Below are 139584 nucleotides of genomic sequence, written 5' to 3'. Positions count from 1 at the left end.
CGCCCTCCATTAATCGGCTCTTAGGACACCCACGGGAAAGGAAGAGGTGGTCTATTCTATGCCAGGACCACACGGCAACGGCTGGTATGATGATGATTTAATCCATCCAAGATATACAATTTACTCCACTAACTCATTATTTACCGAAAAATTCCAGACATAATGCAAAGAGCATTATGTCTGGAATTTTTCGATTCATAGATAAAAATAAACTTGTTAAATACCTAGCGTTTCGAAGGTAAAAGTATGTATACTAACATTCTGAAAAGACTTTGTCCAAAATCATCTGCAATGACACCTCTGCTCCATTCGTGTTTCAACCGTGAAGCAGTTGTATTTGTATGGCTGTGTTTCGGTTTGAAGGGTGGGATATGGCAGTGAATTTACAGGGTACAGAGGAATAACACCTAAGTCCTGTGTAGCCAAGCAAAGCTTGTTTGCAACCTCAGTGGTATAAAAAAAACTACTTTTGTACAAAGTCTCCCCCCTCTGTATATTTTTGAAATTTGGATAAAAAACAAAATTGACATCTAGCAACACTGCGGTGCAATTTAATATCCAAATCAGTCAGGGTATGCAAGCATCAGATGCCACAATGAAACCGTTAAACTGTACATCTACCACTTTGGTTTCTGTTCAGCTCCTCGCTGGTGCTGACTTTATTGTAGTTAAATTATGCAGGAACTTGTACGAGAAGAATAAAATTAAAATTGAAATAAAAATGCCCTGTATAGACGTGCATGAATATTGAATAAGTGAATAGAGAAAAAACAAAAGAAACATTCTGTAAAACAAAGGAAAAACAAAAAAGTATTTTACAATTATAAAATAGTTTGCATTACTATATTTTTGTACGTATTGAACAGTTACTCTGCAGATATCTTTCTTACTAAGAATTGTCTATTGAACTATAAATTGACAGCTCTGCATTTATGAATGTGCTCTTGGACAGTTTTAGTTCTAAACCGTGTAACAATTATAACTGGAACTGTCAAATGGTGTCAAAATTGTCAATTTCAATAATTTTGTAACGAGAATTAGTGATACAAAATCAAAATTCTTGTTGTTAATTGATAGATAGATTTCAACCGTGAAGCAGTTGTGTTTGCATGGCTGTGTTTCGATTTGAAGGGTGGGATATGACGTGAATTTACAGGGTACAGAGTAATAACATCTGAGTCCTCAGGAATGGCAACACATAGGGGGTATAATGGGCGAAACAGTATACTCTGTTATATCCATGGTACTGCTCATGTCGGCAACAGTTACCACTTTCCATCAGGTGGGCCGTCAGCTTGTTTGCCATTCTCAGTTGTATAAAAAAATAATTAAAAATAGTTTTGACGCAGTCCGGCGCAAAAAAACAGCTTGGTTCTTACATAGAATACGCGGGAGTGGCGACAGTGTCCTGAACATGTTTGGAAATAAATTAGATAGTCCTCTCGTGAAAATGCTTGATTCGAGAACTAAATCATTATTAGTAATTAAGTATTAACATAGTGTTTAAGTACACTTACAAAAATGTATCCAAGTTATCTAAAATAAATAAATTAGTTTACAGTCAAATTAAATACTTTATTTGAGTCATCTATGACACACGTAAATCAACAAAATAAACGAATAACCATCATTATCTTCCTACCCTTATTCCAATTATTATTTGGGGTCGGCGTTATATGTTTTTATCCATATTACAAAAAGATTTGGCTTATAGTTTTACAACCGGCCGCCTGCCTGACGTCAACCCTCTTTGGGAAATAATAAAATAAACGAATAATATAATTAAAAAATAAAACAAAAACGATAAAAAAAAATACTAAAAATATGTTTAAACTATGTGTGTCAAAGTGACACAAATAGGTCACAGCTCAGTGATAGTTTTGCTTAAAAAAGCAAACCACTGGTTCTCAGCTGCATTGTGAAGTTAATTTTGTATATATGTAGATGTTTGTATGTATGATAGATGATGAGTAAGGATGAAAACAGGTCAATTACCCCGTCGTGACAAATTCAGTAATTTACCACGATGGTTTTCAGGGAGAATCGCATAAAAATAGTCCACTTATAGGAGTGTTAAATCCCATTAGTAACAACGGAAAGGGGCTTGATCGGTTGACGCCGGTAACCAAATCAACGCTAAGATCAAAAAGAATGTCGAAATGTAAAAGGCGCGCTGTGGAATTAAAGGATCACAACAAATTCGACTTTCGAGTGAACAGCGCGAATCCCGGATAAGCTGTTTTCGTCATCAGTCAGCAGACCCTCCAAGTGGCCTCAACTCTTCTAAAAGTTCCATCAAATACTTACCAAAAGGCGTTAAGAATCCTAAGTTCAGTCGTTGCTACCAATATAGACGTTTCATTTCAGCCATTGTCCGTCCGCTGCTAGACATAAGACCCATAGACTGCCATAAAGAAGGGTCCTGAGCCACCTGCATCCATTGACTCCCTGCAATGTATTTCAGGTCATCACTCCATCTAGTGGGGGTTCGTCCTACACAATACAGGTTACAATATAAACCGTCTTAAATTGAGAGGAAAGGAATTGTTAGTAATGCGAACTGTCAGTCCTATTGCTAGCAATATACCCTGTCAGGTCGACCTCCACGTGGTCCCCCCTGGAAATTGTCGTGCTGAGTTCCAAGTGTATTCATCAAGGTGGGCTAACTGCCCTGCCTTTTCATTCTCACCTATCATACCTCACTGGTGCCAGCGTATACCGTTAGCGCAGGCAGGGTTACCATTCCATTGTTATCCATTAAAAATTATATATAAATAAAATTAAGCTGGGTAACACTCTTAATATGCCAGATGTCATTAGTTTAGGAACTTGATATTTCATAACACAAAGTTATGAGAGTTGAAGATATATTACGAGAATTAGTAAATGTCTTAATTTCGTCTAGTAAAGTCTGTTATCTGAAAGTCCTAGTTGATAACTGTTTCTCAGAATGAACCGACATACTTTCCGAGTGTAATTATTGGCGTTCTCCGTCTGGCCCTGAGACATTCGTAATCTGAAATATGACCTAAATGTATAGAGAAGTTTTGTGTCTTTCGCCTTTGGAAATACGAGAACTTTTAATTTATATATATATATATTATTTTTTACGCCACAAACGATTTTTATTTTCAGTATTTTTTTTTTAACGTTTCATTATCGTCCATTAAAAATAAAGTATCGTAAATGCTGAGTTAGTATATAACCCACTCGTATACCAAATTTCATTAAATCGTTCTGTAGTTTTTGCATGAGAGAATAACAAACAACAAATATACCAGACGGAGACTTTCTACAAAAGTCGATTGCTTGGGTACCTCTGACCCATTCGTGTTTCTACCGTGAAGCAAATGTGTTTGCATAGCTGTGTTTCGGTTTGAAGAGTGGGATATGGCGTGAATTTAAGGGTACAGAGGAATAACATCTGAGTCCTCAGGAATGGCAACGCATGGGGGGTATCATGGGCGAAACAGTATACTCTGTTATGTCCATGGTACTGCTCGTGTGTATAGGCGACGGTTACCACTTTCCATCAGGTGGGCCGTCAGCTTATATACTATTTTAAGTTGTATAAAAAAAAATATCCATCCATACATTTATCGTTACAAACTATCGTATTTATTCTATTAATAGAATTTCGATGGTATATATATATATATATATAATATTTTTAATCGATGATAATGGAATAGTAATCCCGCCTACGCTAACGGGATACACTGTTGGGGCACCAGTGAGGGATGATAGGGTGAGAGTAAAAATGGCAGGTTAGCTAGCCCATCTGATAAATAAACCTGAAATTCAGCACGTTAGTTTCCAGAGGAAACCGCGTGGAGGTCAATCTGACAGGGTATATTGCTAGCAAGGGGGATCGGTAATGTTAATTGTCAGTTGGTCCATCGTCATGATTTCACCAGACATCAACTACGATGGTTTCCAGAAGGAGCCGCGTAGATATTGACCTGGTAAATTACATTACTAACAATGGAATCACCAATGGCAGCTACTAACAACTCCCCCGGCCCTGGTAAGCCAAGTTATCCGCAAACAAATATCTTTGATGTCTTTTAAAACGATATCACAATGCAAACAGCGTCGCTGTTCGTTAAGTAATTATCGAGATTGCTGTCGAAACTTTTAATTGACGGCCTTTGACGCGATCGTGTGCCGCCCCGGTAAAGAACCCGGGACCTTACGCCCTCTATTTACTTTGCACAATACACTCTATGTATATGTATATATGGTACATAATACGAGCAAAGCCCTTGAGAGTGTCTGTGTAATTTAATTTGATAAGAAATAGAAGGTTTATTTTGGCAAAGTTTACAATTAACACTCGAGAACTAAGTTTCTCAATTTACTTTAATTCTGTGACTATTTTAATGATTCTTTTTTTTTCAATCGACAGTCTATCCTTTATCATATAAGCTATGGTAGTTTTCTTTCTCTCTCTTCTTATTTAAAAGTTCACAAGTTGACATTTTCTACTGTTCAAACCAATGCCTAGGGGGGAAAGGGATTGTTAGTAATGGAGACTGAGAATCCTATTGCTAGCAATATACCCAACCAGGTCGACCTCCTCGCGGTTCCCCCTGGAAACTATCATGGTTAATTCCTAATGAATTCATTATGATGTGCTAACTGGCCTGTTTTCATTCTCATCTATCACCCTTCACCGGTGCTCCGCCAGCGTATCCCGTTAGCGCAGGCGGGGCTACCATACCATTTTCACCCATCAAAAAAACCAATGCCTAGCCTAGGCATCTTTGAAGTCAGTTGAAAAATATTGTCTATGATCAAAAATTTACTATTAAAAAAAATCAAGAAATACCAATATTGACGTAATATACAAGTATATTTCTATATTATTTCCATGTAACAGATTATGAATAAAGCGTCATCGTTCCCAGGTTAATCATTTTTCATCATCAGCATTCCATACGATGGGGCAACTGGCCTGCTTTCATCCTCAACTAACATCTCTCACTGGTGCCCCGCCACCGTATACCGATAGCGCAGGCGGGGTTGCCATTTATTAAAAAATACCTCTTTTTTTAATGTCCCTTGTACACCTGTGAAATCATAATAATGTGTAAAAACTTCGAAATATATTTAATTAAGGCCGTATGGTCCCGGTATAGAATAGGCCACCCCTTCCTTTCCTATGGGTGTTGTAAGAGGCGACTAAGGGAGAACGAGGGATGGACATCAACGTCCCTCATAAACATCTCTAAAGCCTGACTGCGGTTGCTAATCCGCCTGCCAAGCGTGGCAACTACTGGCAAAACCCCCCAAGGGGGAGGCTTATGTTCAGCAGTGGACAGTTAAAGGGTGACATGATGACGATGATATTTAATTAAGAAATAATTGTCCTTCTTTTGAAGTTTTTTTTTTAATGGGTGATAATGGAATGGTAACCCCACCCGCGCTAACAGTATACACCGGCGGGGCACCAGTGAAGGATGATAGGTGAGGATGAAACAGGTCAGTTAGCCCATCGTGACGAATTCAACAAGAATTGTTCACGATGGTTTCCAGGGGGAACCACGTGGAAGTCGACCTAATAGGGCAATTTGCTAGCAATGGGGCTGTCAAATTCCATTGCTAACAATCCCTTTCCCCCCTCTTTTGAAGTTGGCTAAATGAAGATCACATAATCTACATTATTCTCGCATATATAAATACTGCAATGCGAGATATAATTGTGGAACACCAGGAAAACAGGACATTCCGAACGCTTCCAAACAAACATCTCACTTAGCGGCAGGAAATGAAATCTTTCTATAATTATGGCCTTAAAAAATCGCGACTGGAACGAAATAATTCAAGATGCACGCGGGGTGTTACAGGGGCGACGGGCGACGCGGGGGAGGAGGCAATTTCCTGAAAAATATTCCCGTAACGAACGCTCCCGCGAACGACTCGCTACAAAACAAACAGAGCGGCTCTTGGCTTAGGTTGTGCTCATAAGCGGAGCGGACGGTAACCACTGTCTATGTACGACTATAGAGCAACGGCTGACTTACTAGAAACGGACTATACCCGCTACTCATATATTACGATAAAGATATATTTATTTAACAAACTATGTATATATAAGCACAGAATTTATCATTGATTCCTGCTGAGCCTGTTGATTGTCTTACTAGACATAGGTATATTACCCAAACCTAGTAAGGATACCGCTCCAATATCTATATATCGGGTTCCTCTGGACATTGATAGATAAATAATTTATTTACATTACTTACAGCACACAAATTACAATAAAAAAACATACACATAATACACAGTAAAAGAGATAAAAGAATGAAAATTTTGGTTGTGGAAAAAAGGTCATAACCCATTTTGATAACGCCCATATCGGTTTTGATTACGTTAAAAGTCTGTCATCGAATATTGTTTTTTGGATAACAGACTTTTAACATATTCGTTATGGAACCAGTATATAGATCTATCTATCTATCCTATTTAAGAGCTGCGCTCTTGTCGGTGGAGCTCTTGCCACTCACTACGATTTTCAGCGAGTCTCCTCACTTCTTGATACGACACGACACCAACTCCAACATGTATATAGATAATGTAACTAAAATATATAAATATTGCTGTATCTAATATTACCCATCCCTATGTCTTACCATTTCCCCTCAAATAAATACAAGTACATCGTTATACAAATACATCTATATAATATATTGTATCTGCCATTAACTGTCCAATGCTGAACATAGCCTCCCCCATAAGGGGGGTTTTGCCAGTAGTAATCAGAGGCAGGCGGATTGGCAACCGCAGTTTGGCTTTTAGTGACATTTTAAAAGAGACGCTCCTGCTCATCCCTCTACCATCAGCTCCCTTAGTCGCCTTTTACGACACCCACGGGAAAAGAAGATTCTATTTTTTTTTAAACAACTTAGAATGGCAAACAAGCTGACGGCCCACCTGATGGAAAAGGGCAACTGTCGCCTATAGACATGAGCAGTAGCATGGACATAACAGAGTATACTGTTTCGCCCATAATACCCCCTATGCGTTGCCATTCCTGAGGACTCAGGTGTTATTCATCTGTACTCAGTAAATTCACGCCATATCCCACCCTTCAAACCGAAACACAGCCATGCAAACACAACTGCTTCACTGTTGAAACACAAATGGGACAGAGGTGCCCAAGCAATCGACTTTTGTACAAAGTCTCCCTCTAGTATGCCGGGACCACACGGTACATAGCAAATTCAGTAATATTTATACAATAGCACTTAATGGAAATGTAAATAAATAAAATAATTGATCGGACCATAAACTGTCTGCTTATAACCAATAACAATACAAATGGTAAATAAATTAATTGATTTAATGTCACGATTTATTACTGATTTCATTAAGAAAGTGTTACAGTGATAATTAATAATAAAACTTGCTTAACTTCCATTGAAACAAGTCTCATTCAATAGATGTTAACCAAACTATAGTTGTAGCGGTAACTAGTTGCAAACTAAGCAAACCTTGTATTATGGATTGTGGATAGGGTGATATTTGGAAACTGTAAAACTCACCTACCAGAGGGAGACTTTGTACAAAAGTCGATTGCTTTGGCACCTCTGTCCCATTCGTGTTTCAACCGTGAAGCAGTTGTGTTTGCATGGCTGTATTTCAATTTGAAGGGTGGGATATGGCGTGAATTTACAGGGTACAAAGGAATAACACCTGAGTCCTCAGAAATGGCAACGCATGGAGGGTATCATGGGCGAAACAGTATACTCTGTTATGTCCATGGTACTGTTCATGTTTATAGGCGACGGTTACCACTTTCCATCAGGTGGGCCGTCAGCTTGTTTGCCATTCTAAGTTGTATAAAAAAAATAACCTTGTCGATAAATAACTGATAAATATTTAAATACACTTATTATACTTAACGCGATGAAAAATTGCGATGTATAAGGTGGACAATAATAAAGACAATGTGAGGGTACCTGAAAAGATTGCGCAGACTGCCGGATGAAGACGCCGCTCACTTCAGTCCTGCCACGACCACGATCTGGTGCAATCCACGTAGAAACACCGACAATAAAGAAGCAGGCATGTAGGTACTTTACTGGTAGGTAGATAGGCAGGTATTTACCTGCAAAAATTTTTCATAATGTAAAGTCCTGATAGTCTATTTAAACATGTGTAAACAACGAGTAAGTTTTAAATTAACTAATAAATATTTATATATATATATATATATATATATATATATATATATATATATATATATATATATATATATATATATTATGCTACTTAGAATAGCAAACATGCTGACGACTCATCTGTTGGAAAATGGTAACTGTCGCCGATAGACATGAGCAGTACCATGGACATAACAGAGTATACTGTTTCGCCCATGATACCCCCCATGCGTTGCCATTCCTGAGGACTCAGGTGATATTCCTCTGTACCCAGTAAATTCATGTCATATCCCGTCGTCATAAAGTCGTACAGTATACCTGAAAATGTGCATATTAATATTAATTAAAGTCATAAAAAAAAAACATTTTAAATACATAGTCCAACCGCAAGTATCGACAAATCCGTCTCACGTTCCAGAATCGTTCGTAAAAGCTGGCAACTTAAAGTTAATTAAGAACTTGAAAAGCACGACAAACTAAAAGCGATATCTGACGGTCGGCTCTATCGATTGAAATTGAAATTGAGACTGGTTTGTATAACGAGATAACCTTTAGAAAATCAGCGAGCTGGAATGCCTAATTTAATTTGTATCCTTCTTTCTAATTCACTGATAAATTTTGAGTCATCTACTCGTTGAATGTCTATGTTTTTATGGAGAAACTATTGATTCGTTTTGAAATAAACGTACAAAAACGCAGGACGTCGAAATTTCTGGAACGATTCTATTTGAACCCCTTCTAAAAATGCTTTAAAAAATCTCAATCCTGCTGTATTTTATTTGTAAGTATATTATGACTATTATTTATTTATTTATTTATTTACACATACACTAAACAACCTTACATTTAAATGATATCATTAGTTAAATACAATTGCTCTTAAGAAAAATAATATAAAATACATGTTACATCTGGCAAAACAACATAATAATGAAGACTACACAATTATATAATAACATTACTATTTTACATTTAATTTTGAATAAAATAAAAACATATAGAAAACAAAATGAATGTAGCAGTATTTGTGCAAAGGACCTAACTCAGCATATGTCGCAGTTTCAAATCTGAAGCTACGACACTGATTTTCAGTAGGCCCTAAATACGTAACTCACGGACTATTACACGATATATCTGCCAATTCTAAACTGATTTTAATGTTCCTTTTTTTTCCATCAATATTATTTAATTCATTGTTGGTTTTAATGTTAGTTTTACCACTATTACGTTGCTTATTTTTGTTTCGAAGCAATATTTAATTTAATTTAAAAGCTTCATAAAAAAAATTAAATTAATGATCAATCATATTCACGATTCGTACACGTACGTATTTTTTTTTTGTGATTAAAACATTATTACATGTAAAAAAAAAGCTTCATTGAAAATTAAATAGTTTCTCGCTCCGCTATATATTCTGTGTGCACACCATAAGCTGTTATTCCCACAATCTTTTCAAAGTCCTTGACGGTTAAAAAGGTAAACAAAAGAAGCCTTTTCTTTAGAGAATATTTATTTAAGGAGATTTGCGCTGGATGAGGCCGCATAATTAATGCATTGCGGCATGGTGTTCGTAATGAGATCCCCTTACTGTACACACCGGACTATGCACGCACCCAGCGGACAGGTAAAGATATTGTTAGTAATTCCCCATTACATATATTCCCCATAGTGGCCCCACTGACAATAAATATTGGCCATGCCAAGGTTGAATCTATGGCTGTCAAAATGTTTATTACATCTAGATAGGAAAAATCTTAAACCAATGATAGACAGACAATAACGGGCCATTGCCCCTTAAATAAATTTTATTTTATTATTATTATTTCAGCCCTTAACTGTCCACTGCTGGACATAAGCCTTCCCCATAAAGGGGAGGTTTGCCAGTAGTTGCCACGCTTGGCAGACGGGTTATCAATTAGGGTTATCAAAGTTAGGCTTTTAGAGATGTTTTAAGAGGGACGCTGCTGCCCGTCCCTCGCCCTCCCTTAGTCGCCTTCTACGACACCCACGGGAAAGGAAGGGGTGGCCCATTCTATGCCGGAGCACACACGGTGAATAAATATTTATTCACAACAAGTGACACAGACAGCGTTCTATGTCGAGGTTTCTTTGACGCCGAGGAAACGGCTGTACACGTAATTCTGAAATGTGAAGCTGTGGCCCCTCAACGTTCAGAAATCCTCGGAACGGTGAAGTCTCTCCGTGAGGCCTGTGATGAACTCAGGAAGCTTCTGTGCTTCTGGGCAGAGCTGGGCTGGTTGTACTAGCCACGACTTATACGCACAACGGCCCAAATAAGAGACTAAACGTAGGAAAAGAGTCCAATTTACATTTTAAGAGCCGTCAATCCACCAAACACTCGTGAGTTTTTCTTAATACGTCTCAATAAACCAATTGACTTGACTTCTTTCTCTCTTATTACTCTAACTAAAATAAAGAATATTACTAATGGGGTCTGACAGCTTTGCTAACTGTATACCCTATCAGGTCGACCTCCACGCGGTTCCTCCTAAAAAACATATTGGTTAATTTTTGAATTCGTCTCAATGGGCTAATAGTTTTAAGCATCCTCGCCTATTATATTTATTTATTTAATGTAAAAATCCACAACTGTTAAAAAAAAACAACTTACATGCTAAGTCTCTTATAAATACGGCCAATAACAGATTTTAATTATACAAACAACAATTATAATTCTAAAACAAGGTAGACAAGTTAGGGTGGGTGTATGTAAGTAAAGTAAGTATGAAATGTATGAAAGAAACTATGTGTAGCAATGAGTTTCCATAAAGTCAGGTTAATTAATATGCAAATTAAATATAATCTCTCTTATATCTCACAGGTGGCCCGCCAGCGTATACCAATGACATAAGTTGGTTGCTATTCCATTTTCATCCATAAAAATAATCCATTCCATCATTTAAAAAACCCACACGGTGCGCAATAATATCATGTAATTAAGTTTGAGTTCCACAAACAAAAAACGACATCAATTTTTATTTACAAATCCAGTTATTTTGAACTAAAATCTATTTTTTTATACAACTTAGAATGGCAAACCAGCTCACGGCCCACCTGATGGAAAGTGGTAACCGTCGCCTATAGACATGAGCAGTACCATGGACATAACATAGTACACTGTTTCGCCCATGATACCCCCATGCGTTGCCATTCCTGAGGACTCAAGTGTTATTCCTCTGTATCCAGTAAATTCACGCCATATCCCATCCTTCAAACCGAAACAGAGCCATGCAAACACAACTGCTTCACGGTAGAAACACGAATGAGGACAGAGGTACCCATTTTCATCTATTAAAAAAGAAACTGATGGAGTTATGAGACAAACATAAAAAAAATACAACCAAATTAAAAACTTAATTTTTGTAGTCGGTAGAAAAATCGACTTCAGTTGTGGGAAAACCTTTTATTTTTTATTTACAAACTAAACTACGGAACCGATTTTGTTAAAATTTCTATAGAACTAATCTGTAGATAGATAGATACTCTTTATTAGTTCTTCCAAAAGATTAATTATTTATTTATTTATTTAACTCTTTATTGCACCATAAATAAAAATATACAATGACAAGTGAATAATTCAAGTGAAATACAGTAACATAAATACAGATTGAAATATACACATATAAAGGTACAAAAGGCGGTCTTATCGCTAGGGCAATCTCTTACAGACAACCTTTGGTTAAAGGAGAACAGATAGAATTAGATTTATTATTAGAATTAAATATAGACAAATAGATTACAATAGTAAACTTATTATAAATAATAGTAGAATCATTACCGCTAAGGCGTCCATGAGATAGAGTGAGATGGTGAGTGCCCTAACTTGTTCTTTGACATGTGAGCGCTGGTTAAGGCGATTGTAACAGTAGAAAGATAGATAGATAGATACTCTTTATCGTTTCCTCCAAATGATTACAACAGTAAACATTTTTTTTATGCCACTGAGGTGGCAAACAAGCATATGGCCCACCTGATGATAAGTGATTACCGTAGACTATGAACACCTACAATACCAGAGGTATTACGCGCGCGTTGCCGACCCTGAAGAATCCTCTTTATCCCCTTTTGAAGAACCGCATGCTGTAGTCTCTTGGAAAAACCTCGGCAGGGAGCTCATTCCACAACCTGAGTGTTCGTGGGAGGAAACATCTCTGAAACAGCGCAGTACGCGACCATTGAGGCTGTAGGACATGAGGATGAGCTCCCTGTCGGATGCGAGGCGTACGATGATAGAAAGTGGCTGTGGGCATCATATTGAACAATTCCTCTGAGCACAATCCATTGTACAGGCGATAGAACACGCAGAGCGAGGCAAAATCTCTCCTAAGACTTAAGGGTTCGATAATAATCGGTAAGTATATCCTTTCCGATTTTCCAAATCGGTTTACAACTGATGGAGTTATGAGGTCATAAACATTAAAAAAAAACACGACCGAATTGAAAACATCCTTTGTTTTAGAGGTCGGTTGAAAATGATACTGTTTCCTGTCTCCTGTCTCTTGTTCCCTTATATATTTCCGGCAACCCTTCCTTTGTACTTAATTACTTATATTAAAAGACATGTTGACGTTACAATAACAGTCACTTTTATTTATTTTAAGGGTTCCGTACCATCAAAGGGAAAATGGAACCCTTATAGAATCACTTCGTTGTCCGTCTGTCTGTCAAGACTCCTTACTTAAGAACGTGTGGAGATATCAAGTTGAAATAAATATCATATACTCAAGTCTACAATCTCTTAAAGCAGTGCAAAAAAATCAAGCTTCCAAATCGACGCAATCCAAAATAGAATCCTTTATATTTATATATATATATTATTTATTTTGTATAAGTATATAACATTAGCTGTTATTTTCTTTACCTATCCCAATAATGTAGTAACGCGTTCGTGATTCACAGTTCATCCCAAAGGTTGACTGGTAGAGAATCCTATTAGCATTAAGTCCACCTTTTGTACCATACTCGTATATGATGTACCTGTATAAAATAGAAAATGGATAAATTCAATAATTAATATTTGCATGCCATTTGATGTGGCGAAACATAATGGACATCTTATAAACTTCACAAATGCAACACCTTTTCTACAATGTTTCTAGCAAATAAATTTCATTTCATTTCATTTCGTTTCGTTTCGTTTCGTTTCGTTTCGTTTCGTTTCGTTTCGTTTCGTTTCGTTTCATTTCCTTTCATTTCATTTCATTTCATTTCATATTTAATGTTGATCAATAAAGTTATTTAAAATAAATAAATAATAGTTTATTCAGGGAACATTGTTACACTTACAATAAAAAAAAAAGATTCATACTGTTGTAAGATCACATCACTAGTGTATATGGGACATCACTAGAGGTGGACACTGATTGGTTGATTAAGAGTAGGGTGTAATAATGGCTGCCTGAGTAATGAATAAAGGATCTGCAATAATTAAATAAACCATCTATTATAAAAAAAAAAAAAACTATAAAAATATAACAGATACAGAGTAAAACAACATATATAGGAGGCAAAGGTGTTTTTTTTTATTGGTGAAAATGGTATGGTAAGGTAAGGTAAGTTAGGCCTGCGCTAACGGGATACGCTGGCGGAGCACCAGTGAAAGGTGATAGATGAGAATGAAAACAGGCCAGTTAGCCCATCATGATGAATTCTTCAGGAATTAACCATGATAGTTTCCAGGGGGAACCGCGAGGAGGTCGACCTGGTTGGTTGCTAGCAATGGGATTCTAAGTCTCTATTACTAACAACCCTTTTCCCCCCAGGCAAAGATGTTAGGTAATGTTTGCCGAAATAGTGCCCGCTCAGTGTCATGCTGCAGCCGAGAAGCTACAGCGCTGATTTCCAAAGGTAGCCTTCCGGTTTATATATTATATCTATGTAGTTATATTTTACCAGCCATACGGACGATGTCGCAGTTAAAAACTAGTTATTACACCAGAGTGAGACTGTACAAATAACGTTTGCTTGGACACCTCTGTCCCATTCGTGTTTCTACCGTTACGCAGTTGTATTTGCATGGCTGTGTTTCGGTTTGTAGGGTGGGATATGACAGTGAATTTACAGGGTATAAAGGAATAAACACCTGAGTCCTCAAGTATAGCAACGCATGGGGGGTATCATTGGCGAAATAATACTCTGTTATGTCATGTCTATAGACGACGGTTACCACTTTCCATCAGGTGGGCCGTCAGCTTGTTTGCCATTTTAAGTTGCATAAAAATAAGTTGTAAATAGTTATTAAATAAGAATGTATAAAAACTCTTTATAATTCTCTTCAAAGAATGATGCAATTACATAAAATATGCGGAAAAAACAACGTTGCAAGGAACTAGCAAGCAACAATGGGCGGCCTTTGCTTTCTTCAGGCAAATTCCCCAGACAAATTATTCCGTACTAGCTTTTCCTCGCGACTTCGTCTGATGGCCGGGATATTTTTATTACCCGAAATAAGAAGTACCTTATATAGAGAGTCACATTTTCTTCCAGCTTATCATCCCCATAAAGCAGCAGCTTTTAATGGTAGCTTCCGGTATCAAGCCACAAAATGTTGAAACAATATACCACCTCCCATAAGACTGATCGTCACTAAGCCCAGTTTCAAAATTAATTTACAAAAATTCTTAATTGAGAGGCAAAAGTTAGACATTCCAGCAAGTTACCTCTATGTTCCATTTGTCTGCTAGATAAACTGTCGTATCTGTCTGCTTACTGTATCTATCTATTTACTGTACGGATAATCTGGTAGTATTGTTTTATTGTTACCCTATTCCCTTTGGCCGCAACAGAATATCAGTGCTTTGCTCTTTTGAGGGCGAAGCAATAAACTGAGTTGTGGCCATTTTGTATTGTTATAGCACACGCACAAATGAAAAATTGTACTTAGCTTTATGCATTTTTTTAAATTTTTTTTTTAATCATTTATATTATCTTGCTTTTTATGTATATCTATATATGTTGTAATTTGTGTGCTGTAAGTAATGCAAATAAATTATCTATCTATCTATCTATCTTATATCCTTCTCCATCTCATAAAGAACGTGCATACTAAATTTTATAGTGTTTGGTTAAGCCGTTAAAGCACTATAAGGTAACAAACAAGCAAACTCACTTATATATTTATAATATTAGTTAGGATGGTGATAGAGTAATAGTATATATTAGGAATGACACTACACCTTTTCATCCAAAAAAAAAGGTATAACATAATAATTAACTAAGAAAATAAAGCAAATAGTGCGCCACCTACCCTTCGTCTTTTTCTCAATGTCCTCTACCCAAAGGATGTCTGGAAGAGATTGCTTAGCGATAAGGCCGCCTTTTGTATCACTTCTCATTAATATTAACTGTATTTGTTTAATTTTTTAGATGGTGCAGTAAAGTGTAAAATAAATAAATAAATAATTTGGAGAAAATAATATTTCACATTTAGGTAAAAAAAATACTATTGATAACAATGCAATAAAAAAAAACATTTTTTTTAAGTACACTCTTACCCTACCCTCTTCAATAAATTTGCCTTTAAAAAGTGTTCATTAAATAGTTGATCATATGAATAATTAATAATAATAATTAACAAATTTTATTATTATATATATATATATATATATATATATATATATATATATATATATATATATATATATATTTCTGTATATTAATATGTACATTATATATTAATATACATTAAATTTACCATACTACAGTAACATATAAATTATTTTATTATTAAATCAAGTATCTCTCCACATCCTAAAGATAGACTAGTTCAGAAAACCTATACCATTAAATCCGTCTTTTGTACGTCGTTTTATTGGTCAATGGAGTTTAAATACATAAATTTTAGAAAGTTATCTGGTGATAATAAAGGCCACTAATACAGGAGAATCTCTGTCTTATGTAAATTACCGGGGATATTATAGGATCGGCCCCTTAAACCATTAGAAGGTAGGTTAACACTTAGCACACACGACCCATCTTTGTTTAATCTGCTTCAAGTTGCAACTACGGTAATATGACCTCATTCTTTGACCTATTTTTAAAATGAAAAGTTTTAGCTCCGTATCTTTTGTAATCCTGAATGTATGATCAAGAATTTAAACGTATTTTCTTGGAACAAAAATTAATGTAAAACTTTGTATCCTATTTTAAAATGTTTATATTGTAGTGATCAATCAAACAGTTAAATAATTTTGTTTGCAGAATACAGTATTACAATCAATCAATCAATCAATCGAACAATTTATTTTCAAAGTACAGTATTACAATTAATCAATTTATTTATTTATTTGCAAAATACAGAATTACAATTAATTAATTTATTAATTTGTAAAATACAGTATTGGAATCAATCAATCAAATAATTTATTTGTAAATACAGTATTACAATCAATCAATCAATCAATCGAACAATTTATTTTCAAAATACAGTATTACAATTTATCAGTTTATTTATTTATTTGCAAAATACAGAATTACAATTAATTAATTTATTACTTTGTAAAATACAGTATTGCAATCAATCAATCAAATAATTTATTTGCAAATACAGTATTACAATCAATCAATCAAATAAGGCAGAATACGGTGTTACAATCAACCAATCGAATACTTTATTTGCAGAATACAGTATCATAAAAGGTCTTAATACTACAACATTCGGTCAGTGTATTCAGCCCGCATACAGCCATAATTAAATATAATAAAATAAACTGTAATTAATTGTATTTATTATTATTTATAAATATTCTAATTCTACAAATCAGATCCTTAAAGTTGACTGGAAGAAATCCTTTTAAGGAACAAGTCCGCCTGTATATATTATTGCTATCCTTATTAAAAGTGAATGTACATATGCATTTAAATAAATAAATGAATAAATAATTTATTTTTCTTTCCTTCTGTATTACTCTGTAAATGCTAGATTTTACCTACAAATTCATACGCGTAGATTTTGCAAATATGTTGCCACTTGCAGACAGTGTATATTACAACAATGGTAGGAGCTGATAACTATATAGGTATCCGGTTATACCCGTCAGATGTTCACGACATCTACACGTCCGTACAGCGACCATCCGCACCTCACTCCGCCGTCCACTGTCCTCAGCACTCCACATAAAATCTTTCTCTATTGTAATATTATGTAAATTCAAGAGGATAGCGAACAGAAGTCCGGAACGAACCCCCCTATTGTGCTCTGAACAAATTGTTTTATATTCTATGAGAATTGGCGACGAGAGGGCATCCCTCCGCCCCCCCGCCCCCATCCCGCGGCTGCCCGCCACTCTCCTTTGTAGCGGATAGTGAGCTGTGAACTTACTGATGACAGTTTTATGAACTCCACATTTACATATAAATTGAATGTTTGGACCCTGAGAGGTTCGTTTGGAAAAATCTCTGATTCTATTCTTGAAACGTGACAAGGTGTGAACTTGAGTTTACACATTTAAAATGAAAGTTCAGGCGCCGACCTCAGTTTAATGAATCGTGACAAAATTGTACGGTGTCAATTATAGTAGATAGAATGCTAAGAACAAGGAGTTACATAGAAGGAGTGATAAAATTGTCAATTCATAGCAGGCTAGTGTATAGAAAATGTTATACGGCCGTATAACCCTACCAAATTCAGATACAACCTACTTGCACACTTTCTACATAAACTGTGTCGAATATACAATCTAGTAATGTAAAATTGGTCATTGACAAATAATTGACATATCAAACATTTTCCATACACTAGCCTGCTATGAATTGAGAAAAATAACAACTAATGTTGTAACTTTCATCCTCTTTTTACTAATTATATTTGCATAAGAAGAAAGGAGACAACCATATGATTAGCAGTTTTTATTTTATCATTCCTTCTATATGTAATTCCTTGTTCTTAGATAGAATGTCTCTGTCATTACAGAGTAATTTATATAAACAACATATCAGTATGCCTTCATATCATCAGATCCTTCATGGTAAGAGAAAAGAGCACTAAGAAAATAACTGAAGTAAAATATCCTAGTGTAAAAAAAAACAAAACTAAATAAAACCTTATCCCAAATCACCCGGCTAACATAGCAAGTCTTTTTTTTTATGTACATATAACTTTGATTAATACTGAATGAAGATCTTGAGGAGCTACTCGTTTATTTAAATTATTTTGTAATAAATAAAAAAAACGACTTTGTACAAAAGTCGATTGCTTGGGTACCTCTGTCCCATTCGTGTTTCAACCGTGAAGCAGTTGTGTTTGCATGGCTACGTTTCGGTTTGAAGGGTGGGATATGGCGTGAATTTACTGGGTACAGAGGAATAACACCCGAGTCCTCAGAAATGGCAACGCATGGGGGGTATCGTGGACGAAACAGTATACTCTGTTATGTCCATGGTACTGCTCATGTCTATAGGCGGTTACCACCATCCATCAGGTGGGCCGTCAGCTTGATTGCCATTCTAAGTTGTAATCTAATATATATATATATATATATATATATATATAGAACGATAACATGTTATATTTACACAATGGACATATTACAGTAGGATATTTAACAAGCTTACTCCCCGACACTTTGTAGTCACTGATTTAAATAAGTAAAGAAAATGTATTTCATTTGCTTCCATCAATTCTAGATAACATATCAAAATAAAACACACCCATTTTTCAGTTAGACTTTCAGGAACACATCAATAAAAATCGTATTCAATTTGGTGCAATAGTTTTTATATAATGGCAGAACAAACATACAGATAGATAACCAAAATTTTTTATGTATTCTATTAAATCCACTTACATAAATTATGGGTGAAAATGATATGGCAACCTGTCTGGTGCCCCACCTGTTCTGTTGGTACTCGTATATGCTTGAGGGGCACCAATGAGAGATAATACGTAATAATGTAGCAGGTTAGTTAGCTCATCGTTGTTAGTTCAACAATAGTTAACCACGACTGTCTCCAGGAGGGACCTGATAGAGTTTATTGCTAGCAATACGGATTTTAGATTATTTTTTTTTACTGTAAATATGACATTGTTGATTTTTTTATATGTATTTTTTTTCTTATATAATTGCGAATTTGTATACCTCGATAGATGGGGTCATAGAGAACTTATCTAGTTTTACCATCCATTGTTACCTCTTTTCATTTAAGAGTTTCCTCTTGTCGGTGCAACTAATTCATGCACCATTGCTACCTATGTATCACAAATAAATAAATAAAATAAATAAATAGACTTCCTTACTAACAAACCCTTCCCCCCTGATGTAAACAGCAGGTCTGACATGAATTAAAATTCCGAAATTTCGGACTCAATTTCGTGTTTTTGTTTATACCAAAATCGGATCAATAAATGGAATTTAACATTTCGTCCGTCATACATCCTTACATAAAAGTCCAAAGGAACAATATTTTAACATTTTTAATATTTCCAAACGGCATGTATTATGTAATTTAAAATTTGTGTTTCGTTTGGCTCCGAAATTTCGAAAAACATTTCATGGTAGGCCCTCAGGTCAGTCGACCTATCGTGATGAATTCATCAAACATTAACCATGGTGGTTTCTAAGGGAAATTACATGGAAATCGTTGCAAAAAGCATTGCTAGCAAGCAATGTGACTGTTACTCCCCAATATTAACAATCCCTTCCCCCTACCTACTTAGATACATTCGCAACAAAGTAACTACGCGTATATAAAAAGCCAAATGTAAATAAATGCTAAAGCAATGAGCAAGCAAATAGCGTTCCCGTGGTGCTATCATTTGGCTTAATTCAGCACTGTGTCCCGGGGGTACCAGTAATAGCGGCACGAGCGGCGAATTGTGTAAAACAGTGTTGCCAGGTGCGTTTTTTCATTTCACCCCAAACTGCAAATATTTATTCTCCAAATTCTTACTGTTAATAATAATAATAATAATAATAATCATTTATTTACAAAATATTGGTGATTGCCAGTAGCAGATCTTATATTGTTAAGTAATTGTTCAGCAATTTTACCATTTCGGTGTGTAAATGTTTTTTTTTTTTTTTATAATATCCAAAATAAGTCAAATTAACATCAACAAAACCAATTACTTCAAATTACAATTCCTAATAAGCTTTTACAATGTCAAGTATCACAAATTACATCTATTCAAAAAGTCTTTCACAGAATAGAAACAACCATCAATTAAGTAGTCAAACAATCTTCTCCTAAACTGTGTGTTGGTCAAATTTTTAACATTATTAGACAATTTATTATATATTTTAATAGCCATGCAATAACTATTTCTTTGAAACATGTTAAGTCTCTGTGTCGGTATTTCTAATTTATTTTGAAGTCTTTGACTTCTATTTGTGGATTTAATTACAAACAATTCAATATGTTTTCGGATGAACAAGCAAATTTCATATATGTAAAGAGCTGGTAACGGTAAAATCTTTTTTTCTTTAAACAATGGTTTGCAACTATCCAGGAAATAAGCCCCGCGCAATGATCTGACACATTTTTTTTGTGCTCTGAATATTTTTATAATATCGACAGAATTTCCCCATTATATATTTAATATCCATGGTATGCTAACATTGCTGCTTTTTCGGAAACCACTTTTTATACGATTTAATACAAACACAAACGAATCAAGTTTTTTACTTAGGTTGTGAACGTGGTTTTTCCAATTACAAAATTTATCTATATATATTCCTAGAAATTTTGTTGAATATATTTCTTTAATTATTATATTCTTATAATTTATATTTAGATTTATATGTTTACTATTGTATGTTTGAAATTGTATTAATTGTGTCAAATAAAAACAATGCTAAAAATAATTAATAAATAAATAAAAACGACGTTATTATCCAGTCGTCAAAGAAGTAAAGAAATTTCTTCAGGGTCGGCAACGCGCGCGTAATACCTCTGGTATTGCAGGCGTTTATAGACTGCGGTAACCGCTTACCATCAGGTGGGCCGTATGCTTGTCTGCCACCTCACTGGTATAAAGAAAAAACAAAAAGTCACAAATTGTTGTCCATTTTCAATAATTTAATCAAGTAACAATATTTGAACGTGTGGCGAAATAAAGCACACCGCATTATATTATACTATATAGCATATTTATTAAATTATTAAAATCGGTTGAGCTATTTTGGAGATTATGAAATAAATTATAAACGAAATCATTATCATCATCACATCATCATCATCACACAGAATTTCTATATATTTTCACGATTTACAACCGCCAAAACTCTTAAATAAATTAATCAAAATTCTTCATAATTTTTCATTTTACTCCAAAAATTTCTTCAACTAAACACCTAAATGAGAATACCTTGGAGAAACTTTGGAGAAATGGATTCTCCAAAAATTTCTCTAGAACACATAATTTAACTCAAAATTGCGAAAAGAAATAGCCAATCTGGCAACGCTAGTGTAAAACTACGACTCCGGGCCTTCCGAATCGCGAGGCCCCGTCTTCAATTATGTAGGCGGTATAAATAAATAATGATCCCTTTCTTGGCTTCTTTCTATGAAGGATTTCAATAAATTATACCTACAGATAAAGTACCTATTCTGTCAATTTGCTTCTGAAATCGGCCATGCGCTGTCGTATTATACACCTATTTATTGTTCAAGATTGAAAGGAATATAATAGAAATAGATACCTAATGTTTATGTAGGTAGGAAAGGGATTGTTAGTAATGCGGACAAATACTACAATTACTAGCAATATGCCCTATCAGATCGACCTCCACACGGCTTCCCCTGGAAACGTTCATCATTAATTAGTGCAGTTTACTAGGCTTTACTTAGGCTAACACAAAGTTAAACATTAAGTCTTCACTAATTGTATAATTGTAAGAGCTGTATACAGCTCTAATTGATATGTTCATATGGCCTTAAGCTTAGAAGGGAGGAATGAGATGTTTTTGTTCAAGTAAACTTAGATTTAAGCATATTTTTTTTTTATACAACTTAGAATGGCAAACAAGCTGACGGCCCACCTGATGGAAAGTAGTAACCGTCGCCTACAGACATGAGCAGTAGCATGGACATAACAGAGTATACTGTTTCGCCCATGATACCCCCCATGCGTTGCCATTCCTGAGGACTCAGACGTTATTCCTCCGTACCCAGTAAATTCACGCCATATCCCATCCTTCAAAATCGAAACGCAGCCATGCAAACACAACTGCTTTACGGTTGAAACACGAATGCGACAGAGGTACCCAAGTAAACGACTTTTATACAAAGTCTCCCTATGGTTACGTTATTATGAGAACAGCCACAAGAAATTAAAAATAAATACTCTCTCCTATCGAGTTCTCAAAGTTGACTGAAAGAATTCACTTTAAAGGACAAGTCCGCCTGTGTACATTTTTGTTATAACCTAATATCTATAAATGAATATACAAATAAATAAATAAAAATATGATAAATTTTTTGTAACCACCTAATTTCCATTTTATACATACATAATAATACGATAGATAATTCCTATGTACGCATTACATGAACAAGCGTAGTTTAACTTTGTTAAACTTTTTATTACAAAAGTTTGTCTGAGAAAACCGTTCGCGGTAGAAAAACTAAGAAGAGATACGTTGATGAACTTTTTTAATCAACTCAAAAGGAATATTAAAGAAAAGCATAATGTATGTATATAGGCGTATGTGGCTATAGTAGTTGTAGCTTGTTTGTAGCTGTTTATGGCATATTTTTTTTATACAACTTAGAATGGCAAACAAGCTGACGGCCCACCTGATGGAAAGTGGTAACCGTCGCCTACAGACATGAGCAGTAGCATGGACATAACAGAGTATACTGTTTCGCCCATGATACCCCCCATACGTTGCCATTCCTGAGGACTCAGGTGTTATTGCTCTGTACCTTGTAAATTCACGCCATGTCCCACCCTTTAAACCGAAACACAGCCATGCAAACACAACTGCTTCACGGTAGAAACACGAGGTACCCAAGCAATCGACTTTTGTACAAAGTCTCCCTCTGGTTTATATTGTTTATAATGATAAACAACATGCCATAACTTCGTAAATAAGCCATTAATTTCTTGTAAAAAGTAAAGGATAAAAATGGTTATTGTGGGTTATCACTAAAAGATAGACATATACCAAAACCTATGTTGGACCTCTGATTCCGTACCTATTCAGCCGCTTACATAGCTGTATTTCAGCAAAAGAGATGGAATATAACATTAAAAATATAAGATACGCAGCTTAACGTGTTATTGAATGCAAATGTGGCTTGAGGCCTGGGTGTCACCGTATATCCTGTGATGTCCACATACTGTTCATGTGTATAATCGATGAATTTCCATCAGATTAATGGCCATTCCTAATTGCAAACATTATTTATGTTTGTAGTAAAAAGAAATCTTAGTATAATATAAACGTAAAAGTTAGTTTTTGTTTGTTACCTAATAGTGCCTAAACGGCTTGATTTGGGGGGAAAGGGATTATTAGTAATGGGATCTAATCTCCCCGTTACTAGCATCCTATCAGGTCGACCTCCACGTTTCCCCTGGAAACTGTCGTGATTGATTCTAGTGAAATTCGTCACGATTAACTAACGTACCTGCTTTCATCGTCACCTATCATCTCTTACTGGTGCCTTGCCAGCGTATATCAAAAGAGCAAGAAGGGTTTTTTTTTATGGGTGAAAATGGTATGGTAACCCCGCCTGCGCTAACGGAATACGCTGGCGTAGCACCAGTGAAGGGTGATAGATGAGAATGAAAACAGGCCAATTAGCCCATCATGATGAATTCATCAGGAATTAACCATGATAGTTTCCAGGGAGAACCGCGAGGACGTTAACCTGGTTGGGTATATTTACTAGCAATAGGATTCTCAGTCTCCATTACTAACAATCCCTTTCCCCCCCGCGCAAGTGGGGTTACCATGTCAATATTATCCATTAAAAAAAATAGCTTAACTAATTACTATGAAATTTAGTAATATGTGATGGAGGCTATAGCCTAATTATTATCTTGGTAAATAATAAACATATCCCAGTCATGCCAAGAAAGTCGCGGGCAAAAGCAAGTAATATATAATATAATCAACATTTCATAATTCAAAAACTAAACTGCTGATTTTCACAAATAAAAGTACAAAGTATCCTGAATTCACCTGACAAATAACGCATAAAAAAAAATTAAAAAGAAGTTTTTGAATATGTATTTTTTTAAGTACAATTATGTAGGTATAATTTAGAATTCTATGATATTTAATTAATTATTTAAATAATAAGAGAACATTTCAATACACGAAAACAAACTGGGTACAAAACTTATAAACTATGCCTAACTGAGATTATGTTCCACAAAAAAAAAAACTTCAACTGTGGTAAAACCAGTTATTTTTATTTATAAACTAAATTACTGAACCGATTTTGATAAAATTTCTATGGGACCGATCTGTATGTCCTTTCAGATAAAAAAAAATCCAAATTGTATACAACCAGAGGGAGACTTTATACAAAAGTCGATTGCTTGGGTACCTCTGTCCCATTCGTGTTTCTACCGTGAAGCAATTGTCTTTGCATGGCTGTGTTTCGGTTTGAAGAATGGGATATGGCGTGAATTTAAAGAGTACAGAGGAATAACACCCGAGTTCTCAGGAGTGACAACGCATGGGGGGTATCATGGGCGAAACATTATACTCTGTTATGTCCATAGTACTGCTCATACTATAGGCGACGTTTACCACTTTCCATCAGGTGGGCCGTTAGCTTGTTTGCCATTCTAAATTGTATAAAAAAAAAAAGTTAAGTAACAAACTTTAAAAAAAAAATACAGCTAAATTCAGTACCTCCTTTTTTTAACTCTGTTGAAAATAAAACTGTAATGCCAGCAGTTCTGCCCTAAAATGAATCTATAAATAATGCCACATTTGAGTACGTTGAATAAAATATTAATTTATGCAACGCCACCGTCTGCATTCAAAGCAGAGTATCAAAGGAAACCATTAAGAAATTCCTACAACTGATAAATACAGAATGAATTGATCACGATCTAACGCCATATTTAAATTCTGTTTTAAAACAAAACTGAATTTCGTACCTACCTATTAATATTAAAATTATGAAAGAATACAGATTAATGATGTGTTGAGAAAGCAATCTATACATTTGTTAATATGGCAACTATGTTAGTCTATGTTTGATGTATATAGAGCGATACTCTCTGGTCTTGTCTAGTAAAAGGGAAAAGAAAAAAGTATGATGTCCTTAACATGTTTTTATATTTTTAAATATTAATAAAATGATAAATAAAAATAGTGAGTTTAACTATAAACATTCTACTAAATTCCTTCAAAATAATAAAATATTTAAATTTACTTTACACTTAAACAACTGAATGGATTTCAATAAAATTTTATACAGATAGGTTGTGTCCTAAAACATGGTACACATGATATAATTTTTCTATACCATGTAGGTGGCAAAAAACATTCAGTCTCATCTGATGGTAAACAGTCACTATAACCTATCTACTTTCACATGGGTAATACCGCAGGAAACAATTAATATGGTATAATTTAAAACTAAATTTATATAACTTCAAAGACTTTGATCTTAAATTCCAGCTGTGTTATCCCAGTATATAATGGGCCACCCATTCTATTCCTGGGTGTTATAGGAAAATTAATAGTCAAGGGATTCTCCAAAGCCTAACTGCAGTTGCCAATTCGCCTGCCAAGCATGGCAAGTACTGGCAAAACCCCCTTTATGGGGAGGCCTATGTTCACCAGCAGATAGTTGACAGCTGATATGGTGATCTTAAATTCAAATGATGGAACAGCTTTTACTTATTAAAAATAGGAACTTATTTTGTGAAACATTACTCGCTGATATTTTTAATCTAAGAATTTAAAATATATTATTCTTATGTATTCAAAATTCTTAAGCAAATAAGGATTGGTTGCCAAAGAATATAATTTCTCGAGACCTGATTGTATTGAGTTTACAAATTATTTATTAGGATTATTAATTTAAAGACAAATTGATAACACAAAATTTATTTATCAATCAAAGTTCCCCGTACTCTCTTTTCCATTTGCTGAGTTGGTGTTTCAGCTTGCCGTTTATTCATTCCTTTTCTCTCCAATTGTTTCTCAATAATCCGTGCGTTGTTTGCATAACTGTCAGCCACTTCTCTCGCCTCTATTTCATCTTCTTCCTCGTCTATTGTTGATACTGTTACAGAACTAAATTTACCCATATTCTTAGTGTGTTTCGTGACCATGATCTTCTTTGGCTGTGTCAGGGCCACTTGTTTATAAATATCCGTAACTCCACCCTCACCAGCTGACTGGACAAGAGCATCTCTCATAATGAACACTATATTATTGTCCTGAACATGTTTGTAGTACAGAGGTACAGCACATTTCTTGCATTTTAACCGATATTGCCGTTCAATACCATCTTCACGTTTCAAGTATATTGTTTCGTCAGGATCCGAGGTGATTTTGTGAGCGTGTTTCGATCCGTCGATAACTCTGGCTCCGTCAAGGGGTCTTAATGGTAGGCGATCGATGGTACAGTCCAATATGAGGGTCATCTGACCACATAAGCAGTAATAAATGTGCAGTGGTTTTGTCTCATTATATTCCTCTTGATCCTTCGTATCAGAACATACGATACTCCTTGAGACTACCTTGGGCATTTTGTATGTGTGTGTTTGTCACAATAAGTTGGAAGTATTACAAAATTAAAATATGTTCAATGGGCACCCTTTAACACTTGATACTATTTTGCACTTTATTTTATTTAAATGGCAAATTTATTCAATTGTGTTTTCCACACTTATTAAACAATATTTCCAAATATATAATTTCACTAAATAATAAACAGAACATTGAAAATATGACAGACGAAACAGAGTAATAATTATAATGACTTTTAAGACATAGATTAAAAATAGCACCAGCAGTAAAAGTGTTGGTTTTGTTCTTAATCTACGATAGTGAACAGGCCCACACTTTCAGACAGTCAATCATTAAGAATAAACAAGTACTATAAACATGAAGTAGTAATACAATTTCTTTGTAATTATAGAATATATAGACTGGCACTGCAAAAGCTAAAAACTTAATAAACATATGTTAGAGAGTTACACTAGTAAGACTTTCACCTACACAATGAAATCAATTATTAGCCGTTATTTCTTTAAACCTATCTTTGAAATTTAAATTTAATATCACGCTAAAATTTTTACAGTAAAGACCAATCTAAACTAGTTTTCAAATCGATTTTAGTCAAAATTATTACAAATTAAGTTTATAGTATTGCATAAGCAATAATTTCGAAATATTATTAATTCAATATAGGTTAAGAAGTAAAATTAAAGAAATGGTACCTTAAAATCGAGCTTATTATAAGTTGAAGCTAATTAGCTTAAACTTATAATTGGGCCGATTTTAAATTTAGCGAGATACAGGAAATAAAAGGATACATGTGTGTTGTAGCCCACTTTCTAATTGGCTACAGGAAATCTCGGAAAACTAGAAACTAAATGAATTGTGTCGGCTTTGAACGTTTTATTTTTCGTCTATGTATTGAAATAAATTTATTTTTTGGAGTTAGTAACATCTGCTGTCAACTTCACACCGCAGCGATTGTCTTTTATTACATAGATTTCTTGCACATGTTCATCGATTTCTGTGGAATTTAGGGAAAGTATAACGAAATCTTCAATAAAATGGGTGCTATAGCAAGCAGATATCGTGTCTCTAACACAGGGCTTACAAGCACTGATATACAAAACATAGAAAATGAGAACAAACGTGAAAATCCAGGGACATTGGATGAACTGCATAAAAAGACCAAAGGTAATATTTTAAAATTTATTCTTTGTATTATACACTGTTCTTTGTTAACGGTTATATAAAAGAAATCTTCTAATCGATAATTACTCGTAGTGTTCTTTTTATATATCCATACAAAAAGCGCCGACAAATAAACATTTACGATATACAAAAAGTTTGGTTAACTCGTGATGTAATATTTTAAAGTGACCTATAGATGTTTAGTTTACTGTATTAATGTTAATTAATATAAAAAAAAAGTAAAGTGATCTTCACTTTTATAGAAGTTTTTTTTTTATAATAAGTACTCTATACAACTCTGATCACATGTCTCCCAAGGTATCTATATTTGCTTAGTGATAAGCCCTACTCAACCTAAATTAATGTGCTCATTCCTGAATGTAGTTGTATAATAAATCCTTAGAAAAGGTCATAGGCTATCATTTATTAAGTGAAGAATGTCCCATAAATTTATATATTTTATTGATAATACTTATTATAATATACTATCTTTGTGACTATTTTTTTATGAACACAAAAGAACAAAGAACATGTACTATACTTATTTATTTAGCAATTTTTTTTTATGGAAATCCTTTATATTCTATTGGGTACATATTTTTCATCATAATATTTTTTATACAACTTAGAACAGCAAACAAACTAATGACCTACCTGATAAAAAGTTTAAACCATTGCCTATAGACATGAACAGAACACTATGGACATCATAATATACTGTAATGCCTGTGAAACCCTTCATGCATTACCATTCCCTTTATTAATATAATTCAAAATCACCAAATTTAGGATCAACATTAAAAAAAAAAATTTTTTTTTAATTTTTTTATTTAACTTTCCTTTTATCCTCATTCCTTTCTCAAAAATTAAAACCTACAAGGTTTTCGACTTTAAGGATGAATGTGTAAAAAAACAACATGACTTATAATCTTTATTCTACTAATAAAGTAACAATTTATCATATTTTGATTGATGTGTTGTTATTTAAAGTAATATAAATATGCTTTATTAAACCCATAAACCCAGATTTTTTTATGCAATTTAGAATGGCAAACAAGCTGATGACCCACCTGATGGAAAGTAGTAACCGTCGCATATAGACATGAGCAATACCATGGACATAACAGAGTATACTGTTATGCTTATGATACCCCTATGCCTTGCCATTCCTGAGGACTCAGATGTTATTCCTTTGTACCCTGTAAATTATTATTTAAATATTGCCAAAGTCAAGTTTATACGTGTCTATGTATGAACATAATTAAGATGATAGGATTTTATTTACTTTTGCTGTTGTTTCTCTCTAAAAAAATAATCTTATAATCACTAGGCCATTGGGTCAGGTGAAATCAAGTGTGAACTTATTCTGAAATATAAAAAAAAAACAAATCCAAATCATCGATTGCATGAATATGGTTACATACATTTAATGAAAATGTTTTTTTCAATCTACATTCTGCCATAACTAATATATACAATATAAAATTAATGTAAAATTGTCATAATAAAAATAATATCATATTCATAGAGACACTTTATAAACAATACTAAATGTCTATTTATAATAGTCAAATAAAAAAAACCTTTCCACTACTTAAATTACATCTACTTAATAAAATCCAGGTTTAAGGGTTTAATAAATTTATATTACATATTTATATTACTTTGAATAACAACACATCAGTGGAATAAAGATTTTACATCTTATTTTTTTACACACTCATCCTTAAAGTTGAAAACCTTGTAGGTTTTAATTTTTAGAAAGGTTTTTTTTTGATATACAACTTAGAATGGCAAACAAGCTGACGGCCCACCTGATTGAAAGTGGTAATCTTCGCCTATAGACATGAGTAGTACCATGCACATAACAAAGTATACTGTTTCGCCCATGATACCTCCCATGCGTTGCCATTCCTGAGGACTCAGGTGTTACTCCTCTGTACCTAGTAAATTCATGCCATATCCCGCCCTTCAAACCGAAACACAGCCATGCAAACACAACTGCTTCACGGTTGAAACACGAACGGGACAGAGGTACCCAAGCAATCGACTTTTGTACAAAGTCTCCCTCTGTGGATGTGAGCAGAACTTATAACTATGCATAAAAACATATTAGATGTTAGATGACATAATGGACCGTTTGTAAGCAGCCAGGCCTACCCCCCTCCCTCCTGGAAAATAGTCTTAAATATGCCAGTGCTGTTAGAATTCCCACACCACATAGAATGCAGAGTCTTATCTATAACATTTAATATTTCTACTGCATTCAAGCAAATAAAGTTATTCATTCAAAATAAAGTTATCATTCATTCATTCATTCAGAATGTTTTGTCACAGTCTTTGAATTCGAGATATTAACATAAATAAAAATTACAAAAGCATTGTATAGCTAAAATAAGTTTAATAAATTAACAATTTTTTTTATACGACTTAGAATGGCAAACAAGCTGACGGCCCACCTGATGGAAAGTGGTAACCGTCACCTATAGACATGAGTAGTACCACGGACATAACAGAGTATACTGTTTCGCCCATGATACCCCCAATGCGTTGCTATTCCTGAGGACTCAGGTGTTATTCCTCTGTACTCTGTAAATTCACTCCATATCACATCGTTACTAACTAACTACTACTAACATCTCGTTACTATATGCTGAAATTGTCTTCTTTTGCAGAGGTGATGCCAGTCAACTTTGAAGGCGGCAAACTAATGTTTAACAAGGGCATCTCCAATCATTTTCAGGTATTTAATGATTACTTAAAATCACTTTTATATATAAATAATAATTAGAACTTACTGATTGATGCATATAAAAATTGGCCTGTGTCCTCCACCCTGAATGCTTCATGTAATAATAATAAAAAACTTCATTGCGCACAATAGAGATGTATACAAGAAGTATTTATACAGAATGTGCAGCACACCTGCAATGCCGTAGGTGTTGTGGGTGACCATGGGCGGCGGTAGTCACTTACCATTAGGTGAGCCGCATGCTTGTTTGCCCCGTGTTGTAAAAAAAAAAAATATACAAAAGGCGGCCTTATCGTCAGAAGCAATCTCTTACAGACAACCTATGTATAATATATAATGTTATATGTTTGTTGGGTTGTTAAGGCATCAAAAGGGGATGAAAAGACTCTCTTAAACTTGTGTTATCTGTAAAGATTATTGTACCTTCAGCATTATATTATATATATAATTACTGATATATTTAAAATTTTCACACAATCTGTTAGGAAATATAAATTTATATTCTAATAAAATTGTATAAAGTTTATTTTTCATTACTGGTCCTTAGAAGGTGTGGCAATGAATAAATAATAAAAAATGAATAAATAATAAATAATGAAAAAATACCACTACATAAATGTACAATGCCGTGCCGGTGTAGAATAGGCCACCCCTTCCTTTCCCGTGGGTGTCGTAAGAGGTGACTAAGACAGGGCAAGGTACGGGCAACAGCGTCCATCTTAAAACATCTCTAAAAGTCTAACTGCGAATGCCAAGCATGGCAACTACTTGCAAAACTCCGCTTATGAGAAGGCTTATGTCCAGCAGTGGACAGTTAAAGGTTGAAATAATAAAAAATAAAATAAATACATCACATATATTAAATATATTTATGAATAGCACAGTACAAAAGTCGATTGCTTGGGTACCTCTGTCCTATTCGTGTTTCAACCGTGAAGCAGTTGTGTTTGCATGGCTGTTTCGGTTTGATGGGTGGGATATGGCGTGAATTTACTGGGTACAGAGGAATAATACCCGAGTCCTCAGGAATGGCAACGCATGGGGGGTATCATGGGCGAAATAGTATACTCTGTTATGTCCATGGTACTGCTCATGTCTATAGGCGACGGTTACCACTTTCCATCAGGTGGGCCGTCAGCTTGTTTGTCATTCTAAGTTGTATAAAAAAAAAAATAGCATAGTAAATTAATAATAATAAAATTATTTCAGATGTCCCACACACTGACAATGAGTTCTGCACAAAATGGCTACAAACTAGGAGCAACTTACATTGGTACTAAGCAGATATCACCAACAGAGGCGTTCCCCGTCGTACTGGGAGATGTGGACCCATCAGGGAATGTGAACTTCAATATTATACATCAGCTAACCCAAGAGATTAGAGTGAAAGGTGCTGCCCAGGTTGGTATTGGCATTAGGCTCGCCACTTGTACAAAGTTTTATTGTACAATAAAGAATAAATAAATATATATGTATATATGTATTGTGCAATTTGCTATTTAAATCATTAGCATTTTTCTAAGACAGTGTTCTATTTATTTATTTTTTCTTTATTGACCGCATTAAAAAAAAATGTGGTACAAAAGGTGGACTTAATACTGTATAGCATTCTCTCCCAGTCAACCTTTGGCAAAACAGAAATGTAATTATTTTCTACCAGTATAATTAAAGATTGCGTCCCACAAAAAAAAAAAACTGGCAAAAAAAAGCAGGCAGTTCTTAAGTTTATGCTTTTTTCTAAAATAGAAATTATAAGTTGTACAAGAGGATATAAGAAAATATTTTAAATTTAACATAAAATATAGTAAATTTAACACATTCTCCGCCAACAAGTTTATTTCATAAACATTTTTTGTTTTTAAGTTATATTTAATAAATTATGTAGAGATATAATTATTTAATTTACTTTGATGCATTTTTTGTGGGAAATTATGAGGATTTTTATGTGTCAGTCGCATGTGACTGACAAAGCGCCACCGAAAGAAAATTACGCGTCGCGTAGTCCCATTGGAGTATTCCAGTGTCAGACACCCGTGACTGACAAGGCGATCAATGTATTAACTTATCTTGATATTTTAAATACACAATCGGGACTTGACGCGATGAAAAAATTTTTGCATGTAAATAGTACCTACATACCTGCTTCTTTATTGCCGACGTTTTAAGTCCCAATAGTGTATTTAAAATAAGTGTAAACAACGCGAAAGTTTCAAAATAAACTTATCGTCACTTTAAAATACATTTCGAAGTCATTAAGACTGTCTTATTTAAGGTAAAGTTATATTTACAAAGTATGTCATTCATTTAATTCATAAGACCGTAGTCAATTTCGGACTCAATTTCGTGTTTTTGTTTATACCAAAATCGGACCAATAAATGGAGTTTAACATTGCGTTCGTCATACATCCTTACATAAAAGTCCAAAGGAACAATATTTTAACATTTTTAATATTTCCGAACGGCATGTATTATGTAATTTTAACATCAAATTTCTGTTTCGTTTGGCTCCGACATTTCGGAAAACATTTCATGGTAGGCCCTCAGGAATGACAAGGCAATGAAATGAAGGGTACCATAGTCAGTGCCGTTCATCTACAAGCAATGGTTACTACTTTCCAATAAGTGAATCGTCAGTTTATTATACTAGTGTAAAAAAAATTCCAGGTCCAGGAATGCAAATTGACGACGACCCAGGGTACAGTCGAGTACAAAGGCTCCGACTACACAGCGGCCCTCACGTTCGCGAAGCCCGACCTCAATGACAAGTCGGCTGTCATTGTTGGGCATTATCTACAGGTGAACTTGTCAGAGAAATTAATTTTTATCACGTATGTTTTAGGCATATTTTTCTTGCACACATGGTGATATGGCCCTTTTCGTACGCGTGGATCCCAAAATTGGAAAAACCAATGAATTAGATCGCTTCTAGATGGAGTCTAAAGATAAAACATATACCGGTTTTTAAGTTAGATCTTTAGGAACTATAAAATCCGAATTGATGGTTGCTCTATATAGGATTTTCAATTAATACAGTGTGATATTTAAATGTACAAACAACCAGATTGACTTACGTGTATTGTTAGTCGAGAAAACTCGACTAGTTTCGGGACCATCCGGGACCCTCGGTCATGAGCGCGAAGCTGACTGCGCGCCTCGACTCGCTGAGCGCGAATTATCAAGCAAGCGAATTAAACTAGACGAATTTACTCGACTAAAATATACGACTATTAAAATATAATGTATACGTAAGTTATTATATAGTTATTATATATATATATATAATGTATACTTACAAAACTATATTATATATATATATATATATATATATATATATATATATATATATATATATTACCAGAGGGAGACTTTGTACAAAAGTCGATTGCTTGGGTACCTCTGTCCCATTCTTGTTTCTACTGTGAATTTACAGAGTACAGAGGAATAACATCTGAGTCCTCAGGAATGGCAACGCATGGGGGGTATCATGGGCGAAACAGTATACTCTGTTATGTCCATGGTACTGCTCATGTCTATAGGCGACGGTTACCACTTTCCATCAGGTGGGCCATCAGTTTGTTTGCCATTCTAAGTTGTATAAAAAAATATGTGATATTTTAACTGCTAACCATAAGCCTCCCCCTTGGGGGGGTTTTGCAAGGAGAAGCTATTAATAAATTCATTAATTTTATAATGAAACTTTTTGAAAAAAGCAACAGCTGAATTACATGCCCTGTTTTTCTTGACTGAAATTGTATTCCAGATGGGTGGTCATAAAAAAAAATGTGACGATTCAAAAATGCTTAAATCTTAAGTTATTGAAAAAAAATTGAATAACTTAAATTGACTTTATAAGTAAATTTTATTTTTCACATATTTTATAAATTATAAATATTGGCATGCCTACATCGCTCAAGGCAAATTAAACAGATGTTAAACTTAATATTAAGTGGCCTTTGTTAATAATTTTAAATGTTTAATACAAATAAACTCATTTGATTTCAAAGAAATATACATAAATTTAAATCTTTACCAGAGGGAGATTGTACAAAAATCGTTTGCTTGGGCACCTGATCCATTCGTGTTGTTACCACGAAGCAGTTGTGTTTGCATGGCTGTGTTTCGGTTTGAAAGGTGGGATATGACAGTGAATTTACAGGGTACAGAGGAATAACACCTGAGTATTCGAGAATGGTAACGCTTGGAGGTATAATGGGCGAAACAGTATACTCTGTTATGGACATGGTACTGCTCATGTCTATAGGCGACGGTTACCACTTTCCATCAGGTGGGCCGTCAGCTCGTTTGCCATTTTAAGTTGTATAAAAAAGTCTTTCTTTTTCTAATATTAGTTTAGATAAATTATTGTTATTTTGGTTTTCAGTCGGTAACAAAGCGATTAGCTTTAGGCGCCGAACTGGTGTACCAATCAGGTATGAGGGTGATGGGTGGAGAGATCGCAATAGCTTCAGCAGCCGGTAGATACACTATGGACGGTGAGTAGTAAACAAAGCGAAAAAAACAAGCGTTTGGTAGTACTTCCGCTGGTGTTGTGGGTGATCATGGGCGGCGGTAGTCACTTACCATCAGGTGAGCCGCATGCTCGTTTGCTCTCTGTGTTGTAAAAAAAAATTTTGTACATTGTTCTAATTATTTAAATAACTGGTCAAGATTCTTATTAAATCCATGTCTTCATTATTCTATTAAATTCGTTTTTTTTTTACAATACAAGTGTCATTGTATTTATGTATATGTATATATTATTTATACTCTGTTACTAACTATATAGCTACTATAGTTTATTATTTATCGTATTATTTTTGCCCCATATATGTTATGCTTTATATAAAAAGCCTGTAGACACTTTCTCCTTTCGGATTCTCAAGGTTGACTGAAAGAAATCCCTTTAAAAGACAAGTCCGTCGTGTGTACATTTTTGTTATAACCCTAAAATCTATATTATAAGTGAATGTACAAAATATATATATATATAAAGTAATAAATTCATATATTCCTCAGATTCGGAGGTGTCGGCGACGGTGGGCGCGGCCGGCTTCCATTTATGTTACTTCAAACAAGCCAGTGAACAATTACAGGTGTGTTATTTTGAACAGTGTCACGGCAAGTGTTTAGTTGTTTAGTTTAGTTCTTTGAGAGGAACAGTAGAGTTTTTTTTTACATTCACACTATAAAACTACCAAAAAAGTCAGTTTTATGCTACCGTTTATTGTTATAGTATTAATATTCTATTGATTATCGCCATGTGGTCCCAGCATAGAATGGGTCAATTCCTTTCCCGTTGATAGAGGGATGGGCAGCAGCATCCCTAATCAATACATCACCAAAACCTAACTGTGATTGCCATCTTGCTTGCCGCTACTAGCAAACCCCTTTCCTTCTCATCGATCACCCTACACTGGTGCTCCGCCAGCGTATCCCGTTAGCGCAGGCGGGGTTGCCATACCATTTTCATCCATCAAAAAACTAGCAAACCCCTTTTTATGGGAGAGGCCTATGTTCAGCAGTGGACAGTTAATGACATATGATGATGCTGTTGACGTAAATTGTAAATAGATCAATTATTTAGCAGATTCTTTAACTAGTACATAAAAAAGGTTAATTCTAGTTGGAAAATATACTTGATTGATACTCAAAGTTGCACTCTGGCTCAGTGGTCAAACTAACTCTTTGAATTTGGTTTCAGTATCTTGATCAGCATCAGTGGAAAGAGATTACATACATACATACATATCTGTCACGCCTATCTCCCATTAGGGTAGGCAGAAACAATGGAACGCCAAATGCTACGATTCAAACAAACCTCTTTCGCTTCCTCCACAATCATCAATCTTTTCATACACGCTCGCCGGTTACGGGTACTTTTAATTTGGCCCTTCTTCAGCAAGAGATGGTTACCCCAAAATCTCTCCAATCCATGTCCATCATTCGTAAGGACCAATTTAAGAGACAGTAGATATTTGGGATGCTAATGACAGTGAAATTTAAGTGTGTGGAGATTTAACACCCTAGCCCTCAGAAATGGCAATACATGAGAGTTACCATGGATATATCACGGCATATTCTGTGGTCTCCATAGTTCTTTAATGTTATCCTTATAAGTCATCATTACCTTGGCTAATTCCGTTTATTTGAACTCAGAATGGCAAACAAGCTGACGGCCCACCTGATGGAAAGTGGTAACCGTCGCCTATAGACATGAGCAGTACCGTGGACATAACAGAGTATACTGTTACGCTCATGATACCCCCATGCGTTGCCATTCCTGAGGACTCAGGAATGGCAACGCAGGTGTGATTCCTCTGTACCCTGTAAATTCACTGCCATGTCCCACCCTTCTCCCTCTGGTAAAATATCGTTATAGCATAATAATTATGAATAATTTATTTCAGATTGTAGCAGAAATTGATACATCCTTCAGAGGGATGGAGTCTGTGGGCACAATCGGTTATCAAGTGAACATACCAAAGGCTGATCTCATGTTCAGAGGTACGCAGCAACTAATTTTTATAGCATCTAGCTGAAATATCTGGTATCAATAAACCAAACTTTACAATTAATGATAGAATAATAAAGACTCGAACGCTTTCAAGACTTTCTTAATTATTTTTTGAGTCAGCAAAACCAGTTCTAGTTACAGGTTGCTTAATAGTTACTATATATATATATATATATATATATATATATATATATATATATATATATATATATATATATATATATACTCTATGCCGGGACCACATGGTATAGAATTATACATATGAGATTGTTTCCAGGTATAGGACTGCCCATTGTTTTCTTAGGGTGATCTTTTGTTTATGATAACTTTACTAATTATTACCTTTCAGAGTGAACAATAAAGAGTTACTATCCATCTCTTTCTGTGCAGGCATGGTAGATTCCAATTGGAACATTGGCGCGGTCCTCGAGAAGAAACTCCAACCGCTGCCGTTCACGTTTGCTCTCTCCGGTATGGCGAACCAAGCGAAGCAGCAGTTTAAATTTGGCTGTGGACTGATCATATGCTAGTGTGTACTAATCGTGTCAGCGGTACCTTTCTGTGACCCGGGGATAAAGCACACCATACACGAATCATAAAAATAAATGGCATGCAATCTGGACCTCTAGCTAGGAACATGAGGAACCAGCCAATAAACATCTAGAGACATAACCCATAACACCAAGAAACGAGACAATTTTGAAAAGTTCCTAAACTGGCCCGACTGGAAATCGAACCCGGCATCTCATTACCTAATATGCTTACTGCTGCCCCATAATGGGATTCACTTTGCATAACTCGTCGAGTTTAATAGGCTACTTTCTCTGAAGGTGCAATGTTAACAGACTGGTATATTTACAATAGCGGTTTAATTTAACGGAAAATCTTATTATACAATATGATTCGTGTACAATGGACTTTTTAAATCCCATTGTGTTATCACTAAGGTCCAATGGTGTAGCAGAATAGCGAATCTAAAATAATTGGGTATGTTTAAGTTTGTATAAAACCTCATGCACATTGGTACTTTTTGTATATAACTAGGATGGAAGTGTTCTGTTAGTAATCTTGAAGTTTACCTGAAAAAAATCGAATGAATGAATATGGAATAACTTACCCCACATCGTGTTACTTTCATCCTATAAACACGGATTCTTTAATCCATTTAATCAATGCAGCCAACTGTTGAGAGTAGTATTCCCTTTTCGGTTGATTACATTCATGGACCAAACAATGTGTTCGTTCAAGACAGTGTGGTCACTTGTAAATTGATATTATAAAAAAAATAAAACAAATTTCGAGCCTTTCACACTAATACAGCATGTTAATTTGGTGTAGGCAACTTTATATGGTTTCTCATCTTTGAAGCTATGTTTCTTTTGGGAAAATGTTCAATTGTACTAACGGAATACTTCTTAAAAGGGAGTCGATTCTGAAGCGTTATTTTCCTTAAATTTTATTTTTGACATAATAGCAAAATCTTTATTGTAAAGATCAATATGAATTCATTTTCTAATAGTTTTTAACTCAAAATTATTATTTATATTAAGATTATATTATTAAGAGATAAGCTTAAAGAATAGCACTTCAGAATTGATTCTAGTGTGCCTTCAGGGACATACTGCAATCTACACACAATCCCATCGGAAATTGTTCTACATAGTGTAACTGTTATTTCTTTAATATTTTTCTGTATTTTAAATTCTTATAAATCTCGTAACACTGGTAACCTTTACTGGCAAATTGTTAATTTTAAACTCTCGCCTTACCACATATTTTAAATACACCATCGGGAATAAAATACGGTATAATATAAGTCATACACCATAAGACTGGCAATGTTAGTTCCCTATCAAAAAATTGGTAACCCCTATGTAATATTTCTACCACTTTGGGGAATAAAAGTTAATCCAAATATTACTCTTATTGTAAATTAGGTTAGAGTCAAATAAAACATATTGTTATCTTGAGGGGGACTTTGTACAAAAGTCGATTGCTTGGATACCTCTGTCCCATTCGTGTTTCAACCGTGAAGCAGTTGTGTTTGCATGGTTGTGTTTCGGTTTGAAGGGTGGGATATGGCGTGAACTTACTGGGTACAGAGGAATAACATCCGAGTCCTCAGGAATGGCAACGCATGGGGGGTGTCATGGGCGAAACAGTATACTCTGTTATGTCTACGGTACTGCTCATGTCTATAGGCGACGGTTACCACTTTCCATCAGGTGGGCCGTCAGCTTGTTTGCCATTCTGAGTTGTATAAAAAGAAAGGAATGCATGATATGTGCTATTTTAGCTAGCTTTATGTCTGGTATGGCCAACTAATCTCCTTGCCTTTAGATTATCCCTGTGATAGTCGTTTATGATACGTTTTTTTTTTTTTTCTTTAATGAAAAATAAGTCTCAAAGCACAAAAGTTGACCACTTTTGCAACCTAGCCAATATTATGAAATTGTAACAAAAACACCTCTGTACTTGGGCGATATTTGAGAAAAATTGAAACCCAATAGATGCTAAAACAATAATTTTTAGAAATTTCGTCTGTCAGTCTGTATGTTTGTTTTGGCATCATGCAAAAACTACTGTTCCAAACATAAAATGTGTTTTACCTCGATACGCCATTCTAGAAGTCGTCTATTACATTGTTTTTATTCTACTTCTGAAATTGACGTATTCGAAGTAACTGGCAATAAATTAGTACACAACAAATTTCAATACGAACATGCAAATAAACACAAAATGGTTGCAAATAACACGCCTGCAATGAATATAATAAATTAGACTACACTTTACAGATATCCTTAATTTGCAACTGGCCTATTTTAAATGTAATTATTGACTCTAACGCATAGACAACTAAATTGACTGTCAGAAGTGAGATGTGTTTTGGACACGAAATTTTAGAACTAATTGTAACAACGTATGTTTGTTTATATTTTTTTTTTCTGGGGGCTATAAATTGTGAAAATGGAATGCAGTATGTGTTCTAGTCAAATTGGAATATTTTATGTAAAATTTTTGGATCCAAACTTATTAACTATGGAGTAAGGATGCGTACATTAGGAACCTTAGTGATATCATCACATCAGCCTTTAACTGTCCACTGCTGAACATAAGCCTCCCCCTTGGGGGGTTTTGCCAGTAGTTGCCACACTTGGCAGGCGGATTGGCAACCGCAGTCAGGCTTTAGAGATGTTTTAAGAGAGACGCTGCTGCCCATCCCTAGCCCTCCCTTAGTCGGCTCTTAAGACACCCACGGGAAAGGACGGGGTGGCCTATTCTATGCCGGGACCACACGGCCTTAGTGATATAATCCTATTATTTTAAATGTAAAAGTTTGTAGTTATTTGTATGTTTGTTACTTCATAACGCTTAAACGACTGAATGGATTTGATTGAAATGTAGTAAATGGATAGATTATACATAGGATTCTTGACATACTCATGCACGCGGACAAAGCCACGGGAAGCAGTTAATTATAAGTAATAAATCGAAGTCGATTATAATTGATTAAAATACTATATGTATATTATAATTATTGATCTACAGAAATATGTTGAAATAATCGATTCTATTGTATATAGCGTCGATTATAATCGATTAAATTGTGTAAACATATCGATTGATTAATCGATATTTAGATTCTGAATTAATGACTATATGTAGTAAGATGCTTCATAGACAGTTATTTTTGACAATTACCAACCGATCGCGTAGTAATCGTTAATTTCAAATTTATAGGCAACTATCCTACAATACAGATCCTGAGACACAGTGTTGCCAAGTTACATTTCTACCAAATTACTTTTAGCTATTTGATGGGAGTTTGTGAGTGAAATGCTTATGTTTTTAGCAACTTCAAAAGTTGCTAAAATTGGTATAGAATATTGAGCGAATTGTGTAACTAAATTAATATTTAGTTATTCAATAATCCGAAACACATCTCACTTTAAAAATTGTGGGTATGTAATCGTTTAGTTGAATATTATCACAGAAGCCTGTGTGTATGTAGCTGATCTAAGCGCGGTGTATGTATGTATGTAAATGGTTACTCCAATAACATATTTTTATTCGTTTGTCACGATTATTGCTTCTCACCAGTGTAGCATTTATGCCATATGATATGACGTCACTCTAGGGCCCTCTATGATAAACTTTCATTCTACATTCTGTGTGTATTATATTATTGTGAATATGGTGGGGAGTAAATAAACATACAGATTCTCTGTCGAATAAATCCAAGGCTTTCAACGTTACCACTAATAATGTAACATTATATATGTAATAATTATAGTTTGTTACCAATATTTTGACGCATTTGAACGCTACTGTACAAATTTAGACATTGTTTTTTTTTTTATTTTATTATTTTTAATTTGTATTATCAAACTTCAAAAAAGGTGTATGCCAAAAAGCATTTTTAAAGTGCAATATGTAGTAGAAACATTCAGAGTTGAGGAAATTCGAAGAGGAAAGTAGTGTTTTATATTGATCAGTCTGTGAGATTCAGTCGATAGTGCCTATGATCTGACGGACTATATGCTGTATTTAAATAGGCACTACTGTTTTTTTTTTTTTTTTTTTTTTTATTCTTGCGCGGCACCTTTTATGTACTCCGTAGACGGTCAAGCAAACATGTATTATTGTGTAAAAAAGAAGCAACACCCTCCGTCTGTCCTGGAAACAATAATGGAAAAAGTATGTTTGATTCCAGCCTCTTGACCGTCCATGGAACTTATCAGTGTCACAGAAAAACATTCCTGGCAAAACTACCATTACTACCATCACCCCAGACACTGGACTTGACGTTGTCGTGCTATAATAGCCACAAGCACAATATGTCGTACTCTAGCTGTTATATCATTGGATATCATTTACAATATACATATAATTTATCTATATTACTTGTCAATACTTTGATAGCTATTTGTAGGTTAAAAATGTAGTGATTTGCCTCTAAATGAATGCGTGTCGAACGAGACAGAGTTGTTTGCTCAAAGGCTCTAGAGTGACTCGAGTCAGCGTTTTGGCGCGATTTTATAGCGTCACGGTACTGTGTACATAATGTATGGCGACTTGTACATAAAGCCTGTTGTTGATATGTTTATTTTTTAATAGAGTTATGTTAATAAATCATTGTGTAGTTTTATTTTATTGAAGTTTTTATTCATTATCATATCAAGCGTTAACTGTCCACTGCAGTATATAGGCTACCCCAAAAGGAAGGTTTTGCCAATAGTTGCCACGTTTGGCAGGCAGGTTGGCAAACGCAGTTAAATTTTGCTGATGTTTAAAAAGGGACGCTGCTGCTTATCTCTCGAAGATTAAGTCGCCTATTAATTCACCCACAGGGAATGACATTCTATGCCGGGACCACAAGGCAAACGTTTTTATTAATACACATTTCCCCAAAATAATTTTATACAAATCAATTGACGGTGGTAAGTTTGCTTTAATTCTGATTTGTTCGCTGAAATATGGGCATTTCGAGTATTACAAATTCAAATCATCTTTATTCCGAAAGACTTGTTTGTTTACAAGCACTTTAAAATCGTAATTTTTTTTTTACTCTCTATTAACATGTGCATTTATTTAAATGTACTATGTCTAAAATGTAATAGGTTTTGTTGAACAAATAAGGTAGATCATAAGATATCATTAGTTAATTGAGTACAATTGATGATTATTGTCGTCAAATTTATGTCATTAGCTAATTATTATTAGATAAGATAAAAAAATAAATACCACTGGCCGTGTTAAACAACATAAGCGATGTGTACGAAAGATACACTGATACATATATACACATTGTTTCAACCGTGAAGCAGTCAGTTTGCATGGCTGTGTTTCGGTTTAAAAGGTGGGATATGGCGTGAATTTACTGGGTACAGAGGAATAACACCTGAGTCCTCAGGAATGGCAACGCATGGGGGGTATCATGTGCGAAACAGTATACTCTGTTATGTCCATGGTACTGCTCATGTCTATAGGCGATTCAAAAATGCTTAATATTAAGTTTACTTGAATAAAAATTATTAATAACCCGTGGAACGATCGGCGGATCTAGGCTAGCTTGCTACACCCACTGCGTCAAAGATTTTTTTTTTATAACACAGGAGGCAAACGTACATGCGGCTCACCTGATGGTAAGTGACTACAGCCGCCCATCCTCACCTGCAACACCAGAGGCATTGCAGGTGTGCTGCCGGCGTTTTAAAAAGGAATATGCTATTTTTGAAGGTTACGTTGTCGTATCGGTTCGGAAATACTGCTGCTGGAAGTTGATTCCAAAGAATGGTTGTGCGTGGGAGAAAGTGCCTTGAAAAACGCACGGTGGAAGACCGCCATTCGTTCAGATAGTTGGGATGAAATTTTAGTTTATGGCGGGTTGTACGGTGGTGAAAATCAGCAACAGGTATCAATCCGAACAATTCCTCAGAACACTCCCCATGATAAATTCGGTAGAAGATGCACAGAGATGCAACATTTTTACTCAGTTTCAGATTTTTTGAAATTACCAAATTTCGATTAGAGGTTATGGATAAATGTGATTATTACCTACATAAATTTATTTTTGCTGTTGCATTAGCGCGCGGTATCACTTTTTTTATACCACTGAGCTGGCAAACAAGCATACGGCCCACCTGATGGTAAGCGGTTACCGTAGCCTATGACATTTTTGTTCGGTACAGCGTATGATGCATAAACGCTCGAGTGGTTAAAATACCCATATGTTAAAGGAGTTAAGGGGCCGCCTGAAAATCAGCGCTATATAATTACATCTCATTGTAGGTGTGCATATATCGTCATAGTCGTAGAATACTGACGGATCTTTATATGTAATATTTGTCAGATCCGTCAGTATTCTACGACTATGACGATATAGCAACAGTTGAGGCGATTCCTTTTACTAGCAAAATATACTGATTTTTCCTCTCTCTTTATTGTTGTTTATTTTAACAGTAATTATTATTTTTTGTTTGTTGTTTGTTGGAAATAAAAGATCTATCTATCTATCAGGTGGACCTCCACACAGTTCTCCCGGAAACCATAGTGGTTAACTATGGCTGACGAATGATGATGAAACCTCGTGACGAATTTGAAAATAATTCTTGTTGGATTTCATCACGATGAGGCAATTGATGTGCTTTCACCCTTACCTACCATACCTTACTGGTGCCTCGCCAGCATATACCGATAAGGAAGGCGAGGTTACCACTCCATTTTCACCCATCATAAAAAACTACTTCAATTGTCACAAAATCAATATTTTTTATTTAAGAACTAAACTACTTAACCTGTGTGTTAAAAATCTGTGAGTATATCCTTTCAGATAAAAAAAAGATTTTCCCAAATTGGTTTATAACTAACGGAGTTATGAGGTAACAAACAAACAAATATACAATCTCTAAGAATCTCTTTCTCATTGTAATCAGTTAAATAAAAAAATAATCTGTTCTTTCACAGATAATGTAATACTTATACTACAAGTACATGTCTATGAACAAAACATTGATCGTCTACTCGGACCTTAAATTAAGGCAAAAGAAACACAAGTATAGTTTAAAAATAACGCAAGTTTATTACATGTAATTAAATAAAAATAGAATCGGTAGATTTATTTTGTTACATGTATAACCGATGGGGACAACGATCCCCGACGTTCTGGTTAAGTAACCATTACATTCTCTATCTTGTAACGTTACAATCGTGACCTGACCGCATTTACGTCAATGAGTAAAACTTCAAAACCTTAAATCCATTAATGATTCTAAAAATCGAATATCCATCACGTCACGTCACCATTGTTTATGGGGTGAAGAATTTCAAATGCCAACATTCGATTATCATTAACCATAGCTTTTTCTGTAAGCCTATATAGAAGAAAAATTGTCAATTTATAACTGCCCTGCAAATTGGCACTAAAATCATAGACAAACGAGCCAATTTGGCCCAAACCTGTCAAGTTAAAGTTTGTAATAAACTCCCAAATGAATTTATATATTTTCAATATGATAAGATTAAACAGGAATTCCTGTTTGCACCCACAACTACGTTAGAATTATTCTTTATACACTCGGAGGTCATGCCCCTGAGCAAAACTATAGATAATAGATAAGATAACCTAAAAAATATAGTCACCGGGAATGTCGAGTGCGCCTACTGGAGAATTTACTGCTTTGATGTTATTGATACGTGGCTCTAGCACCGCTGAGGGTGTCCCAACCGCGCCCTGCCTCCCCTGAATGCGGCATACACTATATTTTGTGCCAAAGTACAATTCCTGTTTCCTTCAACAATTCTAACCTCGAATAGTACCGGTTTAATATTATGTGCGCAGTAGTTCATATTTTAACTTTTTTTAAAATTACCGACAATCGTAAACAGACGTACGTACAATCATCTGAATACTGTTTAATAATAATATAAACAAACATTGTGCATTTGATAACCTTCACTGATCCAATCAAGACGAAACTAACATCAATACCACAGAATTTAACTAATGATTGAATCAAACTTACACATGGGTGGACGTTATAGTAACCATAATTTTGACCAGTTTAAGCCAATGAAATATGATACAATGTTATTAGTATTGTTATTTACTGAACTATACCGTGCTGAACAATTTTATCGATTTAAAATTACGACCTGTGCCTGGCAGTGAGACACGACAGAAATTATTCTCCTCGAGTCCAATTCTAGTGTTCTATTTTTCAAATTGCATTCCTCTGGTTATAATCCAACTTGTTCAAATATCATTGAATTAATTCAAATAGTCACAATCTATCCAGTTGGATTATATGGAAGATCAAAATCCAAATAGAAATCCTATAAAAATATAGGAATCGATGATACTGTATCAATTTTTTTTTTATTCGATATGTATGTCATAAAGTCAACTATAATATTTGAACGGTAGGTACATTACAACATGATGAAATTTACCCTAAACTGGTCCAAACTCGTCGACCCATATTGAAAAATTAAAATTTTTAATCGTTAACTTCCTTATACCAAAATATATTATTATGGCGTAGATAAATGTCTATAATATTAATATAATTCTTCGTGTTATATCTATTTATATCTAGCTTAAAGTTAAAGAGACGATTGCAACACTTTTAGTTCGCAACGTGTCATTATCAGAGATCTGTGTTTGTTTTGTAATGCTCTTTTATAGACAGCTCGGTATTTCGCGGGACGCTCGATAACAATATTTCAAGCCAGTAACTGTTTACTAGTATTTTGAACTTTCAAAAAACTGAGCATTTCAACAAACACTAAAGTTACTGATGTTGATTTTTTTTTTAAAAAACTATTTATATTTACGTTGATCCGATATACAGTTTGAAATCAGCAACAAAATATCTGAGATGGCAACACTGCACTAACATACATAGATTCATATAACAAATACATAATTAAAGCTTGTTTACATAGTCTACAATCATATGAATAAAATCTCTAAAAGATATTACTCAAAAATGCAACAATCAAATTAAAAAAAAAAACCTGTAAATTTGAGCTTGATCGATCGATATAGTGTTGCCATTACTCAAAAAAAAGCATAGTCTCGACAACTCGTATCCGGTGTTGCCAGAAAGAACATTACAAAAGCGGCCAAGACAACAACATTGGCAGGGTCAGCATGAACATCAACGCTCGAAATTGCCAAGTTACATACAAACAAAATGCTAAATTATTTGGTGAGAGAACACTGCTTGTGGACTTCAACACCGCCTATATTTTTATAAGTCCAAAAATATATAAGTCCAAAATAAATTTTTGTTGTTTAGCTTACAAATCATATTTTATATCCCTAATATAAGTATAAAAAAATAAAACAATTATTTCTGTAAATTCTGGTAATGTAAGAAACAAATATTTGTTTTGTGATGATTAGTAAACGCTTATGATTATAATTCTAATGCGAAGACAAATGGCGGTGTTGAAGAAATGTAGAGCACGTTATAAGAATTTAAAATATCTAGAAGCAACAAACAAAGGCGCAATTATACTAAGTACAGTTTTACGATATCTCAACCTCTTTATCGACAAATTGACATTTTTTTTTTTCTCACGAACAAAGGAAGAAACTAATCACAGTTTGTGTATTCTTTAATTATAACATTAAAATGAACGTCTAATTTAGTGTCAACCCTGGCTTAAGTATAGACAATCTAAACTTACATAGTGTTGCCATTAAACAAAATATTGTTACAAATACAAGGATGTCACAGAGGGAGATGGACAATAACACAATAAAACATGACACATCATTGTTTAAAAATTAATTCTATCATAAAAAATAATTAAATAACTATGAGATATAAAGTGACTCTAGTCCCAGCGAACGGACTCAATTATCGATTTAAGTTGTTTTATTTATACTATGGGGGACAGATTAAAGTTATTTACAAAATGCTACCTCTCGCTCACTCACACGGCCGTTGCTGTCAGGTAATAAATTACAGATGATAAGACGGTGATATTTAGAACGTTTAATATGAGTATGTTAGCATACCATATACATAATTAAAATCTAAAGTTTAAATGTCCGTACGTTTATATTAAACATAGCCTACGTTAAATTCCAACCGTCGAAACCAAGCCATCTAACCAAACTATTAACTCCGGGAGACACGAATCGTGAACACGTTTTTACTATCATATTGCTGCTAATCTTAAGCGTAGTACACTATAATGATCAAAGACAAGCCGAACATACAATCCTAATAATTTTCCATAGACACTTTCCGTAACACACCAACGACTAAAAGTTTAAAAGACAAATTTTAAATTGGTTATTTATAACCGTTTCTTTTTCTCTTCCCATAGATTGTGGAACACACAACGAGTCATGTTCGCTGCCGGTTTGTGTTCTATTAAATTTTTACTCTGAGCATGCACATCTCCGACGCTAATTAAAAACTAATACTCTAAAATTGGCAATAGTGGTCCATAAAATATAATCTGTTGTTATTCAGATATTTTTTTTTTTAATGAGGCAGCAAACACGACATCTGTACTTTATTACAGATTAATATAAAGATATATCTTTTTTATTGGTCTGTATTGTCTATGAACGTTAAATAAGAAACAGTGAGGTGACAAGTATTATAAGCACAATACACACTTTTCGATAATACGATTAATATTAAAGCCATTTCCATTTTGAATGAGACAGCATTAAAATGCAAAATGGATAATTTTTGGAACACTAATACTAAGGCATTCACGAACAATCTATGAGGCTTTGCCTCGATTCTATAAACTGAATTATAAGACTGTTTCACAAACTGATATAATATCACCCACAAGATTAATACAAAAATATGTAAAAGATTTAATAAATATCTTATCTCGTTGAGACATTAAGCACATATTCACGCAGCTATAAACATTTTCAAAATCACTGATTACCGAGGCGCTTATAAACAAATGGAGTTTGCACTCGACTTTCAAAATTGATGTCAACAAATTTGACGTTGCAGGACTTCTTATTATCGCTGTGTGTAAGCGACATGGTGGACGCTTCATTTTTATTTAGTATTTTTTTTTTCTATCGGCTACACTACTACTCCGATAGGTGTAAGTGAGATGGAAAACACGCCAAATGTCAACTAATTAAATTTACATTAATAAAAAAATAATTTTATTTATTTATATCATTCAAATTAGTTCCAATTTTGTGTTCGCGGCGCAATTCCGTTTGATTGTAAGCCTCTCGTCGACACTCGACATAGACTAGACGATGCCATAGACAATACAGACCATAGACAAATTAAACAACGGCAGTGGCGAGTGAGCAAGCGCAAACCTCTATGTGGGGTAACTTACGTTATAACTCCATGTCTTGCGCTTCGTCATCGCTGAAATCGCTCATTGAGCTTTCTGTCTCGCTCGCATTGTTGTTCGCTGTCCCATTCGAGGTTTTGGTGCCCGAAGAGGCGGGCGTGGCGCTGGCCACGCCGGTGATCGCGTCTTTTTCTAACAGAGCCTCTTCGGTTGCGAATCTCCGGACGTAGTCTGTAATTTAAAAAAAAGCAAGTATTTTAACTAGCTAAATAAAGCGATTGTTAGTTTCAAAACGGATTGATAGTGAAAGGACAGCTTAAACAGTAAGATCAATCTTCTGTATGGTGTAGAAGGTACGAACTTGGCTCGAGTCAAAAATTTTTCTATATTTTTATACCACATATGTGGCATTTAACCCATGTTAATTACTGTAGTCTATGGACGTCTGTAACACCAGGGGAGTCATGTGCGCGTTGTCAGCCCTGAGGTAACATTAATACACCAGGGGGAAAGGAATTGTTAGTAATGGAGACTGAGAATCCCATTGCTAGCAATGTACCCAAACCAGGTCGACCTCCTCGCAATTCTCCCTGGAAACTATCATGGTTAATTCCTGATGAATTCATCATGATGGGCTAACTGGCCTGTTTTCATTCTCATCTATCACCGTTCACTGGTGCTACGCCGGCGTATCCAGTTAGTGCAGACGGGGTTACTATATTATTTTCACCTATTAAAAAAAAACGATAATACACCATTTTTGTCGTCGACCTGGTTGGGTATATTGCTAGCAATGGGATTCTCAGTCTCCATTACTAACAATCCCTTTCCTCCCCATTAAGTAGGTACTGAGAGCATGCATTTAAGATAACCTTTCTGATGCGGATTGATGGGCGGTGAGTTATCATTGTGGATTTCACGATTTACAGGTTATAAGCAGTTGATGGAGTCAATAGAAAATTTTGGAGAAGGTTTGAGACCTTATGAAGAGGGTGAGTATTGTATATATAATTATTTCTATAGTTTTATATGCACATATATTTATTTATTTGCATATACGTAAATATGTATTTATATATATTTATTCAGTACTTTAACCTTGCCCAACACAGTTGTGTTAGGTTCGGTTAAAAGACTTGGCGTTGTTGATAATGCATCTGATGTGTGTTTTGAAGCTATGCACAGTGGATTAGTCTGGTGGAGTCGAACCTTGGGCAAGCCCGGATAAGGTGATCCATGGTTTGCTGGTGGTCGGCGTTGCATGGACATTTGTCGTCACTATTTTATTATTAGTAGAAGTTCTACGTGTTGTAAAAACTCTATAGTCGTTTTTATTAATGTTCTATAATCAAAATATTAAATACAAAAATATAACAATATAATAATTTATGACAGTTCGCTATTCTCTTCTAAACTTCACATAATACATACATTTTTATTATTCATCCAACTGAGCTTATTATTTTCAACACTACGACCTTCCATATTAATCATCAGTCTTATAGCACTGAGATAGCAAACAAGCATACGGCCCACCTGATAATAAGCGGTTACCGTAAGCTATGAACGCCTGCAACAATAGGGACATTACGAGCACGTTGCCAACCCTGAAGAAACCTCTTTAGCCCTTTTTTTGAAGAACCCCATGCTGTAATCTCTTCGAAAACACCTTGACATAATCATCGATCTCCAACCGTTATTCAGTCTACGCACATGTTACGACACGGGCATCTTTAGGCAAATTAATAGATTGCTGTTGGGAACTTAGTGTTGACCGTACAGAGCCCAGGCTGTGAAAAGTTAAACAGTTAATCATATAAAAGCTATCGCTGGTGTACGCACCTGAGACCTTCTTCTTGTACTCCTCAGGCTTGTGCAGGTACATGGCGGCCGCGTCGCCGTTCAGCGGGTCGATCGGGTTGGGATACGTGAGCAGCTGCGGCAGGAACGACTCGAATATATTCGACAAGTCTGCAAACACAAACAGAATACGGTTCGAATAGAGTTTTAATAGAGAAGCAGGGCTGGGCTTAGCCAACTTGTTAAAAACCAAGTCTCGAAAACTCGGCCAAGGTGGCGCCCTTGGCCAAGAGCGTCTCCATATGCTCAAAAGACATCACCGTACTGTTTTATGAATGCAAAATGCCTGCGCATAGTAACGGGAACATTAATCCCTATTGGCTAGGAATATACCTTCTCTATATTTTAGGCGATATCGATCGATACCAGAGGGAGACTTTGTACAAAAGTCGGTTGCTTGGGTACCTCTGTCCGATTCGTGTTTCAACCGTGAAACAGTTGTGTTTGCATGGCTGTGTTTCGGTTTGAAGGGTGGGGTATGGCGTGAATTTACAGGGTACAGTGGAATAACACCTGAGTCCTCAGGAATGGCAACGTATGGGGGGGTATCGTGGGCGAAACAGTATACTCTGTTATGTCCATGGTACTGCTCATATCTATAGGCGACGGTTACCACTTTCCATCAGGTGGGCCGTCAGCTTGTTTGCCATTCTTAGTCGTATAAAAAATTTGTGTTTACCCTTTTTCCACCAACAATATCCAGTGAAACCCAATATATAGATATCAGATCGGTATCCATATAACCCATGCCTAATACATAGAATACACCATTGTTAAATGCATCATATGTTTAGCAGTTTAACTATAGCATTATGGCCAATGCTAAACGAAATATAAAACTCAGTTGTGTTAGATGCGACCTTCCACTAGTAAGGTCAAACTGTAACAGCTTTGTATTTATGTAGGCTCTTACAGTTTCCTAGTATTTTAGTTAAATAGTATTACTGTTTACTTACAAGCTTAGATTATATACATAAAGGCATCGAGCCAATGAAACGGGTCAACTCTTTGTCAGCTAATTAACTAACTCTTTTTTTTTTTATCAGTGTTCTATATGCTTATGCACACAATATACCTTGACGTATGTATATTTATTATTTAATAAATTAATTAAGTTTTTGTGCATTAAAATGGTGTAAAATTTATTAGCCAAAATAAATATAGAAGTTATAAAGGAATCACTCATAACTATTTATTACACTAAATTATATTAAAGTTGACCAGCTTTTTTAGAAGCACTTATATGGAGACACTCCATTTATATAATCTAAGCTAAGAATTATCTAATTAAATGTAAGTAAACGAAGTAATTAACTATAGTACATTACTGCAGCGGCCAGCAACTGAGGCATTGATGGACGAACGTGCAAATGTGGGCCGAGGCGTAGCCGAGGCACACATACGTGAGTCCATCAATGCCTAGTTGTGGCCAAGGCTTATATAGGACTTTTCTCAAACAATGCGCGGAAACCAAAAACACAATTTTACTTTTTAAGTTCAATGACGAATAACGAACAATAATAATTTTTCACGCGCCATAATGTTCCTTTGTTTTTTTTCTTCAATAAACAGCTTTCTATTTGCCAGTTCGAAATTTAAATAAAACCTTTTAATAGTTACCTCCTCGGTAGCCATATTTCGAAGTAAAAGGTCATTCCATTTTTAAATTACAGGACAGATATGAGTTTACATAGTAATTTATCTGGCCGCAAAACACGACAGATATGGATTTTCATACAACTTTTGCCGGCCGCTGCCTGCATGTATCTGGACAGTACGGCAATTTTGATTTATCTCGAAGAAGATTGTCAAAATAATGCTCACATTTCCAAGTATGTTTGAGAAAATGTAGTTTGCAATTGGGGAAGATACGACGATCCTAAGACATAAGATAAAACAAGTAAACCTTTCACACAAAAAAGAATCACCTTGATCGTGAAAAAAAAAACTGTTTTTTGATTTACAAATAAAACTGCTGAACCTATTTTGACGAAATTTTTATGTGATCAATCTGAAAGTATATCCTTTGAAATAAAAAAAAAAAAAACAATTTTTACGGGCTAAAAATCTTTAATAATTTTTATTCAACAAAAAAAAATTGATTTAAATTATACCAATCGACTTCAATCAGTTATTTTGATCCAAAAACAAAACTACAGAAACCGATTTTGATAAAATTTCTATTGCACCCATCTAAGTATATCCTTTCAGAGAAAAAAAATAATTTTCCAAATCGGTTTAGAACTGACAGAGTTATGAGGTTACAAATATAAAAAAAAAATCTAGCTGTAAATCTCGCTCTTCGTTGTCGGTTGAAAATACAATATTAACAAATGGATAACTTTCAATCAATCAAGGGCTTCTCTTTGCCCGCCAGATGATGTGTGGGCGGGCGAGGTAGGGCCCTCGGGGCGTACCCCATTACCCCGGCTTCAACTCCGGAGGCAACAACCTCCGGCATACAGTGTTTGTCTGTGTATGCCGGCGTGGTGTCTTCTTTCTTCTTGGCTTCAATTCTTCACTCTTGAATTGTAATATATATATATATCTTCTCTTTTTTTAATAATATATAATGTTTCTCGGATAAGTTTATAAAATCGTTCAAAACCTCACCATAGAGGGCAGTCCAAGCTTGGTTGATGACGTCGAGACATACGGTGCCGGAGACCTCGTCAATATTCGGATGGTAGACCTTGTTCATGAAGCCGATTGAGGGGGACTTGAAGGGGTAGTGATCGGGCAGGTGGACCCGTACACGCCACACGCCGCCTTCGTAAGGAGCTGGGGATGAAGTAAAACTTTTTCTAAAAACACTGGTCACACAACGCCATCTAGTGAGCTAAATTGGAATGTTTAAAAATTATGAATTCACTCTTGCGCCACCTACCCACTTCTACATGTTCGAATGTATGAACAAAGTTGAAGTAAAATGAAAATGAAAAAAAGTTAAGGAGCTAAAAATTGCATATCGCTAAAACTAAATAAAAACAAATCAAAGAAGTTTGTCTGTAAGAGATTGCCGTAGCGATAAGACCGCGTTTTGTATCTTTATATGTATATTTTAATCTGTACTCCATGCTACTGTATTTCAGTTTAATTGTTATGTCATATGTCATAATATGCCATTGTTTATTTTTATGTTTTTGGTGCAATAAACAGTTAAATAAATAAATAAATAAAATCTATTTGAAGAAATATGCAGTCGTATAACGTGCAGTCTTAGTCATTCGTGTCCAGGATTAAAATAAAAAAAGGTTTTTTTTTTATGTAAAAATAAATGTGTTTATATCTGATAGTTTTGTTATGTTTCTAACCGGTTAACAGCCCTTATAATATTAACCCTTAGACTAGATATTCTGAACCATAGTGGCGAGATCGGGAGCGAACGATGACCCACACGTCGCGTCTCGTCTCGTTTCGTTCACATTCAGTCGATGGTCCATGACCCGTCCGTGTAAACGCGCCCTTATCTTACTAATAAATTGTTTTATTGTGCACTTTTTAGACCAAATATATTGTATTTTGTTCAACAATTAGAATTATTTATTTATTTATATTTTTGCATATACTAAAATATGTCTACAGAGCGGACTTAATGCCTGATGGCATTCTCTACCAGTCAACCGTTACGCTAAACAGAGAGAGTAAATATCGGTGCATTGATTTAAAATAAAAGTAAATTAAATAAATATATTGCAAGATAACAACAATTTATATAACAATAAATTATAAAAAAAATCAAAGAACAGACAACCTTCTTTGTTTTTTTTTTATATATATATTTTGTTTTTGCAACATGCAATTTTTTGCTCTACAAAGGAAAACGGCAAATTTAATCGTCACAAAATTAATACGGGATCAACAAGAGACTAAACCCTGTACATTGTGAATGGAATTGTGAAAATCAATTGTGAAATTGGCGACACGTACATTTAGCATGGTCACAAAAAATTCGACAAATCTGAACCTCGTCGAATGTTTCTAGTTCTGAAAACCTCTTGCTGAAGCAAATACAATTGCACTCAAAGTTTAAATAAATAAAACACTAACAACCCGCCCCGGCTTCGCACGGGCGTAATATCGTAGGAAGCATTTATAGTTAATTATTTAGAGCTTCTCTGTAAACGACATTTGATATTCTATTATAATGCGGTAGTAAAATGTATTGTTTTTCGGTAGCTCCAAATCGCAATAGGGCATATAATTGGCCATGAATAAACATATATCTTTTACTATAATTTTATATATATACCAGAGGGAGACTTTGTACAAAAATCGTTGCTTGGGTACCTGTCCCATTTGTGTTTCAACCGTGAATCAGTTGTGTTTGCATGGCTGTGTTTCGGTTTGAAGGGTGGGATATGGTGTGAATTTACAGGGTACAGAGGAATAACACCTGAGTCCTCAGGAATGGCAACGCATGGGGGTATCGTGGGCGAAACAGTATACTCTGTTATGTCCATGGTACTGCTCATGTCTATAGGCGACGGTTACCACTTTACATCAGGTGGGCCGTCAGCTTGTTTGCCATTCTAAGTTGTATAAAATAATAATAATTTGGAGCAATCAAAGCCCATAACCTAAGTACAACAAGCCTTATCACTAAAAGCAATCTATTTATGGCGACCTTTGGGCAAAGGAAATGATAATGGTAACAGATGTAAAGCCATAGATATGATCGCGTACATTAGATAGTGTAAAAAGGCCCTTCAGTACAAAAACCGAATAGGCATTAGTAATACCCGTATCAGTATCGATTTAATATCTATATATTAGTTTCTTTTGAACATTGAGGGCGAAAATCAGTCATCACTCAATTCGATGTCGGCCGTACCAGTCCAACATTTATATTAATTTTTATTACATTATTATATATTACAGAAACAATAATAGATAAATAGATAGACTGAGGGAGACTTTGTACAAAAGTCGATTGCTTGGGTACCTCTGTCCCATTCGTGTTTCAACCGTGAAGCAGTTGTGTTTGCATGGCTGTGTTACGGTTTGAAGGGCAGTGAATTTACAGGGTACAGAGGAATAACACCTGAGTCCTCAGGAATGGCAACGCATGGGGGGTATCAAAGACGAAACAGTATATTCTGTTATGTGCATGGTACTGCCCATGTCTATAGGCGACTGTTACCGCTTTCCATCAGGTGGGCCGTCAGCTTGTTTGCCATTCTAAGTTGTATAAAAAAAAAGTATATTTGTTATTTATATATATTTATTCGTTTATATATGTAATTTTAGTATGTATGTATATCAATAATTAGTAATACCGCATTCGAGTATTCTAACACTTCCCTATGGTTGACTGGGAGAAAATGCTCTTAGCATTAAGTCCGCCATGTACACATATTTGTACTAATAAATAAATAAATAACACAGACACAGACATATATAAAAAGCGAGATAAGAGTAATGCATATAAAAAAAAAACATTTAATACATCCTTTATTTGACCAATATATAGGTATTGTAACAAAAATATATAGATATTGGTATATATTATCCGTCCCTAAAACCGAGACGGCCTTAGGGCATGTACACACAGCCGGGTCGTTGTACACGACGGGGTACGAACGCGACGCGACATTTCGATCGCTGTGTGGCTCGTTCCCTTTCAGTGTGCATGGACACAAGTGAGTCCGTATTCCATGGCAACCAATTGGTTGGCATGTTGAATGCATGAGAACCAGGATATCAATTCGAGACTGGACAGTCGTTACTTTGAATCATTATAGTGCTTATCATTGTTATAAGAAACGGTCCTAGGCCATCTACTTCCACTGGCTCCCTGCAATGCATTTGAGGTCGTCACTCCATCTAAAGGGGAGAGGTCGTCCTAAACTACGTTTAGCCTTACGGGGTCGCCACTCATGAACCTTTCTTCCCCATCGGTCGTTGGTCCTTCGAGCTATGTGACCAGCCAAATGCCACTACAGCTTGCTTATTCTTTAAAAATTTATCCTTATAAAGAGTTTACAATACAATAATTGCTTTGGTATAATAAATATATAAACATAAACCCTCTTAGGACTATCTCTATCAGTCAAAATTATTTTCAAACCACACGGGGGGAACCAGACAGGGGGAAAGGGATTGTTAGCAATGGAGTTTGACAGCCCCACTGCTAGCAATATGCCCTATTAGGTCGACCTCCCCGTGGTCCCCTCTGGAAACCATCGCGAACAATTCTTGTTGAATTCATCACGATGGGTTAACTGACCTGCTTCATCCTCACCTATCATCCTTTACTGGTGCCCCGCCGGTGTATGCCGATAGCGCGGGTGGGGTTACCATTCTATTATTACACATTAAAAAAAAAAACCACACGTGACATATAAATAAAAACAAAATATACTCACTGCCTGGTGGACCGAAGAATTTGACACAGAACTCGTTCAATCCCCCCAATATTGTCACCTCATGTTTACTTTCAATACTGAAATAGATTGTTGTTAAGGAAAATGTTATGGTGTTATTTACATATTGACCTCAAACCTTGTATTGGGATGGGAATTGAATCCCATTATAGACGTAGCTCAATAACAGCTAATATCATATACTTTCTCTCTATAAATGCTTCAAAAACAGTAGCCTCGTAAAGCAGTTGTGTTTGCATGGCTGTGTTTCGGTTTGAAGGGTGGGATATGGTGTGAATTTACAGGGTACAGAGGAATAACACTTAAGCCTCAGGAATGACAACGCATGGGGGGTATCATGGGCGTAACAGTATACTCTGTTATGTCCGTGGTACTGCTCATGTCTATAGGCGACGGTTACCACTTTACATCAAGTGGGTCACCAGCTTGTTTGCCATTCTAAGTTGTATAAAAAAAATCATTTTTTTTTTCAACCATTCAATTATCACTGGTCGTACATACAAATGTTATTAAATACATGTATTAATTATTTATTAATTTAAATTTATAATTGTATTAATTTATGTTATATTAATTAATATTCTACCGCATGTACAATGGATCGTGCTCAGAGGAATTGTTCAATATGATGCCCAAGGCCGCTTTCTACCATCGTACGGCTCGCCATCGACAGGGAGTTCACTCCCATACCTCAGAGCCTAGATGGTCGCGTACAGCGCGGTTTTAGAGATGATACCTTCCACGAACACTCAAGTTACGGAATGAGCTCCCTGACGAAATTTTTCCAAGAGACTACAGCATGGGATTTTTAAAAAACGAGAGGTTCGTAGGCTACGGTAACCGGTTACCATCAGATATGCTTATTTGTCACCTCAATGGTATAAAAAAAAAATATGACTTTGGTCATTTTATTTATTTATATTTACTACCAGCTTTTGCCCGCGACTTTGTACATGTGAAATACGTAAATAAGAATACTAATTAAATAACGACTTCTGGATGGTGTATCATGATAAAACATAAGCCAGATTTTAAGTTCGATCTTCGGAAACACAACTATGAAAACTGCATCCAATTTAGTGCAGTATTTTTGCGTGATACCTAAACAAAGTATACAGATGAACAGAAAAAAATAATCTAAAGAATATATATATATATAATAAAATAATCTAAAAAATATATATATATATATATATATATATATAATTGTCTTACTTTTACTTAAGCTTTTAAATTGCTTAAAAATGGAATATTCTTATAAAATAATTGAATTAGGCCAATATTTCACTAAAAAATGCTATATATATATATATATATATTAAATCTACCGATTACATATATGCAGCTAACTGCAACTACCAAGAGCGACAACACTTGCACCAGACAGTCAGACATATTGATTTTTCCGTCTGCATTGTACTTTAATAATTAATGAGATCGCACTGTCCTTGCAAGTCATTCGATGTCTCTTCAATATAAATATCATTGTCTCTCTACCGACTACCATTTACGGGAACTTGTTATGGGGTTCCACAATTAAAAATCCCCTGGAAACCATCGTGATTAATTCTTTATGTACATATCACGACGGGGCAATTGACCTGGTTTCATCCTCACCTAAATATTCACCAGAGTATCCAGTTATCGCAGTTGAGGTTACCATTCCTTTATCACCCGTTAAAAATCCCCCTAATGGGGACGGTGGGGGGTGAGAGAGGTATTGTTAGTAATGGTGTCTGAAAGTCCCACTGTTAGCTATACACCCTATCAGGTCCTCCTCCTGGAAACCATTGTGGTTCTATCTCGGACCACCTACGAGGTAGTCCGAGACTTGTTTTGGGGTTCCGCAATAGAAAAGGCGAGATATATGTATATTTCCTCGCAATAAAAGCTTACTTATACTTCAACCGTGGGTGCACAGTCGATAAACGACGAGATGTTTTGTAGACACTTTAGATCGGTGATGGTGGTGGTCTTACGTGGGACCAACGTCCCACAGGAGGGCAATTTGATAGTTAAGGAGGGGAGGGGGCAATTAAAAAATTGACTCTAAGCGATTTAACCCTTTTACTCCGTGCTATTTAAAATGCAATGCTACGAGTAGATATCGTTGCCAAATTTAACAAAAAAAAAAAAAAAAGTAAATAAAAAAAAATGCTGTAAATATTACTAGGTATAATTTCGTTTGACGTTACCAAAATATCAACTGGGCGATTAGAGTCGTCAAGTAAACTTAGTCGGGAAAAATTATGTATGAAAAATTATACATAAAAATTTTAAAAATGTTCAAGTGGGACATGACACAAAAAAAGGTTGGCAAACACTGCTTTAGATTGAAAATATTTGAATTTATTTTATTTATCCACTTTACCCGCAACTTCGTCCACGTGACCGGGGCATGTTTATTGACCTGGGTAAAAAGTCTATCTATATCCTTGCCCATCCTATATAGTACGTGTACACCAAATTTTATAATAATTGATTAAGCCATTAAGGCGTTATAAGGCAACAAACAAACAGTCATTTTCACTTAATATAAATGATATTATAAATTGTATGGGGACCATTTCAGCTGCTACTACGGAATTATTATTTTAATGTATTAACGTTTATATGTTATGTAATTATTTTTTTTTTTTAAATTAGAAAATTCACATTTCCCCTCTTAAGGAGGGGAGATGGCAAACTAACTCCCGGCAGAAGCACAGTCGGCCGGGGTTCAGGGCCCCAGGGAGGGAAACCGGCGTACAATGCGGGCATAATCTAAGTGCACCGCTTTCTGCATCTTTCGCGGGAGTGAGTCGCCTCGGAATCCCAACCCTCTGAGATGTTGTTCCAGACTGGTTGGGATAAGACCGTTTATTGACAATTATTATTATTATATTAATAAGGATTTATTTGAATAAATATTTGTTTAATTTAAATTTAAATAATTTAGAACTCTGAATTACGTTCATTAGTAAATTGTACTTCCCAAAAAAAAAAAAAATACATTTTTCTGTATATATATAAAAAAAAAAATGTAAGATCATCGACTTTAGCATCTCTGAAGATTGAATTGTTAACAAGCTCCAATGACTCGTCATTTTTTTACGATTCTACTGCTCGATTCGGTATTTTGTTATAATCTGAGAAGAACCCGCAATAAACTCAACTGTTACTCTTTACAATTTATACACTAGATAATTTTAAATTCATATACATACTGTGAATATAATATAAAGTTAAATATACAGATGGATGGACAGTAAAGTTTTTTTTAATGCATAATAATGGAATAGTGACCTCGCCTGCACTATCGGCATACGCTGGAAGGGACACCAGTGAGAGATGATAGGTGAGGATGAAGCAGGTCAGTTAGCCCACCGTGATGAATTCATCAACTGTTGAAATATTTTGATATATAACTGTTGATAAATATTTTGTTCTTTTGTCTTGTTCTTTATCGTTCTAATAAAAGTAAAGTATATATATATATATATATATATATATATATATATATATATATATATATATATATATATATATATCCACTTATTTATAACAACATAGATTTCTATGTATTATTATTATAAATTATTAGTATTATACATGTGTGTGTTTGTTTGTTACCTATTAATGCCTTAACGAATTGTGCCTAATCGAAATCACGAAACGAACAAATTTGTAAGATATGCAGAAGCACATAAGCTACTTTTTATTCCGGTCACGCGGACAAAGTCGCGGGTAAAAGCTAGTAACATATAATACACCTAGACAAATACAAACAGACATACTCGTGAATACAAATATTTGTATTACGCGGAAATCGAACACGCGACCATCCGAAGGTGAGACGCGTAGTACAAACCGTTACGCCACCAAGGTCGTCAAACAAACAGCGATTTCGTGACAAAAAAAAATATAGGACCAACGCGGAAGTTCACCTTACTGATTGCGAAAACAAAAAAAAATATATATAAAAACAAGCAAATATAGTGTAAATTATATATACATAAGTACATTTTATTTCACAAATAATTAAAAAAAAACTTAAAGTAAGTCGTAACTAGTTATATTCATTTAACCTTAAACTACTGTACCCATTTTGATAAAATTTCTATAGGACCAATCTGAAAGTATTATGTTTGAGATATAAAAAAAAAATTCAAATCGGTTTTTAACTGACAGAGTTATATATAGATAACAAATACAAAAAATGTATGTAGAACCTCCTACCTTTTTTAAATTGGTTGAAAAAAAAAAATAGCTTTTACCCGCGACTTCGCCCGCGTGGCCGGGATAAAAAGTAGCCTATGTGCTTCTGCATATCTTATAATAATAATAATATTTTATTACAGATAACTACGATCCATTTAAACCAGTTAAAAAGCAAACTAATGAGTTGATTTTGATGACATTTCTAATGGGATCAATCTGAAAGTATATCCTTTCGCATTCAATCAATCAAAAATCAATTTATAAATGACGGAATTCTGATTGTTACAATCATAAAAAAAAATATAATCGAATTAGGAACCTCATTCTTTTTTTAAAATACCAAATACAGGCAACTGAATTAAAACGTTCTTTTTTTAAAGTCACTTAAAAATAAAGTATAATTAAAAAAAAAATAATTACAAGATTACGTAATACAATATTTAGTATTTATATTTTTAAAGTTTCACAAACGTATGTGATATATAATGTACATTGCAGAATAATGATAAGACGTGATAAGATAAAACATGTCGGTAACTAAAGAGCGAGGTTTCACCAAACGATTTCCTAACATGAGGTGGAATATTAAAAAGTTCCATAATCAAATACAGATAGAAAGGCACTTTTAAAGCCCGTTTCCCTCGATATAATATAATAGACTACTTTGCATGACCCTCTGAATTAAATATACTATTTAATATTACGCCAGAAATGCATCAGGCAGAGGGAAAGGGATTATTAGTAATAAGATTTAACAGCCCCGTTGCTAGCAATACACCCTATCAGGTTGACCTCCTCGCTGTTCCCCCTGGAAACTATCGTGTTCTATTCTAAGTGAAATTCATCACGATAGGCTAACTGACCTGCCTTTTCATTGTCACCTATCACCCCTCATTGATGCCCCGCCAGCATATACCATTAGCACAGATGGGGTTACCATTCCATTATCATCCATTTAAAAAAAAAACCTCGCCTATTACCTCACACTTGTGTTTCATTACCATATACCATAACATAGATGGGCTTACTATTCCATTTTCATACCTTTAACATATAAAAAAAAAAACCACTCTAACAAATTTTCAGAAAAGAACTCAATGTTGTTAGAGAACATTTTTACTAGATTTTATTATAACGATGATGATGATGATATGACGGTAATTATAACTATGATGTGGTAAATAAAATAATTGTGCATTGAAATTGGCTTTGCAATAAATATGTCTACTCTAGAGATAGAATATTCCATTACGTACTTATCAAGCTAATAATGAATTAGGTTAATTAACTAAAGTTTAAACAAATAACAAACATTTTACTAATTTTTAAAGTCATTAAAACAAAATAATTGAAATATGATAATTATATGTATTTTTTTTTATACCACAAAAGTGGACTGAATGTAATTAAAAAGAAAAAATTTAATTCTACTGATTGTAAATAAATGTCATTGTAATTTTTAATTAATAATTTTTGAAATGATATTATGTAGTATCCTATACAATATATTTTGTGCTTTGGATAACAATAAATAAAAAAAAAAAATACAGCCCATCTGATGTTTTAAGTACTATGTTCCACACAATACTATTCCATACCATACCATATGTGCTGTTAAATGTCCACTATTGAACATAGGCATTCCCCACAAGCGAGGTTTTGCCAATAGTTGCCACTTGACATGCATGTTGGCAACCACAGTTAAGACTTTTGGTGATGTCTTAGAGGGGCACTGCTGTACATCCCTTGACTATTAAATAATTTACATAATAGTTACAGTTATTAATTATTTGTCAATATTGTAATTTTATCAAATAAAAAAAAAAACAAAAATAAGTATTTAACAATACCTTATTGGATAACCTAACCAATAAAGCATTGTTAAGTACTTAATTTTATTATTAAATTGGTCATTAACTATCCCCTGCTACATATGGGCTTCATCCATAAGTAATATAAGTACTTTAAATGTAAAATTAAATATTAAAATCTTTTGAGTAATTAATAAATAAATCAGTTGCTATGTTAAATAAAAAAAAAATAAAAAATAGAACCATTTAAAAACTAGTTTAAAAACATAACTTCTTGATAAGTGTTTCTATCATAATTATTAAAGCCTTTTGTCCACTGTTGAACATAGGTCTTCATTAAAATCCTAAATTATTGTATAGTGTTTCTATACAGTAAACAAAATTCTAAATTTGATTTATTTGCTATTATTTCTAGACTATTCTTTTTTTAATTTATAACATATTTATAATGTTATCATTATACTATCACTATTTATAGTATGACTTGCACTATATAGCATTATAAAAATTATACTTTGCCTAATTATGACATGTAAAAAATTATAACTGACACCCAATATTATGTGACATGATTCCAGACAAATTATCTTTTTGAAGACTAGGCAGCATGGTCTCCGACCTTAGCCTGTTCCAAACGGAACAAACGTACTAAAAAAAAAAAATTATGTGACATGTATGACACCTACTTAAAGATAAATGCAATTAATTTTTTAACAAAATGTCAGTTCATTGTTTATTTAAACAATACACATTTAAATATAATTTGCATAATTAATATTAAATGAACTTGAAACTGTTCGCTTATTAAATAAGAACTTTGTATCAAGCATTTAAAGCAGATAAAATACTCTATACTAAAAGCAAACCTGTTTTTATCAATAAACAATAGCTGTTTTGTTGTCAATATATTAAACTAGATATTATTATTAACTGTGTAAAATATGGTAGTTCTATTTGTATTAACATGGTATTTTATATTAGTTTGGCAAAATACCAACAGAACAATGAACTTCAAGATGACCTTAAAATGATAATGATAAATTGCCCATGGTGGGTATATAAATTATGTTTAATGCTAATTTTAATACATAGTTGTACCTATAGCCATTAGTAATAAAGAAAAAAGTGTCATTACTTAAAAAGGAAATATTAATATATATATATGGACAGCACTGTAGGTACATAGAATTAATATTGTCATAATTTGTCACATAGATTAGTATTATAAATATGTATAGTTAATTGACCATAATAGAATAAAGGACATAGAGGCGTAATGGGCGTAAGGCCGTAAGCCAGTGAAAAAAAAATGCGCAATTGAGACCATGGCCTAGATACGAATTACGAAATATTACATTCTCGCTACACGGAAGAGCAGTATCGTGCCGTGCGCTAACGTACTGCGAGTGTTTATCTACGTGTTATATATAGATACGTACGTAGTCCCACAGGGCAACACAAAGAAAAAATGCACGCTCAACTAAGATAACTGGTCAAAGCTCCCATCATTCATAAAACCATGAAAAGAATCATTACTCGTGACCTTGTAGGTAATTATCGGAAATAGGCTTTATTATACATACAACCCATATCGATTTTTTAGTAATCGTGACAATCAGCTGATAGGCCTTTGCCACTTATTTACATGGTGGTCTACCAACGCAATAGGTTCTTTGTATAACGATAACAAAGAAAGGGTACAGTTTGATGACATCTGTGTCCATACGACGTTTACCAGCACTGGGCGAGGACATTTTCGTGATCTATTTCGAATAAATCACAATATCGAGCACGAACACTAGCACAAAATCACACTCGTCGCAGCGAGACCAACTTTTCGTCCACCAGCAGCGATCAGAAAAATAACATTGTAGAAAAACAATGGACACAAACCATAGACTAAAATTTCGAAGGTGATGTGTAATGAAGCCGGTGTTGTCATTATAAAAAAGTATTTATAGCTGTTAACACAGCTGTTACTCCGTTATTTGCTAGTGTAAATCGGGCCTTATCCATAAACAATTAAAATGAGGAAGATTATGCGTCAAAAATAAAAATTAAAAAAACCAAAATTGTCTATGCATCATCATCAGAAACTTCGCGTGTGTGATTCTCTGAAATTATTTATATTTCAGTTTAATTATAGATTACCTTTTATTTAGACATCCGAAAGTTAGCGTAGACGGTGTTTACGTAAAGCTGACGCGCATTCGGCACGATATGAATACGGAAACATGTGTTTTGATGTGAACATTTAATGGTGATCATTGATGACACTTACAAGAATACATGTCAACAAATTATAATTTTATTGGAATAATATCCTGAGGTTCGTGTTTTTGGATAACATAAGCTCAGTTTCTGAGTTGTATGTATGGAAAGTGCGGTGTTATAGTGAGAAAGTGTGGGTTGATATTCTGAACTTTGCCATTTCCGGCAGTGATGCAGAGGTTGCGGTGAGCTGATATATTAAGCGTCTAACATCTTCGTTCCCGGCATGGCAGACCCAGGAACTGGGGTCTCTTTTGACCCAAATGATATGGCCAGGTAATTAGTATGTTTACTGAAATTTATAACCTTATCTACAAAAAATATATTTGATTCCATAAAGCAATTTTTACAAATAGATCCTTCAATTTCTTGATATTTTTAATAAATTGTTATTATAGTCTAAATTTGAAAAATATTTGACAATTAAATGCTTTGTTTTATTTTTAAATTTGCACATTTATAAGCTATAATACATATATTTCAGTGTCATCTCTTTTTCCCTATAAAAGCAATTTTATTTCTGTTTCAATTACAATCACTATTCATGTTATAGATATCACTTAGAAAGAAAAACATTTGTAATGGACTATTAAAACTGGTGTATGTACATATATCAGCAGCTAACCATCCACTACTAAATCTAACTCCCCTTTTCAGCTTTGGGCAGCAGCGTCCCTCTTAAAGCATCTCGAAAGCATAACTGCTGTTGCCAATCTGCCTGCCAAGCATGGCATTTACTGGCAAAATCTCCCAAAGGGGAGGCTTATTAAGCAGTGGACAGCTAAAGACTGATATGTTGATGATAAATAACTATAATAATATATAAATATGATAACACTACATTTCGTATTTCATAAATATAACATATATATATTTTTTTTTAATCAAGTTTTTGTTGAGGCTTTAGTACACCTGATTGACTATGCCAGCCTCATAGGGACTGTCTGAAAGTCAGTCTGTCAGTCCATCAGGGACACTTTTACTCACAGATATACCTGTTTTGCATTGCAACTGCCAGGTTGACTCAGTAGTAAATAAAAAAAAAATATTACTGTTATATAATCTATATATTGTATCTTTTATATAATCTATGTATTATTCTTTAAATGGTACAATAAAGAATAATAAATCAACTATCAGCCCATCCTGACATAACAGGGGTAGTTTGAGTAGGGAGCTTTAATTCTTTTCAAAATATGGCTTTCTGTTCATTGATAGTGTAGTTTTTTATAGATGATTTTTTTTTTTTAAGTATATTACATATTACAAGGAAAGAATCAAACTTTCCTCTTTATTTTAATTTATACAAATCCAACATATCAAGGGGATACTGCTGACTTATATAATTGATAAGGTTATAATTAACATTTATCAGTGTTGTAGTTTAATTTATGATAATATCTGTAAGATTTTTTTTTTTATAAAACTTATCTTTGTTATGAATGTAACTGTATATACAAATTTTCTCAGTAACCTGTTTCTGGTGTACAAGAGTTATATTGTATTAAATATAACTTGTTGGTTATGAAATATTAATAACTCTTTGTAAAAAAAATATACATAAATGATAGTAAAATCTGTATTAAAAAGCCTATGTTATACAATCTGCCACAAGCTAAAGTTTTGTCCCAACAATCTGAATGAGTGGTGGTCCTACACCGTGTGTTTCTGTAAATACTTTCTTTCATGTATAACCAAAGTATGGAATAAACACGCAGCTACTTGGGGGGAAAGTAATTGTTAGTAATGGATACTAAGAATCCCATTGCTAGCAATACATCCAACCAGGTCGACCTCCACGCGGTTCTCCCTGGAAACTATTATGGTCAATTCCTGATGAATTCATCATGATGGGCTAACTGGCCTGTTTTCAATCTCATCGATCACTTTTCACTGATGCCCTGCCAATATATACCATCAGCACAAGCGGGTTTACCATTCCATTTTCATCCATCAAAAAAACACCCAGCTGCTCAGTTCGACCTCCTTGTGGTTCCCCTTGAAAACCATTGTCATTGATTTATTGTAACTAACTGACCTGCTTCATCCTCATCAATCATCTGTCACAGGTGCCCCACCAGTGGATACAGATACCGCAGGCAGGATTACCATTCCGTTATCATCCATTAAAAAAAAACACCCTGATGTAATATTTACAAATAGATATGACATTGGAACCTTCATTAAAATAGTACATTCCTTTCTAAAAGGCCAGCAAAATGCCTGCATTTTTCTTGTGTTTGTTTCATCTTGTTTCAGGTGCTTATAGGTGCACCCATAACATTAGAGAAATTAAAGGCTTACTTACATACTCATATGAATAAAATCCATTGGAAAATGTTAGTGTAAAAGAAAAAAATTGGATACTGACTTTTTTTTATACTATATAATGATACTTAACTTTTTTTTTATACAACTTAGAATGGCAAACAAGCTGACGGTCCACCTGATGGAAAGTGGTAACCGTCACCTATAGACATGAGCAGTACCGTGGACATAACAGAGTATACTGTTTCACCCATGATACCCCCTATGCGTTGCCATTCCTGACTCAGGTGTTATTTCTCTGTATCCAGTAAATTCACGCCATATCCCACCCTTCAAACCGAAACACAGCCATGCAAACACAACTGCTTCACGGTTGAAACACGAATGGGACAGAGGTACCCAAGCAATCGACTTTATCTTAATTTATATTAAATAATTACTTAATCTTTAAATAGTATAAAAAAAGTAAGTAAGTAAAAACTAAGTACTAAAATTCAGCTCAGCACCACAGCCCCAAATATGACAAACATAAAAAGAATTTAGACCAAATATAAAATTAGGCTATTGAGTAAATTTACCAAACCATTTATTAATGGCGATTAATTGGTTATAGGCCCATTAATTTCACTCTATTTGCATATTAGATATATTTTGTCCTGTTTATAAAACCACTATGTTAAGTTGTACTATGCATTGTACTTGGAAAACCACAGTATGGGAAGAAGTAATTTAATTATTAAATCATGATGACTAAAAATCTCTGAGCCTTTGAAATGTGGTGCTGGAGAAGGATGGAGAAAATTAGCTGGAGAGATCGAATTAGCAATGAGGAGGTCCTGCTTAGGGTTAAGGAAAAAAGACAAATTATTAGAACTATTGAGGACAGAAGGGGAAAAATGTTGGGACACTTGATACGACACGACGAACTTATATGAACATTATAATAGAAGGTAAGATAGAAGGATGGAGACCGAGACATAGTTACATCAGGCAAATCAAAGAAGGAGTTGGTGTCGTGTCGTATCAAGAGGTGAAGAGACTCGCTGAAAATCGTAGTGAGTGGCAAGAGCTCCACCGACAAGAGCGCAGCTCTTAAATAGAGATAGATAGACTAAAAATCATCTGGGTACATGTCATATCTACTTTCTATTCCACTGTCGAACATAGGCCTCCCACATACACTTAATTCCTTATGGTAATTTACCATTGGGGAGATTTTGCTAATAGTTGCCACGATTGGTAGGCGGATTGGCAACCACAGTCTGGCTTGTGGTGATGTTTTAGAAGGATTGCTGTTGACCTTGACCATCCCTTGACCATAATTAATTATCTATCTATTATACTGTACTAGCGACCCGCCCTGGCTTCGCACGGGTGCAATGCTGGGCCTCTAGACAAGTGACAAGCGAATTCGTCAATGGAATCGACATTGCTAGCGAGTCCGTGGGAAATGAGATAGCAACGCCGGGTAACTCATTCCAACTCACGGACTCGCTATCGATGTCGATTCCATCGACGAATTCGCTTGCCACTTGTCTAGAAGCCCTGATACTAAATAGCGCCGCCGGTTCCCAAATTACATTACGACATTACATTAGAAACTTCTAAAATTGTCAGTATTCCTCTACAATATTATGCATGTATTATACATATAAACCTTCCTCTTGAAACACTCTATCTATTAAAAAAAAACGCTTCAAAATCCGTTGTGTAGTTTTAAAGATTTAAGCATACATAGGGACGGACAGACAGCGACAGCGACTTTGTTTTATACTACTCGTATGAAGTGATATTCCAAAATATCTATCTTTCAAATACATAAATTAAAAAGTAAAAACTTGCCATAGATACTGCTGACATTATTTATGTTCTCTTTGGTTTGTAAAATAAGGGTTAATCCTTTTTATACAACAGTTAATCTTTACTAATATTATAAATGTGAAAGTTGGATTGTTTGTTTACCTTACAGCACCTAAACTACTTAACCAATCACTATGAAATTTCTTATACACATACTATATGTGATGGTTCTCCATCCCATAGGGTATAGGTTTTTTTTTTATACAACTTAGAATGGCAAACAAGCTGACGGCCCACCTGATGTAAAGTGGTAACCGTCGCCTATAGACATGAGCAGTACCGTGGACATAACAGAGTATACTGTTTCGTCCATGATACCCCCCATGCGTTGCCATTCCTGAGGACTCGGGTGTTATTCCTCTGTACCCAGTAAATTCACGCCACTCAGGTTACTTTGTGTTCCAATCAGTACACATATCCCAGTCACGCGGACGAAGTCGCGGCTAAAAGCTAGTTATTAAATTATTTCTAAACACATAATAATAAATAGTTTAAATTGTAACCTAACTTCTGCCTTAATATTCTTGAAACACTAATGTCCATGAACTGGATTTGTCTTCGAAGTTTGCAGTCAATAATACGCCTTTCATTATTTCGACACTTAATCTCGATTCTGCAATAAAATATCGAATTTATTTATTTAATTATATTGATGATAACAGAACACTATTTTTTAAGTTACTAAATATAAGCTCACGGCTCTTATACAAGATGGGATAGACAGATGTTTTATTGTTAAATATTTCTTTACATTATATTTTATTCGAGAATGCTCGATTAGTTTCGGGACCACCCGGGTTCTTTAATCATGAGCAGCCGTGAAAACAGCGCGCGCTTGAGATGTATTATTGTCAACTGTAACACATTGACTGGACTCTCACATGTTTCGCTCATTTCTAATCTAAAGTGCATAAAGATTATCTGCTATAAAAAAAAATACTACAATAATGACGAAATTACTATGGGAGCAAGGGGGGAAAGGGATTGTTAGTAATAAGTTCTAACAGCTCCATTACTAGCAATATTATACCCTATCAGGTTGATTTCCACGCGGCTCCCCCTGGAAATCATCGTGGTTAATTCATGTCAAATTCTTCACTATTGGTCGGCTGACCGGCTTTCATCCTCGCCTATCATCTATAACTGGTGCCCCGCCAGCGTATACCGATAGCGCAGGCGGGATTTCCATTCCATTTTCATCCATTAAAAAAAATTGAAGCGAACTCGGTTTGGAAGATAACTTTGAAAATTTATTTACATTATGGCGTATTAAAAAATGTTCAAAGGAAATATCTCCTGTTATAATAGCTTATAGAAGCTGATTAAAAAGCGCGGGCCGGACGCCATTTCTTAGAACAATTCGCATCATTTAAAAGTTGACTGGAAAAACAAATGAACACAAAATTTCAAGGCAGTACTGTAAACTATTATAAACACCAAATGTTAATACAATAACCTTATTATTCATTAAAAAAAAAGAGAAAAAAATGTCTCACATAGACATTTTTTTTTTTCATTTATTGTGACTTTGGCGAAAGCCATCAGCCAAAAAGTAACAATTACATACAAGACAAATTACAAAAATTACAATAGTTATAAATTAATTATAATATACTAAGAAAGTAAGTTAAGTAGAAAGGTATAAGTTACAATTACATATTTAAATTTCACCGTCTGTTGAAGTAATATAATTAAAAATTTCTTGGTACCTCCCATAGAGAACAGAAAATAAAAATTCAAAGGTTAGGATAAAGAAAATAATTCTTTTAAGTACCTAAAAGTCATAACTGTTTCCTGTCCTGTATGTATGAATTATAGTAATCCAGCTCTGGAAAACCACTGGGAAAATCCAGTGCACCTGGAATGCTAGTCAGTCATTAAACTCATTATAGACAGGTTAACTACATCCAAAAATATCTTGTATGTAAACAGAGCCTGTACTGCAACTGCCGTACACTGACCATGCACTGTTTGTTGCCCACTACTGAATGGTTGATGGATCCATTCAACGTGGTAATTTCTACAGGCAGTCCTCGTGCTTACGGCATGTTTTTTTTTTTTGATGGATGATAATGGTATGGTAACCCCGCCTGCGCTAATGGTATACGCTGGCGGGGCACCAGTGAGGGATGATTGGTGAAGATGAAAAAGCAGGTCAGTTAGTCCATCGAGACGAATTCGACGATAAATTAGTCACGGTGATTTCCAGGGGAAACCGCGTGGAGGTCGACCTGGCAGGGTATATTGATAGCAATGGGGCTAGTAGCCCACATTACTAACAACCCTTCACCCCCCCCCCCCCCCATCCCACTTACGACATATTAGGTTCTCGAAATACGCGACGTAAATCGAGACATATTTTTTCATATGTTTACATGTAAAACTCAAGGGTTAGGATCCACACTGACTCAAAAAAAAAAACTACGTTTATAACAAAGGATATACATACTTTATTATCAAAAGTAAGTTCTTAAAATAATTATATAATATGTAATGAAATGAAATCTCCTATGCCGGAAATCGAAACAATTGACGTATGCTCGAGGAATAGTGTCAAAACATTGTTCGACGTAACTTGAAACGACGCAAGCCGAGGACTGCCTGTACTACAAAACATGCAGGTTCAGACTCGATATTATTTATATATGTACAAGTATACAAAGGGAATTCAATGAACTTAAAACGAGATGCTACAACGTAAGCACCGTGAGTAAATAGATATACCATATAGATAGATAAATATATATTTTATTTGCATTACTTACAGCATACAAATAACAACAGACATAGATAGAAATAAACAAAAAGCGAGATAAAAGAATATATATATAAAAAAAATACATAAAAGAAGAAACATATTTTTTTTTCCTCTCGTGCGTGTGGCATAAAAACACAAAATGGCCACAAATCAGTTTGTTTTCTCTCAAAAGAGCAAAACATTAATTTTATGTTTCCAAGCTCCACATGGTCCCCCCTGGAAACCATCGCGCTGAATTCCAGGTGTATTCATCACGATGGGCTAACTGACCTGCCTTTTATTCTCACCTATCATCCCTGACTGGTGCCCCGTCAGCGTATACCGTTAACGCAGTCTGGACTACCATTTCATTATCATCCATTAAATGAAATCTCCAGTACTTGCCTATCCATCGAGTATTGGGATCGCCATACGTTTTCCTACATGTCAAAAATTTTAACAATTTCCGATCCAAAATGCAGAAGAATATATATGTGGCCCCTTACCACAGGTTATTCTATAACTCTATTTAGAAGCCCAGTTCTAAACCCAGAACTACTGTACCCTTATAAAACTGGAATGTTAATATTAATTAAGAAACTACAGTTATGTTTTTTACGATAAAATCTCATTTCATTTCATGTTAGTGGGAAGCGTGTCTCATCACCTGTCATCATCCACTGGTACCCCGATAGCGTATACCGATAGTGCTGGTGAAATAACTACATTGTTTTCATCCCATTGAAAAAAAAATGTAGTCACTATGGTATAATACCTCTGTTGTTTATAAGAATCAAGCCACAAGTCTGTCGATTAATTAGGAATTTAGGACATTGAAGTTTTATAATCCAAACAAAATGTTTAGTTAGTATTAACCACTACCAGGGTGACCCCGTTACCCGCCAAAAATATTATTTAACACGTGCAGTAACTGCTAAATAGAAAAGATGACCAAGTTTTGGGGGGAAGGCATTTCTCCCTGGAAACTATTACATTTAATTTTGGATGAATTCAACACGATGGGCCAACTGGTCGGCTTCATTTTCAACTATCCTCCCTCATAAAGTGCATAAAGATTATCTACTGTAAAAGAAAACCACTTCAAAAAGAAAAAAAAATAATGACGAAATTACTATGGGATCAAAATGGGAACAAGGGGGGAAAAGGATTGTTAGTAATGAGTTCTAACAGCCCCATTGTCTGTGTGGTCTGTGGTCTTCCATGCGGTTCCCCCTGGAAACCATCGTGATTAATTCTTATCGAATTCTTCGCCATGGATCGGCTGACCTATCTTCATCTTCACCTGTCATTTATCATTGGCGACCCGCTAGTGTATACCGATAGCACAGGCGGGGTTACCATTTCATTTAAATGCATAAGAAAAAAAATTGTTTAAATAATCACGTGATTGCTCTCTAAATGAAATTGTTTAAAAATCGAAACATTTTTTTTTATTTAAATAACTTTATTGATAAAAAAAAATGTACCATACATTCGATCAATTGATTTTTTTTTGTACCATTTGTTAGACATCGGCAGAGTGCCTTCTAGTCTGGTCGTTTACTCATTTGTTTACACTTCATTAAGTTATATTGATATAGAGTGTAGTTGGTATGTTGATCTCGCACTATCCTCGTTCGTTCGCTTTCATTTACGTGTTAGACTACATTACTTACAATTTAATAATATCGTGAGATCGTTCATTTGAGAAAGTAGATATTCGTCGGCAAAAAACAGTGAATTGAAACGTAGCAATATTAATAGATTAGTAATCTTAGTGTTCTTATTTTAAAATGGAAAAAAAACACGCATTAATCGACAAGTGGTATTTGAAAAAAGAATAATGTGTCATACGTTGGATTTAAAAATATTCGAATTCAGATCGCAGAATCGTATTTCACTAGGACATTTTGCTCTTCAGTAATACGGATTTTGTAGAGAATTTTTTTTTTTGTGTAGTAAAATCCTCAATTATTTCAGAGCAAATACATCTCTGCAATGGGATTGCCCCTCCGTAATGTATTTGCTCCGGTACTGGAGGGCAATATTTTATTTTGTTTTTGGGTAAATCTAGCAGGTGGCGGGGTAAAATCCTCTTAGTTTAATTAATCATAAATTACCCATACATTGTAGTTATTTTTGATTTAAAATTAGTTATGACAAATTGCATGAACTTCCTGATTATATACGTTTCATGCAAACTGTATTATTGTATTATTAATAATTTGCTATATAATTATTAAATATTGGATTTATTTAACCTCGTCCAGTTAACTACGCGTAGTGTCCATACTATGTACTATTATAGCAGCCGTTAACTGCCCATCTGTTGAACATAGGTCTCCCCCTTAAGTGGTTGGGGGGAAAGGGATTGTTAGCAATAGAGTTTGACAGCCCCATTGCTAGCAATATGCCCTATTATTCCTCCTAGAAACCATCGTGAACAAATCTTGTTGAATTCATCACGATGGGCTAACTGACCTGCTTCATCCTCACCTATCATCCTTCACCGGTGCTCCGCCGGTGTATACCGTTAGCGCGCTCGGGGTTACCATTCCATTATCACCCATAGAGTACCCCCATAAGTGGAAAGTTTAATAGTTGCTACGCTTCTCAAAGGGGCGACCGCAGTTAGTTATTCCGTCCCTGTCGTGATTCTCTAGAAATCTAATTTAGCCCTTTTTGAATAATCCCATGCTGTAAGAAACACCAGTTTGATTGGTTGCGGGAGAATTTCCCTTTAAAACCGCAGTTTTCGTAGCAATTTCAGTTGGATGAATTCCCTGTCGACCGTGAACGATGAAAATTAAATAAGTTTTCATTTAATAAAGCAAGTTGTTTATTGTTTATTTATATATATACACCATACCTACATTGTAGGGAAGGGATTGTTAGTAATGGGGCGATTAGTCCCCGTTGCTATCAATGTACCCTATCAGGTCAACCTTCACGCTGTTCCCCCTGGAAATTATTTTATTTATTTATTAATCATTCATTAGTACAAATATGTGTACATGGCGGACTTAATGCTAAAAGCATTCTCTCCCAGTCAACCATAGGGAAGTGTCAGAATACTCGAATGCGGTACTACTAATTATTAATATACATACATACTAAAATTACATATATAAACGAATAAATATATATGAATAACAAATATACTTACACATATATGATATATACTATATTATACATGAATTTGGGAATAATATAAAGCACTTACTGCTCGTTTAAAGATAAAAAGTGAGCGTGAACGCTTTTTTTGAAAGACGGTTTAGTCGGTAGTCTCTTAATGGCATCAGGAAGCGCGTTCCAGAGTCGCCAAGAATGTAGGAGAATCATGTCTAATTTATCGTTGAATTCGTCACGATGGGCTAACTGACCTGCCTTTTCATCCTCACCTATCACCTCTCACTGGTACCCCGCCAGTGTATACCGATAGCGCAGGCGGGGTTACCATGTCATTTTCACCCATTACCTTATCTACCTTACCATACTTTGTACTGTGTATTGTATTGTGTAGTGCGGTGCTTTTCGAGAGTTGTATTTTTTATTTTATTTTTGGTATTTTTTTTTTTATATGAAAAAATATTTATTTTAAACCCCATTAATGTAAAACTAGTTTTAAAGCATAGACTTCATTATTTAACTCACTGTATATGTAATTTTTCGTAAGGTGTCTTAAGAGGCGACTAAGGGAGAGCGAGGGATGGGCAGCGGCGTTCCTCTTAAAATATCTCTAAAGCCTAACTGCGGTTGCCAATCCGTCTGCCAAGCGTGACAACTACTGGCAAAACTAACCCCCCAAGAGGGAGGTTTATGAATGAATGAGTATACTTTATTTGCATTATACAATATAGGAAATAAGCATGACAATTTACAAACTCAACGATACATTTGTATAAGTACAGTGAGGCGGTCTTATTGCTGAGAGCAATCTTTATGTTGAGCAGTGGATAGTTAAAGTCTGATATGATAAAGATGATATGTAATTTAATAAAACAGACTCCTAATTGACACGTGGATCCTAGTACTCTTCGGCCTACGCCACCCCTGGACGCCACTCCACCTTGCCCTAATCACACCCGTCCCCCTTTGAGATAGGCAGATAAAATAAAACGTCGAATTCTCCGATTCGGACAGATAGCTGGATTATCAGATATACCTGTGTTAAAACAATAGAAGGCTACCACAAAAAATGGGTGTCTTCCTTAGTTGGATGGTGGGATGTCCATATAAGTGCTAGGCTATATCACGCTGTCGTGTTACGTACTCAAGAGTAGGTAGCCGATTACGTCATCAATTCATGTAATCATTCACATATGTAATACGTGATTACTACGAACCATTGTGATGACAATAAATAATTATATGTAGTATAATTATATATATATATATATATAATGACAAGTGAAAATATAGTTATATATATATATATATATATATATATATATATGTTTCCAAGTGGAGGTCGACCTGACGGGGTATATATATATATATATAACAACTTTTAAATCTGCTGCAGGGTTCGGACGGTTGTTATCTGTTGAGAAGAGCGTAAGAAATTCAAGAGTGACTCTTTATATATATATATATATATATATATATATATATATATATATATATATATATATATATATATATTCCGTTCTCGTAAAAGGATATCTCTGTCAATCCAACGCGGAAATGCCGCAAGTGTCATGGGGACCTTTGGGTCGGGTACGGATCATGAATACGACTGATTTTTTTTTTTTTGTGTATAAAACTTGTTTACGTGTAAATGATTATATTATAAATGTATTATTTATTTATTGACTATCTTGTATTTGCTTGTTAGCAAAGGCCTCCTCCAACTGCCTCCAAATGGGTCTCTATTGCTAACGATTCTCGTCCAAACTTCACCTGCTTCAGCCCTAATGTAATCCACCCATCTTCTATGTACCTAGTCTTCCTCTTACCATTTTCTTGACTTTTGTGTATCAAAAATTAAAGCGATAGAAGGTAACAAACTAATATACATAATAGGTATTTTTATTTATTTATTTATTTTATTTACACATACACTAAACAAACTTTTCATTTAAATAATATCATTAGTTAGATTTTTTTTTATACAACTTAGAATGGCAAACAAGCTGACGGTCCACCTGATAGAAAGTGGTAACCGTCGCCTATAGACATGAGCAGTACCATGGACATAACAGAGTATACTGTTTCGCCCATGATACCCCCATGCGTTGCCATTCCTGAGGACTCAGGTGTTATTCCTCTGTACCCAATAAATTCACGCCATATCCCACCCTTCAAACCGAAACACAGCCATGCAAACACAACTGCTTCACGGTTGAAACACGAATGGGACAAAAGTACCCAAGCAAACGACTTTTGTACAAAATCTCCCTCACTTTTTAATAAAATAATATAAATTATAAATGTTACATTTGTCATTATGACAAAACAACATAATAATGAAGATTACACAATTATATGATAACACTAGCGGCCCGTCCCGGCGTCGCACGGGTGGACATTTTTACATTTTAAAAAGTGGCCATTAAGGCTGCACACGCGACGGACATTTCCTTTCACTGCTCTACTCCTATTGATCGTAGCGTGATGAAAAGTATACTGTAACCTGCCCAGGTGTATGAAGAATAATTGTACCAAGTTTCGTTAAAATCCGTCGAGTAGTTTTTGTTTCTATAACGAACATACAGACAGACAAAAATTTTACTAATTGCATTTTTGGCATCAGTATCGATCACTAATCACCGCCTGATAGTTATTTTGGAAATATATTTCATGTACAGAATTGATCTCTGTACAGATTTATTATAAGTATAGATTACTGTTTTACTTTAAAATTAGAATAAAAATTAAAAAAAAAATATTTCTATTATGGCCATTCTAGAAGTGGATATTTCTTCACCGCTTCACTCGACTATGAGTCACATAGTAACAAACAATTGTCCCTACACATGGTGTGCACAGTGATGCATAATTCATCATTTACCTTATGACCTTTACGCGACATTAGATGTTCACGCAGTAATGGGCCGGGAAAGGCCTAATTTACCAACTTCAAAAAAGGAGCTTTTATGTTAGACTGTATATTTTTTTTTACGTAGAATAGAATAGAAAATATTTATTGTCCGAAAAACACAATTACAATATAAAAGACATATATATAGGAAATGTCAAATTTTTTTTAATGGGTGAATATGGAATGGTAACCCCGCCCGCGCTATCGGTATACACCGACGGGGCACCCATGGAAGATGCTAGGTGGGAATGAATGCAGGTCAGTTGGCCCACTATGATGAATTCGACAAAAATTAACCATGTTGGTTTACAGGGGTAACCGCGTGGAGGTCTACCTGAGTGGATACTAGCAATTAGCATATTAGACCTCATTACTAGCAGTCCCTTTCCCCCCAGTATCTCATATTAGGCAAAAGGAACCGGCTCAGCTGATGCTGTGAGTGTCCCAGTGCAATGTGCACTGCACAGCGCTGGTTTTCAGCCAGTCCCTCTCTTAACAAAATACAACTAAAATGCAATTCGTCAATAGTGCATCGATTTTTGATCATCTCTCTCCATCTCCATCTATATTTTGATTCAATCAAACTTAATAAATAAATAAAATGAACTTTTTTACTTCTGGTATACTGGTATACCCATAGCTGTGTTTCGGTTTGAAGGGTGGGATATGGCGTGAATTTACAGGGTACAGAGGAATAACACCTGAGTCCTCAGGAATGGCAACGCATGGGGGGTATCATGGGCGAAACAGTACACTCTGTTATGTCCATGGTACAGCTCATTTCTATAGGCGACGGTTACCACTTTCCATCAGGTAGGCCGTCAGCTTGTTTGCCATTCTAAGTTGTATAAAAAAAAAAAATATAAATAAAATCATAGATCCACGTGCTAAAAGGATGTTACAATTGTTGTAAATTATTCTCAGATAATAGAAGACACTGTTAGACCGAGATAGAAATATAAAAGAACAGAGAGGGCGACAACTAGTTTCTTTGTTTAAAAAATTGTCACAATATTGTACAGTGCTGTGTCCGCTGACATTAATGCTCCTTTCCACTTTGGGTGTTGCTGGAGGAGAACTCTATTAGAGTTAAGCTCGCCTTTGTACATTTGATTACGTCTGATATATTCTTATAAATAACTGGTGTGTACAATAAGGAATTAAATAAAACACTTGTACATTATTTACTTAGTGTCGCTTTGCGCGCAAAACATATTTAATACTTCCGTGAGTCACCGTATATCATTTTCAATTGACGGATTGATGAATTCAGTATCCTGCTGACTGTATTTTATGACGCATTAGGTTTATCCCATAATATCCCACGGAGTTGGATCGTTATATAAATTGTTCAATTACGTATTGTGCAGTTCGTAATGTATGATAATGGAATGGTAACCGCATCTGCGTTATTGGTGTACGCTGACGGGACACCGGTGAGGGATGATAGGTGAAGATGAAAGCAGGTCAGTTAGCCCATCGTGATGAATTTAACGATAAATTAGTCACGATAGTTTCTAGAGGGAACCGCGTGGAGGTCGACCTGATAGCGTATATTGATAGCAATAGGGTCTAACCTCCCCATTACTAACAATCCCTTCCCCCCTGAAAGTAGGTTAGTTGGGCCATTGTAATGGATTCAACAAGAAATAATCACGATGGTTTATCAGTGGGAACCGAGTGGAAGTCGAACTAACAGGGTATATTGGGGGGAAGGGATTGTTAATAATGCGGATTATCAGTCCCATTGCTAACAATATACCCTAACAGGTCGACCTTCCCGTGGAAACCATCGTGCTGAATTCCAAGTGTGTTTATCACGATGGGCTAACTGACCTGCCTCTTCATCCTCACCTATCATCCCTCACTGGTGCCCCGCCAGCGTATACCGTTAGCGCAGGCGGGGTTACCATTCCATTATCATTAATTAAAAAAAAAACAGGGTATATTGCTAATAATGGTGATTAACGTCCTCATTACTTCTTATTAGAATATGTCCCCATACTTATTTAATTAGAATTATTTTGTTTAATTACGCTACCTCTATATTTCAGTAAAATCTCCTATTTCAGTAAAATCTTGCTAAAAAGCTAAGTTCCATAAAAAAAATCTATTGTATTTTCTGTTTCCAGTTGGTATTTCCGTGACATGTCCCGAGCTGAGGCGTCCAAATTGCTGCTCAGCGAAGTGGAGAGCGGTGTGTTCCTCGTGAGAGACTCCAAGACAATACAGGGCGATTATGTGCTGTGTGTCAGGTGGGTTTGACTTCTTGAACTTATTGAACCTTCACCTTCGTTTTGGCCAATATTATGACCATTGCTGTAGTTGTTTTTTTTTTTCTTAAATTATAGCCAATGTTGTGGTGTTACCTCTAGGTGGTTGCATAGATTCATTTTAAAATTACGTTTGTATAAGCAAAGTGGCGACTCTTAAATAACGTAGAAGTGATTGCTTACCCTGTGACCTGTAAGGTTTTTTTTTTATGCAACGTAGAAAAGCAAAAGAATTGATGACGAGTAGAGAGTGATAACTGTCGTCTAGAAGGAGATTGTTAGTGATGGGAACTGAGAATCCCATTGCTAGCAATATACTCAACTAGGGCGACCTCCTCGCGGTTCCCCTGGAAACTATCATGGTTAATTCCTGATGAATTCCTCATGATGGGCTAACTGGCCTGTTTTCATTCTCATCTATCACCCTACACTGGTGCTCCGCCAGCGTATCCCGTTAGCACAGGCGTTACCATTCCATTCTCACCCATAAAAAAAAACTGTCGTCTAGAGACATGAACAGCTCTTGTGATATCTTGGGATTTCATTGCCATATATATCACTCTGTAAAGAGATCATGTGAGCATAGGTATTTCACGTACAGACTCTGATACGTTTATAAATGTAAATATTTCTCGAATTGTACAGAGAGGACGGCCGCGTGTCCCACTACATAATCAACCGGATCACGTCCAACGACGGCGTGACCCGGTACCGGATCGGGAACCAGGTGTTCGCGGACATGCCGGCGCTGCTGTCGTTCTACCGGCACCACTACCTGGACACGACGCCGCTGGTGCGACCGCTGCCGCAGGCGCCGGCTCGCGCTGCCGCTCCACCGTCGCACTCTTTCCAAGTGCTCGAGCTCGTCATAGCCAAATTCGACTTTGATGGCAACGTGAGTATAATGATATTGCAGTATGTATGTATGTTACTGTTTGTGATTATCTTGCACACTGCCTCAGAGGATAGGGAACAACAATAAATGCCCCACAATGATAACAATTCGCCCTGTGGCCCCATTACAGAATAGGATACCCCATCCTCCCCCGTGGGTGCCGTGAGAGGCAACTAAAGGAACTTGGGATGGCAGCTTTCTATTTTTAAATATCACCAAATCGTAACTGCGATTGCCAGGGGGAAAGGGATTGTCAGTAATGCGGACTAACAGTCCCATTGCTAGCAATATACCCTGTCAGGTCGACCCCCACGTGGTCCCCGCTGGAAACCATTATGGTTAATTCTAGTTAAATTTGTCAGGATGGGCTAACTGACTTTCTTTCATCTTCATCTGTCACCTCTCACTGGTGCCTCGCCAGTGTATACCGATAGCGCAGGCGGGGACACCATACCATTATCACCCAATAAAAAAATAAATAAAAAAAAGTTACACAAAAGAATATTTTCTGCACAGTCGACGGACGTTTCGTATAAACCATAAATATTCTCATTTCGAAAGAAAATTAGGCTGATCTAATTTAAGACATGGTGAACCATCAGTGACGTCCCGATGAGTAACGTGCCGTATGATTATGTTCCCATAACTCGCGACTGTGCCAAAATAGTACCGGCGTTGAAACATTACAATTAGTCGACTAACGTTAGAAACGAATTGTAAAGCAAAGCGAACTTTGTCTGTGTTGGTTATAGGAAAAAAAACCTTATTATGTTTATCTATGGTATAATATGATCCCGTTAGCCGGGTATGTCGCGGCATAGAATAGGCCACCCCTTCCGTTCCCGTGGGTGTCGTTAGAGACTAAAGGAGGGGAAGGAATGGGTAGCAGCGTCCCTCTTAAAACATATCCAAAGTCTCAATTATTGAACAAAGCCTATTACGCACTAGACGTTTAGTTGAATGACAAACGTGCATGGTGTTAGTGGATCATGCACGGGCTTTTAACGACCATATAATTTTAGACATAATACATTTAAATAAATACACATAATGTTAACAGAGATTTAAAAGAGTAACTGTTGAGTTTCTTGCGGGCTCTTCTCAACAAACAACGACTACCCAAACCCAGTAATAAATTTAAAAAAATGACGATTTAAAAGTGCTTGTAAACAGAATTGTATTAGAATCAGAGTTCGAAAACATCCGATTTTTATAATAAATATTAAATATCCGATTTTTTATCTGATATATATTTATTTATTTATTTATTGCATTCCATAATAATTAATTAATACATAATACATAATTATTACATAAGATTTCAATTATGGACCCTATTGGGCACAGCAAGTAGGAGAGAGGAGGACAACACTTTTTTCACTTTCGAAATAGTATAAATATAAGTACGTATTTTCTTATTATTATTATTATTCATTATTTAAGTATCGGTGTGTATCTATTCATATCGTAATTGTTATTAGTATTATATAGTTATTTAATATATTCTCTAGTTTATAATTATTTATATTCACATTGTAAAATTTATTAATAAATAGTTTAATAATAAAATTTCAGCAATGTCAGTTTTAGCTATGTCTTGAATCATTATCAATTCATAATTAGTTATTTATTTATAAATTACAAGATAAATTCTATATCGGGATATATAACTGATATATCCGATATATATCACGGCTAAGATAAAGAAGCGAATTTCATTCTGTAAGGGGATTACACGTTTAAAAATGTGAAAGGAATTTGTAAAATAAAATAAATATCAAATTATTACTATATTTATTATTTAAAAAAACTTTTTACAAGTAACAAAAGAATTAATTAGTGTTTATTTAAGAAATATTAAAAAAAAAATTAAAAAAAAAACAAATATCTATTATTATTTTTATGAGATTGCCGTTTTGGGAAACAATCTAAATTATTCTGAATTGTGGTTTTTCGCTATGTGTTGCCAGGGCAAACATTAATCTTCAAAATTTTTAGTTCAAAAAACAGGAAAAAAATCAATTGATATATATCGTGATATATATACGCTGATATATATTGGCGAACTCTAATTTGAATAAATAAATAAATAAATAAAATTCTAATTTGAATAAGTAAATAAATAAGTAAAATAAAGATCATTTAAAATTGAAAAGCTTCGAGGCTCGCCCGCCCCTCGTGGTCTATGGACAGTTAGCTACACCATTTATGTAAATATACGACAAATGGGAGGTTTAATGGTTGTTACGGTGTGGTAATATAAATTTTCAGGACCCGGACGATCTGCCGTTCCGCCGCGGCGAGCGTCTGATGGTGATCAACCGAGATGAGGACCAGTGGTGGACGGCGCGCAACAGCCAGGGCCGCACCGGCTCCATACCAGTACCCTACGTACAGAGGGTGAGTCAACCACGTCATCATCTCAGGCATGACTTGACTTGTAATACAGGCACCAGCTCCCACAAATAATATTGTCAAAATGTTTTGCAAGATACAAATGATTAAGTCCTTAATTGTTAGTGGTGAGAAATAATCTATCTATACTTATAATAAATCTGTAGAGAGGTCAATTCTATACATGAAATATATTTCCAAAATAACTATCAGGGGCGTGATTAGTGATCGATACTGATGCCAAAAATGCAATCAGTGAAATTTTTCTCTGTCTGTCAGTCTGTATGTTCGTTATAGAAACAAAAACTACTCGACGGATTTTAACGAAACTTGATACAATTATTCTTAGATCAGTTAGACCATATTATGTACTTACCCTTTCCTCCCACCCAATCTTTAATTATGGCGAATCTGTGTTTTTCTCTATTTGTGTGCTAAATGCGTACAAATAAATTATATCTCTATCTATCTATCTGTTTATCAGCTGCTGGACGCGTCCGGGGTGCCGTTCCCGCCTTCTGAAGCCAAGAGTCAGCTCGGCGACCCGCCCAGCCCACCCAACAACAAGCAACACACCAATATGCAGGTTAGTCAAGTCGCAAGGTAATGTGTGTTTATAATAATTCAAAATGGACTAGACATCCGGGTGGGATTCACATTTGTAGTTTTTTTAATGGATGATAATGGAATGGTAACCTCACCCGCGCTATCGGTATACACCGGCGGGGCACCAGTGAAGGATGATAGGTGAGGATGAAGCAGATCAGTTAGTCCATCGTAATAAATTCAACAAGAATTGTTCACGATGGTTTCCAGGGGGAACCACGCGGAGGTCGACCTAATAAGGCATATTGCTAGCAATGAGGCTGTCAAACTCCATTGCTAACAATCCCGCCTCACATTTGTAGTTAGAATTTTCGAAAATGATATATAGCCTAGACTACTCTCTGGTAGCATTCTATAGTTATATTAAGTAGTTTTTGAGTTTCTCTATTACAAACAAACAGTAAAATCTTTCCTCTTTATATATTAATATCGACCAACCAGCTATATATTCGGATGATTACTTGAGAACTGTCCACGCTAAAAACTTTTACTTGTTAAATGTGAAAACTAAACACTCAGACCTATGGCGTGAATTTACAGGGTACAGAGGAACATCTGAGTCCTCAGGAATGGTAACGCATGAGGGGTATCATGTGCGAAACAGTATACTCTGTTATAACCATGGTACAGGTCATGTCTATAGGCGACGGTTACCACTTTCCATCAGGTGGGCCGTCAGCTTGTTTGCCATTCTAAGTTGTTTAAAAAATAAAATGCAATACCCTTTTTTTAGATTTTATGTACGACCATTTTTCTCCGAGTTATCCTTTGTTGAATGCACTCAAAAATTTGGATTTTTTTTTTAATATCCCTTAATTTTTGCGAATTGTGTATTAAAATCTATTCATTATCTAGTATTCATAGTACAACCAGAGGGAGACTTTGTACAAAAGTCGATTCCTTGGGTACCTCTGTCCCATTCGTGTTTCTACCGTGAAACAGTTGTTTGCGTGGCTGTGTTTCGGTTTGAAGGGTGGGATATGGCGTGAATTTACAGGGTACAGATGAATAATATCTGAGTCCTCAGGAATGGTAACGCATGAGGGGTATCATGGGCGAAACAGTATACTCTGTTATGTGCATAGTACTGCTCATGTCTATAAGCGACTGTTACCGCTTTCCATCAGGTGGGCCGTCAGCTTGTTTGCCATTCTGAGATGTATAAAAAAAAAAAGCTCAAAACTAGGTGACATTGCGTAAAATGTTTAACCTAGTTTATTCAAAATAAAGCTTAACTCCCCTTTTTTTTTTTTTTATTATAATTAACTCTTCATTGCGAACAATAGAGATGTATACAAAAAGTATTTATACAGAATGTGCATATACAAAAGGCGGCCTTATCGCTAAAAGCAATCTCTTACAGACAACCTTATTATAAGGGGAATAAGAGTTTATTTTGAATACTATTTATTATTATAATATACTTTTTGTTTGCTGTATTTGTAACAATAATTGCGTGTACAGAGGACGCTGCCGGCGCTTGCGCGGGTGAGGCAGACCCGTGTGCCCAACGCGTACGACAAGACCGCGCTCAAACTCGAGGAGGGGGACATCGTCAAGGTATTTATCTATACATGGTGTCCCGTAAGTTGTGGACAAACGGGTTATGGGGGGTAGTGAGACCTATTATCTAACAAAAATACTAAAATTTATAGTCCTAGGTCTTGTAATTATTAAATTATGCTTTGTTTTCAAAATGTGGTGAAAATGTCATCCACGTAAGCTAAATATAAAATTTTACAATATTTTTTTTTTATTTTATTCTTGTTTTTTATTCAAGATAGGTTCCTAATTAAGTCTTCCTAATTAAAACGAAAAAAGTATATTGAACAACAAGGAAATTAGAATATAATTCATATGCAAACTTTACGTTTAAAAGTTTACTAACTGAATTTTTAACAAAGCTGGTGTATATATATATATATATATATATATATATATATATATATATATATATATATATATATATATATATATATATATATATATATATATATATATATACACGCCGGATCCGTTATTGTGTAGGCAGAGAGAACTGAGTATCTTATTCTTACATACATCATATGTATGTGTATTATAAAGGAGATGATTTATAAAAAAAATACCATACACCATCTAACTATATTATTTCTGTGAACCATGAACTGTCTACTGCTGAATATAAGTCTTACCTATAATGGAAGTTTTGCCAGTATTTGCCACGCTTGGCAGGCGGGTTGGTAACCAAAGTTAGGCTTTTAGTGATGTTTTAAAAGAACACTGCTGCCCATTCCTAGACCATTAATTTCCCTTAGTCGCCTCTTACGATACCCACAGAAAATACATATGTTTTTATTTAAATATATATTATTTCCTGCTTTTTAGGACATTTCAGTTAAAATTTTTTTTTTTTAAAAAATGTATTAATCGTTTTTTTGGTTAACAATCAGCTACTAAAAAAAGTTTTTAAAGTAATCTAAAGTCTTTTAAAAATAAATTTTAGATTAAATATTTTTGATTTTGAAAAAAGAATAGATGCCTCATTAAAACATATCTTTCATTGTTCTTTTTTTTTTACAGACAATATAGGTTTGGTGTACAATCAAATTATATTTCTTTATCGTACACCTGTAGATTCATAGACACTTTTCTTTATTTTTTTCAGGTGATAAAGATGAATATGAATGGCCAGTGGGAGGGGGAACTGAACGGGAAATTCGGCCACTTCCCATTCACATACGTCGAGTTCATAGACGACACTGTGACCAGTTAAACCGGGGGTAACTGTCCATAATACCTGGACAAGTACGTTATAATCAATTTACAGTTATCTATACTCAGACCAACTGCAGAATTATGGGTGAACAATTATTTGTATAAATATTGTCTATAGACAAGGGCCAAATGGAATTATTTTCACGTTGTAGATAATTGTTAAGCCACCATAACGGCAAACGACAAACGCCTCTGACTATCCCATTATGGATTATAGTCTTGAATAATTTATATATATTTTTTTTAAATAATTCATATTCTATTTTTTTTAATAGAAGAATATTTGAGGGCATACAGAAGATCGCAGACTGAGTAACTATTTTAATTTTTGTTCTTTGAAACTCTCTTCGAATTTGTCAATCACTACACGCAGTGCGGTTCGCAATGCATTTCTAAATTGTATATTTTTCAGCCGTACCAAAGTAAAACGATCTATTCGTCATTACAGTTATCAGGCCACCGATATAAAATGATACTTTTGACGTGCCATCTCTTTCTTGTGCATGCGGTAGCGTAAACGTTTAGAAATTAAATCCTTTGTCTCTTGTCTAGACTGCATTTATCAATAGTTCTTGTATGTTTTTAAACAACTACAAAAAAGAACTGAATTCGCCTTTTTTATATGTGTATATTATACATACATTACCTTCGATGTTTTTAAACTAATATTTATTTTAATTAAAAGGTTTTAGTTTACTTTGTAAGTTAGAAAACTTTAGGGACAATTTATAAAAAGGTAAATGCAATTTCCTTCTCAGAACGAGAATTTTGTACTAAAATTCCTGTGTAAATATTTATTTTCTTGAACCTTAAACGACGTGAATCATTCCGTTATATAAAATATCCCTATTATGTTAAAAAAAAATAGTGAGTTTTAACTTACAAAGTAAACATTCGAAACCTTTCAAACATCTGACGCTAAAACAAACCGTTATGTGAAAAAGATAGATAAATTATTACTATTATTATCAACTAAGTATACTCACTGAACCCAACAAATGAGAATATGAAACTCGTGAGTGGCGTTTGTCATCTGAACAATTTTGTCACTAATGTCAGTTCCATCAGGACATAGACACTCTTTATTATTTTCTCCATAAGATTACAATAGTAAACTTATTATTGATACAAACAATTACAAGAAAATATTACACTGAGAAAACAAAGGGCGACCTTATCGCTAAGAGCGATCTTTTACAGACAACCTTTGGTCATATATTTTTTATTGCACAAAGTATTATAAAGAAAAAAGATTATACGTGTAAAATTAACAGTACGGAATTGTATTTATTACTTAGAAATTAGTGTAAACAAAACACGATCCCAAAATTGAAACTTAGCGGAATTTGTCACGTTGACAAATATCACTCATGTGTGCGAGCAGTAAAACAATTTTTTTTAGGTGTCTATTTATTTCGTGTTGTTTCTAACAAGCGTGTTATTAACATCAAACTGTTCATAACTTATCCTTTATGCAACCATTTGTATGGAATAATATTTAAAGAAAAAAAAAAATGCAAAATGGTATAGTAAAAATTTTTGCACTTAGATCTATATAATTAATTCATACAAATACTAGCATTTCTAAATTATATTTTGTATTTCTAATATTGCTGTCGATATATCATAAACACGCACAAAATATGTATATTACACATTTAAATTTAATAATTTAAATAACATTACTGCGTCACGAAGGATACTGCTTTGTTCACACCATAAGATACACATGAATTTATGTAAATTTATTGCACTTAACACATATGTGGATTAACTATAACATAGGTACCTATTATTGATAGAACACCACAGATATATAATGATTATACGAAAAGATTGAAATTTGTACGAAAATAAATAACAAAAGATGCACAAAAGGTTAAATTTTTAGTTAATTTTTATAATTTTTTACTGTCATAAATAGTGATTTTATAATATTGTGTATGGTTTACATCAGAAGAGGCGAGTCGACGCGTGTACGGGCGCATTTTACTAAAAAATAAAAAATAAATTACACTATTTTTCACTGTGTTATTTAAAAATGCCTTCCGCGTGAACGACCAAGTTCCAACTTATACAAGTTTCATGCAAATATAAACTTTAATTCATTATAGAAACAATTTAATTTTCTTTGTCGTAATCTAAAATGTGCTCTCACGCTCGTAGACGTGCTGTTCCGTGTAAATCTTTGAAAAACACGTTGGTTCTAATATTTCTGCTGCACTCACGGTTGCATGTCTAATAAGCATTTTTTTATTAAATATAAATATAATTATTACTATGTACATCGAAGCTTCTTGACTGCATGAATGCTATTTAACGATTTTATACTGCAATATGGATGTAACGAGATATATATTATGTCAAGATATATACAAGACAATGTGCTGGCGATTTACGTCTGACTGGAGACAAATTGAAATAAATATATTTTGCAAATATATATATATATATATATATATATATATATATATATATATATATATATATATATATATAAGAATATATATATATATATACTGCCTATATTCAACAGTGGACAGTTTGTAATAGATAGACTCAAAAGTTACTCAATCGTTTTTGATATTTTTTTCATTTACAGCAAGCTGTATTGAGATTCCTATGAAAATTGTAATAATACAATGAACGCTCTATATTAGTAATTCATTTGAATCGATTTCAATAAAAAAAAAATCTTATTGGGAAAACTTGCTTATAGGGGAAAAAGGAGTAAAAAAATATTTGCCGTCCGGAAAATATTTTTATTTATTTCTTTTACTAACTAAGCTGAGTAGAAAAAATATAAACATAAAGAATGTTGCTTATAGAAAGGTTGCTTATACAGAGCGTTCACTGTACAACCCAAGGTATCAAAAAGTTACTTATTAAAGCTAGTATATATATTTTTTTGTTTTTATAAATGAACGAGTTAAAAACTAACTTAAAAAAAAATAATAAAATGTCTATGAACGTAATCTGGTCAGACGTAATTTCCGTTCCAATTTGCACTTCATTGTATACTTTATTTTTGTCTATTTCATAGACATTTTCGTTATTTATTTAATTGAACTGTACAACAAAGATTGTTTGGGATACCAAGTAAAAATCAGTTTTAATAACAATGCATTATTGATGCAATTACTTTGATTCTTCTCTTTTCTTATTTATTTACCCATTAGTGTACAGTGAAGTGTCACTATGACGTATGAAAACGTGGTTAGTAAAACTCAATATATTGCATTTTAACTCAAGCATATAGGGATAGTCGCAAAAACATTCGAAAAATTTATACAATTATATTATTAAGATAAGTATAGCTTTTTTTTTTAATTGTTCGTTCGAGTCACAGGCAATAAAGATGCTCGTCTAGGACAGATGAAAAAAATTCTCTGCGACAATGCGTTTAATAACATGCTTGTAATAAAATTTCACGTCATATTAATTTAAAAAAAAAAGCAGCCCAAAATGAAGGTTAAATTATAAGTGTACTATATTTCTAAGTCTATACCAAGTTTTATACATGTATATGCTTTGTCCCTTTCAATCATATTGAGAATTTAGCTCGATAGAAAGGGACATAACGGTCCATCTAAAAATAGAGGCGAACTTTATACCTGTGACATCGAGCATAGAGAAATACGAAGTAATTCTTCCAAAATATTATAGTCAATGGTACCGATTCTATCATCACTAGACTAAACTAATCACCGTTATTTACTAACACTGAATGTATGTATGGAATGTATGAAACGCATTAATGGTTTAGTGTGGTGGCGTTATAGAATAGGGGCCGGTATTTTTATAATATCAGCTGGTGCAAATCGAGTATTTAGTTTAGTATTACGTGGTAAGACGGGCGACACGAGTGATATTTTGTTAAGTACAGTCGACTGTATGGACTCGGTAAAAAGTTTTAAACCATAGACAACACAAAATTGAAACGAATAAAAATGTTACTTCAATGTGTGAGAGAGACAAAAACTATTAGTATCTCTTTCCTATTCATATATGTTCAGTTAATGTGTAAGCGTAGTAGAACAACGAAAAGATAATGCGAGTCCTTTATTGGTTTCAATTTTGTCGTGCCATTTTAATTTTATAGCCGTTTTCTTTTTACCATATAGTCTATCGATGTGATAATATTATTTTTATAGAATGAAATTGGAATAGAAACTCGATAGGTGTTAGTTTACGCTGATGGGATACCGGGGAGGGATGATATGTGAATATTAACTATGGTCAGCAGGACTATCGTGACGAATTCGCTTGGAATTCACCGTGATAGGTTCCAATTCTAAATCCGTGATGGGACCGCGTGACGGTCAATTCCATAGAGTATATTTCCGTTATTAACAATCCCTTCCCCTTAATAATATTATTTAATTAGGTACGATAACGGAGTTTTATATTGATTCCTGTTTCCATTTTGTCGACTTTAGAGTAAGCAGGTAAAAAAAAATATTAGGTGCAATTGACGGCATATAATTTGAACACAACCATAGACAAGTCGACGCAGTAAAATCTTTTTCATCTAAAATTCTTAATGTGTAAAATTTAAACGGTATTAAAAATGTTCAATTTATTTGCCAATGTTATAAAGGTCTCATGGTAAATTATTTAATATTAATTATTAAGTAAATACAATTAGGTGTCATTTTAATCGTCGCCATATTGTTGCGAGTGTATTTATCTTTGTCTATTGAATTTGATTTTATGTTTGGAACTTAACAGAATATCACTCTTTGCCGAAATATGCGAAGTATTGATATAATATTATTATAAGCCGCTCCTAATTATAATTATAAAGGTCGGGGGTGGTAATACCAAATGTTTTAACGCTGTATAGAATCACTCTAAAATATATTTTGAGATTACGTGTCATATAATATTATATGTATAGTACACTATAAGTCATAAAGTTTCGTCAATTTTTTTTTTTTTTATTAAGTTATCAATAATGGTTTAGTAATAAACTTTAGGAAGAAATATAATCGTTTGTATTTATTTAATAAACCTTGTTTTCTTGCTGCATACAATAGAGATATTTATAGCAGGAGTTTTTTTTTTTTTACGAATGATAATGGAATAGTTACCTCGCCTATGCTATCGGTATACGCTGGCGGGACCCCAGTGATAGATGACAGGTGAGGATGAAAGCAGGTCAGTTAGCCCATCGTGATGAATTTCACAAGAATTAACCACGATCGTTTCCAGGGGGAACCACGTGGCGGTCGACCTGATAGGATATATTGTTAGTAATGGGGCTGTTAGATCCCATTATTAACAATCCCTTCCCCCCTTATATCAAGAATGGCCAGAAGATCTAACGAATCGACCGCGAAGCCAATTCAATACCTATAAATGAAACAGTGCGGTACTCTCAAATATAGAGGATAAAAGGAGATCTGTATGCAGTAATGATTTTTTTTTTTGATGGGTGAAAATGGTATGGTCACCCCGCCTGCGCTAACGGGATACGCTGGCGGAGCACCAGTGAAGGGTAATAGATGAGAATGAAAACAGGCCAGTTAGCCCATCATGATGAATTCATCAGGAATTAACCATGATAGTTTCCAGGGAGAACCGCGAGGAGGTCGACCTGGTTGGGTATATTGCTAGCAATGGGATTCTGCAGTAATGATGTAATTAGGGATCATCTGACAAACAGATTGCATTGTTATAAAAAGAGGATATAGATTGACATTTGGAACTGTTTTTTAATAAATGATAATGAAATGGTAACTCCACCTGCGCTAACGGTATACGCTGGTGGGGCACCAGTGAGGGATGACAGGTGAGAATGTAAAGGCATGTCAGATAGTCCATTGTGATTAATACACCTGGAATTAAACCCGATGGTTTCCATAGGAATCGCGTAGAGGTCCAACTGAGCGGGTATATTGCTAGCAATGTGGTTATTAGACCTCATCACTAACAATCCCTTTTCGGGGGGAAAGGGATTGTTAGCAATGGAGTTTGACAGACCCATTGCTAGCAATATGCCCTATCAGGTCGACCTCCACGCGGTTCCCCCTGGAAACCATCGTGACTAATTTATCATTGAATTCGTCACGATGGGCTAACTGATCTGCATTTTCATCCTCATCATTCATCTCTCACTGGTGCCCCGCCAGTGTATACCGATAGTGCGGGTGAGGTTACCATTCCATTATCATCTATCAAAAAAAAACAATCCCTTTCCCCCCAAAAAGACATTTCAGATGGTTCACCGTGATTAATACACCTGGAATTCAGCACGATGGTTTCCAGGAGAGACTACATGGAGGTTTACCTGAAAGGGTATATTGCTAGCAATGGGACTGGTAGTTCGTGTTAATATCGATCCCTCCCCCCATCTGTTTGCTTAGTAAGCATTATCCTTTCTATGAATATTTACATTATTATACTTTTATGAGTTCTCAATATATAAAACGATATTAACTATTAGTTTAGAATCTTAAATAAACTACTAGGAATCGATTGAATATATTTCTTATTAATAATATAATTTATTAAAAATAATACCACAATAATACAAAATGTCTTAAACGAAACCTAACTGCAATAGGCAACCTGCCTTTCAAGCATGGCAGCTACTGGCACCACAACAACAAACACTCCAATAAAGAAAGATCTATGTTTAGCAGTGGACAGTTCGCGGCTGATATGCTAATGATCTTAATCGAATTATATATCATGTAAAATACTATTTTTGTTAATACAATATCTGGAGTAAATTAGGCTCTATGGCTTTTGATTTAAAGTTAAAAGTTGATACATCAAGTACAAGCATTTCCGACATCCATATAAATCTATATCTGTGGTGGAGCCGAACAATTTAAAAAAATCAATATGTCAATTCAATGTCATGTCAGATAGCCAGGTAGATAATTGTCAAAAAATGCCGACGTCCAACGACCGACATTTTTGTTTGAGTTACGCAAAAAAAGTGTGATTAAAATAAAAAAAAATTAGCTAAATTATTTGACAACATATATTAAATTAAAATATACATTAATATCCTCAAAGTTTTGTGTACTCGAAAAGTTTTTAGAACCGGAATCCAATTGGGATTCTTTAGTCCCCGGTGAAGTGAAGTTTTGCTGTAATAAAACAATTGTTATAACATTTCTGTTAATGCTATGTTGAAATTAAATTAATATCAGTGAATTCGACTTTCATATTTTGTAAATTACAAATATGGATAACTCTATAACAATAAAAACCGAGCCCGAAGATTACGTGGAACCGTCTTCGCCGCAAAACTTGGTCGAACCGGAACAAGTACACATCAAACCTGAACCTTTTCAGGAGATAGAAGAAGAAAGAAACTGTAGCGTCGTAAAAAAGGAGCCCGTTGATATAAATGATGAGAATTCCTCGAGTCAAGTCCAAACAACTATTGTGAAATTAGAACCGTTACATATTGCAAGTAAGTAGGACAGTGGAATAGAAAAATATTTATTCGGCGTTCTACAGTAGTTTTTACAGATAGTGTTCTATAATGTTTATGATGCAGTCCATATCTATAAGTGACTGCCACTTTCTGGCTACCAGTTTGAATATTGTTGCAAGTTGCATAAAAAAAATACAATCTACAGTAATTAAATACTAGTTGCCTTGACAACTATAGTTTATTAGATAATTTTGAGACAGCAACCCTCCCCTGAAGCTACCTACTACTTTTATAAAATTAATTTTTAGTTCTCGCTAATTTTATTTATATTATTAAAATTAAATATTGCAGACTTATTTTTTTTTAATCATACAATGAGCCCTGCCTGTACTAGCTCTTACTTGTGTCTTAGTCTTTATGACCAGAATAAATAGTAATCTATATATTTCTCCATCCCATATAGTATTTATATATCCAAATTCATAGCAATTTCAGTGCATTTTTGGATGTAAAAATGATTATTTTATGTTTATTTTTAATTATGGTAAATTAAGTTTAATTATATGTACATTTTATTTGTTCATTTTTTTTTCTCGTTTGTTGTTTATATTTTATTTTTTACATTGCACTGAATAAAATATTTTTCTTCTTCTTCTTCTTCTTCAATTATTAAAGCTATTAGGGCTCTGTAAGGCAACAAACTAAACTCACTTCCACATAATATTAGTAGGGGTTAAATATAATTATTTTTAGGAAACATATTCCTTTACTTATTTATTTATAAATTACTCACAAACACTTACAGTATCCCAAAACGTGTAGTGAGCCATGGGTTTATTTTACAAACTTAAAAATTTTAAACAACATTTTAAAAATATATCTATTAGGCTTCATTAGTGTCATATTTTACTTGATTGTATATACACACGATATAAGATCATAAGAATAGAGACATAGAGTGGTTATATTAAAAAGGATATTTTTTTTTAAAATGGTATTCGGAGTATATCAACAGCTTTATAAATTAAAAAATTACCATGGCTAATTATAATTCCTAATATAATAAAGATCAAAAACTACCTATAAAAATATTAATTTGTATTTTTGATTAATTATAACGTTTTTAAATAACAGATGATGTGAGTGTTGATGAAGATCTAATTGTCACAAAGAGAAAAAAGAAAAGAACTACACAAAGTGATAATGATGATGAAGAGTATACACCAAAAAGGAAAAAGAAGGTAAGTTCTAAATAGAAATGTGTAATATAAATAAAAATATCTATATATCGTAGTTACGATATCTATATATATTATTGTTACAATATCTATATATCATAGTTACAATATCTGTATATCATAGTTACAATATCTATATATCATAGTTATAATACCTATATATCATAGTTACAATATTTGTATATCATAATTACAATATCTATATATCATAGTTACAATATCTATATATTGGCCCAATGACAATTAATTTTGAATATTTATTATCTGTATATATAATTAAAATTAAAAACCTAATCTTAATATATACTAATTAGTATGAATGATATATATTATATATGTGATGATAATTTTTTCCACTATCAGTATATAAGTATCTGTGGGATACTGATATTACCCAAGCCTAGGTCTTATTAAAGTGTATTGGTAGCTGCTCACTAGTGCAATGATGAGGAAGTAGCTACGAAACTTTAAGCAGTAGAATAGGACAATCACCTTCACTTTATCCTGCTTAAGTAGGGTTACCATCATTCAAAAATAACAAGTAATTTAGAACCTCTACGATTGTACCTCTAAATTGTTCAAAAAACCCTATAATGTTAATGGTGCAATAAAGTGTTAAATAAATAAATAAACCTCTCATACCAATATAATATAATATAAATACCATTTTTTTAATGTAAATGAAAATACTGGAGATGAAAGCTAGTGGCTATGGCTAGGATTCGAATTTCGAATTTTATTCGAAGATTCGAATTTTATTTTAGTATTTTTTTTTAAATATTTTCAGACCAAAAAGGATGATGATGCGAACCAGTCATGTGGTAGTACGTCTAAAAGTGAGTATTATTTCAAGTCATTTTTAACCGGTGATTTCTTTCGCGTGGCTGGGATAATGTAATATTACAGTATCCGATGTAGATTTATTACCATTGCGGACTATTTAGTTGTAACAAAATTAACTCTTTGAAATTGTTTTGCCTTACTGGGCAATTGCCCGGCTGTCGCTATCCTTACTTTGTTTCTTTACAAGGAAACCAATCGGTAAATTCTGTCACCTATTGTATTTGTATCAGCCATTAACTGTCCACTGCTGGACATAAGCCTCCCCCATAAGGGTGGTTTTGCCAGTAGTTGCCACGCTTGACAGGCAAGTTGGCAACGGCAGTTAGGCTTTGTTATGTTTTAAAAGGGATGCTGTTGCCCGTCCCTCGTCCTCCTTTAGTCGTCTCTTACAACAGCTACGGGAAAGGAAGGGTGGTCTATTCTATGCCGGGAAACTCCGTCACACTAGTCCTAATGAATGTTACATTTTCTTAAAATTTAAAGTCAATTATAAGCTATAGAATATTCTATACTAGCGACTCGTCCCGGCTTCATACGAGTGAAATGTATGTACATACTTGTGTACGGCTGCTACCATCCGGAACGGACATACTCCACTCTGCCCCCGCATTTTAAATTTCTGATATCTTCATATTTATTTTAAATTATGCTGTAAAGGGCAATTTTGATTTAAAAAAAATGCACAATACAATAAAATCCCGGTTTTTCCAATTTAAGAAAAGATATTCTCTAAACTGGCTCGGGTCTGAATATTCTGGATTGTACCCCAGATGTTCATTGGCTGGCCTTGTAACACGTCCCTGCTTGCTGCTATACTAATGGTAGCGGGATTAAACAAAAGAATTCTAATCAAATAACCAGTATCGGACGATTCTTGTATGGTAATACCAGAGGGAGACTTTGTACAAAAGTCGATTGCTTGGGTACCTCTGTCCCATTCGTGTTTCTACCGTAAAGCAGTTGTGTTTGCATGGCTGTGTTTCGGTTTGAAGGATATGGCGTGAATTTACAGGGTACAGAGGAATAACACCTGAGTCCTCAGGAATGGCAACACATGGGGGGTATCACGGGCGAAACAGTATACTCTGTTATGTCCACGGTACTGCTCATGTCTATAGGCGACGGTTACCATTTTCCATCAGGTGGGCCGTCAGCTTGTTTGTCATTCTAAGTTGTATAAAAAAAAAATTGGCACTTATTATTCTATTTACTTTTTCAGAACAAAACATGATGTACACAGAAGACATAACTAAATACATCGAGATAGTGACAATTACCGAAGAGGACAGACAGAAGGAGCACAGTGAGATGCTGAATGCGCGGAAACACATGCGCCACAAATGCGAATGGTGCGCGCTGGGGTACGTCGTGGAGGACGCCTACAGGATGCACATGAAGGTGCACTCGCCGGTGAGTTGTACACCATTTATCTAATTGCACACTCTCAAAGTGTAAAGCCAGCTTCTATTACCAGTAAAATGTACTGATTTTTTTTCTTTATTGTTCACATCAGCTGTTAACTGTCCACTGCTGAACATAAGACTTCCCCATAAGGGATGTTTTGCCAGTAGTTGTCACACTTGGCAGGTGGGTTGGCAAATGTTTTACAAGGGTTGCTGCAGGGCGGATCGCTAGTATGAAATAATTTAAACAGATCTCTTTAATACCAAAAATAATAATAATTACATATAAATTAAAATAAAGAATATCTGTGCGGTCCCGGCATAGAATAGGCCACCCCTTCCTTTCCTGTGGGTGTCGTAATAGGCGACTAAGAGAGCTTATTTTCGAGGTCTGAGCAGCAGCGTCCCTCTTAAAACATCTCTAAAAGCCTAACTGCGGTTGCCAATTCGCCTTCCAAGCATGGCAACTACTGGCAAATCCCTCCAAAGGGGAGGCTAATGTTTAGCAGTGGACAGTTAAAGGTTGATATGATGATGATGATGATGATGTCCGTTTTAGCTGTTCAGCAATAATTTGTGTAAAAATGTGTGTTATTTGTATAATATAATAATATAGTATAATAGTAAGCGGGGGGAAGGGATTGTCAGCAATGGAGTTTGACAGCCCCATTGCTAGCAAGCAAGCTAGCCCTATCAGGTCAACCTCCGCGTGGTTCCCCTCTGGAAACCATCGTGAACTATTCTCGTTGAATTCGTCACGATGGGCTTACTGACCTGTTTCATCCTCGTCTATCATCCGTCACTGGTGCCCTATCAGCGTATACCGATAGCGCGGGTGGGGTTACTATTTCATTATCACCTATAAAAAAAAAGTATAATAGTAAGCTTATTAACTGTTGCAGGATGCGGGGGAGTATGAGTGCGACCTGTGCCACTCGTTCCTGAAGCGCGAGAGCATGCTGTACCGGCACCGGCTGCGGCACTACCGCCGCTACCGCTGCATGCTGTGCCTCACGCTGCACAAGGAGCGCGACTCCGCCGCCAGCCACATCATGGCGCAGCACGCCATGACGGCCTTCAGCTGCGACATGTGCGGCAGGCAGTTCAAGTTAGTACTACACCTACCACTTACGTGCCAAACATCTCCTCTTTCTGCCCTTTTTTTCTTCCATTTATCTCTATTTGAAAAACATACAGCCCGTCTGATGGTAAACGGGTCACCAGGGGTGAAGAAGGTGAAGATCCTGAAGAAACCTTAATATATATATCATACCCATATCATTTACTTTATTTTTTATTTTACTATATATATATATATATATATATATATATATATATATATATATATATATAAAACTGTAACTGTCTTACGATTTTGCTGCTTTATTCGAAATGTCTGCTGAGTATAAAAGTTGAAAAACTCAGCTGTGTTTTTTTTTTTTTAAATAAATTTATGATAACTAATGAATGGATAAGTATGGAAACGATTCCATCGCCTAGTCTAAATTTACCTAAACAAGTACGTTTTTTATTGTCGCAGACGACCCCAGTATCTTCAGAGGCATATAGACCAGCACCACACTAAGACGCTGAAACTTGAGTGCCCTGAGTGCAAACGGGTCTTTCACGAGAGAGGGCGCTACAGGAGTCACGTCAGGTAACGATATAAAAAGGACCGATAGCTTACTCTTTAAGAAAGGGGGGAAAGGGATTGTTAGTAATGGGATCTAACAGTTCCATTGCTAGCAATGTACCTTGTTAGGTCGACCTCCACGTGGTCCCCCCTGGAAACCGTTGGGGGTAATTCTGATGGAAATCTTCATGATGGGCTAAATTACCTACTTTCACCCTCACCTATTATTTCTCACTGGTCCCCTGCCAGTGTATAGCGCAGGTGGGGTTACCATTTTATTTTTACTTAATAAAAAAAACTAAGAACGGTAATGCTGACGCATATATATAAACGGATTCTTGGATCCTTCAAATGTAGTGTCAAAATGCACTTAGTAAGCCAGCATAATGCAGCCAACCATTGAGAGTACATTCTCTTTTTGGTTGATCGTATTCATGAACCATATTGTCTCTGTGTTCACTCAGAATGGTGTTGCCACATAGAAAAAAGAAAGGAACAAAAATATTAGTGACATATTTTGTTGGTATATATATATATATATATATATATATATATATGTATATATGTATATATATATATATATGTATGTATATATATACAAAAACACATAGAATATTATAATAATGTAAAAAATTAAAACCTCAATATGCTATAAAAAAATATTCATTTTTAATGCATTTCTGCTTAATTTATTCCCTCTGCGAAATCCTGTGACAATGACAGTGAAAAAAGTCCAGTTCTGAACTCGCTATTACCTCATTTCTTATGTATTATTATGTATAATTTTTTATGCAACTTAGAAAGGCAAACAAGCTGACGGAAAGTGGTAACCGTCGCCTAGTACCATGGGCATAACAGAGTATACTGTTTCGCCCCATGCGTTGCCATTCCTGAGGACTCTGGTGGTATTCCTCTGTACCCATATTTAAGTATGTTAGTATAGTTATGTCACATATTTTTCACTACATCTGCCCTTCATGTGCTTTATGTTTTTACCTAATGGTAAGCTGGTAGAGAATGCCATATGGCATTAAGCTCGCCACTTGTATAAAGTTTTATTGTGCCATAAAAAATTAATAAATTAATTGTAATACTTATTGGGCAGGACCCACAACGAGGAAGTGAGGAACAACACGGACCACCCGACGGTGACGTGCGAGGTGTGCGCGCGCGTGTTCAGGAACAATAGCACTCTGAAGCGCCACCTGGTGGCGCACCACTCGGACGTCGTGTGCGCCGTCTGCATGACCCGCTTCGACAACAACCAGCAGCTCACCACACATTACAACCAAGTGCACAACGGAAACTTCTTCAAGTGAGCATGTTTTTTTTTTAATGGATGATAATGGAATGGTAACCCCGCCTGCAGTGAGGGATGATAGGTGACGATGAAAGCAGGTCAGTTAACACATCATGACGAATTCCACTAGAATTAACCATGATTTGTCATCATTGCTGAACATAAATCTCTCTTATAGGAATGGGGGGGGGGCAGTAGTTGCTAAGGTTGGGCGGGTTGGCGGGTTTTGGTAATATTTTAGGATGCTGCTGTGCATCCATGCCGTTTGGTCCCGGCATAGAATGGTCCACCCCTTCCATCCCTTGGGTGTCGTAAGAGGCGTATAAGAGAATTTACCTAATGATCGAGAGATCGGCAACAGCATCCTTATTAAATTATCACCAAAACCTAGCATACAGAGTTGTTTCATAGTAATTCAGTAACAAACATTCAAATATCTTCACAACTTTTCACATATACAATACAAATAGGATGTAAAGAAGTTGCGTTCTGTAACAGGGAACACACTCGAGCCATTTAACCAAAAAATTTGGATTCCAATCTCATTGAATTGAACTGTGAGAACTAAAATATATCACCTTAGTCTTAAGGATTTCAATTTTTAACTTATTTATCTATATAAGATCATCACACTCTGAACTAGTTTCCCAAATTAAGTAATTCCGTGTTGTTTCAGCTCCGGGGAAGAGTGTCCGCACTGTTCCCGCGTACTAGTCACCCGCGCCATGCTCCACCGACATATACAACGTATGCACAGCGACCGCACCAAGAAGTGAGTAAATTAGATAGATAGATAAATACTCTTTATTGTTTCCTCCAAAAGATTGCAATAGTAAACTTATTATAGATACAAACAATTACAAGAAATAATCACAGTGGGAAAACATTGGGCGACCTTATCGCTAAGAGCGATCTCTTCCAGGCAACCTTTGGATGGAGAGGAGTAATTATAAACAATTTGGTGGGAGGCACGATGAAAAATTCTGTTAATTCTAAATATGGAGATGTGATACATGTAATAATTATTGTATAATAGGGAATATTACGCTGGTTTGGTCATTTGGAGAGGATGAATGAGGGTAGAATTACAAAAGAGATAATATCTGTAAAAGCCAAATTAAAAGTACTCTCAACCTGCGAGCTTGTATGAATAGATTGATGAATGTGAAGGAAGCGAAAGAGGTATGTTTGGTTTGGAACATTTGGCGTCCCATTGTTTCTGCCTATCCCAATAGGAGACAAGTGTGATGCGTATGTATATACAAAGTCGAGTATTGTGTCCATATTTATTCATAAACTTAGATACCAAAAGCGAATATTTTGGAGTCTTTATTCTACTGTTAAATAATAATAACAAATAAATAATAAAGAATAGAAGAGGCAAAATGCTGGGCCACCTTATACGACATGATAATTTTTTTAAGAGCATAGTAGAAGGAAAGATAGAGGGCAAAAGAGGAAGAGGAAGACCGAGGGATAACTACATGGGACAGATAAAGGAAACACTAGGCGTTATGTCGTATAGGGAGATAAAGGATATGGCCTGGGATAGAGCTGGCTAGAGGAAGATGCATGAATTAGTTGCACCGACAAGAGGAAACTCTTAAATGAAAAGAAGATTCTACTGTTGTTCAGTACATGTAGTATTGAATTGACGTTTGCCAATCCGTGTACTAAATTTAGCTCCCACTGCTTGGACAGTTTCCACCAGCTTGTCGTTCATGTCAACCGCTGTTCTACCAGGCATTGATCATGACAGCGTTTCACGTTCGGAGCGTATACCTATACCTATTGGTGATTCTGAGTATAGGGTATTATATATTATACCACCTTTGTCGACACACTTCCATCTTTTGGACATTATTAACAAAGGGTGTGCGTACCATGTACCCGACACCACCGTTGGAGAAATGGTCGTCCTCTCGGTAATAGAACACATTACGGATTCAAGGATTATCGTATCCTACCGCTGTCTTCGGAGTACAGACAGTCCTGTAATATCTTAATGTCACTTATTCATCTCTTAATCTAGCTCTAAGATCTTTTCGTCGACTCTCAATGTTTATTCGTTAAGTATTCAAGTCCAATTGCGTTTGTTGGTAACCAAATCTTTTCCGCGGATTTCTCGCGTCCCCTGATCCACAGTCCTCGTGACTGCTACCCTACTCAGGAATAGCAGAGCCACCAGGGATTGAGGGCCGTTTTTTTTTGTGGTTATGGTGCACTTGGCAGGTAGATTGGCAACTGCAGTAAGACTTCGGTAATGTTTCAAGTGGAACGCTTCCCTCGCCTCTTCCAAGGTTCTTCTAGTCGCATTTTACGACACCCATGGGAAGAGAAGGGGTGGCCTATGCCACTATGCTGGGCTGACGCGAAGAAGTGCTAAATTAACTCTGTCTACACTTTATGCACTAATATAAATAACTTCATATGACACAGTCCCACTGTTCAGGTAAATCTACTTCTCTAATAGGGCGTTGGACCCATCAAAAGTAAAGCCAAAATTGTGCTCTAACTTACCCTCGACTATGGTGCCTCAATTCAACTGTTTTGACGGTCGCCACTTATAAGGATGGTGGACAAGTCATTAGGATGGGAGTAGCGGTGAATACAGAAAGTACAGAAGAATTACGTTTGTGTGATATGCAAAAAATATTGGAAAACGAGCGTTAAATATTTTAGAAAATCATGTGTTACGGATGTCTCCAGGGATATTTGTTTCTTAAAACTCTGATTTCATTATCTGGGGTGTACACTTTTACAGTCATATTTAGGTACACTGCAGCAATATGGAATGAGAGAGTGCTTGATGTGGTGTGTAGCATATTTCTGCAGTCGTAGCTCTCATCTCATATCTTTTTTATAAAGGCATATAGGAATGCCAGTATTTATTAATGAAGATTAGAGATGAGGTAGTTGTATTGTGGCAAGAATATTGATCTTTATACGCAAATGGGCAGGAACTCTATCGATTATTTTCAGACATAGCTATAAGGTTAATATTTCCCTGGGCCGAGCCCAATTACGGCAAGTCTCAGATCGTGATCGGTTATGGCTGCTCTAGGAAATGTTTGCACAGTATGAAACTTAGCGAGTTAAGTAGATGCGAATGCGCAGGTGTTGAACACGCATTACGAGAATGCCCTCAACATTTGCATTTGTGGGTGATACTGGATCGATTTGGGAGGTCGAATGGCTCTAGGTCGTCTAACTAAATATTGTACTTTCGACGAATTCGATGCAATCGGTTTTGTTTTTATGAATGACAATGGAATAGTAACTCCGCTTTCGCTAACGGTGCACGTTGGCGGGGCACTAATGGAAGATGAAAAGGTGAGAATGAATACAGAGGGCCTACCATGAAATGTTTTCCGAAATTTCGGAGCCCACCGAAACGCAAATTTGATGTTAAAATTACATAATACATTCCGTTTGGAAATATTAAAATTATTAAAATAATGTCCCTTTGGACTGTTATGATTGGATGTATGACGAACGAAACGTTAAACTCCATTTATTGGTCTGATTTTGGTATAAATAAAAACACGAAACTGAGTTCGAAATTTCGGGATTTCATTTCATGGTAGACCCGCAGGTCGGTTGGCCCACCATGATGAGTTCCACAAGAATGAACCATGCCGGTTTCCACCTGGAAGCGCGTGGAGGTGGAGCCGAGAGGATATATCGGTAGCGATGGCGCAGGTACCAGTGCGACCACTGCCAGCGGCTGTACCTGACGAAGGGCGAGGTGCGCGCGCACATCATGTGGTCGCACGAGCGCGCGCGCGGCGGGCACGGCTGCGCGCGCTGCGGCCGCGTGTTCCGCACGCCGGGCCGCCTGCGCCTGCACGCGCGCCGCGACCACCTGCGGCTGCCCGCGCCGCGCGACCACGCCTGCCACGTCTGCCGCAAGGCCTTCGAGGTTTTCCTTTATTTATTTTTATACAACTTAGAATGCCAAACAAGCTGACCGCCCACCTGATGGAAAGTGGTAACCGTCGCCTATACACATGAGCAGTACCGTGGACATGACAGAGTATACTGTTTCGCCCATGATACCCCCCATGCGTTGTCATTCCCGAGGACTCAGGTGTTACTCCTCTGTACCCAGTAAATTCACGCCATATCCCACCCTTCAAACCGAAATACAGCCATGCAAATACAACTGCTTCCCGGTTGAAACACGAATGGGACAGAGGTACCCGAGTAATCGACTTTTGTACAAAGACTCCCTCTGGTACGCGCTCCTAGGCCGTGTCCATAGTACAAGGAAAAATAGAGGGCATACGAGGAAGGGAAAGAGCCAGGAATAAGGCCAGGCCTGAGATAGAGCTAGCTGAAAGATGCATGAATTAATTGCACCGACAAGAGGAAACTTAAATGAAAAGAGAAGACCTTTGTAATCCCGCCTACGCTAACGGTATACGCTGACGGGTCACCAGTGAAGAATGATAGGTGAAAATTAAAAGGTAGATCAGTGATGAATACACCTGATATTCATCACGATGGTTTCCAGGAGGGATCACGTGGAGATCGACCTAACAGGGTATATTGCTAGCAATGGGACTGGGAGTCCACATTGCTAAAAATTCTGTCCCCTCCCCAACTTTATCTGGAATTGAAACCTGAAATAATTTTACTTATTTTGTCTACCCATAGTAAGAGACAAATTAGTAAATTAAAAACATGTTAAAAAAAAATTAATTAAAATTTGACCCCTAAAACTTGCCTAGGCTGATCATTAAACCTGTTCTGCTGAAAACCACCATGAAAGCTTTCATGCTGTAATTTTTTTTTTTTTCAGAACAAACAAGTCCTGAAACGCCATTTACGGGTCCACTCGGACGAGATGTATCCGTGCAAGGAATGCGGGCTGCTATTCAAAACTGAGCCCTACGTCGACGTGCATTACAAACTAAAACATTTGAACATGACCCGAGCTCAAATCAAGGGTCAAATACAGAAGAGGAAAGCTCAAAGCATCAATCTATTCAAACCGACCATAGCTCAATTGAAAACAATAAAGTCAGACGGGAAGCTAGAAGTTAAAATTAATAAGGATCTAATTAAAAAAGAGATCAACGCCAAGAAGAGTTTAATGATGAATGACATGAAGGATCCACTGTCGATCAGTAGCAATGATCTAGTGCAAAGGAAAAATATAAATAATTTGGCAGGCAAAATGGAATCGAACGGTATTACTGATATAGTAACACCACTGTTCGAAACATTTGTTGACATACAAAGAGATGTAGAAGGTTGAACTGTATTCTAGATAAATACATAGTTATGACAAATTAGTCCGCTTTCGTAAGTGTAAATCTATTTTTGTCTCTATGCAGATCCAGATGTCTGTTAATTCTACTGATATTGTACAAAGGTCTCAATTTATAGTCTAGTACCTGGATGACTGAGCATCGCTCTCAGTATTTTTTTGTTAAATCGTGTTTTTTTAATATTATATTTAGGTATTGCTCAGTGTTGCTTAACAACGCCATCTGTTGTCAAGTAGAAAGCAGTACTAAACACTCATTGGCTGGCCTCGACCATAGAGTCTGCTGATTAGAGGTAGGTGATACATATATATTTACATTGCTATATAGTAATATCTATATATTTCAGTTACAATAACTATATACTGGTTCAATAACGAATATTTTAAAAGTCTGTTATCCAAATAATAATATTAGATAACAGACTTTTAACATATTCGAAAATAGATATCCGACCGATGTGGGCGATATTGAAACCCAATATATAGATATCAGATCGGTATCCATATTATTCATGCCTACTGCTAATGGTCAAAAGTAGTACAAATAAAACAATCGATTATTTGATTGAATATTTAAACTCCTAATAACATTTAGAGAGTGTTCCTGTGATAATTTCAACTATATATATATATATATATATATATATATATATATATATATATATATATATATATATATATATATATATATATATATATATATATATATATATATATATATATATATATATATATATATATATATATATATATATATATATATATATATATATATATACATAAAATCGTCGAAAAAGGCATATATATATATACTCATTTAGACAGTTTTATTAATTATTCTAAATTTTTCAAAATGCTTAAACATTCATATATATTAAAAACCAAAAAAAGCCCATGAAAAATTTAAGTATCGTGCAGTATTATCCGACATGGCGGTGAACGTGTCAATATTGATCAAGCGCAAATCCACTTGATCCTTGAGTAATAAACAATCTCAACAGTATAATAAGTAAACATACTACATATTGGTTACTGTACAGTATACGAAAATTACCGATTTTAATGAACCATATTCTGTTTTATAGAAATATATGAAAATTCACGTGGTGAAAAACAGCGAGCACTAGCAAAGCTGATGACACTATTTTTTTTTATATATTAAAAATAAAAGAAGCAAAGCTTTCTTATCAGAATTGTGATAAAAATATTTTTTTGTTAAAGTCTTATGTAAATAGGGCAAAGAGGAATAGAAAAAGCAGGAAAGTTATATTTAATGCTAGATTTTAAATAAATTAAAAGGAATTTTCAATTGTAACATTTTACGATTCTACCCCCCAATTCGGAATACAACTTTAGCATTAACATGCAAAGAAAGGTGATCCATTTCTACAAAGTATGCCAGTGTATTGGGTCGCAGGTTTGACTCTTAACAGCTTAATATTTCTACCAACACTTTAAATTTGTATAAATTATATAATTATAGATAGATAGATACACTTTATTGTTTCCTCCAAAAGATTACAATAGTAAACTTATTATAAATATAAACAATTACAAGAAATAATCACAATGAGAAAACAATGGGCGACCTTATCGCTAAGGGCGATCTCTTCCAGGCGACCTCTGGATGGAGGGGAGTAATTATAAACAGTTTGATCGGAGGCACGATGAAATTTCTAACAATAAAATTATAAGAAGTTTACTACAACAGTAGTCTTTTGGAGGAAACAATAAAGAGTACTTGTACAATTGTATCGTTATATTTGTTGTTTTGTTTTTCCCCTATATTGTATAATGCAAATAAAGTATACTCATTCATTCATTCAAAGAGTATCTATCTATATATAATCGTAAAGAAAATTAACAAATTTTTTTAAACAAAATTTATGTTTTACAATTTATGTTTACAATGACTATCACGTAGAACGTAGACGTATAATTAATATTCTTGGGCAGAACAATTGTTGTAAACAGTGTCCGTTCACGAGTATGACGGATAAGTCACGCCCGTTCACGGGTATGACGGACGGGCCATGTCCGTTCACGAGTATGACAGACAAGTCACGCCCGTTCACGAGTATGACGGACGAGCCATGATCGTTCACGAGTATGACGGACAACTCATGGCCGTTCACGAGTGCGACGGGCGAGCCATGGTCGTTCACGAATATGACGGACTAGCCATTCCCGTTTACGAGTATGACGGACGAGCCATGGCCGTTCACGAGTATGACGGTCGAGCCAAGGAACGGAAAACACTAGTTAGTAAGTTTATATTTCAAAAGATTCATTTAAATTTCTAAGTGATTTCTGATTGATATTAATATAAGATTAATCGGCGCGCAGACTCAGCAGATAATATACAGGGGGTACAAACTTCGCATTTCATAAGTTTGTGCCACGCTGTATATAAAAAAGAATTGTATGGAAGCTAAAACTGCAGTGGATGCTTTTTGATAATGGGATGAAAATGGAATGGTAACCCCGCCTGTGGGGTACCAGTAGTGATAAGTGAAGACAACGTCAGATCAGTTGACGCATCTCGAGGAATTCACCAAGAACCCATTGTGACGCTTTCCAAGAGACCGCGCGGAAGTCGTTCTGATAGATCCATATTGCTAGCAATGGGGTCATTAATCTTTACTATTAACTAATCCATATATCGGGGCGAAAGGTATTGTTAGTAATGGAGGCTGAGAATCCCATTGCTAGCAATAGACCTAACCAGGTCGACCTCCTCGCGGTTCCCCCTGGAAACTATCATGGTTAATTCCTGATGAATTCATCATGATGGGCTAACTGGCCTGTTTTCATTCTCATCTATCACCCTTCATTGGTGCTCCGCCAGCGTATCCCGTTAGCGCGGGCGGGGTTACCATACCATTTTCATCCATAAAAAAAATCCATATATCATCCTTGTAGCAGTGGACCCGATATATGTTGAAATGGGGGGGGGGGGGTGTTAGTAATGGAGTTTAGCAATCCCATTGCTAGAAATTTACCCTATTAGGTCGTTCACGCGGTTCCCCCTGGACCATCGTGATTGAGTTACTGTTGAATTAGTCACGATAGGTCAACGGAGCTGCTTCATCATCTATTTATCCCTCATTGGTACCCGATACCGATAGAGCAGGCGGGGTCACCATCCCATTATCAATCATTAAGAAAAATATGTTTTAGAAACAAACGTTAGGATAGAAGGTTCTGGAATGGAAACCGAGAGTGAACAAATACAGAGATAGAAGATTTACGAAGGATTCGTAGTAACAGGCTAAGAGCCAATGATAGCGCTCTATGGTGTGCCTTATGTCCATAAATGGGCTGTAGTAGGTTGGTAACAATGATGAAAGTGATGTATGGAAATCGACGAGTCTGCACTAATTGCGCCGCCGCGCGTAAAAACCGGACCGAAGCGGAAATATCCGGATCTTTGGGTAACACGTTAATAGTGTAAAGAAAAAAAAGATTTTTAATTGAAATAAATTAAAATATAAGTATTTTTAAATAGTCATTTTATAGTCGTTCGAAATGCAATTTTCGCTGTTGAGAAGAAATGGCAAGAAAATCGAGCTGTTGCTTTTTTTTATTGCTGTTAAATATATATTTATATTGTAGTTTGGCTGTGAGTATAATATAGTATAAGCAATTAATTAAGCCAACCACACATTTTGTTCGTTACCACCCGACATAATGTCTGCATGTCTCTGATGTTGAATGCTATATATTTTCATTATTATATTTTATATATATAATATAAAAAAAATTGTCATACTTAATTGGAAAAATTTAAGGCGAGAAAAAAGTAACGTAAAAACTTACATAGTGAAAAATCTATCTTGAAATAACCTAACGTACTTGTAGTTTCTATAATACATAGGTATATTATTATTATTATATATATCATAAAATATTAGTCAATATAAAATGGCAACATTGTCGATAAATTAGACATTATATTTGTCATCGAAAACAAAATGTGGAATTGTCGTGAATTTTGTATAAATTTTTCAACTAGTAATGTTTGTCGACTTGAAAAAGAGACAGAAATGGATTTTAACTTTTTAAATGTATTTATTGAAATGTGCTAAAGAATAATAATAATAAAAAAAAAAGTATAAATTCTTTACATTATGCAAATATAAATAAATATAGTTACACTTAAGTTTGCATGGGAAATAATTTGTCATAATCTAAGATGAATGTTGTAACACTGCAAGGATCTCTAATAAATTACCTTTACGTAGAATATTGAGCTATATGTAGAGTTTTGTTTTTAATATTATAATTATAATAATAAATAAGAATATTTGTTTCATTGGTCTTTCATTTGAAATGTTATATATCGAAAATAGTTCTGAATATTGCCTGTGATTTTTTCTATACAACTTAGAACGGCAAACAAGCTGACTGCCCACCTGATGGAAAGTGGTAACCGTCGCCTATAGACTGATGAGCAGTACCATGGACATAATAGAGTGTAGTGTTTCGCCCATGATGCTAATTTCATGATGATGATGCTAATGTGGTGATTTTTACCATTACATATAATAAAATCGTCTTGTCGCCTTTTGTACATGGAAGATATATAAGAAAAACTATTATAGGGGGGGGGGGGGGTCTCTAGGCCGCAATACAACCCAAAACAATGATTTTTAGGATTTTGTGTCTATCTGTATGTTTGTGCATGCTAATCTCAGTAACGGCTTAACCGATTTGAATGTGGTTTCCACTAATACGTTGCAGTTTGCTCCACTTAACATTTAGTGTTTGTTTTATTTTGGTCGGTTCATAAATAAAAAAGTTATATCAATCTAAAGAATCACATGTAAAATGCTATAACAGATCAGTCGAATCGGCTGAAACTTTATTGTATATGTATTGATTTTTGAAAATTCTATCAACTGTGCGAAGCCGGGTCGGATCACTAGTGACAAATATATTCAATTTTTAGACAGTTTTAAAAAATACTAAGTAATTTTCATCACAGAAATTTTATTCACTTCAAAAAATACAACAAGTATCACAATTTATTCGAATATACATACAGCCATATGCATTATAATAGTTAATATAATACTTTGTCTTTGGTAAATGCTATTCATTAAAAAGTGTTATAAAAAATATATACTTGATACTACTGACAAATACAAAAGCGGTTTAACATACTTGCAGTGAGCTCGTTTGGATAAAACTCTAATATTTTTATTCACTCGTGTGCAAGTGTGCATGTCTCTAAAACTTTAGCATTTATAACAAATATATGGCCATTTTAAAACTAACAAGTTCATAAATATATCTGTTGAAAACTGCGATAATTGTGATGCAAATATGGCTAAACTATTATATATTTATTTATAAAGATGGCGAGATATATATAAATACATACATATTAAGTTTTCAACATCCTTTTACCAAATTTTATTAGAATCAACAGAATGCATTATATTTTTTTAATAATAAAGTATAAGTGGCCAGTATGTGCAATATTAAAAAGAACTCACTCTCAAAAATTAAATGTGTTATTATTTACTGATATATAAATCGTCAATAATATGATTTAGGTCAAGATAAAAACTACGTAATTTTATTGTTGAAATGTTCATGATATCTCTCATGTACATATATATATAAAACTATCTTCTTTAAATATTAATTGCCAATTTACTCAGTAAATAAAACATTTATATTATAACAAAAATATATATTTAATATTATATGTGGAATGTATTAATAATTCTTTTCTTTATCATCAACCCAGCTGACAATTTTCTTGTTGTACCATACATACTGCCCCCTCACAGAATCAGGGGCTTCGAGGGCCAAAAACAATGGTGCTACGGCCCCCTCATCGATCGAGAGTATACCTTTATGTGAAGACATATCTGTGTCTACATAACCTGGATGCACTGCATTCACTTTTATATCTGTAAGCAAAACAACTGATTAGAATTGAACGGAGGACTTTAAGTCTATGGTAAATGAGTATTTAGGAGAGACAGAGATTGTTTGCAATGGGATCTAATACTGCCATTGCTAGCAATATACCCTATTGGGTCAATCTCCATGTGGTTCACTCTGGAATCTATGACATCCCATTAAGTCCTGATCACTAACAGGATACACATATTTTAAATATGGCTCAACAATGCAAGAGTGGGGGGAAAGGGATTGTTAGTAATGGAGACTCAGAATCCAATTGCTAGCAATATACCCAACTAGGTCGACCTCCTTGCGGTTCCCCCTGGAAACTATCATGATCAATTCCTGATGAATTCATTATGTTGGGCTAACTGGCCTGTTTTCATTCTCATCTATCACCCTTCACTGGTGCTCCGCCCAGCGTATCCCTAAAGCGCAGGCGGGGTTACCATACCATTTTCACCTATCAATAAAAAAAAAACAATGCAAGAGTTAGTTTAAAATCAACTACATATAATAAACCTTATTACCTTCTTAACTACCATTTAAAAATAAAATGAGATAAATGTAACTTGGAAAATATGTTAACTTTTAATAAGAGTTTATTTTTTTATTAACTTTTAACAAAACAGTAATAATATAGTTAAAAAATCTAACATACATTGAAATTAATACACATAATGTTAGTTCTTTTTTTTTATTTGAACACCAAAAGCTTTCAGAGCAGGCAAAGAGAACAGGGTATCAAAAATATTTATTTTAAAATTCTAAATTCAAATTACTTACCTCTATTCTCAAGTAATCTTTGTTGGATTTTAGTCAATGCTGTCAATCCAACTTTAGAGACAGCATATGATGAGTTTCCCCATTCAGCAGCCTGTGTCCCTTGTTTAGCAGCCTCTATGTATTGGCGCATTAAATTAGACAATTCTTCTATAGTTAATGTCGGATCAGAAAACCGATTCCTTAATTTTTCACTAGGAATATTAGTAAGATGACCGGCGGAACTGGATATGTTGACCACTCGACCTCCGTTTCTCACGATGGGGAATAGTATCTCGCAAGTAGAAAGTACGGAAAAATAATTGACAAACAGCGTTTGTTCTGCCTGCACCGACACCGGTTCAGTCGCGTTGTTTTTAAAAGCTATAGCAGCGTTGTTAACCAAAATATCTATGCCTCCATATTTTTCTTTGATATAATCATGAAATGCTTCAATGCTTGACGGCACCGTGATGTCTAATTGATGGTAATTAGGATTTAAACCTTCTTGCTGAAGAGCTGCGACAGCTTTCTTTCCAAGTTCTTCGTTTCGGGAGGTCAGGTAAACGGTACCATCGAAACCTTTACAAAGACCACGGACTATAGCGAAACCAATGCCTTTATTCGCTCCGGTCACAACTGCGACTCTTGATGCCATTTTAAAGGGATTCAAAATAAATAATAATTTAAAGACAGTTTAAGTAAGTGTGTATGAAACATTTATACTTCTATATTCTATTCATTTACAACGTGGACGCAACACTATATCTATATTAATAAAATTGGAAAATAATACGTAATTATCAATGCAACCATCTAAAAGCATCATATCAACTGCATAAATGAATATTTACAGCTGTAGACTATTTATAGCTAGTTGTACACCCTGATCTACTTTTTTTGTAAAATCAAGGATTATCCAAATAGAAAAAGGTAACTGTTCTGAATATATTTTGTGATGCGTTATTATTTGTTTGGAAATCAAATTTTACTTAATAGATATTTTGAAAAAAGTCGAGCCATATTTATTTAAATAAATCTTAATATTTAAATATTCTTAATGTCATAAAAGTCCTAATTATTTTATTGTGCTAAATGTTCAAAATCAATGAACTTGTTACATGGATTTAATACAATTGTTCCTTCCTTTGAAGTGATGTATCTTCTATTCTATAAGTAAAATTAACATTTGACAGCCGACTAACTTATGGTTACTTACTCTGTGTAGATAATGGCAATGTAGATTCTACCGCATAGATATAATATTTTAAGTGTTTTGGTTCAAATTATGCTTATTTCATGGTCAAATATCAAAATTAAATTGCATCTCAATTTAGATTCAAACATTTAGTTATATAGATAATAATATTTATCCCAGGAGAATAAAAATACTAATTATACCTACTCAAGTGTGAATCAGTTGTTATGCTACAAATTAGAGTAATAAACATAAAATGATCTGCTTAGTAGGACCCATTTTTTATACTACAAAGGTGGCAAACGGCAAACAAACATACAGCCTATCTGATGGTAAACGATCACTTTACAAGCCATTTAATTACTTTTTGTGTGTTTATTCATTACATTTTATTGCACCATTTATAAAATTAATAAACTCTATATGGTTTATATTTTATAAATGGTAAAATTTAATTCTTGGTTAAATTGTTATAAAAAATGCTGTTTACAGCACCAAATTTAATAAGGTTTTCACAGTTAATATTTCAGATCTACATATGTTTAATCTTTTTTTTGTACAACTTAGAATGGCAAACAAACTGACGGCTTACTTGATGGAAAGTGGTAACCGTCGCCTATAGACATGAGCAGTAGCATGGATATAACAGACTATACTGTTTCACACATGATATCCCCCATGCATTTCCACTCCTGAGGACTCAGATGTTATTCCTCTGTATTCTGTAAATTCACGCCATATACCTCCCTTCAAACCCAAATACAGCCATGCAAACACAACTGCTTCACGGTAAAACACGAATGGGACAGAGGTACCAAAGCCCACGATTTTTGTACAGTCTCCCTACATCTTGATACGTCATCTAAAAGTGGTTAAATACATAGACTATAATCTAAAGCATAGACTTATTATAACTTCTGTATGTTTAATTTTCAATGGATGATAATGAAATGGTAACCCCGCCTGCGCTAACGGTATACGCTGGCGGAGCACCAGTGAGGGGTGATAAGTGAGGATGAAAGGGCAGGTCAGTTAGCCTATCGTGATGAATACACCTGGAATTCAGCACGACGGTTTCCAGGGGGGACCACGTGGAGGTCGACCTGATAGGGTATATTGCTAGTATTGAGACTGATAGTCTACATTACTAACAATCCCTCTCCCCCCGTTTCTGTATGTTATACTATATGCAAATTTATATATATACGAAGTAGTGGACAAAAACTAGTGTAGTACGATAAATAACTATATAACTAACGGGTAAAAACAGGTTACATTTCTGATAAAAATAAAAAAACAAAATTATAATATTTTTCCTTTTTTATTAAAATTAGTTCTTAAGTTAATTCTCATAGAGGCACTAACTCCCATACACATACATTACATTAAAATACATTCATTTTTTATCCAACACTCAATAGATAGATAAACTTTTTATTTGCATCAAGAGATACACAAAAATGTTAACAATACTTTTAAAAAAAATACAACGCGTTTAACAATATACACAAAAAAAAAAAAATCCAGAACATAATATGTGTACCACAAGTAATGCAAAAAGGCAATAGTCTCCCTATATACTAGCTTTTCCCAAAGTGGACGACAACGCCCCCTTGTGGGCGCTACAGGCCTAAAGGGGGGGCAGTAAGAAACCAGAAAAAAAAAAATGGTGGCGTTGTGTAGAGGCTTGGGGGGTGATTTGTTGATCTTGAAGTAACAGTGGTTTTTAAGTAGGTGAAAAAATGGGGGCGCCAACAAATATTTTCTCAAAATGGGCAATAGACAAAATAAGTTTATACACTGTTTGTATATCTCAGTGTATTGCTTGAAAAATTGAAAATTGAAAAATATATATATATATATATATATAGAGCATAGAATAGACCACCCCTTCCTTTCCCGTGGGGGTCGTAAGAGCCGACTAAGAGAGGGCGAGCGATGGGCAGCAGTGTCCCTGTATATATATATATATATATATATATATATATATATATATATATATTAAAGGATGATATGATGATGATGACCATCTGGCGGTATGAAATACACTTTACTGTCTATTCTCATACCTAAAATGGAGCCATATCAATGTTCATACATGTAGTGCACTAAAATTGTTGGTTTACTAAGAAATTTAATAATTGTTAATTTAGCACTGCACGTACTAGGTCAATGTATCATCCTTACAGTTTTGTATTAATTGCCTACATTTGTATTTAGTATATAAGATGATTTTAATTTCTTAATTTTGTCAGTTATAACTGAACCATTGGAAATACGAGGTCTGTCCGGAAAGTTCGTATAAAAGTGTTCTGGAATGCGAGAAAGAGGAGTGGGGAGGCCAGGTAAGCGCAGGACCCCTTCCTTATGTCCCTAACAATGCTTCAGTTCTGGTCTGACCGCCGTGCGGTAACTGGCTTGTCACGCCATCTGTGAAGTTACCTCTTAACGAAACCCCGTCGGCATGGAGCCCGCTTCCGTTGAAGAGCAGCGCGTCGTAATCAAGTTTCTCTCGAAACTCGGCAAGAATGGCCGTGAAATTTTTGCCGATCTAATTCGATAAGACATCCGGGGAACCACGAACAAAAAAATCAAGAAAATCCCGCTCAAATGTCAAGACAATGTTGATTGTTTTTTTCGATGTTCGGGGATTGTCCATCAAGAATTCGTCCCTCCAGGCCAGACAGTTGATGGAAAATTCTACGTTGATGTGCTCAGACGCCTCAAAGCTCGTGTGGCACGAGTTCGTCCAGAATTGGCGCGAGAGGGGCGTTGGATTCTTCACCACGACAATGCCCCTGCCCACACCTCTCTTGTTGTCCGTGAGTTTTTGAGTAAAAATTCCATTACGGTGACCGAACACGGGGACATAAATGAGATAAAAAAAGCTACGACGGGGCAGCTGAGAAACCTACAACCAGAGGACTTTCAAGGAGCCTTCTCACAGTGGAAACGGCGTTGGCACAAGTGCATTATGTCACAGGGGAGTACTTTGAAGGGGATAAAAATGATTTACCTGAATAATTGTAAAATAAAATTTTTAAAAAACTTTTATACGTACTTTCCGGACAAACCTCGTATACATTTTCATAAACAAATATACATAAAAAATTTCATAATTATCGGTCGAGCCGTTTCGGAGTGCGACCACAAACACCGTGACACGAGACATATATATATATATATATATATATATATATATATATATATATATATATATATATATATATATATATATATATATATATATATATATATATATATATATATATATATATATATATAACATTAAAAAAATTATTACTATATATATTAAAATAATAAAATTGGAAGTCCATCTTTTAATTAAAAGGCACTTAAAGGTACAATATAAAAATAAATCTAAAATTATTTACGAACTATCAGTTCCTGATACCTGTAACAAAATTAATTTCTATTATTACTAAAACATCACCAAAGTATAACTAGGCAATTACAGTAAAAGTTCTTTATTCGCGGTGTATACCTCCGTAAATATACCGTGAATAAAGAAAGAAATAATTTAATCATTGAAGCATGCGACGCGCACAAAACAAGAAGAAAAGAAACAAAAACAATAAAAAAAAAAATAGTATACAAGTAGAAAGCAATTAAATTTGGTTCAATTAAAGTCAAAATTAAAAAAAAAACAACAATAATAATAAATAAACACACAAACAAACAGTAGGATAACTCTTGAATCCAACAACGATATCAATCCAATCTATATATAGAAAGCCGAATCACTTATACAGCGGCAATGGCATTTGACAACATACTTTAAGCATAGTTGTATTAAGGTCTGTTTTACTTTTTTATTAGTCTATTTGCCACCGCGTTTATAAGGGATACTTAATCCCCTTTATTAATATGCAACGATTAGAACCGCGAATATAGAAATCTTTAACCTCGAATATAGGAAGCGTGAATAAAGAGCTTTTACTGTACTAGCAAAACCTACTTTAGGGAGAGACCTATGTTCAGCAGTTGACAGGTAACAGCTGATATGATAATGTTTAATAGAATTATATCACTGATAAGTAACTTATTTATTTATATTTTTTATACAACTTAGAATGGCAAACAAGCTGACGGCCCACCTGATGGAAAGTGGTAACCGTCGCCTATAGACATGAGCAGTAGCATAATGATCATGGACATAACAGAGTATACTGTTTCGCTCATGCGTTGTCATTCCTGAGGACTCAGGTGTTATTTCTATATTTATTATATTTATAATGTTAATTATATATGGTCAAAGTATCCACACAAATGCAAAGTTGCAAATCTTGTTCAGAACCTAGCAGTTAAAAATCTTAAAAAAAAAAAGATTAATAAAAAGAACTAGTACCCAAAATACTGATCTGACTCAGTTTAGCAACAAATGGTAATGCAATCTTTTTAAAATATTTTTTTTTAATTAAAAAATTAATAAAATTTTAATTTTTTTAACTGGGAAACAAGTCTATTTGATTAAAGATTACTTCTATTCAATTCTATTTTACCTTAATCACTGATTTTATATGAAAATATTATACAGTATAATTTGCAACACATTTTAAAAAGGCCCAGGTTCTTAATTCAACTGTCTTGTGTGTATATTAAACGACATCCCCGATTTCGCTCAGATTTCTCTGATTATTTTTGGAATTGACAGCATTTTTTAAAAGATACAACGAAATACACGTCTCACCAATGCTATCAGTATACGCGGATGGGGAGTTAGCCCTAATATATACTGTTAGGTCGACCACCACGCAATCCCCACCTCGAAACTATCGTAGTTAACTTTCCTCGAGTTTGTCATGATGGGACAACTGAACTGACTCCAACTTCCTGGCGTACCACCAGGGTATACTGATAGTACAGACGGGTTGCTATTGCATTTTAACTGGATTAAAATAAAAAAAAACCTTACGTTAACGCTCAGCCATTAACATGTGGGGTATAGCGTCGTCAATGCACACGTCACCCAGGAAGCCCACGAAGAACACGTCCTCGAGGAAGGCGCCCGTGAAGGTCCTCAGCACTGGCAGCTGGAGGAGCAGCGTGGCCAGCCTCTCGTCGTCCGGCTGGCAGATCAATTTTAGGGAGCGTAGTGCTTTCACTTGGTAGTCTTGCAGTTTCCTGGTGAGGAAGTCTGGTGCGCCATCTGTGGGACATTTTGTTTTTAATGGATGATAATGGAATGATAACAACACCTTCACTATCGGTATATACCGGCGGGGCACCAGTGAGGGATGGTAGGTGACGATGAAGTAGGTCAGTTAGCCCATCGTGACGAATTCAACAAGAATTAACCATGATGGTTCCCAGGGAGAACCACGTGGAGGTAGACCTGATAGGGTATATTTTTTTTTATATAACTTAGAATGGCTAATGAGCTGACGGCCCATCTGATGGAAAGTGGTAACCGTCGCCTATAGACATGAGCAGTACCATGGACATAACAGAGTATACTGTTTCGCCCATGATACCCCCATGCGTTGCCATTTCTGAGGACTCAGATTTTATTCCTCTGTACCCTGTAAATTCACGCCATATCCCACCCTTCAAACCGAAATACAGCAAATATATATATATATATATATATATATATATATATATATATATATATATATATATATATATATATATATATATATATATATATATATATATATATTGCTAGCAATGGGGCTAGCAATATAACCTATCATTACTAACAATCCCTTTCCCCCTTCTGTGGGACATATTATATTAGCTAAGTACACGGACAAGTGGAGCATACACGGGTTTGTATCACATCGATTTTATTTTATGGCAAACATTACGTAGGTGATGGACGCAAACACGTATAAAGGGGGAAAAGGATTGTTGGTAATGCGGGACTACCGGTCCCGTTGCTAGCAATATACCTTGTCAGGTCGACCTCCACGCGGTCTCCCCTGAAAACCATCGTGCCGAATTCCAGGTGTACTCACCACGATGGGCTTCACTGGTGGCCTGTCAGCGTATATCGTTGACGCAGGCGGGCTTTTTTTTTATAGGACATCTTTTTTTAAAGTAAAAATGGCATTAATCTACCACAAACGGTCAGACTGGCCCCGCCACGTCTGTCTGTATATTTGCGATGATATCAGAAACTATTGACCGGACTCATTGCATTGCATTCATGCCATTATCATTTACCAACTGTATTTTAGAGGAAATTATGCACTATAACTAGCCGATGGCTAGATACTTCAACCTCAGCTTGCTTATCCTTAAATAAACATAAGTAAATTAATTATTTATATTTATTTATTTATTTTAAATTAGACACACCAACAGTATACATATTATACATAAATAAATTTTTTTGTATAGCATACTAATATGCATACCTATACCAGCATATATATATAATTAAAAAAAAAAAAAAATTAATAAATGTAGTACCTGGTGAGAACAGGCAGAGCGCTCGCAGGTAGGCGTGCTCGCGCTCGGACACGCGCAGCTGCTCCATGGTGGCGAGGAACTGCTGCAGCCGCGCCAGCGACCCGCTGATCTCGCCCAGCCGCTCGTCCGAGTAGTCCGCTATCGTGATCTGAACAGAGGTACCATCGTCACTAACATCTCATCACCCGTTAACTGTTCACTGATGAACATAGCTCTCCCCTTGGGGTTATTTTTTAATGGGTGAAAATGGTATGGTAACCCCGCCTGCGCTAACGGGATACGCTGGCGGAGTACCAGTGAAGGGTGATAGATGAGAATGAAAACAGGTCAGTTAGCCCGTCATGATGAATTCATCAGGAATTAACCATGATAGTTTCCACGGGGAATCGCGTGGAGGTCGACCTGGTTAGGTATATTGCTAGCAATGAGATTTTCAGTCTCCATTACTAACAATCCCTTTCCCCCCGTCTATGTTTGTATTTATTATAATTATATTATATAATAATTATGTAGGCGTATGTATGAGTAGCCTATATATTGATAACCTTGAATGACAGGGGGGGAAAGGGATTGTTAGTAATGGAGACCGAGAATCCCATTGCTAGCAATATACCCAATTAGGTCGACCATATTCTCACTCATTAAAAAAAAAAAAACTGTTTCACTGTAGAAACACGAATGGGACAGAGGTAGCCAAGCAATCGAGTTTTGTACAGTCTCCCTCTGGTCATATGTTATAAGGTGGTGGAGCACTTTGCCTCCTCTATTCTGTATTGTGTACCTCGGCGGCGTCGTGGTCCGCGCGCGGCTCGGGCTGCCGCCGGCCGAGCTGCGCGCGGCGGCGCAGCTCGGCCAGCAGCAGCGCGTGCATGCGCGGCAGCAGCGCGCCCAGCGACAGCGCGGCGCCGTGCCGCGCCAGCGCCAGCACCAGCAGCTCCGGCCAGCACTTGCGCAGCAGCGCCGCCTGCACCTCCGCGCTGCCGCAGCCACAGTACACGTTACATTATTTTAATCTCTGTCTTGCACCACTACTGTCCACTCACTACTTGCTATGCCACTGTTTTTTTTTTTTATACAATTTACAATGGCAAACAAGCTGACAGCTCACCTGATGGAAAGTGGTAAACGTCGCCTATAGACATGAGCAGTACCATGGACATAACAGAGTATACTGTTCGCCCATGATATACACCATGCGTCGCTATTTCCGAGGACTCAGGTTTTATTTCTCTATACCCTGTAAATTCACGCCATGTCACACCCTTCAAACCGAAACACAACCATGCAACCACAACTGCTTCACGGTTGAAACACGAATGGGACAGAGATACCCAAACAATCGACTTTTGTACAAAGTCTCCCTCTGGTAGTGTCCCTGTGTTAGGTTGACTGGAAGAAATCTCTTTTAATGATAAGTTCGCCGCCCTAGACGGACGTATGTCGACCAAATAGGCGACGTGCTGAAGAAGGGCCAAACTAAAAGTACTCATTACCGACGAGCGTGTATGAAAAGATTGATGAATGTGGAAGAAGCGGTAGAGGCTTGTTTGAATCGAAGCATTTGGCGTTCCATTGTTTCTGCCTACCCTAATGGAAAGCGTAACAGATATGTATGTATGTATTAACATTGTTATTAACTTATTGTTGTTACTATATGTTTTAGTGCAATATATATATATATATATATATATATATATATATATATATATATATATATATTTAGTAAAAAAATCTATAGCAATAGGGACTAACGATGAGGTTAGTCCCCATTGCTATACATAAGATAAATACATAAACTTTTTATTTGAACCATTTATGACACACGTAAATTTACAAATGAGTTTCAATCAATATAATCAAATTATTTACACTTATCAAAATATACAACAAAAGATACAATATGGTTTCGCCATGTGTGTCGCAGTGACCCAAATAGGCTACAGCTCAGTGATGGTTTTGCTTAAAGCAAAGCATTGATTTTCAGCTGCAGCCTGAAGTTAGGTATGTTATCAGTACACCCTATCAAATCGACCTCCACGCGGTTCCCCCTGGAAACCATCGTGACTAATTTATCGTTGAATTCGTCACGATGGGCTAACTGACCTGCCTTTCCATCCTCACCTATCACCCTTCACTGGTGCTCCGCCAGCGTATCCCGTTAGCGCAGGCGGGGTTACCATACCATTTTTATCCATCAAAAAAAAAAAACAATACTTATCAGGAGGAACCGAGTTGAACTCAACCTGATAGGACATATTGCTAGCAATTAGACTATTGGACATTTTAGCAATCTATACTCCACTACATCTTTAAAACCGCGCCAACAAATTTGATATCAATTGAATATTATAATCCTGTATTTAGTGGTACTGACGGCAGGTGGTGCGCGGCGGGCACGGCCAGCAGCCAGCGCACGCAGGCGGCCAGCAGGCGCGCGGCCGCCTCGCACGCCGCGTGCAGCCGCAGGTGCGCCGGCGCCGCCGCCGGCAGCTGCAGCGCCAGCCGCTGCGACGCCGCCGTGCTCAGCAGCGGGCACTCCAGCGTCGCCGCCGCTGCACACCACACAACGTCACCAACCACCAACGTAGTCACATTTTTTTTTATACAACTTAGAATGGCTAACGAGCTGACGGCCCACCTGATGGAAAGTGGTAACCTTCGCCTATAGACATGAGCAGTACCACGGACATAACAGAGTATACTGTTTCGCTCATGATACCCCCCATGCGTTGCCATTCCTGAGGACTCAGGTGTTATTCCTCTGTACCCTGTAAATTCACGCCATATCCAAGTCAACTGCTTCACAGTTGTAATTCAGTGTATCTTCGATCACGAGAATATCTATTAATGCGACCCGCCGAATATGACCCATCACGTAAGGAGAGTTTAACAGAGGAAGACTTTGAACAAATATTATTTGCTTGGGCACCTCTGTCCCATTCGTGTTTCTAGCGTGAAGCAGTTGCGTTTGCATGGCTGTGTTTCGGTTGGAAGGGTGGGATATGGCGTGGATTTACTGGGTACAGAGGAATAACACCTGAGTCCTCAAGAATGGCAACACATGGGGGGATCATGGGCGAAACAGTACTCTGTTACGGCCATGATAGTACTCATATCTATAGGCGTCTGTTAGCACTTTCCATCAGATGGGCCGTCAGCTTGTTTGTCATTCTAAGTTGCATAAAAATAATGTAAAACGTATATGTTTTGTTTCGTTTACACAAAACAAAAATGGATAAAGAAGTGGATATATACAACAGCGAATGAAGCAATCATTTATTATTGTTATTATTAATTAAAAAAAAAAAAAGCTTACAACTAAAATCACTAGAATGGTAATAGCCAATTAAAACCAACATAAATTTCAAAATAAAAATTTTTGACATTCTCTGTTCTAATAATATTGCTACAAGTAAATATTATTTTACAAAAAGTAAATTGAATACACAAAAAAAAAATTGTTCCATAAAAAAGTAAATTTAGTTCCACAAAAAGAAAATTTAGTTCCACAAAAAGTAAATTAAGTTCCACAAAAAGTAAATTTAGTTCCACAAAAAGTAAATTTAGTTCCATAAAAAAGGAGATTTAGTTCCACAAAAATATAAATTTAGTTTCAATCGACTCACGCTCATTCTGCTGTGTCTCGGCGGCGGCGCTGTGCAGCGCTGACATCTGTACGTCGGGCGGTGTGGCGCCCGTGTACGCCTGTATGTAGTCGTTTATAGCACCTGCCAATAATAAACATGTGTTTACCAGAGGGAGACTGGAGAAAAAATTCAGACAAACTGAAGGGCTCGTTTTGTAAGTCGTTTAAAAATGAGTTTACCAGAGGGAGACTTTGTACAAAAGTCGATTGCTTAGGTCGTCCCATTCGTGTTTCTACCGTGAAGCAGTTGTGTTTGCATGGCTGTGTTTCGGTTTGAAGGGTGGGATATGGCAGTGAATTTACTGGGTACAGAGGAATAACACCTGAGTCCACAGGAATGTGCGCTTAACGTAATAGACTGAATTTATTTTGCAAGAATGTAGGTGATTTTCAGATAAACGTGATGAAAATTACAGAGGGAGAATGTCTAAGAGAAACTGTGCAAATATTTAGTCGTTACTGAAATTGTAATGGGTATATGTTTTTAATTTTTTTTTTACAAATATTATTCGAACTCTCACATTGTAATTGCATTATTAATAAAGTGTGACAATGTCGCCATTATATGGACATTTTCAAAAACAATTGAACATTTTGGAATGTTTCTAATCGATTATTTAAATAATGAAAATTGTATGCAAAAAAAGAACAATTTCAATTGAAGCAAAACCAGTTATTTTGATTCAAAAACTAAACCACTGAATCGATTTTGATAAAACTTCTATGAAAACCAATCTGTAAGTATATCCTTTTAGATAAAATGAGAATTTTCCAAACCCATCTAAAACTGACGGAATTTTGAGATATCAAATTGTATATTTTTATTTCTACATTAAAGCAAAGACATACCACAGATACTGCCTTAACACAAGTATTAAAAAAATACAATTAAATTGAAGTTTACCATCTTTTTAAAGTCGATTAAAAAATGCTTTGCTCGTGAATCAAAATATTATAACGGTTTGAACACTCTTAATATACTTAAGGATATATCAACCACTTCAGCTTTAATACTCACCAAACTGTCCCATTTTGAAGAGGTTCTTCGCGAGCTGCGTCTGAAGCATGAGGTGTTGCCGACGGGCGCCCTCTATGTCGTTAGCGTTGCCAGGGTTTAAATACGGCGGCACTATGGGAAATTATAGTTCTGTACTAGCTGCTTAAGTTATACCACTTCAAGGGAATAAAGACATAACTACATAAAACAATGGTACACAATTATAATACCTTTTGTAATATAAATTAAAAATGGCTTTAAAATTTTATATATATATATATATATAATAATATAATATATAAATATCATAGTATAATAATATATATTTATTTATTTATTAAAAATAATTATAACATTATGACAGCAAAAACCAAATAAATGTTATAAAACTAATGTGCTAACATACAAAATTATAGTTAAAGTATTTAACCCGACTCCAAATATCTCTGAGCCGTTCCTTATATCCTTGGCAGGCTACTACTAAAATATATAATATCAGACATATCGGTAATATCTGTATATCAATTGTCGAATCTATATATCGAATGCAAACACAACACTTCAGATCGATTGCACCTATTTGGTTAATTCTTTTTTTGTTAAATTTGTAACTGTCATGACAAGGTTTGTATGAAAGAAAATATTTGAAAAATCATATGAAAAAATGAAAAAATTGGATTAAAGTCTCCATATAAAAAGGAACTGCTAAGGTAAGATTTGTTCAAATTTTTTTCATTAGTACATCCATGCGACGACGGGGAGGGCAGCCAGTTTAGATATGTATATTTGTAAAAATTTGGATGGATTTTGATGAAATTTGGTATGGTGGTATCTTTGAGTATAATTCCTAGATTCCTGCTGATACCAGAGGGAGACTTTGTACAAAAGACAACCAAGCCCCGAAGCCCCAAAGAATGAAATATGACAGTGAAATTACAGGGTATGGAGGCATAATATACTCCCTAGGAATGTCCACACATGAGGAGCAGATGTATAGGCGGTGGTTACCACTTTCCATCAGGTGTCAGGTTGTTTACCATTCTAAGTATTTTAAAAATGCTGGTGAATTTGTAACGATTGGCCAACCAAACAGCGTTACTCACCTGGATTCCCCTTGTTGAAAGCCACAACGCGCTGCTGCTTTCGAGATCTGCGTGATACACATATTATATTACTAGATAGATAGATAGATAGATAGCAATTTATTTGGCGCACACAAATTACAATAAAAAAAAACATACACGTAATACACAGCAAAAGAGACAAAAGAATAAAAATAAAAAAAGACAAATAAAAAAACAAAAATACAAAAACAAAATACATAATCTAACAATCTCTTTTGTTAACATTCCTTCATGCCGAACGCGTCTGACGATATTCTGCTCTTCTTTCATATACATACATACATACATACACATATATATATATACATATATATATACACATATACATACATATACATACATACACATACATACTCGGATTGATCTACGTGATACACATATTATATTACTAGCCGTTTCCTGCGGCATTGCCTGCCTTTAACTATGTAGTTCTCATATATCATTTCCATTGGAAATCTTCATGAATCCAGTCTTGTATTGTTATACTTAAATGATAATTACGTATCTAATACTTTCATAAAGTTTCAGCCAATTCTGTCTGGTCAATTATATTATAACACACATTTCTGAGATTAACGCGCACAAACGTACAGATAATGAGACAAAAATTCTAAAAATCATTGTTACTGCCCATCCCTCGCTCTCCCTTAGTCGCTTCTTACGACAACACGGGATAGGAAGGGGTGGCCTATTCTTTTTTGATGAATCGTGTCGTATGAGCGCACCTGTGTAGTTTGCGACTGTCCGAGCCCGAGGAGTTTGGAGTAGGCGGTCTGGCGGTCGTGCAGCTGCCCCTCCCGCTGTTCGCCCTTCACCTTGTCCACTATGGGCTTCCGCTCGTGCTGGACCGCTGGCGGCAGAGTGCAAGAATTACTGCTCATCGGATGTTCGCGGTTGTGCGACATATCTATCGCAATTGTGAGATAAATTTATGTATATACAGAACTAATAATAATAGAGTATACCATACTGATACCCCGTGACAATTTTAATAAAACTAAATTAAATTTGCCGCTAAAAGAACTGTCATTATTTCAGATTTTGCACCACAAATTGTGAGATAAATTTATGTATATACAGAACTAATAATAATAGAGTATACCATACTGATACCCCGTGACAATTTTAATAAAACTAAATTAAATTTGCCGCTAAAAGAACTGTCATTATTTCAGATTTTGCACCACAAATTGTGAGATAAATTTATGTATATACAGAACTAATAATAATAGAGTATACCATACTGATACCCCGTGACAATTTTAATAAAACTAAATTAAATTTGCCGCTAAAAGAACTGTCATTATTTAAGATTTTGCACCACAAAAACACACGCAACTCAAACGTGGCAAAATCACTTATTTTAATTTAAATAGTTTACTTTACTATTGTACTTTATTACTGAGTCGATTTTTTTTTCAAATTTTCTTGTGACCAATTTGATCTTTCTTGAATCTTTTTAGATAAAAAAAAAAATTGAATTTTCCAAATCGGTTTATAACTGTCAGTGTGATGTTTGTGGGTAAATCACTAATGTGAAATATAATTGTAAACGTGTACCTACCCTCAAAACCCGAATTGTCAGCCTGTTGCCGACATTAAAAACGTATAGCGTGATAAACTGTGTATATTTTTAAACAATATACCTAAACAGTATACTCGGATTAAACTATGAAAAAATACCATTGAATAGAGAACCTCCTTTTTTTTTGAAGTTGGTTAAAAATCAAAAATATTTTTTAACATCTCATAAATGGAATATGTGACAGTGAATATGCGTGTTTTATTGAAAAGTTTTAAAATTATTTTGAAATCAAGAACAAACATCTGAATATAATTAAAAGGAGGTATCCAAAGCCGTGAAGTTATCTTAAAAAAAAAAAAAAAGACTAGAAACTTAATTTATACAAACAAATATGCCCGCACTACAGAAGTTGTCAATATGTATATACATTAAGCCTTCTTATAAGAAGGGGGAGGGGATTGTTAGTAATGTTTAATTATCACGTGAACCTTCTAGAAACAATCGTGGTAATTAATGAAAATTAACGGGATCGGTAATAGGAGTCGGTGCTAGTAGTTGTCACAAAAAATAAATCTTTTTTATATTTTTAATATCAGTTTGGATAAACCATAAATAAAAAAAATATCAAAACCATGGGTCAACTGACCTAAGTTCATCTTCTCTCATCCCATAACTAGTGCCTAGAAAGCATATGCCGCTAATGTAGGTGGGGTCACAATTCTATTTTTCTCTCATTTAAAAAACCACTGTGCCACGAAGATGGGTAAATTTTATAAGCAGTAAAGGTACTCACAGTCGCTCCGCATGCCGCACGCTAAGCACTTCTGAAGGCGGCAGTACTGGCATCGATTGCGGTGGTGCTTCGTCACCTCACAGTTCATGCTGCCCCGACACTGGTAGCCTAGTTTCTTGCGGATTGAACGTTTGAAGAAGCCTTTGCAGCCTGAGAATTAGATTTTCAGTTATCATTTACTAAATTAGCAACACCAAAGTATAAATGTGGCTTGGTATACAATGCAGAGATTTGGAAGTTTAGGCTGCGAGAGAATATGTCCCATAACTTTGCCGCAGTCTTTTTAATGACTATATATGTGCTTTACAAAACCCTAACAAGGTTCATATGGGGGGAAAAGGATTGAGAGCAATGGGGTCTAACAGTTCCATTGCTAGCAATGTACCATATCAGGTTTAAAAAGACTTTATGAATTAGAGTAAACCTTAATTCAAAATAAAAATAAAATGTCAAAAAAACAATAAAAGTTATTTCTATTTGGTAATCCTATGTGAACCAGAGGGAGACTTTGTACAAAAGTCATTTGCTTGGGCACCTCTCTGTCCTATTCGTGTTTCTACCGTGAAGCAGTTTGTTTGCATGGCTGTGTTTCTGTGGGATATGGCGTGAATTTACAGGGTACAGAGGAATAACACCTGAGTCCTCAAGAATGGCAACGCATGGGGGTTATATTGGGCGAAATAGTATGTGTGTGTACTGATATACCGTGTATGTGTGTAGTTATGGTACTGCTCATATCTATAGGCGACAGTTACCACTTTCCATCAGGTGGGCCGTCAGCTTGTTTGCCATTCTAAGTTGTATAGAAATACTAAATAAATGTTTTTCTACTTCTAAAACACAACATCTGATTTATACAGAAATGTGTATGACATAAAAAAAAAAAAACTATTTCCATCAATGGAACAGTAATGGTATAAACATACCTTCACAACTGATAGCACCATAGTGCCTCCCGGAAGCACGGTCACCACAGACAATACACAATTCCAATCCACCAACTTCTCCGCCACCACTGAACTTCATCTCCATCTGGTCTTGCCCATCCATATTGAGTATATATTATGCTAGAATGAAAGATACAATTTAATGAAATTAACATACAGATACAAGTAATGTTTTCTGGTTTAGTTGTAAGCACTTCCAAATATGTAAGTAAGAAGAAATAAAGTAAGTTAGCCGTTTGGTTCAGGCATAGAATAGACCACCCCTTCCTTCCCTGTGGGTGTTATAAAAGCCGACTAAGGGAGGGTGAGAAATGGGCAGCTGTGTCTCTCTTAAAACATCTGTAAAGCCTGACTGTGATTGCCGTACCGCCAGCCAAGCGTAGCAACTACTGGAAAAACCCCCCTAGGAGGAGGCTTATGTTCAACAGTGGACTGTTAAAGGCTGAGAAGATGATGACTTTAAAGTACAGTGGCAGCGTATCATTAGAAATTAGCAGGCTTACTCTTGAATCTAATAAATCTATTCATCCAATCTAATGTAGATGACAATTTTGTACCGCACTCATGAAGCAACAGATAGGAATGAAGTAAACATTGAGATCTGTTTAAAATAGTTTGCATTGACAAGTTGTACTAATAAGCATCTGTCAGAACAGTATGGAAACCTAAGATGGAAACATTACATCACTAGTTAGACTACTGCATGGGGTTCTTCAAAAGGGGGGTAATGAGGTTTCTTCAGGGTCGGCAACGCGCATGTAATACCTCTGGTATTGCAGGTGTTCATAGGCTACGGTAACCACTTACCATCAGGTGGGCCGTATGCTTGTTTGCCACCTCAGTGGTATAAAAAGAAACACATTACATCACTGGTATTGCAATTCAAGTCCATGAAACATTTCAATTCCAATATAATTCTATTTTTAGAATTTATTTCAAGAGTAACCTTACAGATTTGTAAACAGTTCTATAATTTTCTAAATAAACTTAATATTTTGTTTTTTCAATACTCTAATTATTATAAAGAGAGAAGATTTACACAGTATGTTAATTAGTGTAATTAATTACTTAAAACTAGTGATAGTATTCACTAATAGGGTCTGCAAAAAAATTATATCATCTGCTAAAAACTAAAAAAAAAAATTAAATTTTCAACCAAACTAACCAACTATACATGTACCAACAGCACTGTATAATAATAGGTACCTTGATGGGAATTAAAAAACAGGTTTTACATTTAAATGTAATTTTTTTATATATATTAATGAACAATGTTAAAATAGTAAAATTAAACATTACAGCTACACTGTTTCATATTATTTGAGTTTCTATAATTCAAATATTAGACTACTTTATATTACTAATTATTGTTAATTATCTAAACAAATTACTTTGCAATTTACTAACCCAAGTAACAAGTTAATAATTTATTAATAACTTTTCGTAAGTACAAAACTTATTGTTTATATTTTTATACGTACAAAAGTAACAATGTAAGTACTTATAAAATAATTGACAAACTTAATATTGAAGTAAAATAAAGGAAACATTTGTATTACATAGTTGGAGTAACTTAGATCTAGTTTATAGTGTTGTATCAACAAGTATACGCACTTTCAAAGTCAGAAGTTGTCTTACAAAACAAGATCAAACACCTTTCACTTTTTGGATGATTTTGTTTCGAAATCAAGGAACGTTGAACTCGAGTTTACTTGAGTACGCGAGAAAAATCAAGTAAATGCCGTCAATATCGTATCTGCGGGATAACTGTGCTCGGTCAGATGTAAAATTAATGTCATATACAGTTATGTAGTAAGAAATCCTGTGACGCTCTTACCTTGTGTCTTGTACGATTAGGATTTTCTTGAATTTTTCGATCTCAACGATTATATTAACGTTACTAAACTAAATAGTGTAGTGTCTCTTTATCTGACTATTCATTTTAAATACAAATTAATTAAAAAATTGAATAAATCAGAAGGAACAAAAATAAAAAGAAATCATAAAAAGAAAGAAATATTTAAATGACAAACACAGAGTATGTAACAAGTAACATTATAAGAGTTGGCATCAGTCCAGTGTGACCATTTCATTAATAGCGAATGTGCCACAGATTGGGTTAAAATATGCCACACTTGCCGTGAAAATTGCCAAAAATATGCCTACAAGGAAATGAAAAAATATACACATCGAATTCAATGAAATTTCTTTAATATACAAAAATATTTACTCTATGTATCCATATTTGCCCCGAAATTTTGTTTTTAATTTTCAAGTACATCTTTTTGAACATGTTTTTAGTTGGTTTAAAGAAGAAACAGTCTTCCTATATCTCCTCTTTTGTGATAATTATACTCGTAGCTGAAACATGTTGTTTTAGGAACCTATTCCTTATTTTTGTTTCGATTGAGAGAATATTTTTTCGCACGAAGCATTTGACATGGGCAAACATAATAAAGCTTTTACGATATTTGTAATATTTGGATAGTTTGTAGCCTTATTCGCGGTCTGAATTTTTCCAACAGTCCCCCAAAATTTGTCTACTCTCAAAATTGTGCTGGTGGTGCTATTTACTCCTGATTCTAACAAATCTCTTAGATTTTTATCAAATTTAATTTGTTGAAGTTCGTCATCATTTTTTTTAATGTTGTTTACATCCATTATGTTGGGAAAATTCTTCGCAATCTTTAAAATTAATGCAAAATTGTTGTAAACTACATGCTGTGTATCCAATATTGTAAATCTTTGAAAATATTGCTTATTGGGAAACGTGTCTTTAATTAAGTATAATGTTCAATGAGAAATGTTTGCATTCTTTGAAGAAATGATTGGATTTCAGGTTTTAAACTCACGTCTATCGATAAGCGATCGATTTCAGAGCTCATGTTAATGCCTAAGTAAATATCATTTAAGAGCAAAAAGTTCACGATGGATTTCGGATCAATGGAAAGTGGATTTGTGGTTTTCGAATAATTTCCTTTCATATAACAACTTAAAAAGTATGTAGGTATATACTTCAGAAATGGCTTTGAATGCTGTGTGGACTATTGTGTAATCTCCTTGACATATGGTGTTTAGTTTCTTGACTATTTGCAATACATAATTCAGGGCATAAAAATAGAGTTTATATATTTTGTCATTCAAACTATTGAACAAGAATTCTGATGAATTGTTGTCTTTCAAAAACTGAAACTGAAAAAAAGTTTAAGGGCATCCCATTACTTGCAATTTGTTTGACGTAAGCATGCAAACATAGCCGCAACAAACAATTTTATAATGACTTAAAATTTTGTGCTTTTCAGTGCTAACTAAAACACAATATTTGACAAATTCTCTTTGTCTTTTGCTACTATGTAAAAAATATCCGTAAATTTCCAATAATATTTGTTTAATAGCCCGTGGTATGGTATTTTTACTAGTATGCGATGAACACAAACCGGTAGAATGGCAGACACACTTATTAAGCGTGCAATATAGTTTTACATGTCTTATTTTTGTAACACACAAAACATACATATAATGGATTTTAGTTAATTTTATAAGTTTAGCAAAATTTGTAATATTACTCTACTATTGTATGAACAAACACGACATGTAGAAAAATTATTTAAGTTAAAAAGTATACCTAAGATTTATTAAATCTCTTGATCGCTTTGCTTTCACATAGTAATTAATCTAAGGTCTTTGTCAGTCAGCTACTGTAGCCATAGATTAAAGACCTTGCAGTTGTCAAATAAAAAAAATGTTTTTATGTTATGTTAAGTATTGTCAAAATCATGTTGTCAACCTAACCTAACCGCGTGTACATTTATTTCCATTTATTTACAGTGGAATTTTCTTTAACAATAAAAATTTCGAAATACATGTTTGTTACAAGAATTATTGGACATGGCTTCCACTAAAGTGGATAGTTTTATCGACAAATTTAACACCTTTACTCAGAAACCCGTGAATTTTCTTTCAGTTCAAGATGATTTGAAAGAGGACATCAAAAATCTGGTGAAATCTTTGTACGACTTCACAAAATCGCAAGAAGGTAGGAGTAAAGGAAAGAAGAAAAGTGCCTTAAGAAAATTAATAATTCAAGATTTCGATGAAGAGCAGGTGTGGCAACAAATTGAACTTCAAAATACTGAATGTTGTGAGAAACTTGTATGGGAAGTAGCTAATGTTGTGTCTAATAAAGATGGCCTGTTGTTCCCTGTGGAGGTTCAACGAGACTCCAAAGAGGAAAAAATAGAAAATGACAGTGAAAATGAATCAATGGACCATGAGTCTGTTGACACTGAGGAAAATGAACAGCCTGATTTTGAAGAGCCAAAAAAGATGTTAAAATCTAATAAGAACAAAACTAAACAATCTATCGTAGATGATAATTTTTTCAAACTGAGAGATATGGAAAATTTTTTGATTAATGAAGAAAAGAGAGACAGTTCTAAAGGTAAAAAAGACAAAACTGCAGAGAGCGATGAAGAGTCAATAGATTTGTTTGAAGATATTGATGATGAGGATTTGGATGAAGAAGATGGTGGTAAGGATATGATGTACTCTGATTTTTTTGATGGGCAGGATGAGGAACAGGATGATATCAATGATGATGCAAATGCTGAATCTGATGAGAGTAGTCTGGTTGAAAACAGTAAAAAGATTGCTGCTGATTCAACAGATGATGATAATGACGAAAGTGATAATGAAGCAGCAGAGAAAATAGTAAATGGAAAATTAGATAATGAAAGAAAGTCAGAATTTGAACAGAGACAACAGCGTTTACAACAAACTATAACTAGATTAGAAGAGAAGACATTAAGAGAAGCTCCATGGCAACTCAAAGGTGAGGTAGATGCGTCAAAGCGGCCTCAAAACTCGTTATTGGAAGAGGTTGTGGACTTTGATTTAACAAGTCGGCCACCTCCCATCATCACTGAACAAACCACAGTAACTCTAGAAGATATTATAAGGCGTAGAGTCAAAGACAAAGCTTGGGACGATGTTGTAAAAAAAGAAAAGCCTGTTGATGACCAGTTATCGTTCCGAAAAAATGAGGTACTGGATCAGTCCAAGAGCAAGCTTAGTTTGGCTCAAGTGTATGAAGCTGAGTACTTGAAGCAGAAGCAGTCTGCCTCAGGGGAAGTAGAAGAAGAAAAGGAGCTGGAGAGTCACACTGAAGTTAGGGATGCAATGAAAAAATTGTTTGCAAAATTAGATGCTCTATGTCATTATCATTACACACCAAAAGCACCACAGGCAGAAGTTAAAATTGTTAGTAATACTCCTGCCATCTCAATGGAAGAGGTGGCTCCAGTTGCTACAAGTGATGCTGCATTATTAGCTCCAGAAGAGGTGAAGAAGAAGCATAGAGGAGAGTTTATAAGTAAAGAGGAGAGGACACAAACAGATAAGAATAGAGAGAGAAGGAAAAAGAAAAAGCTACAAAGACAGAAGGGAAAAGTAATGAAAGTGACAGAGCACAGAAACACAAAGAAGGGTATAGAAGCTAATGATAAATCATTAAAAACTTCGAAGGCCTTCTTCCAGCAACTAAATGATGACTCGTCTAGTTTAATTAAAAAATCTAATAAAATGAAGCATAATCCTAAAAAAAATAAAGGACAATAAAATGTAAATAAATTGTTCTTGTTTTAATGATTATTGTATTTATTTGCTAAATAGTTACATTATTTTTGGGTGAATAAGACATGAGTTCATCATGACCTGATAATCTTTCACTAGTACTCCCCTAACATTATTTAATTAATAAAAAAATACCACTTAGGATTAAAGTTGTGAAAATTCAAATAAAAGTATATAATTATATACAACATGGAATGGCAAACTAGTTGTTTTATATTTAAATAAAATTGTCCCTCAACTGTAGTGCAGATTACTTGCGTAAAACAAAGAATTGATTTGTATAAGATTGGGGATGTTATAAACGGAATGAGGTTCAGGTTAAATCGTCGATAGTGATAATAATAAACGCGGGAAAATAGCCGAAATGGCGGGAATGAATTAGATGGCAAATCCAAACGAACTGCAAATGTTTAGAAATCTAGATGTTACATCTGCATAGGGATGTACCCGAAAAGTTACTCCATCTGAATCCCAGTAAGTCTTCTTTTTTTAATGGTTGAGAATGAAATAGTAACCCCGCCCGTCCTATGGGTATACGCTCGCGGGGCGCTTAGTGAGGGATAATAGGTGACGATGAAAGCAGGTCAAGTAACCCATCGTGACGAATTCCACAGGAATTAACCACGATGGTTTCCAGGGAGAATCGCGTGGACCGACCTGATTGGGTATATTGCTAGTAATTGGGCTGTTAGATCCCATTATTAAAAATCCTTTTTATCCTTCCCAGTAAGAGTCATCACAAACCATGGTTTTGTTAAATAGAGCAGACAGTTTATTAAATGTTATTTTTAAATCAAATATAATGTATCTAATCACAAGATAAATCTGGTGTACTATAAAATCTAGACATTTTATATGCCTCTACGTATTTGTTTATGCCTATTTTATTTTTATGTGTATGTTGTTTTTTTATACAACTTAAAATGGCAAACAAGCTGATGGCCCACCTGATGAAAAGTGGTAACCGTCGTCTATAGACATGAGCAGTACCATGGACATAACAGAGTATACTGTTTCGCCCATGATACACACCATGCGTTGCCATTCCTGAGGACTCAGGTGTTATTCCTCTGTACCCTGTAAATTCACGCCATATCCCACCCTTAAAACATCCATGCAAACACAACTGCTTCACGGTAGAAACACGAATGGGACATAGGTAGCCAATCAAACGACTTTTGTACAAATTCTCCCTCTGGTAAAATATGTATGTGAATAGGTATGTGAAGGAGACAATTTATTGTTATCAAAAGTAGGTACGTTAATTTTTAGTTATGGTTCTTTAATGTTTTCGTTGGCTGTAAATATGCAACATAATGGTTAGACTTTATAAACAAACGTATACAGTAGATAAACGTAACATATGGTGCAGGGCTGTCTCCCGATGCCGCCGCGGTAAAAGTTGTAATTATCATCCGCAAAAATAGAAGCGCCTAATATTGTGAGTTTTCACTGGCTGGCTACAAATTGCTATGAGTTTTTTTGTAGGGGCTGCAAAATTTAATTCGCTTCCAGCTTTTCGGAATTTTAGATAATGTATCTTATTATATAATTTTTATTGATAGAATATTAAATAACAAAAATACCTTAAATATGTATTCAATTAAATATACATATAGGAATATTGCTCATTATTTTTTATATCTCAAGCTAAGCCAACATTAGATGTCCATTAGTTGCTATATAAATTGTATGTTACTATTAAGATTTAAACTAGTAAGATCTTTGTGGTAAATAGAGCGAACGTTTAAAGTGCCCAATATTGAAGATAAAGCCGGTGGAGTGGAGGCAGTGGAGCACTGCGGTGATCCTACAGCGCGCAGCAAGTGCGCCGCGATTTAATCCCGCTGTAGCAGTCGGTCACAAATTTATAATTTGTACAATTACCCGCGCCCCAGAGACGGCACGCGTTGGCTACAGGCATACATGGAGTCACTTCTTTTATATTTTTTAAATGTAATCTTTTTTAATGGACTTTTATCTTTTTTTTGCTATTAAGAGATGATTAATTTTGTTTTTATTTTTTAAACATTATGGATGGTTTTTTTTTTTAATTTAATTTTGTTTTTATTTTTGTTATGGATGGTTTTTTTTTCAACATAAGGTACTATAAAAGAATGGTAACCTCACCTGCGTTATTAGTATACGCTGGTGGGGTACCAGACAGGTATGATTGATCAAGATAAAATGAATTCAGTTCACTTATCACCTGACTTCTCCAAGTAGAGCAAAAAAAATATATTTCCAAAATATATATAATGGTCTTAAAATACTAATAGATACAAGAATTTAAAAATCTTGATAATACCACAGAATTAATATTATATACTTTATTGATATTCGTATATAATAAATCTGTAGAGAGAAGCACTCATTTTAACTTCTGTACAATGAAATATATTCCCGCGATCCAAAATAACTATCAGGGGGGTGATTAGTGATCGATACTGATGCCAAAAATGTAATCAGTAAAATTTTTGTCTGTCTGTCTGTATGTTCGTTATAGAAACAAAGACTACTCGACGGATTTTAACGAAACTTGGTAAAATTATTCTTCATACTCCTGGGCAGATTATAGTATACTTTTCATGACGCTACGATCAATAGGAGCAGAGTAGTGAAGGGAAATGCTAGGAAAACGGGAGAAGTTACTTCATTTTTAAGCTTTCGTCGCGTGTGCAGCCTTAATGGCCACTTTTTTAAATGTAAAAATGTCCACCCGTGCGACGCCGGGACGGACCGTTAGTACTAAATAAAATCCGCGGTTATCCCTCATTTAGGATATAATAGAGGTCATACACCTTCTATTTATTGTTTTTATTTATTTATTTATTGTAAAGTAACAAAGTCGTCTCCATAGTGTCACAGTTCCAAGTACCAGGAGAGCATCGGCGCGCGGTGGTAGGAGCTAGCAGACAAATAAATTCAGCCGCGATAAGCGACGTATAAATCAGGCGTAGAGATCCAACGCACTGCACCCGCACCCCGCGGCGGCTACGGAAAAACTCGCGCTGCTGACTTATCTATTGTATTAAGTTCTTTACAACTTTTACGAATTATTCCAAGCCTTTCTGCAATCCTAGTAGCATTCTTATAAAATTAGTAAAGAAAAATAATGAATAAAACGGGTTTCTTTAAAAAAAAAATAGTAGATAAAATACAACGACCCCATACAGTGCAAATGCAGTGAAGGAAGTTCCCCCATTAGATGGAATGATGACCTCAAAAGTATTGTAGGGAGTCAGTGAATGCAGGTGGCTCAGAACTGTTCCTTATGGTAGTCTATGGGGGAGGTTTACGTTCACATAATGTCTGAGATGATGATGATGATGATGAGGGGATATCTTGGGTGTCATGTGGCAAAAGCAAAGTCTATGTTCAGTTGTGAATAGTGAACGGTTCAAAGGATGATCCCGATGCAAAAAAAATATATTTTTTATTTAAAATTTTTTTTTTATGCAACTTGAAGTGGCAAAGACGCTAATGCCTCATTTAATAGAAAGTGGTAATTATCACCAATAGACATGAACGATACTACCTAGCAAACTATAGATAATGGGGGTAATCAGAGCATTTAAACCAGAGGGAGACTGTACAGAATTCGTTTGCTTGGTTACCTCTACCCCATTCGTGTTTCTGCCGTCAAATAGTTGTGTTTGCATGGCTGTGTTTCGGTTTGAAGGGTGGGATATGGCAGTGAATTTACAGGGTACAGAGGAATGACATCTGAGTCCTCAGGAATGACAACGCATGTGGGTATCATGGGCGAAAGCGTCTGCATATCCATACGCTGCCATAACAAACCGAAACAGCAATGCAAGCATAGTCATCGGCAGAAACACGAGTGTGACAGCAGACGACTTTTGTATGGACATATGTGTTTTTTTTTTATTTTAACCCATACACGACCGGGGGGAAAGGGATTGTTAGTAATGGAGACTGAGAGTCCCATTGCTAGTAATATACCAAACCAGGTCGACCTCCTCGCGGTTCCCCCTGGAAACTATCATGGTTAATTTCTGATGAATTCATCATGATGGGCTAACTGGCCTGTTTTCATTCTCATCTATCA

At 35.2% G+C, this 139584-nt stretch overlaps 8 protein-coding genes across 9 annotated transcripts; 4 read left to right on the top strand and 4 right to left on the bottom strand.

The window, feature by feature from the left end:
* Positions 1-26187: 26187 nt before the first annotated feature.
* Positions 26188-27067, bottom strand: LOC113510585 (STING ER exit protein). The gene has a single exon (XM_026894038.3). The coding sequence runs from the start codon at positions 26848-26850 to the stop codon at positions 26203-26205; it is 648 nt and encodes a 215-aa protein (XP_026749839.1). The 5' UTR covers positions 26851-27067; the 3' UTR covers positions 26188-26202.
* A 712-nt stretch (positions 27068-27779) lies between these two features.
* LOC113510584 (mitochondrial import receptor subunit TOM40 homolog 1) lies at positions 27780-38380 on the top strand. Its single transcript, XM_026894037.3, has 8 exons — positions 27780-28015; positions 30688-30755; positions 31974-32165; positions 33429-33560; positions 35146-35257; positions 35781-35857; positions 37172-37268; positions 37669-38380. The coding sequence occupies exons 1-8, from the start codon at positions 27886-27888 to the stop codon at positions 37806-37808; spliced, it is 948 nt and encodes a 315-aa protein (XP_026749838.2). The 5' UTR covers positions 27780-27885; the 3' UTR covers positions 37809-38380.
* Positions 38381-44837: 6457 nt separating this feature from the next.
* On the bottom strand, positions 44838-65242 carry LOC113512673 (ubiquitin-conjugating enzyme E2 H). Its single transcript, XM_052895015.1, has 5 exons — positions 65042-65242; positions 57312-57388; positions 53557-53724; positions 50926-51054; positions 44838-49314 (listed from the first exon to the last, which is right to left on the bottom strand). The coding sequence occupies exons 1-5, from the start codon at positions 65092-65094 to the stop codon at positions 49127-49129; spliced, it is 615 nt and encodes a 204-aa protein (XP_052750975.1). The 5' UTR covers positions 65095-65242; the 3' UTR covers positions 44838-49126.
* Positions 65243-65391: 149 nt separating this feature from the next.
* Positions 65392-88579, top strand: LOC113509271 (adapter molecule Crk). 2 transcript variants are annotated; one of them, XM_052895014.1, is made up of 8 exons: positions 65392-65669; positions 65781-65887; positions 80652-80774; positions 81438-81687; positions 83959-84087; positions 84566-84667; positions 86152-86247; positions 87335-88579. In XM_052895014.1, exons 2-8 carry the CDS (start codon positions 65838-65840, stop codon positions 87440-87442), a joined length of 858 nt encoding a protein of 285 aa, XP_052750974.1. In that variant the 5' UTR covers positions 65392-65669; positions 65781-65837; the 3' UTR covers positions 87443-88579. The 2 variants fall into 2 exon arrangements, with proteins under 2 accessions (XP_052750974.1, XP_052750973.1); XM_052895013.1 differs by having other exon boundaries at positions 65392-65887.
* A 5759-nt stretch (positions 88580-94338) lies between these two features.
* LOC113514908 (zinc finger protein 616-like) lies at positions 94339-107168 on the top strand. The gene is made up of 10 exons (XM_052895012.1): positions 94339-94876; positions 95975-96081; positions 96866-96914; positions 98141-98331; positions 99227-99432; positions 99865-99981; positions 101063-101272; positions 101934-102029; positions 104960-105179; positions 106062-107168. The coding sequence occupies exons 1-10, from the start codon at positions 94645-94647 to the stop codon at positions 106518-106520; spliced, it is 1887 nt and encodes a 628-aa protein (XP_052750972.1). The 5' UTR covers positions 94339-94644; the 3' UTR covers positions 106521-107168.
* A 4339-nt stretch (positions 107169-111507) lies between these two features.
* LOC113512747 (carbonyl reductase [NADPH] 1-like) lies at positions 111508-113968 on the bottom strand. The gene is made up of 2 exons (XM_026896661.3): positions 113238-113968; positions 111508-112456 (listed from the first exon to the last, which is right to left on the bottom strand). Exons 1-2 carry the CDS (start codon positions 113869-113871, stop codon positions 112260-112262), a joined length of 831 nt encoding a protein of 276 aa, XP_026752462.2. The 5' UTR covers positions 113872-113968; the 3' UTR covers positions 111508-112259.
* A 3694-nt stretch (positions 113969-117662) lies between these two features.
* On the bottom strand, positions 117663-131949 carry LOC113513636 (nuclear receptor subfamily 2 group C member 2-like). Its single transcript, XM_052895017.1, has 13 exons — positions 131719-131949; positions 129861-130001; positions 128935-129084; positions 127342-127523; positions 126961-126980; positions 126596-126642; positions 125514-125624; positions 124476-124577; positions 123224-123401; positions 121631-121826; positions 120850-120997; positions 119348-119581; positions 117663-117826 (listed from the first exon to the last, which is right to left on the bottom strand). Exons 2-12 carry the CDS (start codon positions 129982-129984, stop codon positions 119349-119351), a joined length of 1491 nt encoding a protein of 496 aa, XP_052750977.1. The 5' UTR covers positions 129985-130001; positions 131719-131949; the 3' UTR covers positions 117663-117826; position 119348.
* Positions 131950-133654: 1705 nt separating this feature from the next.
* Positions 133655-135525, top strand: LOC113513635 (U3 small nucleolar ribonucleoprotein protein MPP10). Its single transcript, XM_026897624.3, has one exon. The coding sequence runs from the start codon at positions 133770-133772 to the stop codon at positions 135495-135497; it is 1728 nt and encodes a 575-aa protein (XP_026753425.3). The 5' UTR covers positions 133655-133769; the 3' UTR covers positions 135498-135525.
* Positions 135526-139584: the final 4059 nt, after the last annotated feature.

Source organism: Galleria mellonella, unplaced genomic scaffold, assembly GCF_026898425.1.
Source record: "Galleria mellonella isolate WM207_F2 unplaced genomic scaffold, CSIRO_AGI_GalMel_v1 utg261, whole genome shotgun sequence".
Taxonomy (NCBI): Eukaryota; Metazoa; Arthropoda; class Insecta; order Lepidoptera; family Pyralidae; genus Galleria; species Galleria mellonella.
This window is presented reverse-complemented; position numbering and strand designations above follow the sequence as displayed.

Coding starts and splice junctions, on each gene's coding strand:
- LOC113510584 (XM_026894037.3), top strand. CDS start 27,886: ATGGGTGCTATAGCAAGCAGATATCGTGTCTCTAACACAGGGCTTACA. Junction 30,756..31,973: donor GCATCTCCAATCATTTTCAG/GTATTTAATGAT, acceptor AAATTATTTCAG/ATGTCCCACACACTGACAAT. Junction 32,166..33,428: donor GAGTGAAAGGTGCTGCCCAG/GTTGGTATTGGC, acceptor AAAAAATTCCAG/GTCCAGGAATGCAAATTGAC.
- LOC113509271 (XM_052895014.1), top strand. CDS start 65,838: ATGGCAGACCCAGGAACTGGGGTCTCTTTTGACCCAAATGATATGGCC. Junction 65,888..80,651: donor GACCCAAATGATATGGCCAG/GTAATTAGTATG, acceptor TTCTGTTTCCAG/TTGGTATTTCCGTGACATGT. Junction 80,775..81,437: donor GATTATGTGCTGTGTGTCAG/GTGGGTTTGACT, acceptor CGAATTGTACAG/AGAGGACGGCCGCGTGTCCC.
- LOC113510585 (XM_026894038.3), bottom strand. CDS start 26,850: ATGCCCAAGGTAGTCTCAAGGAGTATCGTATGTTCTGATACGAAGGAT.
- LOC113512747 (XM_026896661.3), bottom strand. CDS start 113,871: ATGGCATCAAGAGTCGCAGTTGTGACCGGAGCGAATAAAGGCATTGGT. Junction 112,457..113,237: donor AAGATTACTTGAGAATAGAG/GTAAGTAATTTG, acceptor TTTTGCTTACAG/ATATAAAAGTGAATGCAGTG.
- LOC113513636 (XM_052895017.1), bottom strand. CDS start 129,984: ATGGATGGGCAAGACCAGATGGAGATGAAGTTCAGTGGTGGCGGAGAA. Junction 121,827..123,223: donor CCCGCCGCGCACCACCTGCC/GTCAGTACCACT, acceptor TGGCTGCGGCAG/CGCGGAGGTGCAGGCGGCGC. Junction 120,998..121,630: donor CGGACCACGACGCCGCCGAG/GTACACAATACA, acceptor ACCTCTGTTCAG/ATCACGATAGCGGACTACTC.
- LOC113514908 (XM_052895012.1), top strand. CDS start 94,645: ATGGATAACTCTATAACAATAAAAACCGAGCCCGAAGATTACGTGGAA. Junction 96,082..96,865: donor CACCAAAAAGGAAAAAGAAG/GTAAGTTCTAAA, acceptor AAATATTTTCAG/ACCAAAAAGGATGATGATGC. Junction 99,433..99,864: donor ATGTGCGGCAGGCAGTTCAA/GTTAGTACTACA, acceptor TTATTGTCGCAG/ACGACCCCAGTATCTTCAGA.
- LOC113512673 (XM_052895015.1), bottom strand. CDS start 65,094: ATGTCCTCGCCCAGTGCTGGTAAACGTCGTATGGACACAGATGTCATC. Junction 51,055..53,556: donor AGCTTGGACTGCCCTCTATG/GTGAGGTTTTGA, acceptor TTGTGTTTGCAG/ACTTGTCGAATATATTCGAG. Junction 49,315..50,925: donor GTACAAGAAGAAGGTCTCAG/GTGCGTACACCA, acceptor TTTAAATTACAG/ACTACGTCCGGAGATTCGCA.
- LOC113513635 (XM_026897624.3), top strand. CDS start 133,770: ATGGCTTCCACTAAAGTGGATAGTTTTATCGACAAATTTAACACCTTT.